Source organism: Trematomus bernacchii, unplaced genomic scaffold (assembly GCF_902827165.1).
Source record: "Trematomus bernacchii unplaced genomic scaffold, fTreBer1.1, whole genome shotgun sequence".
Classification (NCBI taxonomy): Eukaryota; Metazoa; Chordata; class Actinopteri; order Perciformes; family Nototheniidae; genus Trematomus; species Trematomus bernacchii.
In genome coordinates, this window is record NW_022987610.1 from 172,320 (window position 1) to 306,138 (window position 133,819).

General features: G+C 41.9%; 5 protein-coding genes across 8 annotated transcripts; 4 read left to right on the forward strand and 1 right to left on the reverse strand.

The window, feature by feature from the left end:
• The first annotated feature begins 25,783 nt into the window (after nt 1–25,783).
• LOC117483592 (heterogeneous nuclear ribonucleoprotein L-like) lies at nt 25,784–74,512 on the forward strand. The gene is made up of 14 exons (XM_034131968.1): nt 25,784–26,281; nt 35,247–35,365; nt 37,404–37,513; nt 37,610–37,737; nt 38,343–38,428; nt 38,530–38,626; nt 39,199–39,271; nt 64,669–64,740; nt 65,781–65,998; nt 66,314–66,435; nt 68,391–68,592; nt 69,269–69,326; nt 69,480–69,578; nt 71,361–74,512. Exons 1-14 carry the CDS (start codon nt 26,009–26,011, stop codon nt 71,414–71,416), a joined length of 1,713 nt encoding a protein of 570 aa, XP_033987859.1. The 5' UTR covers nt 25,784–26,008; the 3' UTR covers nt 71,417–74,512.
• A 1,134-nt stretch (nt 74,513–75,646) lies between these two features.
• Nucleotides 75,647–84,915, forward strand: cdk1 (cyclin-dependent kinase 1). Its single transcript, XM_034131970.1, has 8 exons — nt 75,647–75,740; nt 76,367–76,408; nt 76,808–76,964; nt 79,439–79,562; nt 80,638–80,808; nt 80,931–81,094; nt 81,750–81,891; nt 84,646–84,915. The coding sequence occupies exons 2-8, from the start codon at nt 76,369–76,371 to the stop codon at nt 84,760–84,762; spliced, it is 915 nt and encodes a 304-aa protein (XP_033987861.1). The 5' UTR covers nt 75,647–75,740; nt 76,367–76,368; the 3' UTR covers nt 84,763–84,915.
• A 1,192-nt stretch (nt 84,916–86,107) lies between these two features.
• Nucleotides 86,108–102,954, forward strand: nt5c2a (5'-nucleotidase, cytosolic IIa). 4 transcript variants are annotated; one of them, XM_034131959.1, is made up of 19 exons: nt 86,108–86,176; nt 87,216–87,323; nt 88,164–88,202; nt 89,336–89,409; nt 92,675–92,792; nt 92,896–92,991; nt 93,838–93,929; nt 94,773–94,830; nt 96,789–96,882; nt 96,960–97,013; nt 97,112–97,195; nt 97,358–97,399; nt 97,544–97,651; nt 97,740–97,806; nt 98,059–98,229; nt 98,319–98,370; nt 100,303–100,363; nt 100,541–100,717; nt 101,205–102,954. In XM_034131959.1, exons 2-19 carry the CDS (start codon nt 87,223–87,225, stop codon nt 101,439–101,441), a joined length of 1,725 nt encoding a protein of 574 aa, XP_033987850.1. In that variant the 5' UTR covers nt 86,108–86,176; nt 87,216–87,222; the 3' UTR covers nt 101,442–102,954. The 4 variants fall into 4 exon arrangements, with proteins under 4 accessions (XP_033987850.1, XP_033987851.1, XP_033987853.1 ...); XM_034131960.1 differs by lacking the exon at nt 88,164–88,202 and having other exon boundaries at nt 101,205–101,487; XM_034131961.1 differs by lacking the exons at nt 86,108–86,176; nt 88,164–88,202 and adding an exon at nt 88,866–88,957 and having other exon boundaries at nt 87,255–87,323; nt 101,205–101,487.
• A 9,574-nt stretch (nt 102,955–112,528) lies between these two features.
• borcs7 (BLOC-1 related complex subunit 7) lies at nt 112,529–116,943 on the reverse strand. Its single transcript, XM_034131980.1, has 5 exons — nt 116,785–116,943; nt 114,131–114,193; nt 113,933–113,976; nt 113,823–113,843; nt 112,529–113,721 (listed from the first exon to the last, which is right to left on the reverse strand). Exons 1-5 carry the CDS (start codon nt 116,914–116,916, stop codon nt 113,670–113,672), a joined length of 312 nt encoding a protein of 103 aa, XP_033987871.1. The 5' UTR covers nt 116,917–116,943; the 3' UTR covers nt 112,529–113,669.
• A 1,156-nt stretch (nt 116,944–118,099) lies between these two features.
• Nucleotides 118,100–131,843, forward strand: LOC117483604 (steroid 17-alpha-hydroxylase/17,20 lyase). Its single transcript, XM_034131979.1, has 8 exons — nt 118,100–118,453; nt 118,546–118,684; nt 125,304–125,539; nt 126,359–126,445; nt 127,060–127,278; nt 128,450–128,619; nt 128,847–128,950; nt 131,497–131,843. Exons 1-8 carry the CDS (start codon nt 118,139–118,141, stop codon nt 131,772–131,774), a joined length of 1,548 nt encoding a protein of 515 aa, XP_033987870.1. The 5' UTR covers nt 118,100–118,138; the 3' UTR covers nt 131,775–131,843.
• Nucleotides 131,844–133,819: the final 1,976 nt, after the last annotated feature.

Sequence of the window (133,819 nt, forward strand, 5' to 3'; positions counted from 1 at the left end):
TACTCCAAATTCAGCACAAATGTAGTTTGGAATTTAAACATTATTTCTAGCGTGTTACCATATCAGTTTTAAGTAGAAAGATTTTGACATTTTGAATTTTGTTTTCCCTTTTATAAGGGATAGATTTCATGCTTTTGCAACTTTGATTTTGACCTTTCTCTTAAATAGTGTTCTTTCTTTTATTGTCCTGACAGTGCCAACATTGCCACCATCTGCTCCTCAGTGTATCACATTCTTAAATGATACAGGATTATTGATTCACAGTGCTCACACTGCTTTTAGGCGGACAGTAAGAGAAAGAGCCTCGCTGTGCATGAATCATGTGATCTGTATGCACAATCCATTATATTTTTAAATATGAATGAACATTACCTCAGCTCTGCAAAACTGTGATTGTCAGTCATATTTAAAAAGCACAATTTTCATTACTCTATTTTATAAAATAAGATGCTCTATGAAGCCTCTGTAGCTGTTTAGTTCATATTTGGCGGGAGGAAAACGCTCTGATGCTTTGTGGATACTTAGGTCATGCGGAAGTGGGCGTGGTTGAATCTAAACTGGAATGGAAAAAGGATAGACACGGCAGGGTGTCAATGTCAAGTTATTTTTACTTATTGCAAGGGACTCACAGCATCTCTTATTTCGAAAAACGTTATGTTATTCACCCATTTAAGTTAGGCCCACATCTTAAAGCTCACCTGTCATGCAAAATGCACTTTTTGATGTCATTTATACATCAATATGTGTCCCCGGTGTGTAAGGAGACTCACAAAGTGTCAGAAAATACAACCCTCTCTCTTTTCCTCCTTACTCGTATCTCTAAAAACGGTGGAATGTTGTGGCTGGACAACGGAGCTGATCCAGATTTGCTGCGGTCATGATGACATTACTAAAAATGTGGGCTGGCTTTACGTTAAACTCCTGGCAACGTCCCCCCCACCTAACCTATCATCCCCAGAATGAGACGTTTCTGTATCAGAAACAATGCGCGACGTGTTATGGAAGTAATATGGTCTGTGTTTACATTAGCAAGCATCGCTAACACTCAGAGCTAACGCTGTACTGGAGAGAGTATGTGTAAAAAAGCCGGATATAAAAGGTAGTGTCCTTGTGGAAACCCTGCGAGGGAGAAAGTGTTTGAGCTCCATACGTTTCAGAAATAATGCTTGATGTGGTTTGGAACATAATATGGCGTTTAATCACGGCAGCGTTTAGCTGAGTTTCTGTGGTAGACAGCCTTCTTCTCTTCACAGAGCTCACTGCTTGCATGCGGATGCTCCAAAGGGGCGTGGTCAGCAGCAGCTCCAAAGGGGCGTGACCAGCAGCAGCTCCAAGGGGGCGTGGCCAGCAGCAGCTCGGTTACATTTAAAGGGCCAGACCCAGAATCAGCACTTTAGTAACATGGCTCAATAGAGGGGTATGAGGCATGCTACATTAGGCGCGTTCACACCGCAGTACTTTTCCCACTTTAGTTCCGATATAGTTCCGAAATGTCGCGTTCACACCAAAAAGAGCCGGAACTAAAATTAGTTCATGAGAACCTTTTTACCCCCTTTTCCGTCAGTTTTCCATCCCTGCTAGAGAGCAGGTACTTTCGTGGGAGAAAAAGATTCCTATGTCTGATTGGCTGGGCGGAATGTAAACCACGCCCCGTAAAACTCCCAAAAAGTTTTGTGAAGCCGCCATTTTATTATCCTCGCATTAGCATTATTAGCATTAGCATTAGCCCAGCGCACAAACGCAGAGAGACTAACTTATGGCAACACAAAGAAAACATGGGAGCGGTGGAGATGAGGAGGTGTCGGCGTTCTGGCTATGTACTCGGAAGGCTTCAGTAGAAGCTGCTGGGAGTCCCAGCAGCTTCTACTGAAGCCAGTCCCCAACTCCGGGGACTTCCGGCCGGGGACTCCGGGTGGCAGTATACGCCGTGAAGTTGTTTGCGGCCTGCCAGTAAACCCCAAAGCAGAAGAGAAGAAGAAGTGACGTCAGCGGCTTCATTTCATTCTATCCCCAGACGCTACAGAGGTTTGGTCACCTTTTAATCTCTGTAGTCTTTTCAGGCCTGATAGGTGTTGAACTGTTTTCCTATACAACCTTTGTGTTCATGCTTTGGTTCTTGATAGTGGCATAACAACATGAACTTGCTGCCACGTGACTCACAAACGAAAAATCTAACTTCTAAGTGTTGTATATATATGTAAGCTGATATCATTACTGACATTGTTATCCTCTCTACTACCCATCCACAATGTGTGTGTGTTTGTGTGTGTGTATTTATTGTGTGTGTGTGTATCACACTCTTTTGAATGTGCCTGAAAGCTGAATCCCAGCGTCAGTGTGAAAGCAGGCTGCGTGGGAAAGACTGGACACAGAGGAAGATTAAGTGTCTGCACGCTTAGACAGGCAGGGAATATGACTTTATTCACTCCCAGGCCACACACAGACACACATAGATGACACATGCATGTATAAACATGCATGTATGACACAGCAGGCACATGTGTCTCATTTGAATCACTTTCTTATTTATAGCAGGTTTTTCAATTTCACTCACACATTTAAAGGTTGCACAATTTGTGCGGGGGTTGTCCGGCAGTGGCTCAGTCAGTAGGGGTTTGGACTGTGAGCCGTAGGGTCGACGGTTCAAGTCCCCAACCAGACCAAAATGTTGAGTGTGGACTGGTACTTGGAGAGGTCCCAGTTCACCTCCTGTGCCCTGCCGTGGTGCTCTTGAGCAAGGCACCAGACAACCCCCCCCACTCCCATTGCTCCCCCGGCGCTGTACAATAGCTGCCCCCTGCTCCTGGTGCTAGGATGGGTTCAATGCAGAGGCAACACTTCACTGTGTGTGCTGTGTGCTCTGCATGTGAGACCATTACAGAGGGTTTCATCACTCCGATTCTTCTTCTTCTGAATACATGTTTTGTTCATTTGTTGTTGTTTTCTAAAGGGACATGCCTCGTATTTAACAAATGAATATCAGTTCTTTGCATTTGTGACATTAAGCTATACCTTGAATAAAAGACGAGCTAATTCAGACTCAGCGATGGATTATGAATCCACCCTCAGTGTGTTAGAAAGTGTTTCGTGCAGCAGGATGGTGTCTGAGGAATAAGGTCCAAATAGCTTCACAGATCTGGGGCCTCATTTATAAACGGTGCGTACGCACAAAAGATGGCGTACGCCAGTTTCTACGCACTGTTTGCAATTTATAAAATACTAACTTGACGGGAAAATGTGCTGTCCTCCACGCAAACTCTGACCCATGCGTACGCACTAAGCACAAAAACGGGAGAGACGAGAAACTGCGACACCGTTGGCAGAAGGAAGAATGGAGAGAAATATGTGGAAATAATACCATAAATAAAATGTTACCTCTCATTTATCAAATATGAAGAATTCATTTTCAAACATTGATTAAAGCCAATCTTAAAATGATTAAACAAACGCCTGTTTGAGACTCCTCAGTGCACACAAAAACATAACTTGGAGAAATAAATAAATACGGAAATGTTATTGATCACCCCTCGATGATGTTCTCTTGTTAAGAAATGTTTTCTCATAAATGATGCGGTAAGCAGGAGGACAGAATGACGTCTAAACTGACACCGTTTTGCATTTCTATAGGTTGTAGATACGAGCATGGTTTTATATACTATCACGTTTAATCGTGTTTTATGCCGTTTGCCAAGACTTGATAAGTCGCTCGTAAAACACAGGAGGTATGGAAACTAAGAACACCATATGTGGTCAATTGTACAGCTAATATAACACAACACATTGTATTTCCTTTAACTGGTGGATTATGGATATATAGTTGCTGATCGACAGCTGGAACACAAACCACCAAATACAACAAAATAATTCAGATCCAGTCGTCATGACTCCACTCCGGAGGGATTCCCCGATCATTTCTTACAGTTTCTCATCAAGGGGGTGTCTCCTGTCCCCGGTACAAACACACTGCCTGAGGAAGGCTATGTCAAGGTTCAAGGTTCAAGGTTCAAGGTTCTTTATTGTCAATCTGACATAGCTACAGAGTAATTATGCAGTTGAAAATCTTATGTCACAGGCTTCTCCAACAATGCAACATAATAACATAACATAATAACAATAAGAGCATGAGCAATACAAAAATAATAATAGTTATAAAAATGAAATAAAGTTATGATGTGGAATAGTGCAGTATGAGTCTATATACAAGTTATTGGAATGATATATATATATTAGGTATTAGATACATACTACTGAGTAGCAGTTGAATGTTTGAAGTTGTTTCAACAGTTCAATTTTTTAACAGTCTCACTGCCCGCGGGAAGAAACTGTCTCCGAATCTTCTTGTCCTTGCCAGGATGCTGCGGTAACGTCTGCCGGACGGCAACAGAAAGAACAGTTTGTGGCTGGGGTGATGGGGGTCTTTGATAATCCGTAGTGATTTCTTCCTGAGCCGCTGGGAGTAAAGGTCCTCCATGGATGGCAGCTCCGTCCTGGTGATGTGCTGTGCAGTTTTCACCACCCTCTGTAAAGCCTTACGATCGAGGTCGGTGCAGCTGCTGTACCAGGCCGTCATGCTGCCAGTGAGGATACTCTCTATCGTGCACCTGTAGAAGTTGCAGAGTATCCTGGAATCCATTTTGAACCTCCTCAACCTGCGGAGGAAGAAGAGCCGCTGTCGAGCTTTCTTGGTGATGGTGGTGGTGTGAAGAGACCATGTCAGGTCCTCAGTGATGTGGACCCCAAGGAACCTGAAGCTTTTGACTCTCTCCACCGTAGTCCCATTGATGGCGATGGGGGCGTGTCCCTCTCCCTGCTGCTTCCTGTAGTCCACAATCAGCTCCTTTGTTTTGCTGATGTTGAGATGGAGGTTGTTCTCCTGGCACCAAGATGTCAGGTTTTCGACCTCCTCTCTGTACGCCGTCTCGTCATCGTCTGTGATCTGGCCGATGACGGTTGTGTCATCAGCAAACTTCACGATGGTGTTGGAGCTGTGTGTGGCCACGCAGTCGTGTGTGAACAGGGAGTAGAGGAGAGGGCTGAGCACGCAGCCTTGAGGGGCACCGGTGTTGAGAATCAGGGTGGAGGATGTGATATTTCCCACCCGCACTGCCTGGGGTCTGCCCGTCAGGAAGTTCAGGATCCAGTCGCAGAGGGCGCTGTTGAGCCCGAGGTCTCTGAGCTTGATGGCCAGCTTGGAGGGCACAATGGTGTTGAATGCTGACCTGTAGTCAATGAACAGCATTCTCACATATGTGTTCCTGTTCTTCGGGTCCAGGTGTGAGAGGGCAGTGTGGAGGGTGAGGGCTATGGCGTCGTCTGTGGACCTGTTTGCTCTGTAGGCAAACTGCAGGGGGTCCAGAGATTCAGGGAGGGAGGAGGTGATGAATAATTTGACTAACCGCTCAAAGCACTTCATTATGATGGAGGTGAGTGCTACTGGGCGGTAGTCGTTGGGGCAGGTGATGATTGTCTTTTTGGGGACAGGAATGATGGTGGAGTGTTTAAGACATGTGGGGACTACAGACTGCAGCAGGGACCTGTTGAAGATGTCTGTGAACACCTCTGCCAGCTGAACTGCACACACCCTGAGAACACGGCCAGGGATGCCATCAGGTCCAGGAGCCTTGTGTGGGTTAACCCTTTTAAAGGATTTACACACATCTGCCCTATTTAAAACAAAAGGGCAGTGTAGCTCCTGGTCCCTCTGTACCTCCACAGCCTGGCTGCTCTCAAAGCGTGCAAAAAAACTGTTTAGCTCATCTGGGAGAGATGCGCACGCAGACACTCCCGCAGCACCCCCCGCTGCTCCTTTGTAGTCAGTCATTGTCCTTAGTCCCGCCCACATATTCCTAGTGTTACAGCCTTTGAAGTCAGATTCCACCTTGTCTTTGTACTGTCTCTTTGCATTTTGAATTGCTCTCCGGAGATCATACCTAGACTTCCTGTACTCCTCCAAATCTCCCGCTGTGTGCGCGAGAGTGCGCGCTTTCAGTTTGCCGCGCACCTCACCGTTTACCCAGGGCTTTTGATTTGGGAATGTCCGTACAGAAACCTTCGGTACCACGTCATCGATGCATTTCCCAATGTAGCAGATGACAGTGTCCGTGTGTGTGTTGATGTTATTGTCCTCAAACACACTCCAATCCGTAGATGCAAAGCAATCCTGCAGTGCTGAATCTGACTCCTCGCTCCATCGTTGTACTGTCCTTGTTATCGGTCTGTCCCTTTTAAGTTTCTGCTTGTACGCAGGCAACAACAGTAGTGAGATATGGTCTGATTTGCCGAAGGGAGGGCGAGGGAGAGCCTTATATCCATTCCGGAAAGGGGAATAAACATGGTCCAGTATGTTTCCCCCGCGCGTCGGGAAGTTGATGTGTTGGTAATATTTTGGCAAAACCTTCTTCATGTTGGCGGTGTTGAAATCTCCGGCCACAACGAACGCCGCATCTGGCCGTGAAGTCTCGGTTTTATCAATAAACCCAAACAGCTGATCGAGTGCCGTGTTGTTGTCGGCGAGTGGCTGCGGCGGGATATACACTGCTGTTATCACAACAGATGTGAATTCCCTCGGCAGATGGAAGGCCCGACATGAGATCATGAGGTGCTCTAGCTGTGCGGAACAGTCCGATGAAATAATCTTCACATCTGAGCACCAGTTGTTGTTAGTCATTACACACACACCGCCTCCCTTACTTTTCCCCGAGTTAGCAGTCCGGTCCTGACGAAAAATAGAGAATCCGTCAGGGACAATAGCGGAGTCCGGGATAGCGGGGTTGAGCCAAGTCTCAGTGAGAATTAACACGTTACAGTTCTTAATGTCCCGTTGAAAAGCAATCCGGCTTCTGAGTTCATCTAGCTTATTTTCAATGGATTGAACATTAGCCAGAAGAATACTCGGAAGAGGGGGTCGATTTTCTCGTTTTCTCAGTCTGACCAGCAACCCGGCCCGGCATCCCCGCTTTGTCTTCTTCTTGCGTCTCTCAGGTAGAACAGCAACAGGTAGCCATGGTGAATCTCCATTGTTTGTCGGAGGGTTAATATTGTCCACGAAGTTTCGCAATTGGAAAAGTTCCTCTCTGCTATATTGTATGGCAGAGTAGGTGCGGTCGGCTAGCATGTTGCGAACCATGTTAAAAGTAAAACGGCAAAAGTAAAAGAAATATGTACAAAATACGAAAATGGGCAAAGTTGGAGAGGAGCACAAAGACGATGCGGCCATCTTCACCGGCGCATCCCAATCATCCCAATGTGTATTTATTTTGGTGACGATCCGACCTCCATGCTGCTACTCTGGTTCAAACTGCATCCACCAAACAATATGATTTATCTCCACCTCCCCAAAATAACCAAAATCTGACAGTGGGTGTTTCTCAATCGCGAGTACGCTTGCTTGGTAGCACATGTCTGCCGAGCATCTTGCTTCAGAAGCGAGTCAAGAATACTTCCTGGCATTCGGAAAACAAAGAGTGGAACAGGCTAGCAAGTGTGCAGGTGTGCGTCATATGAGAGGCCTCGCCTTACATCTTCCGCCACAGATTTGGGGAAATTGGTCCGTGCGCAAAGCATTGTGGGGATTTTAAGACCGCGGAGTCTACTCATGTGCAGACTCGATATTTCTCCAAACGGAGTACGCCGGGCTCGGTAGATTTCCAAGTATACTGGAGATTGGAACAGTACTTCGGCGGCACTCGATGACGTAGTATGCTTGAAATAGTGGCTCTGAAGCAGCTTTACTCGCGATTGAGAAACACCCACGGTGTGAGATGTCTTTTTTAGCTGTTCTGTCGTCATTTCCTGCGATCTTCTTCGGCGTTTCTTTGACTATTTATAGGCAAATATGGGCGTTACGTGAAGCCCGTAAAGCTGCGCCGCATTTCGAGTTGTGATTTATAAAGGGAATGTAGGATGTGCCGTACGCAAGTCCTGTGCCGGTACGCAGTCTTTTATGAATCGGAAAGTGTCGGTGCGTATTTATTTGCTTTGTCCTACGTAAGCAACCTTTCCACGCCAATCCTACGCAAGGCTTTATAAATGAGGCCCCTGAAGAGCAGCACATATCCCAGCTGAGCTCTGTTCAACTTCCTGTTCTCTTTTCTTTTGAAAGTTTGGCCAGCATGAATCCAAAGTTTCCTGGTCTACAAATGTATAAAAATGTTATATTTAAAATGTATTCCATTGTGTTTCTTACAACCCACTCTCTTCAGTCTGCGTACAAATGACACGACTTTACACATTGGAAATGCGTGCAATAGATACGCAGAAGTCCGATTTTGCGTGCATATGATACGCTAACCATTCCCATTGAGATCTGAGGCCGAGTTTTGCGTGCATATGATACGCCTTGTTAACCCACTCTCTATCTCAAATACGTTCATTTTCTACATATCTTCTAGAAACATATTTTCTCCCACGTTACGTTTGTTATGAACGTATCTTAAATACGTTTATTTTCTACATATCTTTGCCATTTATTGTCTTGCTTATAATAATGATAATAGTCATTTATAAATATCATTTTAGAGCACACATTTGAAATCGAGAATCGGGCTCGATATATGGTGAAATTAAAATCAGTAGGCGAGGCTGTAATTTCTCCAGCTGTTACTCTCATGAGCAGTGGCGACTGGTCATTAGGGGCAGGTGGGGCACAGCCCCACCTAGTGTCAGCAGAAAGTATTACAAATAATGATTACAAAAATGCAAAAAAATAAATAAAAAAATATATAAAATATATTTTAAGATCATGTTTAATCATCTGATTCGTCTGCACATTTCTGTTTTAGTCTGTGTTCTTCTAATTAGTGTGTCTACAGTCACAGTGTGTGCCTATTGAGCTGTTTAGAGCCATGTGGGACAAAACCTGATTATGCCCCTTCCTCTCGCTGTGAAGTCAACGGTGACCAGTGGCGTCGCCTGGCCTGGGCATCCGGGGCTTTAGCCCCGAATGTTTTTTCTGTAGCCCCGGACAATTCTCCCTCAATAATATAATACATTAACCGTGCTTTACGTGAACCTCATCATGACACAAGAGAGGACGGCAGCACTGTAATTTCCCGTGTTCGGTGAATGCAACAGAGGCATGACACCAGACCAATCAGAGAGTTGCATGGAAATAAACGTGTGCTTGTGTCATTCAAGCTCGGCTCTGTGTGTGTGTGTGTGGCAATAGCGCATTTAGTAGTGATGGGAATTCCGGCTCTTCTTGGTGAGCCGGATCATTTGGCTCGGCTCACCAAGAAGAGCCGGCTCTTTCGGCTCCCAAACGGCTCTTCAGTTTACCACATATTATACCTTTTATAATTCAATCAAATGTAGCCCTGTTTTGACTAATGATTTATATGTGGACACATATCACTTAAATTATTCAATACATCCTTTGTACTGAAGTATTCAAAAGTAAAAATTACATGTTTAATATCAATTATTTGCTGTGGCCAATTGTTTTCATTGCATTTACAGACCCTTGTATCTCTCTGATACCACCCAATGAATGCACAGACTTGCTTGTAGAACCACGCTACACAAAGCAAATAGCAACACCTATAAAAAACCAGAGGTGACAGGGCTTTAAGTGTTGCAGCTCCCAGACTGTGGAACAGCCTCCCAGTACATATCCGGACTGCTGAGTCTATTGAACTTTTTAAATCTCAGCTAAAAACTCACCTCTTTGCACTGGCTTTTAATACTAGTTGAACATTACATTTTTACATTAGTATGTGTTTTTTTTTAATATTTTTCTAGTTATTGTGCTTTTTATCATGTTTTTAATTATTGTTTTATTATTGTACTCCCATTGTGTTATTTAATATGTATTGCCTGTACAGCACTTTGGTCAACTGAAGGTTGTTTTAAATGGGCTATATAAATAAATAAAGATTGAGATTGAGATAAAAACTTAAGCATAGACATTTTAAAAAAGGGGCTACTGTATCGACATTTTAAAATTATATTTAAAGAAAAGGCCCTGACAAAACAGCAGGGCTCTATTTCAGTATTAACTATAGAAAAAAAGACAGCAACAGCTGACATCAAATCTTTGCTGAGCCCAAGGATAATTATAAATAAATAACATAGTGAAAATAAATATATTGCAATGCTCAGTACAGCAGCATCCAACCGTCTCTAATCATAAAAAAACACAATACAAATAAATGTATTGCAATGCTCAAAACAGCAGCATCCAACAGTCTCTAATCCTTGGATATTACATGTCACTGCATGCATGCACGGAGCAGCTGTAGCGCGGAGATCATCATATCTTTCTGTCTTGTATTACTTAACAACAAATAACCAAAAAAAAACGGCTCGTTCGCGGGCGCGAGCCGGCTCCCGTCGTTCACTTAAAAGAGCCGGCTCGTTCGCGACCGACACATCACTAGCGTTTAGTGTGATAGGGAGAGAGAGAGAGAGGGGGAGAGAGGGGGAGGGAGGGACCGGTGCCAGCATGGACCATGTTGTTAGCATCTGGTTAGCTAGCTGCACTAACAGACATAAGGAGCTGTTTGTTCCACAAGAAGCTGGAGGATAGTCCTCTCCTCTCAGACTGAGAGACTCAGGTGAGCTAAAGGACTCTCTGAGTGTTTAGATACATAACTTTAGTCTACGTTATCTCAGTGGGTCTCAAACGGTTTGGTCACAAATTATTCAAAAGATTATTTCCGCGGCACACCTTCATATGATCATTATAGTTATAAAAAAATAAGAGAATAAAGGAAAAACAGTTATGAAATACTATATGGCAGTAAAACAAGAATAGAGTTTAAAAGGGGAGTGATTAGTAAAATATCCATAAAGAAAAAGTACATCTGTTTACAGTTCTGCTTCATATGGGTGTTGAGAGAGGTATCCAAAGATCTCTTCATTTTGCTCTCAAAAATGATTGATGCATTTAACTTCAATATTTAAAAAAAAATCTTCCCGGGGGAGTATCCCCCCGGACCCCCCTAGAGGAGGTGAGCCCCCCACTCATAAAAATACCACTTTACCCCTGCCTATATGCCGTGAGCTGATTATCGAGCCTTCATTGTAACAGTCGCGGGTGTACTGTGTGTGTGTGTGTGTGTGGGGAGTGTTGCAGTGAAAAATGCCACTGTAGTGCCGCCGCCACTGTGGGCTAAGCCCCGAATGTTTTCAGGTCCAGGCGACGCCCCTGACGGTGACTGTAAAAACTTCACTGCGCATGCTCAGAGTATTTTGTAATGTAATGTGTGTGGCAAAAAAATAATGACCAGAGGGGCACGGAGCTACCATCCCCACCATACGTCATCTCAAATCATTCAGAGCTGATTGGCTGTAAGTACGTGTGCCGCGAAAAGTGTGCTGTGTGAAGAGGAGACGAGAGAGTTGCAGTGGCGCGTCCTAAAACCAGGAAGTAAGCACAAAAAAGCAATGAGATTTCTCCAGAGGATTTTAGAAAATAGCTCGAAATAAGATCTGTGGGAAACGTACCTGTTAGATAAATGCACGTTTTGATTAGCCGGATAACATCCACATGTCTACCCTACTTTTATAATTTTTTTATCATAAATCTATGGATTAGATTTATGATAGACTTTTGAAACTACAAGAAGATAAGGAGGACTTTTACAAAAAAGTAATAGAAATGTTTGTCCAGAAGGATAGGAAAATGGACTTCATCTTCAAGTCAAGGTAAGACCGCCATTTTATTGAAAATGGGATCTTACTAAGAGAGAACAATTCAATATTTAAATGATAAAATTACATTTTTTGGGTATCCTTTTGTTGAACTGTCTGTTTAAAATTAATCGAAGCATCAGACAAAAAAAGCTTTTGAAAATAATAATATATTTTGGTTTAGGTCAAAATATAATATTTGTAAACCTGAAGAGTCAGTGCCAGTGCCTCACCAGCCATGAACCTCACTGCACGTCACTGCAGAAGCTTATATATAGACATCTAAGTTTTTTGTGCCCCACCACTTTTGTACATATAAAAACGCCACTGCTCATGAGGCAGAAAATAATAGTTGTATCATGCCAAAAAGCTGCTGTGTCGTTTATTGCACCTCAAACATTAAAACAAATCCAGAGTTACGTGTTTCTGTACTTCCTCTAAGAACAAAGGACAGTAACAGAAGAGCTCTGTGGCTTCAGGCTTGATCGCCATTCAAATGACAGCGTTGGTTTCCCCAAAAGTGGGCGGGGCCGTAAAGTGACGTCGATTTTACTCTCATCTATTATTAAAAAACATTTAATTTATTCTAACGTAAATTACATGCCAGTGTTTTATCTTTTTATTTAGCAATTTGTTTTTGCATGTTTAACTGGGAATGTTTTCATGTGGAACCGGAAGTACGTCACTTCACTTTGTCTTCTTGGTCCCTTTTACGTTCCAGACAATGCATGGCTCAGCGTAACAGACAGAACAGAGACCCCAGGTGTGTCTACATTGGAATTACATCTTAATTACTTAAAGGGGACCTATCGTGCAAAATGCACTTTTGTATGTTTTTTATACATGAATATGTGTCCCCGGTGTTCCAGGGAACTCACCAAGTGTCAGAAAACACAACCCTCTCTATTTTCCTCCATACCCAAATCTCTAAAAAAGGGGCTGCAACGGATCTGATACAGACTGATCCAGAAGTGGCGCTACGGCTATTGGGCCAACTCTCCACCTATCAGGGGAATGTGGGGTTGGGCCACGGCCGGCCATTGCCGCTCGAAAGCGCTGGAGACGCTGTAGTACATATGCCAGGCCTGTAAGTGGCGCTGTAGTCTGCCACAAAAGCAGCGAAGAAGACTTCCCGCCCATAGTTACCATGGTTACCCTTCTGTTTATTCTCCGCTGTGGCTTTTTTTCTCCCTCCCCGAGGCAAGCGTTTGCTCCCGCTGCTTTAATTCAATGCAATCCCTCCCCGTCGAGGCAAGCACTGTAATTCTCTCCGGTTAGTCCACCAGCAGATGACAAACACCCACCTCTCCGCCTCTTCCAAGGAACGAGGGGACCGTGCGGCAGAGTTTCAGTTTCAGTTACTTTCGCCGGTCAAGATGTCCGTTAAAGTTTAAATCTTCCGGACAAAATTAGAAAAGTGCCGGTCAAAGGTCTTCTTTGTTATTTATTGAGCTTTAAAACAAATGAATAACGACTCTATAGGCCTATAATAATATAATAAAACCATAGACTGTATATATAAATTAAACACGGAGGACGGAGATCTTTTTTTCTCCCCCTCTTGACTTGATCAGAGCACGGCTACCCTCTCCTGCAGGGGGACGTGGTCAGCAGAATCAGACCTGTAGACAGCAAACAGCACATAGAGCGAAATGAGGCATGGCTAAAATGCATGATCTGTTTGGTATTTTGAAAACAGAAACGTATAAATATACCTTATATAGGTATGGCCCTACAATATATCATTTAAATATAGCATGATAGGTCCACTTTAAGGAAAATACTTCACCTAGTGTTTGTTAACTGTGTTTTTAATGCAGTTGGCTTTTCTTAATGGTTACAATATTGCTATGAGTTATATCTGAAGCAAATTATGTTTCTGAAGATGTGTAGTCAATTCCACCCTTCAATGTAGCATAAATGTGAACTCTCATTACAGGAACAATACCGGAAACAGACGATGATAGAAAAGGATTTGTAGTTTTTAAAGATATTACTGATTTTCTTTGAATATAAGAATGTAAATACTGAGTTGAGAGAATAGTCAGGGGATTTGGGTGATGGGAGACACATCTATGGAATCACAATTTCAATAGCTTGAAATGACGGATATACCTTTCTGTCTGTGATGTTTTACAAATCAGATATTAATGTGTAGAAGTAAAACATGAGGAATAATATAGCAATATCCTGTAAAATTATGTAAAAACATGAATAAAACTTCAGTTATTCAGAATCAATGTATATATTTTGGACAGAGCCTCTTTATTATGGATTCAAATTAAGAACTGAGTGAGCTAGATCTTTAGAGGGTGGACATGAATATCCTGGAACATTTTTAGAAGCAAAAGACAGAGCCTGGAGGTATCTAAAATAGTGAGATTTTGGTATGTTGTGACTCCTACACAAGTGCGTAAAGGATGCAAAACTGTCCGCAGCGTCCGGGGCTGGTTTCAGTCTTTGACTCCTCTGCATGTTTAGAGAGTTTTATGTACAACCAAATCAAAAATACGGTCAATTTTAGATAGCTGAACACTTTCGAGACACCTTTGCCCCACGGGAGCGAGAAAAGAGGCGAAAATAACGTTTAAAAATGCTCAGGGCTCAGGAAACTGCGTCCTCACATGTCGCTGCCCCTACATCACCCCCTGCCGCTGCTTTTAATTGAACTATTCTCACACTGCACTGTAAGTTTTATTCATGTATTTTTCATGTTTATTTTATTATCTTTGCTTTTTAATGTCTGTTTTTAAATGCCTTTTTATAATGTGTTTCTGCTGCATTATTTTTTTGTTGTAATATTTTATTTATAGTTTTCAGGTTTATGTAACAATTAAACATGACAAAAAAACCAACATGTAGCATAAAAACGCAAAGCATCCCCCCCCCCCCAAAATAACAAAACAAAGACAAACAAAAGACAACGAGATACTACACATACACAGTGCTACTGTATATCCAGAGGCCTGCTGGTTCATCAGATGATATACCTATGGTGGCGTCAGTGATGCATCTATAAACTCTAAATAAGGCTGCCAGATCTTCAGAAAGGTGTTATATCCTTTTCTACGACTATATGTGATCTTTTCAAGAGGAATACAACTGTTCATTTCTAAAGACCATCTATCAATGAGGAGAGGAGAGTCAGATTTCCATGTTAGTGTTATGCATTTCCTAGCCACACATAAAGCCATTTCCATACATTTTATTTGGGATTTAGTTAAAAATCTATTGAGACTTGTGAAATCGCCCAGTAAGCAAAGCTCAGGATCTAAAGGGAAGGTAGATCCTGTGATCTTGGTTAAGGTGTCACAAAAATCGTACCAAAAGGACCTCACTTTTGTGCAAAGCCAGGTACAGTGTAGGAAGGAGCCGACCTCAATACCACACCTGAAGCACATCTCTGACAGCTCGGGCTTGGATCCATGTAGTTTCTGTGGGGTGAGGTACAGTTGATGGAGGAAATGATAGTGAACCAGTCTGTACCTGGCATTAATAGTAGCTGACAAACTGTCTTTACATAAATCTGACCAGAGCTGTTCATCAATTGCTCCATCCAGATCTGACTCCCATCTCGCTCTAGATTTGTGTAAACCTGGCTTTGGGCCCTCATTCAGCAGTGAAGAGTACATTTTAGAAATACCTTTGTATACATTTCCCTCATGAAGCAGTTTCTCCACATCAGTCAACACAGGTAACGTCATCCCAGGGCCCAGGTTGGCTCTAAGAAAGGATCTTAACTGAAGATAGCAGAAGAAGGTCTTGTTGGACAAGTCATATTTCCTCTTTAATTGTTCGAAGGACATGAGGAGTCTTTTTTCGTAGCAATCTTCCAAATGTTGGATCCCCTTATGATGCCAAGTTTCCAGAATCTTGTTATTGAGAGTCATGGGTATGAGTTCATTTAGTCTCAGAGGTGACTTTGGTGACAGTCCAACTTTCAGTCCCAGACTTCTATGAGTCTCACACCACATTTTAATCAAATGCCTTAAAGGGGACCTATCATGCAAAATGCACTTTTGTACGTCTTTTATACATGAATATGTGTCCCCGGTGTTCCAGGGAACTCACCAAGTGTCAGAAAACACAACCCTCTCTATTTTCCTCCATACCCAAATCTCTAAAAAAGGGGCTGCAACGGATCTGATAAAAACTGATCCAGATTTGAACACTGTCCTGACGTCAGGACGGTGGCGTTACGGCTATTGGGCCAACTCTCCACCTATCAGGGGAATGTGGGGTTGGGCCACGGCCGGCCATTGCCGCTCGAAAGCGCAGCGAAGACTTCCCGCGCATGGTTGCCATGGTTACCCTTCTGTTTATTCTCCGCTGTGGCTTTTTTTCTCCCTCCCCGAGGCAAGCGTTTGCTCCCGCTGCTTTAATTCAATGCAATCCCTCCCCGTCGAGGCAAGCATTGTAATTCTCTCCGGTTAGTCCACCAGCAGATGACAAACACCCACCTCTCCGCCTCTTCCAAGGAACGAGGGAACCGTGCGGCAGAGTTTCAGTTAGGTTTTCTTTCGCCGGTCAAGATGTCTGTTAAAGTTTAAAGGGCCCATGTCATGCTTTTCCGGTTATTACCCGTCCCCTTGTGTGTTATGAAGGTTTTTATGCATGTAAACGGTGTGCAGAGTCAAAACCCTCAAAGTACACCCTGTAGCAAGTAAAACTCTAACACAGAAAATACCTCCCCAAAACGCCTCGTTGGAGATACGTCATTGTCCATTTGATTCTTCCATTTCGTTCCGGGTACGGCATGATGTCAAGCCGTACCCGGAACGAAATGGACCAATCCGTGGAGCCGTTACGTTACGTCCGCGGAGCCGTTACGTTAAGCCCCTGCTGATTGGTCCAAATTGACCAATCCACGGACTTCCTCACACACACATCTGTGTGCAGGGAGCAGGCAGCTCAGCTGATTTCTCCTCCCTGGCTGCAGGCTGATAACAGACAGTTGGGATCGCAGCGAAATTCTCTCTGCAGACCCATTCTCACAGCGTTTATCAACCTTTTTCTTACTCAATATCAAGCCACACTTATTGTTTTTACTTCGGCTGTGAGTTTGTGTGTGCTCAGGATGAGTGGCTGTGTTTGGCTGTGTATCCTAAACAAGGAAACAACACCTCCACGGAGCTCAGCGCGATTCACAACGTCCTGACCAATCAGAGCACACTGTGCTCACAGGGAGGGTGGGGGCTGGAGCTATTGGAGCTACAACGAGCCGTTAAAGGCAGAGAGTGAAATTCAGTGAATACACGTAGTTTACAGAGATGCTGTATGAGAAACCAATGTGAGTTTGGAAAAATGCACAGTATAAATCTATTCTAGTAGACCTCAACAATGGAATTATGATCAGTGGAAATGGCCATGACATGGGCCCTTTAAATCTTCCGGACAAAATTAGAAAAGTGCCGGTCAAAGGTCTTCTTTGTTATTTATTGAGCTTTAAAACAAATGAATAACGACTCTATATAATAATTAGGGCTGTCAAGTTAACGCGTTAATAACGCACACACAGTGAAATTTGTATCTACAGATAAATATTAAGCCTGACAAAGTACTTAACGTCTAATATATTGCTTTCCTGCAATGTTAACTATGTTTAAGCACTTATTCTAACTGATATTATACATATGTATTATACTCTTATAAGATGTATGTAGATAGTATAAGAAATGTGCAGAATATGTGAATGTAATGGTGGAGGTACACACATATTGATAGATGTCTTGTAATGCACTGTTGAGGAACCTGCGACCCAAGTTTTTCATTCATTGCATAACTACACCGTAGTTGTGTATAATATGATATGTCAATAAACCTTAGAAAATCTTGAAATCTTGAATGGGATGTGCAAAATAGTCATTATATACAGTCTTTATTAACTATTAGTAGAGAATAACGACGAGTAAAGAATATACTTTATAGGGATCCTATTAATATCTAATAATACAATTATAAAATGCAATAACGTGCCAGTAATAACCAGTAGGTGTCCCTTTCTATCAGCTGTGCACCATTATGGTGTAAATACAGCCTATCTACCAATTGGATCAAATATAAAAGTCAGCCGAATTAGTGTTGATACTGCAAGGAGACGTATTGTGTGAAAAGAAATGTAAGATGTTGTTTAATTGCTTATATATTTAAGATCCACGTCAAGTTTTCAGTTTTGGCGGCAGTTCCTGTTTGTCTAGAAGTGTTCTCATCAGGGCTCTATAAATAGAGTTAACTACGGCAGATATGTAATATTTAATGCAGCCGAAACGTGTATTACAATGCCGTTATGTGATGACTTTCAAAGAGAAAAGCAAGCACACTCGGAATAATGTATTATTTAATTTTTGTATACAGTCTATGGTTGCTACAGAGGATTGTGGATAATGTCCGTCAAACTTCTGGGTTCCTCCATGGGACCTTATTTCGGAAAAAGTATGCATTGAAGTCAATGGAGAGAGAAAGATTATCTTTCGATCCCGTTTGAATTGTGCCACGAATTACACATATGATGTTTGTCAATCTTAAATAATAATTTCCATGTCAAAAAAGTCACAGTTTGTCGTAAAACTGTTGAAATATAAGACTATGAAATGTGTGTGTATGTACAGCTCTCAACATGCCCAGACTTGTAGTGATTTTCACCTCTTTTAATACCACATTACGTCACACGTTTGATGCGCGCCCGTGATTGAAAATCTCTTTATTTAAAAAATACCGGGAATACGGATCTCGGGGTCTCCCTGCTCCCTGTGCGCAGATGCGACGCGTCATATGACGTCACATGTTTGGCATGTCTCGATTGAATATGCTTTATTTAAAACAAAAACAAGGACAATAAACAAAGCAGTCTTCACAACGGCCGGACAAAATAGAGTGGCGAAGTCCCTCCCACTTACTTCCGGGGTATGGGACCTTATTCCGGAAAAGTTATGCATTGAAGTCAATGGGGAGAGAAAACTTATCTTTCGATCCCGTTTGAATTGTGCCATGAATTACACATATGATGTTTGTCAATCTTAAAAAATCATTTCCATGTCAAAAAAGTCACAGTTTGTTGTAAAACTGTTGAAATATAAGACTATGAAAAATACGTAACTAGAAAGACTACAAATCCCAGAGTCGCGTAAGTGATGTCACAATTGTTTTCCTCCACTAAGATCTAAGATCAGCTCCATATAGATAGAATCTATCTATATGGCGCTGGCTAAGATAAGATAACTTTAACAAGATGCCTGTGTGCTTAGTACCAGGTTGTTATTATACCAGCAATGGGTCTTGCTCGTTCTTTTGCTTCCCGTCTGATGAAACGACCAGGAGTGGCTGATCAAGTTAGCTACCTAGCTAGTAGCTAGCACGTTAGTTAGCATTACAGCCTTGTCATTTTTATTAGCCTTAACATGAAGTAACATTAAGTAACCCAAAATGTTAAACAGTAAGAGTAGTAGTCATATTTCGTGAACCCTTTGAATAGTACTGTCACCGGTGTGATCATTCTATAATACACCATTTAATTCCGGGGGAGAAATGCTAACGCTAACGTTAGCATCGGCGATCTTTTCTACTTCATGCTATCTGCACAAATGGTTGACATTAAACATTAAAACGACCAGGCAGTTCAGAGAGAATCAAAGGAAGGCAGGCAGGCAGCTTTGCATGACATTCTTCAGGACGTGTTTCATTGTGGTGATAGTCAATCGTTTGTTGACAAGACAGTAGTGACGGCCATCTTGGTGACGTGTGTGGTTGACCAGAGATGTAGTTCATTGAGCGTTTCACACAAACAAATGTGTTACTTCACAGTTTTACGACACATTTTTTTTTTTTTGACTTGCAAAATTATCTTTTAAATTGACAAACATCATATGTGTAATTCGTGGCACAATTCAAACGGGATCGAAAGATAATCTTTCTCTCTCCATTGACTTCAATGCATAACTTTTCCGAAATAAGGTCCCATGGAGGTCCACCGGAAGGGGAGGGACTTCGCCACTCTATACTTTGAGCCGCCCGAGTGGCGAAGTCCCTCCCCTTCCGGTGGACCTCCATGGGACCTTATTTCGGAAAAATTATGTATTGAAGTCAATGGAGAGAGAAAGATTATCTTTCGATCCCGTTTGAATTGTGCCACGAATTACACATATGATGTTTGTCAATTTAAAAGATAATTTTGCAAGTCAAAAAAAAAAAATGTGTCAGAAAACTGTGAAGTAACACATTTGTTTGTGTGAAACGCTCAATGAACTACATCTCTGGTCTCACAGAACAACACACGTCACCAAGATGGCCGTCACTACTGTCTTGTCAACAAAACGATTGACTACCCTCACTATCACCACAATGAAACACGTCCTGAAGAAAGTCATGCAAAGCTGCCTGCCTGCCTTCCTTTGATTCTCTCTGAACTGCCTGGTCTTTTTAATGTTTAATGTCAACCATTTGTGCAGATAGCATGAAGTAGAGAAGATCGCTAGCGTTAGCGTTAGCATTTCTCCCCCGGGCTTAAATTGTGTATTATAGAATGATCACACCGGTGTGACAGAACTCTTCAAAGGGTTCACGAAATATGACTACTACTCTTACTGTTTAACATTTTGGGTTACTTAATGTTACTTCATGTTAAGGCTAATACAAATGACAAGGCTGTAATGCTAACTAACGTGCTAGCTACTAGCTAGGTAGCTAACTTGATCAAGCCACTCCTGGTCCTTTCATCAGATGGGAAGCGAAAGAACGAGCAAGACCCATTGCTGGTATGAACAACCTGGTACTAAGCACACAGGCATCTTGTTAAAGTTATCTTATCTTAGCCATCGCCATATAGATAGATTCTATCTATATGGCGCTGATCTTAGCTATCTCTTAGTGGAGGAAAACAATTGTGACATCACTTACGCGACTCTGGGATTTGTAGTCTTTCTAGTTGCGTATTTTTCATAGTCTTATATTTCAACAGTTTTACGACAAACTGTGACTTTTTTGACATGGAAATTATTTTTTAAGATTGACAAACATCATATGTGTAATTCATGGCACAATTCAAACGGGATCGAAAGATACGTTTTCTCTCTCCATTGACTTCAATACATTATTTTTCCGAAATAAGGTCCCATGGGGCGGAAGTAGATGGGCGTGACTTCGCCACTCTATAGCCAAAGCCAGAGACATTGTTTAAAGCATAATAAAGACTATATATAGAGAGCATAATGGAAAATAACGTATCTATGCCACCATTTTAGATGCGGATTTTGTTAAACTAATAAGTTTGCGCTGTGGACCAACACTATAAATTGACAGGGAAGGGGGTAGCAATAAAGATAACACCATTAAACAGTTACACAACATAACAGACATAATATCGATAGCAGCGTCCCTAGCAACCACCTTGGTAACAATGAAAACGTTGTATGGACACAATTTCCTGAAGTATTCTTCGTAATAACTAGCAAACTAAAGATCATGTACATCCACTGCACACATAATCTGAAATAACAACTCATATTTCTCGCATCAAATGACATCAAAACGCATTTTAATGGCCAAACTAACCTTAAAATAGGCATTTTCTACCGATAATAAAACGAAGGTCGGCCATGTTTTTTTATTTCTGTGGAGAGAAAGTTGAAGATCACGTGACATAGACGCCAGCCATTGGAAATGAATGGTGAAAAAAAACATAGGGATCCTACAATTTCAGAGGCGTTTTTGTAGAAATACTACGTCCCAAGTTGTGGACCAACGTAGTTATTACACGTTTAGATGTGAGACTGGGTTGGTCTAACATGTTAATTGAGGGTTTAAAAAAAAGTTTGAGGCAGTTGAATGGGTAAGGACCGGAAAAGATACTGTAGCATTGGTAGTATATTCATTTTCACACAGTTAACTCTGCCAATTAGAGTAATGGGTAAACTCATCCACCTTTGTAGATCACTTTCAATACTGAGCAATGGGAGGTATGTCACAATCTGTCTGTGTTGTGTTTTGTCTTGTCTTATTCTGTCTCTGGTTTCCTGTTTTACTTTGAAAAGTGTTCACCCGCTGTCTTGTCTGTTGATTCCTGTCTCTGTGTTTGCCCTCCTGTGTCTGATTTCCTGATTGTGTTCACCTGGTGCCCCTGTGTTTTCTCCTCCCTCCTCACCTGTGTCTTGTTGTGTGATTAGTCTTGTGTGTATTTAAGTTCTGGTTTTTCTGTCTGTCTTTGTTAGACCCTTGTTTGTCTTTGACTGTGTCACGGGGTAGTGTTCTGTTTTCGACTTTGTTACCTTGGAATAAAGGAATTATCTTTGAAATCTGCATTTGGGTCCTGCCTGCTTCACTCAACCCTGACAAGGTTGTTAAGTTTGTATATATTTTTAAGGTCATTATCTATAGTTATCCCAAGATACTCAGTGTAATCAAAGTTAGTTAGTGGAATGATTTCACTTTTCTCTTGGTTTACCTTATATCATGAGATAACACCATAAGCATTTAGCAGAGTCTGTAATTTGGTGAGGGAGTTACCAGGGTCTGTCAAGTACAAAAGTACATCATCTGCCAGGAGATTAATTGTATGATTTGTCTGATCTACTCTAAAACCCTTTATATCAGGATCCTGTCTAATTGCTTCAGCTAGGGGCTCAATAGCCAAGACCTCTGGAGACAGAGGGCAGCCCTGTCGGCTTGATCTACTCAGGGGAAACGCAGTAGAGATCTGACCATTAGTAGTCATTTTGGCCCGGGGTTCATGATAAAGAGTTTTAACCCAATTAATAAACAACTGACCAAACCCAAACTTGGCCAAGACTTTAAATAAATATGGCCACTCCAGCCGGTCAAAGGCCTTTTCAGCGTCTAAAGCTACAGCTATACTGGGCTCAGTCTTTGACTTTGTTAGGTGGATAATGTTAAAGAGCCTACATAAATTATCAGCTGATGAACGTTTAGAAATAAAACCACTCTGGTCCGGATTAATTAATTGTGGCAAACATTGGCCAAGCCTGTTAGCCAGGGCCTTAGATATTAATGTATAGTCCGAATTCAATAATGAAATAGGTCGAAATGAAGAGCACTTTAATGGATCTTTATTTTGTTTGTGGATCACAGTGATTATGGCAGTAGAGAATGATTCAGGCAGAGTTTGAGTTTTTGATGCTAAGTTAATTACATCCATGATGAGTGGGATGAGTAAATCCTTAAATTCTCTGTAAAATTCTGGTGGGAAACTATCTTCCCCCGGCGATTTATTAGATTGCAATGAGCCCAAAGCCTTTTCAATTTCTTTCTGAGTGTAGGGAAGATCAAGTTTATTTTGGTCTTCTTGGCCAAGTTTTGGCAAGTCAATAGTGGACAGGAATTCATCAATTTTAGTCAGATCTTCTGGTGATTCCGATGTATATTTGCATAAAACTGTTTAAATGTGTAATTAATTTCTACCGGGTTATGTGACACTGAACCCGCTTCAGTTTGAATTGCGTTAATTGTTCTTGAGCTTTCCTCTTTTCTCAGTTGCCAGGACAGAATTGTATTTGCCTTCTCTCCCAATTCATAATGCCTTTGTTTAGTTCTTAAAATGGCTTTTTCAATTGTATAAGTGTGTAGCGTATTGTATTTGAGCTTCATGTTTAACAGCGATTGGTATAATACCTTGGACCCAGATTGTTGAAACTCCTTTTCCAATTTCAAAATATCTGTTTCCAGTTTTTCTATTTCCATATATTTATTTTTAATACCTTTTGTATACAGTAAGAGATTATTTGTCCCCTTAAATAAGCTTTAAGTGTGTCCCATAGTATACAACTATTGGGGGAGGAAGGACAGTTAGTCTCGCAGAATAGCTTTATCTGGTATAAACATGCACAAATCTGGTTTTTGAAGAAGGGTAGGGTTCAGTCGCCATCTATATGAGTTAGTTGTTTTTTCTGGCATCAAAATAGACAGGGTCAAAGGAGAATGATCAGACAGGGTCCTAGATACATATTCAGATTCCAATGCTCTATGAACTAGCTGCGTTGATAAGAGAAAAAGGTCAATCCTAGTATGAGACTTATGGGGACAGGAATAGAAAGAGTAGTCTCTGCTTTGAGGGTGCATCTGTCTCCAAACATCTGTCAAATGTAGATCTTTCATAAATCCCAGGGTGGTTTTGGCAGCTTTTGATTTAGATACTGCCAAGGATGACTTATCCAGAATAGGATCCAGGCAAAAATTAAAATCACCCCCTACCCGTATGTTTTGTCGTCCCCTTGACATCTTAAGAAAGATATCTTGAATAAAGGATGCATCATCATGGTTGGGTGCGTATAAGTTTAAAAGTGTGCAGGGTTCTGAGTAAATCTGACAATGAACTAATACATATCGGCCTGATGGATCAATAATAGTTTCTCCAATCGTCACTGGAGTGTTTTTATTTATTAAAATAGCTACTCCCCTGGCTTTGGAATTAAAGGATGATGAAACTACATGTCCTACCCATTCTCTCCTCAGTTTCTTATGCTCCTGTGTGGTAAGATGGGTTTCTTGTATAAAAGCAATATCAATTTGCAGTTTTTTCAGGTGTGTCAAGACTCTTTTCCTTTTAACCGGTCCGTTTAGTCCATTTACATTAAAGCTAACAAATTTCACTGCCCTGTTCATCAACAATAAGAGTATACATCGATCATGGTATTACGGCCTCTTCGTGAAGTCACCATGCAAGTGTAAATGTATCTCCTGCAGTAAAGTGGCAAAAAGTAAGATAAAGCACTGACAATAGAAAAAAAAATCTCCTTTGGTGTTTGGAAGAATCTTCTCCCTCCATCGGGGAGCGTGATCCTCAATGTTGCAAATTAATTGCTTAAAATCAGTGGAATCTCAGCTTGCTAATTGATATCTTGTTTGTGCAGAACCGATAAGTAATAAGGGTATTTTACCGTGAGTTCTGTGCTAAGTGCGTTAGCATTTTTTCGCTCAGGGCTAATTCAGAGCCTTTGTTATTACCCCTGTGTTTCGTTTTGCTAAAAATTGTTAATATTGTCTGATAGCTGAGTTTCTTCCCGTTAAGTGGATATGACACATTCATAGTTTGTTAAATGTTAAGAAGCCCTCAGACGCTGTTTCTTGCAAGATGTTGCACAAGTAAAGTGGGGGGATGCAGGAACGAAAACCCAGACAAATCAAATGACTGAAGTGAGACACCACAGAGGGCATGAGAGCGTGGTGTTAGGTGAACTGACACTGTGCATTGTTCAATTAGAAAGACATTTTACATGCATAATTTCTTCTGCTTATAATATGCTTGTAATACGACATATTAATTCAAGTCTGATTTATAATACATACTAATAAGTTGCAGAGGAAGGGTTAAACAGCGTTATGAGCTGTTTAACTGTTGGATGTCCTTTCTATTAAATGCTGTTTTAATATGAGTTACTGTACATTTAGTTTTGGCATGTTAAAGCTGCCCTTTTATTTTATTTTCCTTTTGAACACTAAAACACCTCTTCACTTGTTTTCTGCGTTGTGTTCTGTTTCAATGTGGCATGGATCATTCATATCCCAATGAAAAGCAATGCATTTGCTTGTTAAAGAGAAAAAGCTATATTAATAAAAATGTTAACGTTATGTTACAAGATAAAATGCATATATGTCAATGTGTATCGCATTCTAGTGATTTGTTTTGTTTTAATTGTATTTAAATGTTGCATTTCAAATCTTCCCTGCCTCCCCAAAATGTATGTGTGTGTGGTAAATACAAAAATAAATAGAGTTCTGTGTCCGTTTATGCTTTCCCACATCTGAATAAAAATGCACCCTTAAAAATGTGAAATGTCTCTAGAAAGAGGTGTCTGTGATCAATACGCCATCTTTGTCACTAACTTGGCCTGACCTTTGTTGGGGACGTTGTGGCCTACTTACTGTAGAAGAATGTTCAAAGAGCTTTCAGCAACTGATTGTTTGCGTGATGATAACAGACTGTATATATAAATGTAAGGTAATGATGCAGCAGATATCCTCTGCCACCGTCTCCCTCTCTCTCTTTTCCCAAGCTCTGCAGTTTTGAGTGTGCCTCCACTGTTTTTATCTAGCCCACCATTCCCCTCTCTGCTCTTCTCTGCGCACTCCTCTGCAGAGCATGGAGAGCTGTCTGTTGACGCATCGACACCGGCCAATCACGCGCCATGTCTCAAAGGTGCAGGACACAACGGACCAATAGAAGAACAGCACGGGGCGGGATGTGTCCAGTCAACTCACACCTCCACACAGAAAATCAGTGGGGCTGTAGAGAGACAGACAGGGAGCCAGCGGAGCCGCGGCACGGGGACACATAACAAGGACACAGACACAGACACAGAGACAGAGACACCGCGGATAACGGCTGCCATGCCCGGGTCCATGTGAGCAGCTCTAACAGGTCCACCGCAGCATGGCGACGGTAGAAGGAACAGGACCGCGCGAGGAAGGGGAGTACGGAAGGGCGGCAAAACGGCTAAAAACGGAGGAAAGGGAGGTGGAGGCGGAGGAGAGAGATGAGAGAGAGGAGAGAGAGGAGAGAGAGGAGAGAGAGGAGAGAGAGGAGGGGGAGGAGGAGCTGGAGGAGGGGGAGGATTCGGACTCCGGCTCGCTGGCCGGTAACGTAGAGTCAGCGGGGGAGAACCGGGCCAGGTGGAGCGGCAGCCAACACGAAGCAGGACGGAAGGTAAGATCCCCTCTACCGCTCCCTGCAGCGATCACACGTGAGTGCGCGCGCACCCATGTGTCATGGTGTCAGTGGAGCATCAGCACCTGTCACTCTCCAGGTCTCCTCACTGCTGCCGGATGGAACTACATTGCAATGCACACATTCAAACTTTTTTTGTCCTTTATTCAAGAAAATATAACATTATACACACAACAAATTACATAGTAGGGTACACAGGTAAATATACAAAGTAAATAACAAATAAATACATATAAAGAAAATAGTGATTAAAAAAAAAGGTAACATTTGAAGTAAAATATTTCTCAAATATCAAATTTGGTTTTGATTGCTTTCTTATTTTTGAATATTGGTGCCATATTGTTGTAAAGTAAAAATGTGCCAGCAAAATTGTTCGTCAGTCCATTTCTTCTTGTGAAGGTGAAATGTTCCCAAAAATAAAATTAATTGTAAAAAAAACAACTATATTTGTATCAAATCCATCACCTTTAAAGTTTATAAAAATGTCCTCATCCTGAAGTCGTATCGTTTGTCCCATTTTCAGAAGCTTTCCTGTGGCTCTGTTTGGTGTTACCCTTTTAAAATGTATTATTATTTTCCTCAAGTAAAATACAAAATTAACATCTGCTTAGTTCAGTTGTGGCTCAGTTATGGCACATTTCCACTGCAGGGCCTCGCACGGCTTAGTACGGTATAGTTATGGCGCATTTCCACTGCAGGGCCTCGCACGGCTTAGTACGGTATAGTTAGGCCTTGGTAGGCCAGGCTCACTTTATGCTGCGTTTCCATTACAGTTTAGTAGCTTGGACAGTAACTATAGTAACGCAGTGTAGGCGGAGCCGTGACGTCATCTTCAATGCGAACCACAAAACCAACATCAGCCGTTAGCTGTTAGCACTCAAGCTCACAGCTCCTCATATCTGTTCAGAAACTAGACAAAAGTTAAACAAGTACAAACCACAGACTGTCTGTGTCATGGCGAGTACAGTCACTGGTTTATTTATGTCTGTAGGCCGTTGTTGTGAGTGTGGACGGTCGGAGCATATACAACGTTAGCTTAACCGATCTCCATTTAGACAAGACGCATTTTAAAAGGTTTTAAAAGCATTAATTCATGGTTTTTACTAACCGGTATCAGTATGTTGTTACTTCGGCATCATTTTTGAAACGTGTATTACAATGAAATCATGGTAAAATATGTTTATTTTGTTGTAGTTCTAGCCCCCTTGCCAGCGATTCTCTCTGACCATTCAGCAGTCGAGAGTGTCTACGTCTAGTTTACTACTAGTTTAGCATATTCAGCCCGGTTGTTGGCCCGGTAAGAACCTCGATTTTGGAGGGCCAGAAAAAACGTGCAACAACATTAACTGTTGGCCGCTTGTTAGCAGACCCTTCACGCGATGGCAGAGCGAACAGGTACAGCCAGGGCCGGACCGAGACAATAATGGCGCGTTTCCACTACAGCGCGGAGCCCCGTTTAAGAGAGCTGTGACGTCAGCGGCCCGTCTTTGGTTTAGTTTCCACTTGGCCTAGTACCGGCTAGCGGGTCCTAATTCACATTTTTTCTGGCCCCATAAAATCGTGGTTCTAGGGCCAGGAACAACCAGGCTGAGTCGGGCTGAGTTTGCTAAACTAGAGAGAGAATCGCTGGCAAGGGGGCTACAACTACAACAAGATGAACACATTTGACCGTGATTTAATTGTAATACACGTTTCAAAAATGATGCCGAAGTAACAACATACTGATACCGGTTAGTAAAAACCATGAATTAATGCTTTGTCAAGTCTGCAGACAGACGGCAGGCGAAAAACCTTTTAAAATGCGTGTTTTCTAAATGGAGATTATATACGCAATATATGCTCCGACCGTCCACACTCACAACAACGGCCTATACAGACATAAATAAACCAGCGACTGTATTCGCCATGACACAGACAGTCTGTGGTTTGTACTTGTTTAACTTTTGTCTAGTTTCTGAACAAATATGAGGAGCTGTGAGCTCTGAGTGCTAACAGCTAACGGCTGATGTTGTTTTTCTGGGGTTCTCATTGAAGATGACGTCACGGCTCCGCCTACACTGCGTTACTATAGATACTACCCCAGTTCCTAAACTATAATGGAAATGCGCCATAAAGTGAGCCAGTCCTAACGAGGCCTAGCCATACCGAGCGAGGCCGTGTAGTGGAAATGCGCCATAAGTCAGGCCGGATATTATACACCCAGCCAGGCCACTACCAGTTTTTTTTGTGCCATTTTGCATTTGTTGCAGGGAGCGAAACGGCAACGTAGCTGCTTAATGTCTTTGTTTTTTTTTACATGTCTAGTAGTTTACTCCATTGAGTGTTGACAAGAAACACGTGTAGACGAAATATATGTTTTGTTTTGATGTTTTGAGGTACGCAAAGGCGCGTAGTGACACAAGTGACGTTATGCAATTCAGATTTTCGCCGTGCACTGGTACCTGCGTACCAGTTATGTGCACCCCTGATTATATTATTGAGGGAGAATTGTCCGGGGCTACAGAAAAAACATTCAGGGCTAAAGCCCCGAATGCCCAGGCCAGGCGACGCCACTGGTCTCACCATTACAGGATACAGGGGGACTAGATTGGCACACACATACTAACACACACTATGCTCTATCAGAACTAAACACGTTATCACAGCTGCCTAACTTAACCTCACCTGAATCGGGCTTTTGCATTAATCTAAAGCCTAGTCTGTACCTTCAAACAGTCCTAATGTAATGAGGACCAGCCAAATGTCCTCTCAAAGGTAGCAATACAAGCCCAAACACATGCATGCACAAGACCTGAGTGAAGGTGGTACTGTATCACCTCGCTGTTATCACCTTCTCTGGTTTCCACACACACTCAGGTATGCATGCGCACACACACATGTCCTCATCTGATCTTTAGAAGGTGATTAAGAAAATAGATGCACTGTTCATTCCTTTAACCATTATTTACAGAATGCAATCTATTTGTTGGTTCTCAGTACACAGTAATGTCATAACCAACATATTCCTGTTTGAAATAAAAAAAGTGAGAATTTATTACAAAAGAAAACAGTTGGTCCATGTACATTTTTGGTTCTAAAAACATTCTGAGAATGTTACCATTCATTGTTCTAGGAATGTTTTCAGCGGGAAGTTTTAGTTTGGTTCCCAGAATGTTCTTCTGAAAGGTAGGATAACGTTCTCTAAAAACATTCTTAAAAGATTTGGCGTAGAGCTGTTGAGGCATGGACCGGTGATATACAAGCAAAGTTTGGGGGACGATCGGACCGTGTCCATTGGAGTTACAGCGACATCTTGTTTTATGGCGAGGGATGCGAGCATCATGGGTCGACCCAGGCCATGTTGCAACGAGGTCGACAATGCCCATGTCCGAGTTGCACACAATTTGAACATTTATAGAATGGTAACCCTTTCTATTAACATACAAATACTCATGTTCAGAGGGGGCCTGAATGCGAACATGAGTACCGTCGATGCATCCGACAATACCAGGTATACCTGATTTTAACAAAAAATCTTGCCTGGATTTCGCTGCTTCTTCTTGTGTGGGTAGGTGAATATAGTTCCTAAGGCGGCGCTGGAGGGTCAATGAAACTTGTCTTATAGCCCGACATGCAGTTGTGCGATGAACATTAATCATGTCTCCCACAGTATTTTGAAAGGCCCCGTTCGCGTAGAATCTGAGCGCTATCAGCACCTGCAAGGTTGGGGAGAGCGCAGCGTTTCGGTCTGATCCGTGCTGGAGTTGAGGGGAGATCTCCTCGATTAAATCAAAAAGGGCTTGTCTGCCGAAACGAAACCTCTCTATCAGTTCACTGTCTGAATAGATGTCCAGTGGGTTTGTTCGATCACGGACGACTCTTTCTCTTCTTAATGCCCTTTCATTGTTAAACCTGTGAACAAGACGCCCTGCCATCGTTAATATCCTTCTTGCCTGTTTTACGTTACTATGGATACTAGTCTGTCTTTCCGATTTACGCCTGCTCCATACTAGGCGTAAAAGTTACACCCGGGCGCAACGCATACAGGGCTTAAGTCTAAGTGGTGCACTAGTCATAACTTTAGTTTGGTCTTAACCTTCGGTTCTACGTCGGACGTAGAGTTACGACCAGCTTACGCCCAGCTGGTGCACTCCACTCCAGTGACCACGTCATTAGTCTGCTGCTCTAATTATGTCTATTGGAGTTATGACATCATCGTGTTCCATGACACAGGTGTTTATATTTGAGCTAACGACGTGTCCAGAGATCAAAGGTTTCCATGGTGATTAGTGAGAGGAAAGCATTTTCATTGTTCTGAATGAGATAAACCTGTTACATGTGAACGTTTTGTTGAAGAACCGTAACAGATATCGGTGAAATTTCAAAGCGTGAAGCATGTCAAGGAACTTGAGCATCTGAAGTGTACTTTTTGTGTACTTTCGGGTTAATAATGTGGCCTTTTTGGTAGATTAACTAAAGGCGTGCGGCTGCTGTGGTGGGGAAAGGTGAGGAAGAATTTACAATGGATTTTAATGGAGACATGTTGAACGTTTTTGTCACTTCATGCCCTCAAAAGGCATTTTGTTTAATTATTTTGCTTAATTAATTATCATCTTTCAAGCTACGAGATGTTTTCCTACGTTTGTCATGAAAAATTATGTCTCAGGAATGTAGGGTTTGGGAATTATGGCAGGTTAAAAAGAAAATATGAAGGCAAAATTAAATCTGTCCTCCACTCTAGCTGTGACATCACGCACTCTAAAATCTGAAGAAGGCCTCTTTACCAAGGTCTGAACAATGTTTAATATCTCTAAAAGTAAGAATCAGATTTAAGTTGTGTTACACAAATAATGTCAGAAAGATGTGTAACATTTTAAAGTTGGAATGAGGTTTCTGAGTGAAAGTATGAAGGTGCAGTTAGCAGTTTAAGAAGGAGCAGTTAGCAGTTGAAGTTGCATGAAGATTGTTGAAGTCTGAAGAGTTCTCCATTGACTTCCATGTTAAAAATGGGATGTATCTCTGGAATTATGAAAGTTATGAATGATAAAAGTAATAGCCATTGATTCCCAACCGAGCTGAACGTTTTGATGTTTGAACGGAGTTTCTGCGATGTTCAATGTGGGAGAAGAAGCAGCGCAAAATAACCCGGCGGTATAATAAAGAATTTCGTGCTGTGTCAGCATTCCCACAAAATTATTCCTGTAATTCTTCAACTCAAAATTCCCGGGTAACTGGACTGACCACTGTGGTCACTAGGATGATTTTGATAGTTTACTTAACTATTGGAATTTGACTATTAACACATGTAAAAGGATGACTCGGAATCAGCTGATGAAAGTAACATTTGTTTATTAGAAAAGGGGAGCTGGGAGTGGAGGTTGGTTATGGCGGCAGTGGGAAACAGTTGTTCCAGGGTGGGTAGAGAGGCCTGGCTGGTCTTGGGAGTGTGGAAGGCCATAATAATAATAATAATAATAATAATAATAATAATAATAATAATAATAGCTTGGATTTATATAGCGCCTTTCAAGGGACCCAAGGTCGCTTTACAAGTAATAGGGCAAAAACAAACATAACAAAACAAAAGTCAGACAGACAAAACAACAGATCGATTAGGGGCCGAAAGCCTTGGCAAACAGATGGGACTTGAGGGCCCTTTTGAAGGCGTCGAGTGTGGGGATGTTGCAAATCTCCGCAGGGAGAGCGTTCCAGAGGGTGGGGGCTGCCACACTGTAGGCTCTGTCCCCGAAGGTTCGCAGTTTGGTGCGGGGGGGTGGTAAGCAGGCCAGAGTCTGAGGACCGCAGGTTCCGGGGTGGGGCATGTGGGTGAAGGATGTCCGATAGGTACTGGGGGGCAAGGGCATGGAGGGACTTGTAGGTAAGGAGGAGGACTTTGTAGGATATGCGGGACTTGACCGGCAACCAGTGTAGGTGGATGAGGGTGGGAGTGATGTGCTGCCACGGCTTTGTGTGTGTGAGTACCCTAGCAGCACAGTTTTGGACATACTGGAGCCTGTCCAGGGTTTTGTTGGGAACCCCGAATAGGACACCATTGCAGTAGTCCAAGTGGGAGGTGACAAACGCATGCACTTTCGGCAACCGACTCCGAGAGTGACGGTCGGAGTCTGGCAATGTTCCTTAGGTGGAAAAAGGCCGATTTGGTCACAGATTTGACGTGGGAATGGAAGGAAAGGGTGGAGTCAAGGATGACACCCAGCTTGCAGGCTTCAGGAGATGGGGAGATGGAGCAGCCGTCGACCTCGAGGATGAAGTCACCAACCTTCTGGAGCAGGGCCTTGGGTGCCACAACCATGAGCTCTGTTTTATTGCTGTTCAGCTTAAGGTAGTTGGAAGACATCCATGTTTTGATGTCATGCAGGCAGTTGATGAGAGACTGAGGGGGGAGCTGGGAGGATGGAGTGGTGCTGAGATACAGTTGGGTATCATCAGCGTAACAGTGGAAATTGAGTCCATGATGTCGGATGATCTGGCCGAGGGGGAGCATGTAAATCGTGAACAGGAGGGGGCCAAGCACAGAGCCCTGGGGTACACCGTGGTGGACTGGGGCCGGGGGTGAGTTTGAGCCACTGATGGAGACAAACTGTTTCCTGTTATGGAGGTAGGATGTGAACCAGGACAGCGCTGTGCCAGTGACACCTAGGAGGTCTGAGAGGCGGGTGAGGAGGATGTTGTGAGAGATGGTGTCAAACGCTGCAGAGAGGTCCAGGAGGATGAGGATGCTGAGGCGGCCAGTGTCAGCAGCAATGAGGAGATCGTTGGTGATCTTGATGAGGGCAGTCTCAGTGCTGTGTTGCTGTCTGAAGCCGGATTGGAAGGGCTCATAGAGCTCATGGTTGGACATGTACAGATGGAGTTGGCCGGCGACCACTCTTTCCAGAGTTTTGCTTAGGAAGGGAAGGTTAGAGATCGGCCGGTGGTTCTGGAGGTCGTCGGGGTCCAGGCCAGGTTTTTTGAGTATGGGGGTGACTGAGGCCATTTTGAAGCTGGTGGGGACTATACCAGGAGCCAGAGAAGCGTTGATGACCACCATGTAGGGACAGAGGGTGGGTAGGCAGTCCTTGACCAGGGCTGTGGGCATGGGGTCCAGGGAGCAGGTGGTGGTCTTGGCCGAGCTGACCAGTTTGGCCACTTGGAGAGCATCCACAGGGGAGAAGGAGGAGAGGTTGGAGTGGGAGAGGCGCGGCGCTTGGGGTGCATTACCAGGTGGCTGAGGTGCAGGCAGGGGGGGAGGGCCAGTTGCCAGGAGCTGCTGATTGGATTCCTCCTGGGAGATACATAAAAATGAGTGTGAGGCAAAAGCAGGTAAAGTTGTCAAAGAATATGCTGGCAAAAGCTAGAGCGGCACGCAACAAACCTTTCACGGCAACAATCCGGCAGGGAATGAGTGCAGGCTGCAGGCTTTCATAGTGTGGCTGATGAGCAGGTTGCAGGTGTGGTTGATTGGAGATTTCTCCCAGCCGTGTAGAGCAGGCCAGCAGGCAGGGGGTACAAACACTAACAGGGGTTTCAGGGACGGGCAGTGACAGTCGATCCGTTCTTCTATATGTCTGTCGGTCTCAAATCTAAAGGGTGCAATAACGATTTGTATCCACTATCCATAAACAGCGGACACTGTTTATACGCAGCCCTCACAAACCACACACGGCCAGATAGCTTATCTAACAGTTAGAGCCTACATACGAGACACAACCTTTATAGTCAGAAAAAAGTGTGATTATTTTCTGATATTTTACACATATGATATTATGAATACTGTGGGCCTACATACCTTAGTGTGATTATAAGTGCATGTGAGTGAATATTGGCATGCAAATTCGTTTTTATACGTCCTATTCATTGTCTCAATGCGCTCGTACATATTAAGAAAGTTATCACCAAAAATGTTAAGAATGTTTTTAGAGAAAGTTATTCTACCTTTCAGAAGAACATTCTGGGAACCAAAATAAAACGTCCCGCTGACAGCGTTTTAAGAACAGTAGGGCATAATGTTCTAACAATGTTATCAAAAACATCTTAAGATGGTTATCAAAAACATCTTAAGAATATCGGTTCCAAATATCGGTTATCGGTCTCCTTGATTACTAATAATCGGTATCGGTATCGGCCTTGAAAAAGCCATATAGGTCGATCCCTACTGTGTTGGCCCCCCATTGCCCCCTGAAATATCCCTGACAGGCTGCTTTTTCTCTCTGTTTCCCCTGCTGTTCGGTCAACAGGTTTGTTTGGACCTGCCCTACCTTTGGAGTATCTAAATTACTAAAATAAAATTGGCGTTTAGCTAATGTGTGGACAGAAGTATCCAATCAAAGGCCGAGTTTTTGCGGGTTCTTCCTGCTAGGCATGTGAGTCAGTTTAGCCTTCCCCAATGTACAGTTTGTCTTCCTCTGATTGGATGGTGAGTGGGCAACTTGCTGATTGGCTATTTATCTCAAGCGTAAACAGAGTAATGAAGTAAGAGAAATAAACACACACTGTTTTTGTCTGAGATATATATCTATGACATTCTTTATGTTAATGAAATAAACATTCTATTACTGATGATTATAAATGCTACTCATGTGATGGATTTACACCAACTGCGATGTCAAATCAGGCCAATGTTAAGTGAAGGGGCAAGGGGCCTTTTGTCCAACTCTGCTTGGACCATGCCCATCTTTGTATTCAACCTACATGCCACTCCAAGGAAACAATCACGATCACAACATCTGTGGAGACACACACACACGCTGCGTAATGATCTCCCAAGGTGAGATCAATACGAGTGTTGGTCAGAAAGGACTGCCAGCAGCAGCAGCAGAAGGCTGTCATACAGCAGGGTGGCTCAGGAGTAAAGTGGAGGCCAGAGATCTCTACAGTGGGAACTCTGGTGTTTAAATGTAGCTGCAGACAAGCTTATGTGATCAGATCCATTGTGTGTAACCGTGTTTGACTGTGTGTGTTGCAGGATAATGATGAGGACTCCCATCGCATCTCTCCCAGCCCCGTGGTCCATGTGAGGGGTCTGTGTGAGGCCGTGGTGGAAGCAGACCTGATAGATGCCCTGGAGAAATTTGGATCCATATGGTATCACACACATGCAAGCATGTGATTATAAAGCAGTTCCCCAGTGTGGGCTGTTGAACACTGTCGTCATTAAGATCCCAGAAAGATTAATCCATATTGATCATTTCTTCAGCTTTCTTTACCATCTTCACATTTACATTTCTTATTTCACAGTAGCATAGCCATAATGCACATAAAGTCGCTCTACAGCCTCAGGAACATAATTGTCCACTTATATGTTGCATAAGGACATAACTCCTTTAAAGTAAGTTGGCTATCATCTTTTTTTTTTTTTATACATTTATTATGTATCGGTATCAGATCAGCCAAACTTAGGAGTCTAAGGTTCTCTAAATATAATCTCATGCCAAAGCTTCAGAAAAAATGTAAACATATCACCAACACGATGGATCATAACAGGCTAACCGTATGCATTTAGATTTATAATGTTACACGTGCGCTGGCAGGTTCAATCACAGGAGTATTTACTTTCTAGTAAATAATGACACTCATGTAGGGGGGCCTTGTCTTTTGTGACCCTTTTTGTGACCAATTTATGTATTTTTGTCAGTCCATGAGTTTGTGTTATAATAAACGATTTAATATATAATTGTGTCTTTGTCCCGTTAGATATTCAGTTTTTCAAAGTCTTTGTGCTTTTAGTTTAGTTCATCGATCAATTATTATATTACGTTATGGAAATCAAACATTGAGCCCTGACCGAGGGGACTCCCGTTTTTCTCCCACGTTTCCACACAAGGGGGATTTCGAAGTCTCAAATTCCAAAGTTTAACTTTTACGCATGTCACATTAAGATCATTCACTTAATAATTCCGCAAATATATCAAGGATGACACAATCAATTCAAATTCTTACCATCACGCTTTCCATCTTGGTTCTTGATGTATACATAGCATTGATGCAGAAGTCCAGATAGAATGCAGAAGGTGCATACATCAACAAAATCAATGTAAAAGTCCAAAACCACAGAAAAAAAAAAAATACTTGGACGATTAAATTCGAGTTTTCCACAAGCACCTCACTGATAACCATAATCATTAGTTTACCCTTGTATTTATTTTTTCAAAACTACAAGCTTTTAAAGAGCAATTAGTTAACAACATGGGCATTCAATCATGGATCCATATTCATTGGGGACAAATTACATTACATTGCATTTAGCTGACGCTTTTATCCAAAGCGTCTTACAATAAGTGCATTCGACCAAGAAGATACAAACTTGAAGAAAACAGAATCATATAAGTACATTAGGTTTCATAGAGCCAAAACATTTAAAGTGCTACTCAACTGGCTTTAGATAAGCCAGTCCTTTATTAGTATATAAGTGCTTTGTTAGTAATTCTGTCGCTCGAAGTGGAGTCGAAAGAGATGAGTTTTTAGTCTACGCCGGAAGATGTGTTTGTGAACAAAGGAAACCGCTCAGTTACTAATTAATAACTTGGTGTAATGAAGTACTGCAGTGTACTTCGGGAGCTTAAGTGTAAAGATAGTTACACGTTGTGAATAATTAAAGGAAACATTTTGTGATACTGCAGTTTCCACTCCAAACCACTACTTCTTCATTATTTATATTCCCTGCATGTTGCACTATTCATTAACTGCTCAATCACCTGACAAGGGCTGCAGTAAAAAGCATACTGTGAAAGACACACACACACATAATTACACAGATATAACATTATTGCTTCATTTTCATTTTCATTTCTTCATGAAAAAGCTGCACCGTCTTTACTTCTTTATTGTTAATTTATTGTCGTTTATTGTGATTGTGGTAATGTGTTTTTATTACATGTACAGCACTTTGGCTCGACCAAAAATCGCTTTTAAATGTGCTATATAAATAAAACCTGATTTGATTTGATTTGACTGTGGTTGAGAACCATAACCCAAAAAACGATTTCCTTCTCTTCAGACCTGATTTGACCTGTGAGGACGGAGACACTGAGATGTTGCCAAAGAGTGGATGACATGAATACTGGCTAGCGGAGGGGTGGAGGTAGTCAGTGAAATTAATTTGTGTGTGTATGTGTGTTCTCAGTTATGTGATGATGATGCCGTTCAAGCGTCAGGCCCTGGTGGAGTTCTCTGCAGTGGAGAGTGCTGACCGCTGTGTGTCCTGTGGAGCCAAGGAGCCAGTGTACATTGCAGGTGGGACTGCTGAGATGTCCTTATGTCTCCGGTCAGTTACACATGCTTGTCTGTAGCATGTTCTATGTACAATATTTTCCTCCATGTGTTCATCAGGTCAGCAGGCGTACTTTAATTACTCCACATCCAAGAGAATCACAAGGCCCACCAACGCTGACAACCCCAACAGTGGCAACAAGGTCCTGCTGCTGTCCATACAGAACCCCCTGTACCCCATCACCACGGTAACCAGACACTCAAACACATACACACACACACACACACACACACACACACACACACACACACACACACACACACACATACACACACACACACACACACACACACACACACACACACACACTGTCACAAATATACACAAACACAATGTCATAAAAACATACACACCCAAACACATACACACACACACATTGTCACAAACATACACACGCAGACTGTCACACACATACACACAAACACACATGCACCCCCTACTTAGTTATCTCTTTCATGTTTTTCTGAAACTCTTCATAAATACAATTAAATAAAAATGATGCCGCATGTTTATAATACTTTTTCACATTATGTCTGCTTTCTGACCATAGAGCTGCTCATTAGCATGGTCTTACTTCATACCAGAGAAAGAATGGGCACTATATGAAGACACTTTTACACCAACAAAATAGACTTTGAGTTTTAGAGGTCTCACTAGGTCCCTAAATAACAACCTGGAGACTTGTTGTATAGGAGTTATATTTCTGTATCACTAACCACAGCGGGTTCAGACACACTGCAGCGTTCGAAATGTGTAGATTGTGTAAAATGTTGCATTTTTATTTCGGTCCAGGATGTTCTGTACACAGTGTGTAACCCCATCGGCAGTGTGCTGAGGATCGTCATCTTTAAACGAAATGGAATCCAGGCCATGGTGGAGTATCCTTGCTGCTGCATGTGTGAACGAGTGTGGCTCTACATGCTGTGTGTATCTGTGTGTTGAAATGTACCATATTCTGTCCTTAACCCAACTCCTTCAGGTTTGAGTCAGTTCAGTGTGCTCAGAAGGCCAAAGCTGCTCTGAACGGAGCTGACATCTATGCTGGCTGCTGTACACTCAAGATTGAATATGCAAGGGTAAGAGACAGGAGGCAGCAGCAGTCACAAGCAGGTCGTCCTGTAAGGTCCAAGCACTTTGTGCTGCTCTTCAAAGTCACTCAGAAATAAATGAAATTAGATTCTTAAGGGAAATGCTTGGAGTCAGCCACCTGAGGCTCAAAATGGATTGTTAAGCAGAACCATCAGTAGCTGCCATTACAACTGTTTGGGAAAGGGTGGGCACTTCCAAAAGAAGCCTTGGTAGGTGATTGGTTGAATCATCTGATAATCATACTCTGACTGAAGAAGAGCAAAAACATCTTAGTATGTAGAAAGCCTGTTATATAATACAAGACATAAGAAGTGAGTCTATTATCTAGCCACATGCCTAATTGTAGATAGAATTAATATATTTATATTTGAGAACCTTGATTGTTTTGTATGTACTGTGCAAAAATGTATGCTTTTTCTGAAGTTAGTTAAGGCAAGTATCAGCTGATTAGATTTGTCTGAAATGTATCAACAGCAGTTTGCAATAGGCAGGAAGTGTCATCTGCATCAAATAGCATTGTGGAGAGATGCTGATGAATCTCTCTTCTTTGTTTCAACAGCCAACACGTCTGAACGTGATTACGAATGACAACGAGAGCTGGGACTACACCAAACCCTACCTGGTCAGACGAGGTAAGACAAACACTGTCTCGCTCTTTTTCTTTTTCTCTATTTACACTTAGGGCAGACTGTGACCACGTTTGGGATCACTCTACTTTCACAGTATTGCAGATCCTGAGACGTGAACACAGTTTCACTCTGAGTTCTGTGTAGTGGCACCGCAGCCTTCCTCCATTCACGTTACACCAATAGATAAGAATGGTCAGTCATTTGTGAACCTATGTCAAGGTCCTCAGCCATTCTGGGTTAAGAAGGTAGTCATAAACAGTTTGGACCATGAACATCCATCACACCAAGACTCCTCCGCCGCTCGTCTCTTCATCTCCAATCTAATCACTCTCACACCAGCCAATCACAAGCCTGCACCTCCGCTTACAATGAAGGCAGAGAGCAAAATAAACATTGAGGGAGAGAGAGAACAGAGAAAGAGGGATGGACGTCAGGCTGACCACACACTGCAGCTTTCTTCCATCTTAACTTCTGCAACCCAGCAAAAAAGATAAAGGGAGCTGGATCTCACTCCTGCTGACCGCCATGCAGCTGCTGCTTCAACATGCCCAGGATCCTGAGCCTCCAGGACCTCCACCTGTCTGCTCCACACTGTGTTCTAACACTACTGTGTCTGGGGAGGTAGCCTTGCATGGCCTGCTGTCTGGTCCACTCAGTGAGATTCTAAATTTGACTTTTATTAGTGACCATCATGCACCTCTTCCAGCTAACAGATGAACATTTAATGTCTCCTCTAAACTGCCTTTTGAATACGTTTTCATTGTGAAATGTGATTGAAAGATCTTTCTGGTGAAAGCTCTCCGATGTGGACAGACATGTTGATATTCAAAAGTGTGGCCATGCCAGGCTACATTATGAAAGGCTGATCTCTGTCACTTTACCTCCTCTGGATCAGGGATGTCACCATATCAAGTTTTCTACAGACCCCTATTGTAGCACATATAACAACAATGATAACATATCCCTACTATAAATAGCATAACAATATTAAGAGGCATCATTCAATTTTATTTGAACTGTACTTTATTGTTATACAGGCTTTGAAACAAGAACAACACACTTGTTTGATATCATATTCATATATATGGCCCAGCCCATTTAATAACAAAACAAGTGTAGTTTTGCTGTTCAACAAAAATAATATAGTATTGTTAGTATTGTAGGTATAATAGTATTGTAATTTCATTTTGTTTGATTGATTTATGCATTTACAAAACACCATTACAACTGTCCGTCCCAACACAGCCATTAAACATTGATCCTTTAATTAAGGGTTGTCCAAACTTATTTCAAAGAGGGCCAGATATGATAATGTGAATATGCCCGGGGGCCAATAGTCCCTTCTCACATTTTTTGAACATAAAAGTAACTTACAAATACACTGTTATATAACAATTTTCATTGTCATAATTATCTTTCTTTTTGGAAAGGCAATATAACCAAATATAAGCCACTAAAGCAGGCATGAACAACTCTAATGGCGCATTTCCACTACACGGCCTCGCTCGGTATGGCTAGGCCTCGTTAGGCCTTGTTATGACTGGCTCACTTTATGGCGCATTTCCATTACAGTTTAGGAACTGGGGTAGTAACTATAGTAACGCAGTGTAGGCGGAGCCGTGACGTCATCTTCAATGCGAACCACAGAAAACCAACATCAGCCGTTAGCTGTTAGCACTCAGAGCTCACAGCTCCTCATATCTGTTCAGAAACTAGACAAAAGTTAAACAAGTACAAACCACAGACTGCCTGTGTCATGGTGAATACAGTCGCTGGTTTATTTATGTCTGTATAGGCCGTTGTTGTGAGTCTGGACGGTCGGAGTATATACTGTGTTAGCTTAGCCGATCTCCATTCAGAAAACACGCATTTTAAAAGGTTTTTCGCCTGCCGTCTGTCTGCAGACTTGACAAAGCATTAATTCATGGTTTTTACTAACCGGTATCAGTATGTTGTTACTTCGGCATCATTTTGAAACGTGTATTACAATTAAATCACGGTCAAATGTGTTCATCTTGTTGTAGTTGTAGCCCCCTTGCCAGCGATTCTCTCTCTAGTTTAGCATACTCAGCCCGACTCAGCCTGGTTGTTCCTGGCCCTAGAACCACGATTTTATGGGGCCAGAAAAACTGTGAATTAGGACCCGCTAGCCGGTACTAGGCCAAGTGGAAACGCAACCAAAAACGGGCCGCTGACGTCACAGCTCTCTTAAACGGGGCTCCGCGCTGCAGTGGAAACCCGCCATAAAACACTGCCTTTCATTCCAACACACTCTCACTCCCTAAGGGGCGGTCCACACAGCGGCGTGCATTGAAGCTTGCCGGCGGGCGTGTCTGAAACTCGACCAACAACCAATCACATGAATCTCCCGCCCCTGACACACAAGCAGCGGTTTGATTGGCTAGAGCTTGTACTGACATATGATTTGATTGGCTGACGCTTCTGCCGAGGCTTCAAAAGTTGAACATTGCTCAAATTTTGCAGCGAGCCACGCCAGCAAAGCTCCGCTTCGCTTCCCACAATGCAGTTCGGCGAAAAGTGACGTCACCCCATTCAAAGTGAATGGTGAAGCTTTCAACGCACACCGCTGTGTGGACGGGCCGTAAACGTCCAGGAGCGACGCTTGGTCAGGGTCCCGTGGCGTGCAGTTGGGACGCGCCGAGGGAAACGGACGCAAAGAGCTTTCAACTGATTGCAATGTATTCCCATCGGCGGCGGTATTTGACGCTCAGGGAAGCACCGCATCGGTCCATGTCGGCGGCTGTTTAAAGGCAATGTGAGCGTCCATTCCCATTGGATAACGGAGGATTTTACACCCGGAAGTAACTATTCTCCTTACTGTCGATTGATTTGACAGTGATATCTCCACTACTCATCAACTCAAAAACACCAGATTATCCTTGTTAATTACACAACATTGATTGGTTTAAATTGTGTGCAATGCTTTTGTATTTTCCCCCTTCGATTCGGAGAAACAAATATTTTTTAGGATGGCAGAAGACACTACACTACCCAGAATCCTCAGCTATCGTTTAGGACTACACCATGTGCTTTGTTTGACAAACCCCATGATTAGTTCTCAAGCTCTGTGATTGGTTGACCTCCAACTGCATTCCATATGAAAAAAAACGTTTCGTAAAAGATAAAATCATACTTTATTCAGCAGTGCTTGCTTTACTCTTTGAAAGTCATCACATGAATGCATTGTAATAAATGGTTCGGCTGCATTAAATATTACACATCTGTCGTAGTTCTTTATTTATCTACAGAGATCGGGCTTCAGAATAGACCGGAAACTATTCTTTTACCGTTCTGTTTTAATTTCACAATAAAGTTAGTAGTAATATTTTTGTTTTGATATTATTGTTTTTTATTAACTACTAGACCGCTGGGTCATGTTAAGACCATCTTTTCTGTGTTGCTGTGGGTTTTTTACATCGCTTTTGTGTTACAAATATCAAAACAATAACAGAATATATCCGTCGTAAACTAAACCAGAAACAGCAGTATATTTTATTTTGTTAACACTGTAAACTTGACAGCTTTTTAACCCGCACCACCTACTGGTTAAAGCACGTTATTACACGTTTAGAGTCATTGCAGGAAGATTGTGTTGCTTTTTAATGACTGTTAATGTCTTTCATTTTTGTAAAGCACTTTTGAATGTGTTATATTTTATGAAAACATTTAAATATTAAGAGTACATACAAAATAGGAGGAAAGTAGAAGGTCAATGATAGAAATATAGAATAGAAAATATCAAGAAGATACTGTAAATGGTATCTAGAATAAAACAGTTTAGTGCCGGATGTACAAAGATATTAATAGGAGGATGTGCAAAACAGACAAACTAATTAGGCTTTATTTAAACATTAAATAATACTTTAGGTTAAGGTCTTCTTTTAAATACATGTAAGCAAAAAGCTTTGGGGGTATCTATATTAAAGGTGGGATAGGTAAGTTTGAGAAACCGGCTCGAGATACACTTTTTGTTATATTCCATGGAATGCTCTTAACATCCAGATAGCAATGAATATCTTAAGTGCTTTGACAAAAAATCCATTAAAAAATGTCATCTGTGGAAGCCGTAATACTGTAAAAAGCACGACCAATCGTTTTAGCCGGCCCGGCTAAAATAACTGGATGGCCTACCTGCCTGTCAGCCTTCCATCTGTGCACAAACTTATCTCGTGCCCTCATTGGTCATGTGCGCGTTTGTGTGTGTTGGAGGAGGGGCTCTATAAGGAAGTGGCAGATTTTCTCCGGTTGTGTATTTTCAAATTCTAGCGATCTCGAGCCGGTTTCTCAAATGTACCTACCCCACCTTTAAGCCTGACAAAGTACTTAACGTTTAATATATTGCATGGTTTGTTTTGGGACTTGACAATCAACTTTCCTGCAATATTAACTATGTTGAAGCACTTATTTTAACCGATATTATACATATTTATTATACTCTTATAAGATGTATGTAGATAGAATAAGAAATGTGCAGAATATGACAGTTTAATGGTGGAGGTACACACATATTGATAGATCTCTTGTTGAGGAACCTATGACCCAAGTTTGTCATCATTGCATAACTACACCGTAGTTGTGTATATGATATGTCAATAAACCTTTGAAAATCTTGAAATCTTGAAAGGGATGTGCAAAATAGCCATTATATACAGTTTTTGATGAACAATTAGAGAATAACGAGTAATGAATATGCTTTATAGGGATCTGCAGATACATTTTTTGTCTTCTCAAGCACCAACTATCAAATATCTCGCCTGATTGTTGGCACTTGACAATCACCTTCACTGAATTTTACTCAGGTGTAACTAAAGTCTGATTTAAGGGTTGTTTATATTTCACATCATTAATCCAAATCTGTAAAGTAACTAAAATAAATGTAGTAAAAATACCAGGTTAACCTTAAAGAAAGCCCTCAGGATTATAAAAGACCCCCATCACCCCAGCCACAAACTGTTCTGTCTGCTGCCGTCTGGCAGGCGGTACCGCAGCATCCGGACTAAAACCACCAGACTCAGGGACAGCTTCATCCCACAGGCCAGAAGACTATTAAACACCTGAACTTTGAAACAACATCCATAACATTCATCTGGCTGCTACTTAGAAATTAGGACACGTTCGAGTCTTGATTTGGATAGTGTGCCGTCGATGGGTTTCATTCCATTTCAAAGTGCTGTTTGACGCGGTGTAAACTTTGCGCACTGCCACTCCAACATCCAATCACAGAGCTTGAGAACTAATCACGGGGTTTGTCAAACAAAGCACATGGTGTAGTCCAAACGATAGCTGAGGATTCTGGGTAGTGTAGTGTCTTCTGCCATCCTAAACTCCAAAAAATACTTGTTTCCGAATCGAAGGGGAAAAACACAAAAGCATTGCACACAATTTAAACCAATCAATGTTGTGTAATTAACAAGGATAATCTGGTGTTTTTGAGTTGATGAGTAGTGCAGATATCACTGTAAAATCAATCGACAGTAAGGAGAATAGTTACTTCCGGGTGTAAAATCCTCCGTTATCCAATGGGAATGGACGCTCACATTGCCTTTAAATGCCGCCGACATGGACCGATGCGGTGCTTCCCTGAGCGTCAAATACCGCCGCCGATGGGAATACATTAGGCGCGTTCACACCAAGTACTTTTCCCACAATAGTTCATGAGAACTTTAGTTCATGAGAACACTTTTAGTTCTGATGAACTAAAGCAGATCGCGTTCACACCAAAATGAGTTCCTGGGGGTGGATTAGGCAAATGAACCGCTGACGTCAATTCTTCTTCTTCTGCTTTGGGTTTACTGGCAGGCCGCAAACAACTTCACGGCGAGTACAGTAGGTGGCGGTATGCACCTTAAAGTTGCAATCCGCCAAAAAACCGAGAGAAAAAGAAGAAGAAAAACCTCCCGCGCCCACCTGCTGTATATGAGGCATCTGTTTACCTTCCGACCTCAGACATGAGCTTCGTCTGAGTTATTTAAGCAAACACAAATACAGATCGTCGACCAGTCAAATGCAATAGCAATGCTGATTCGGAAGCGAAGGCGGTTAAGAAGGATTGACAAAAGGATTGGACGACGACATGCATGCGCTACGCTACGTGTGAAATGAATAAACTGTGCCAGGTGTGTCGTATGCACACTAAATAGGCTCAGCAGCTAACACACCTTTATTATATATCCTCCTGAGAGCAACTGCATCCGTCTGCCATGAACCCTACAGAAACCTACGTGTTAGTTGTGGCCCATAGTGGCCTCCATTTGTGTCGTGTAAAATGGGGGAAATCAAAAGTTAGCAAATCCCCATGTCATGTTCATAAAAACATTTAGTTTTAGGTCAAATAATTATTACACTGCTCTGAAACTCACTACACTAACTCCTAAGATGTTCCCTTACTATAATTAATTAAAAATATTGAACTCACAACACTGGTAATAACAAACTTAACCATTTCTCTTTCTATAAATAAATAGTGCTTGTGTTGGACGCCATTTTGAAATACAATGAAATTATCTTTTTGAAAGCCACAATAAATAAAGCTTCGCCAGTTTATAACCGATGAAACATGATGGTATCAGAATAATCACTTACATGTGATGTATAGGATGCTACACAGGTCACTGTAAAGATAAAGTGTCAGAGGAGAAATAAGCAAGCTTAGTTACATGAAATGTAATGAAAAATGTAAGATACAGGCTCCGTTGAATCGCCATGTAGGTTCTCTTTTATTGCACACTCAAGACAATATCAATAACAGCGTCACGCTGTCCCAGGTGTGTCGTATGCATGTAAATAGAAGTTAACATTTTCAATATCAAATAAAGTGTCAGTAGTATCAAAACATATATATATATATATATATATATATATATATATATATATATATAATAACAATAGGTAGGCTCAGCAGCAGACACACCTTAGTGCAAAGTGAAGTGTCAGTATTAATAACAGTGGCATATATATAATCACAATAATACAAAATGAACTGTCCCAGGTGTAGGCAATTTGGGGTGAAGTGTCTTGCCCAGGGACACAACGACATGCTGACTGCAGTGGGGTTTGAACCTGCACCGCCGAGTCAGCATGGCGCTGCATCACCATGAGCAGCTGGTCGTCCGATTCCTGGGCCTTGTGTGAATGCAGCAGCCGTTCGTCGTGCATCTCCTTGGCACGCAGGTCCTCATTCTCCTTGCTGACCATGGCACGGCAGTCCATCGCCATGATGGTGTCAAGGAAGCTGTCATCCCGTGCCCGCTTTCCTAAGGAGAAATAAGCAAGATACAAGATCAGTTTAATCGCCTGGTAGGTTGTCAACAGAGACAACATTGGACATGGTGCAGGCAGGGACAGTGTACAAAATGCAGGTGTAAAGTAGAAGATAAGATAGGATCAAATAATATCAAATATAAATTCTTAGCGGCTGATAACATCGCCTCTAAGGTAGCAAGCCACCTGGGTTCTTTCAGTGGTAACATAAGGGCAAACATCAAAAACCTTGGTGTAACTTTCGATCAGTCTATGCTACTAGACAAACACATAAAACTTCTGACCCGTACCTGTTTTTTCCATCTCAGAAACATTGCCAAGCTCAGGGGGGTTCTATCAAACACAGAAATGGAGATGGCTATTCATGCCTTTATTTCATCCCGGCTTGACTACTGTAATGCTCTGTTCTCCTGCCTCAACAAAACATCAATAAACCGGTTACCACAGGTCCAAAATGCTGCAGCCAGATTGCTCACTCGGTCCAAAAAAACATGCCACATCACTCCGATTCTTTCTGCCCTGCACTGGCTCCCTGTCCATCTCAGAACCCAATTCAAGGTATTGGTTTTCACATATAGAGCTGTCCATGGCCAAGCCCCAGCCTACATTAATGAACTGATCCTCCCTCATAGCACAACCCGGGCCCTGAGGTCCTCTGAGCAAGGCCTCCTAAGGGTGCCCCGAACCAGGCTAAAAACAAAGGGGGACCGTGCCTTTGAGGTGGTGGCCCCAAGGCTTTGGAACAAACTCCCCCAGACACTAAGAGCCTCTGCCTCAGTAGAGATTTTTAAGGGGCAGTTAAAGACCCACCTCTTCCGTCAGGCCTTTGGGGCATCGGAGGAGGTGAGTTAGTAGCTGTCTTTTATTGGTGTTTTATCCTATGTTTTATCCTATGTATTACCTGCTGTTGTTTTATGCCTTTTTATGCCTTTTATTCTACATTTTAGTTGTACTGTGAATTGTGTACTGTACTGTAAAGCACTTTGTACATTCGTGTTGAGAAGGGTGCTATATAAATAAAGTTTTACTTACTTACTTACTAAATAAAAAATAAATATCAAAGTGCCCTTATTTATTGTTTTGTGCTTAATGTATGCTTGAACTTTGTTTTATAGGGATTAGTGGACATCAGTTAGATGTGTAACCTTCTTTCAAGGCCAGAGTAGTTACAGTGTAAGTGGATTGACATCTAACATAACATGGCTGAGTACAATTATAACAATCAATAAAAAAAAGGAAAAATAAATAGAATTTCAATTACATTTCTACTTAAATGTGCAAACATATTAGAACATCAGTCTTTGTGGCATGCAGGTAATCAACTGTTTAAGCTTTTACCATTAACATGTAGAATGAATGTTGCAAATGACTTGAAATTATAGCAACTACAATGTATTGTTAGAGGTAGCATTATGTCCAGCTAGCATGCTAATTGCTAACGTTATATTATCGTTTTATCCCGGAGGGGAAAACTAGTTTCTAATCCTGAGAGAAACACCTCGCCTGAAACACACGATTAGTGCCATGAGTTAGTGAAGCAAATTACAGAACATTGCACACTTATTCACAAGTCAAAACGTGTTCATAGCGGGCACGGCTGAGAATAGCTAGCTAGCTAGATGTTGTTAGCCAGCTTGGACCTATGATAGCAAGTTCTAGCATGGCTAGCTCGATCTACTGAGCAAATAAAAGTACATCTAAGACCAGTATTGTGCAGATTAAAACAGTGCAGTGCATGTATTTTATTTTACCTTCGTAGTCGTCCCGACATGACTTTGCTAGGTCTGCTAACTTTGCTGAGCCACGGAAACTGCATTCAGTAGAAGCTTCTGAATGCGGCGCTTCGCGTCCTCCGAGTAAATCGCCAGAAGCGCCGACACATCCTCATCACTCCAACGCTCCGATGATTTATTTAGTGTTGCTATAATAACTGCTTTCACAAAAGTAATCTCTTCGGGTGCGCTGCCCGAAGCGAGCAAATACAATGGCCGCTTACAAAAATAAATTCAGAGTCAAACGGGCGTGGTTTGCATTCCGCACAGCCAATCAGACGTACGAACTATTTTCTCCCACGACAGTCCCTGCTCTCTAGCAGGGACTGAAAAGCGGGTCAGATGAACTAATTTGAACTACTTTAGTTCCTGGGGCTTTTTGGTATGAACGCAAATATATCGTAGTTCTGATGAACTATTGTGGGAAAAGTACTCCGGTGTGAACGCGCCTATTGCAATCAGTTGAAAGCTCTTTGCGTCCGTTTATGAAGCTGAAGGAGCCTCGGCGCGTCCCAACTGCACGCCACGGGACTCTGACCAAGCGTCGCTCCTAGACGTTTAGTGAGTGAGAGTGTGTTGTTCATTCATATCTGGAGAGTCAGATAACATTGAACAGACTATATGGAATACTTTAAACTTTGAAGTGGGTTTGACCTGTTTTTAATAAAGTGGGTGGTCATTCAGAATCAGGTCTGACAAATAATAATCAAACAGAAATTCAACAGAAATGTTTCAGTCAAACCATACACAGATGAATTAATCATGGAAATATCTCCTCCATCACCGAAATGCAATACAAAATAAATCACACATCAATTTCCATTTTAATCAGATATATTTCATGGGGAAAATAACACATATTAGATCAGTGTGTGTGCAGTGTGTGTGGTGAAAAGAGTCGATATATACAGTTCAATCCACTTAAGCAAAGATTCCAGCTGGTTACAACTGGTTTCATGTTTCCTAAGCTAAAAGAGGTAGTAAAGGAAGTTTCAAAGCTCCTTTCCTATCATCTAGAGCAGGGGTTTTCAAAGTGTGGGAAGGTGAGCCTCCCCTCAGAGAACATAAGAACAGCCGCGCCCCCCCTCCCAATTATTATTGCTATTATTATTGTTGTTGTTGCTATAATGCAGGGGTATTCAATAGAGAGGCGAAGTCCCTCCCTTTCCGGTTGAGCTCCATGGGACCTTATTTCGGAAAAGTTATGCATTGAAGTCAATGGAGAGAGAAAGATTATCTTTCGATCCCGTTTGAATTGAGTCACGAATCACACATATGATGTTTGTCAATTTAAAAGATAATTTTACAAGTAAAAAAAATAAAAATGTGTCGTAAAACTGTGAAGTAACACTTTTTTTGTGTGAAACCGCTCAATGAACTACATCTCCCGTCTCGCACCACACACCAAGACGGCCGTAACGTTGGCACATTTCACTTCTTTCTTTCAGAATGAGGCGAAAAGTATTAAAAGAGGTGAAAATCACTCCAAGTCTGGGCATGTTGAGAGCTGTACATACACACAAGGGGAGTTCGTCGGTTCCGTAAGAGCCAGCATGCGGGACCGGGATTCTGGGATTTGTAGTCTTTCTAATTGCGTATTTTTCGTCTTATATTTCAACAGTTTTACGACAAACTGTGACTTTTTTGACATGGAAATGATTTAAGATTGACAAACATCATATGTGTAATTCGTGGCACAATTCAAACGGGATCGAAAGATAATCTTTCTCTCTCCATTGACTTCAATACAAACTTTTTCCGAAATAAGGTCCCATGAGTCCCACCGGAAGGGGAGGGACTTCGCCTCTCTATTGGATTTCAAAGAGGTCCAGTCAGAGAAAATGTCATTAAATGCTCTGTTTTCGCTGTCTACCTTTCTCTTTTTTGAGCACGCCATTTGAAATGACTCCGACTGTTTCTCTCCTCTTGTCTCGTCTCTGTGTGTGAGTTTCAATCTATCGTGCTGACTCACTGACTGCACCCATTTGATTGGCTGAGTAGCGTCACCTCCTTAAAACATTAAACGATAACCTTTTTAAACCTTTTTATCTTTATGTTTTAAATTTGAAATGTTCAACATCGTGGATAAATCCTTATATGCTTCCGGCAACACACTGAACGTCAACTTTGCCTCCTTATTACACTCAGCCCTACTTTAGTGGGGAATGAGTCTGCGTCTTTGATGCGCACAGGCGGATGATGCGGGGATGCAATGTAGACAGGAATAAACGCAGATCATCCTCTGGCTGCAGCCTTGACCGGTACTTGCTTTTGATCAAAGTCATTGCGGAAAACCCGCACTCACACAGACCGGTGGAGGTGAAGGGAATGAGCACTTTTACAGCCTTTTTGGCGAGGTGGGGGAACTCGGTCTCCACAGACAGCCAAAAGTGTGCAAGTGACCTTTTCTGCCAGACGCTGTCTCCTCTCTCACTTTAGGTAACTTCACTAAAAATCGATCCATGTTTCCACTCGCATAAAGTTAGCTGAAGTTAACTAGCTAGATTTCACTGTTTCTTGTTTTTTTTTCTCACGCTGCGCCTCCCCTGAAGCTCTCTGGCGCCCCCCCCGGGGAGGCGCACCTCACACTTTGAAAACCGCTGATCTAGAGAATTCCAACAGCTCTTATCATGGCGGCCACTGAGGTACTTCCGGGTCATTTCACTCCGTTAGAAACCTTCCTTAACTTAACTGACAATTTGAGCGCAACCATAGTCTTTAACAGAAAAGGCAAATTGCGGCATGAGAACGGCCCCTTAGAGTGGGTGCTGCCGCCATGCGGTGAAAGGGGAATTACAATTTAAATTATTTATTCTGTTTTACAGTGCTACAGGGCTATAAACAATACATAATAAGACCAACGCTGCGGACTTTGGACACTTCATAAGTGCATCCAAAGGAAATGTAATTCAATTGTACTGAAAATCATGGTCTTTATCATTTCAAAAATAATATGATAATCGTAAAACCAGTATATGGTGACACTCCTGATCTGATTCCTCTGATCACAGTAGCTGTACTCATGTGCATAGATGAGCCTTTCACATTATGTAGCTCATATGTGTTTGGATTAACATTCATTGGAATGCATCAGGGCCTTTATAAAACATCAAAACAGTTGGACTGTAAAATGAAATGAAAGTTATCAATGCACGTTCTTCTGTACAGTAGCAGGCTTTGTACTGTATTTGGTGTAGGTGTGATGAGATTAATGTCATAGATCAAATGTTCACTGAATAAATGCATATATACACTATCATGTGTTTTAATTGGAGGCACATTGCAACGACACAGACAGAAGGGAGTCATTACTGAACATTGTCTGTGAGCGGGAATCACTGGTCACACACCGAGGGAGAGTGTTACCCAAATACATGATATATCGTATGTTCCTTGGGGGGTTATTGACTGAAGTCAGATTCATTATTCACACAAAGGGTCTCATTGTGATACCTATTCTGTAAACCATCTAGCATCAAGGGCGATGGTGCGCTCATCTTCAGATCAGGGAAGCACCGGTTCAATCCCACCTCGACACCCACTGCAGTCAGCATCTCGCTGTGTCCTGGTGCTACTGTGGGGATTGCCCACAGTATTGGGTGTATTTAAATCGCTTTGGATAAAAGTGTCTAACAAGTGAAATGTAATGCATCAGACTGTGTTATACTTTAATCCCAAATGTGCCATTTGGGACAATTGGCATGTCCAAAATATCCTCTTTCTCCTTGTCTGGTAGGTTCGTTAGAATAAGCCACCTGGCTCTCTCTTGCCCGACCATCATCCAAAGCGATTTACCCGTGGCTTGGACCGCACAGCAGGTTCAGGTTTATCCACCATGTCCTCTCACAGCTCTGCTCGGTATGCAGTCAGCATCGAGGAAACATTGAGCGCCCTGACAGCTAAAGCTGCCGATTTGAGAGCCCCAGCTGAGAGCCCCTGCTAGCCTCAGCGCACGGCTCAGCTTCCGCAGCAGCCACCTACTTGTCACGGTTGCCGGCTGGCATACCGCTAGAAATGAAGGGGTCTTGTCCCGACAGGCTAGCTTGGCGTGCTAGCGGTGAAGCAGGCACAGTATCCGCACGAACTGTGGGTTTCGATAGCCGTCCGGCATTTTCCAGCCCAAGGCAGGAGTATAGTGTATTAACTGTTGTGCTAAAATTGTTGTGATAATAAAATTGTTATCAGCGTGCCAACGATCGAGAATTATCAACGGGGGGGGGGGTGGGGGTGTTGAGGAGCTTGACGCTCGTGAAGGGCGGGCGGGGGGGCCTCGCTACGGGGAAGCAGTGTGTGGACCTGTCAGCGCAACTTACATGATACCGAATTTAACATACACATTTAAATAATTGGTTTAAACGGCATAATAATAAGGACGATCGTCCGTTCTGTGATTCTCCAGAACACACATGTTATGATATTAGGGTCATGCAGAGTGAGATGAGATCGCTGTCCCTTTAAGAGAGAGAGAGAGGGGTGTGGCGTGTGCATGTGTGTGTGTGGATGGTAGAGCGACAGTGAGCGAGCGTGTGTATGTTTCTGGAAGTGAAACGAGGCAGCAGAAAAACAGAGGTCTGTGATGTATTTTGTGAAACAGAAGAACAGCTAAATAAATGCAACGGCCTCCCCAGAAGAGCTCGCCTCTCTCCAGTCATTTAAGCTAAAGTGGGTTATTGAACCTGAAGCTTGTTGCTTCTGCCCTCCTCGACTACGGTCTGGGAGCCGAAAGGAAAGTTCAACACACAGATGGCCAGTCCGCCCCTTTGTAGCATATTATTTCAATGAGAGATGAGCAGATCGCCACTGGGCTTTCAACTAAAGACACAGCCACGCAAAAACTGCGGCATTTGTAAAGCTCCTTATGGGTACTGCAATTTGTGAAGTGCTTTCCTCTGTGGTGAAACGATCAGCCCTGCACCACGGAGGAAAGCTGCAGAAAGTCACCTGGAGTTAAACAGAGCGGGGCTGCGTTGCGTGCATGGCTTCCTTCTGCAGGTAATGGGGAGACGCGCTCTGGCGGCGGTCTCGTTCAGGATCCGAAAATACAATTTAAATATTTTGCACACTTATTCCACTTATTCCTAGTGTGCCACTGGTTACGGTGCCGCATGCCAATGCTGGCACGCGTGCCAGGGGTTGCCGACCCCTGCTCTAAACAAATGTAGCCGGCAAGCGCCCGGGACCGAAAGTTAGCTTTAAATGGTTCAGTCTATTTACAGTTAAGCTAGCCAGGCTACTTACATCGAGAGATGTGCTCCGAAGCGAGAAAAGATTGAAGATTGAAGAAGAAGATTCAACTTTGTTATCATTACATAGTACAGGTACTAGTAACTAAACGGTTTCTCTGCATTTGACCCATCCTAGTGTTAGGAGCAGTGGGCTGCCATTATGTACGGCGCCTGGGGAGCAGTGTAGGGAACGGTGCCTTGCTGAGGGACACCTCTGTAGTATTTGGTCTTTCGGGGACTTGAACCGGTGACCTTCCAGTTGCCAAGCCAACACCGCGTTCACACCGGAATAAGTTCCCTGAGGGAAGATTACGCAAATGAGACGCTGACGTCACTTCGTCTTCTTCTGCTTTGGGTTTACTGGCAGGCCGCAAACCACTTCACGGTGTATACTGCCACCCGAAGTCCCCGGCCGGAAGTCCCCGGAGTTGGGGACTGGCTTCAGTAGAAGCTCCTGGGACTCCCAGCAGCTTCTACTGAAGCCTTCCGAGTAAATCGCCGGAACGCCGACACCTCCTCATCTCCACCGCTCCCATGTTTTATTTTGTGTTGCCATAAGTTAGTCTCTCTGCGTTTGTGCACTGGGCGAATGCTAATGCTAATAATGCTAATGCGAGGATAATAAAATGGCGGCTCTACAAAACATTTCAGAGTTTTACGGGGCGTGGTTTGCAATTCGCCCAGCCAATCAGAGCTGGGGCACTTTTTCCCCCAGGAAAGTACCATCTCTCAGCAGGCACTAAAAATGGGGGTAAAAGTTCCCGGCTTGAAGTACTCTTTTTGGTGTGAACGCGACATGAGGGGTACTAACGGAACTAAACGCGAAAAGTACAGGGAAAAGTACTCCGGTGTGAACGCGGCTCTGGTCTCTGAATAGCAAGTGTCTCATTCATTTTAGCACTTACGGTTCCCTCATCTCAGAGTCAATGGGATTTTTGAACTCGTTTTTGGAAAATAGCTCAGAATAAGGTCTGTGATTGACACAAATTTAAGAGACGGATAATGTTTTGTTCTACGACATTAAATACATCAGCAGTGACCCCACTGGTGATTTTTGAAGGGTTTACGTGTCTGAAAAACGATAGTGGTTAACAAGTGGCTGAATAGGACTACAGAAGTTGTGGAGGACGTTGTACGTCATTACGCCGAACACGTAAACACTCCCGCTAAGTTTGTTTGCCCTGTTCTGCTTGAAAGCAAGTACCTGCACTCTTGCAGTTACTGTTAAAACAAATGCTTCAACTTGTAAAATTTTGAATCCGTATTTTTGAATATCGATATTAAGTTGGCGTGACGTTGAAGTCGTGCGACCCTGCTGTACTCGGCTGTAGTTCGTTTATAGCATAACGTTAGCATTTAGCTTCTGGCGATTAGATTTATGATTAGAACATTTTAAAAGTAGGGTAGACAAAACGTGCATTTATCAAACAGGTTCGTTTTCCACAGATCTTATTTTTTACAATATTCCAAAATCCTAAGGAGAAATCCCATTGCTTTTTTGTCGAGGGAACCCTTGCGCAGCTTACTTCCGGGTCGGCCTACAAAAATACGTCATCACTGCACCACTCTATATCCATACCGGCCCCCTCCTCATTTGAACACCTTGCTTTTAAACCGTCTGGTCCAAAACCCCTGGTCACTGCAGTCATTTACCGTCCTCCCAAACCAAACCCTGCTTTCTCTGAATTCCCAACACAACTCTGCTCCATATCTCCATATGTTCTGCTTCAATATTCATGTTGACTCACCTGACTCCAAAGCCACTAGTCTGTCCCCAAAAAGACAAAAATCACCAGCCTCAACGACTACCGCCCAGTAGCACTCACCTCCATCATAATGAAGTGTGTTGAGCGGTTAGTCAAATCATTCATCACCTCCTCCCTCCCTGAATCTCTGGACCCCCTGCAGTTTGCCTACAGAGCAAACAGGTCCACAGACGACACCATAGCCCTCACCATCCACACTGCCCTTTCACACCTGGACTAGAGGAACACATATGTGAGAATGCTGTTCATTGATTACAGTTCAGCCTTCAACACCATTGTGCCCTCCAAGCTGGTCATCAAGCTCAGAGACCTCGGGCTCAACAGCGCCCTCTGTGACTGGATCCTGAACTTCCTGACGGGCAGACCCCAGGCAGTGCGGGTGGGAAACATCACATCCTCCACCCTGATTCTCAACACCGGAGCCCCTCAAGGCTGCGTGCTCAGCCCTCTCCTCTGCTCCCTGTTCACTCACGACTGCTTGGCCACACACAGCTCCAACACCATCGTGAAGTTTGCTGATGACAAGACCGTCATCGGCCAGATCACAGACGATGACGAGACGGCGTACAGAGAGGAGGTCGAGGGTGGTGAAAACTGCACAGAACATCACCAGGACGGAGCTGCCATCCAGGGAGGACCTTTACTCCCAGCGGCTCAGGAAGAAAGCTCTCAGGATTATAAAAGACCCCCACCACCCCAGCCACAAACTGTTCTGCCTGCTGCCGTCTGGCAGGCACTACCGCAGCATCCGGACTAAAACCACCAGACTCAGAGACAGTTTCATCCCACAGGCAATAAGACTGTTAAACACCTGAACTGTTGAAACAACATCTGTTAAACAACTGAACTGTTGAAACATCCATAACATTCATCTGGCTGCTTAGAAATTATTTATCTAATATATCATATTCCAATAACTTGCATTTAGACTCTTATTGCACTATTTCACTATTTAAACTATTTTTCCTTTTGTATTTACTATTTACCTGCACTATATTCTTATGTTTATCTATTTTATTGTATTGCACTGTTGGAGGAGCCTGTGACCTAAGATGTTCATCGTCATAACTACATTGTAGTGATCTTCGTATGACAAAATAAAACCATGAAATCTTGAACTCCTTCACCGCCACCATGTGACTAATTTATCTTGTTTCTTCAGGACAAAATTGAAATAATACACAGCCAACTGGCCAACGCTTCCAACTCCTCCACCAACCATCCTTACCTCAAACCCTCCTTCCCTCCTCCTTCAAATCACCCTTTTACATCATTCACTCAAATCACCACTGCTGACAGGAGAGGCTTCTCAATACTCTAATTTCCCCTCCTCGACTCCTATCCTCGACTCCTATCCTCAAGACTTAGGCCCACAGGAGATGCGAGCGGAGGAGTCGAGGAGGGGAACCGAGGAGAGAGGAGGGGAAGCAGCAGGCGGTTAGAGAAATGAGAACTCCTCTCCTCTGAGCGGTCATTTTAAAGAGACGTCCATTAATGATGACAGGAGGCACAGCAGTGGATGGAGCAGATGGACAGATGTGTTCATGACGACTTATATATTTACTTTTAATTCATTCACAGTGCGGTATAATGAGACAATAACAGGCTACAGATGCGGACATATACACACACATATATTTATATAAATATATACAGTGCTTGAATTGGGCCGGTACTCACCAGTACGCAGTACCGGCACTTCTGATTTTTACCCATGTGGTACCGGCACTTCTTACTGAGTACCGGCAAGGTGCCGGTACTCAGTAAGATGCTGGTACTCAGCCGCCGGCATGACGCATGACAACAAATATGCCCAGCGTAGATGCACCTAGATGCGTCATGCGTCATGAGATGCTGCCGGTTGTCGCCGGACAAGGAGCCGACTGCTAATACAGAAAGGCTGTGCCTGTGTTAGAAATGTTGTCTGACGGGGAGCCTTCTCTGGTCGAGCCTCCTGCTCCAAGTTCTGTAGCACTAGCTCCCACAGAGCCTTCTCTCCCGTCTCTCATTGATTCCCTCTCTCCTTTCCTGCTGAAAGATGGTGAGTGTACTCAGGGACGAGGAGTCATTTAACCAGCCGCCAGTAGGAGTCAGCTTTACTTTCTTTTATATCCATAAAGAAAAAGTAAATCTGCTTACAGTTCTGTTTCATATGGATGTTGAGAGGTATCCATATATCTCTTCATTTTGCTCTCAAAGTGCACCAGATTGATGCATTTAACTTCCTGGGGGAGCATGCCCCCGGACCCCCCTAGAGGGTGTCAGGTCCACTCCCCACTTATAAATGTAGCACTTTACCACTGCACCCCCTCTAATCTCAGATGCACCCAGAGCCATTTTGTTTAAGTACAGTGAGCCTTTCTAAAATATACAGTAAAGAGACTAACCCACCAGCATTATAGGATACTATGTGACTTTGAGCCAAATACTTGTTTTTGGGCTGTATAAATAAATTGAAACAGTTGCTGATTTAGAGTACTGGCACCTTTTTTATTCCAATTCAAGCACTGAATATATACAATTTAAAGTATGAGAGCACTCTCATAATAACGTAACACAATCAGAGACTGGATATATCCCCCCCCTCTCTCTTGTCGCTGAAATGGGGAATTGAAGTTACGGGCCAAAAGTTGTATTAAAGTATTAAAAGTAAGCATAGGACACCAAACCAACTGAGACCCGTCTGTCCGCCGCATCTACGCACTGTACAACACACACACCTACACACTGTACAACACACACACCTACACACTGTACCACACACACACCTACACACTACCACACACACACCTACACACTGTACCACACACACCTACAGCTCCTAAAGCATAATCAGGCTACAGCCGTTGTGTATTTTATTATGTGAAGCACTAAATGTTCTTTGAAAAATATGGACTCTTTGTTTGTAGATATCTACTAAACTACAGCATACAAATACAGAGAGTAATGTAGGCCTGTTATACTGAGTGATATATATTATACACACTGCTCTGCTTTCTGCACGGACCTCACAGCTGTTCTCACTGGAAACATCGCGTTGCGATGAAAGCAGTCACTAAAATAATATCCAGGGGATGCATGCAGAGCTGTCATTGGCTGAGATAAGTCCGGCCGTGCGTAACGCCTCCACCGTTCCCGGAAATGCATCCGCGGAGGAGCCGTGGAGGACCCATCAGTGTCGGTTATAGCTCCTCCAGAGAGCCTCCTCGATGCTCGGTCCTCAATGTGCATTTAGAGAAATGAGATGTCCTTCAACATGGCGCGCTGAAATCCATTTCCGGGTCACTACCAGAGGACCGAGGAGTCGAGGAGGGGAAATTAGAGTATTGAGAAGCCTCTCTAGCTTCCCTAGTCACTGGCATGGACCCCATCCCCTCCGCCCTTGTCAAAGCCTGTCTCCCCTAACTCATTCCTCTGATCACCGCAGTCATTAACTCCTCTCTGTACACTGGCCTCGTCCCCCCTGCTTTGAAACTCGCTGCTGTCACCCCTGTACTGAAAAAAACCTGGACTAAATCCTGACACCTTCAATAACTACCGGCCCATCTCCAACCTCCCATTCCTATAATCATTATTGGCCCAAACTCACTAACCCGCTCCACCCAGGACTTCTCTCTAAACATCGACGGCTCCATCGTCAACCACTCAACTCACGTCCGTAACCTTGGTATCATCCTCGACCCCGCTCTCACTTTCCTCCCTCACGTCAACCAGGTCACAAAAAACATCTTCTTCCACTTGAAGAACATCACCTGCATCAGATCCTCCCTGTCATCAGACCCTCCCTCTCATCAGACCCTCCCTCTAATCAGATCCTCCCCCTCATCCACCGCTGCTGAAACTCTGATCCATGCCTTCATCACATCCTGACTGGATTACTGCAACAGCATCCTCTATGGTTCTCCTGCATACATCCTCAATAAACTGCAATATGTCCAAAACTCCACGGCCCATATGCTCACCTCCACCCGGCGCTCCGACCACATCACCCCTATCCTCCACTGGCTCCCCATCAAACACCGGATTGACTTCAAAATATGACTTCTCACCTACAAAACCATCAACAACTTTGCCCCCCCTTACCTCAGTGACCTCATCCAACCACACACCCCCACTCGTCGCCTCAGGTCTGCTGAAGCTAACCTACTACAGCCAATGAGGACAAAGCTCCGGAACTGGGGGGACAGGGCCTTTGCTGCAGCCCCCCCTCCCTCTGGACCTGGGGTAACAGGGCCTTCGCAGCAGCCTCCCCCCTCCCTCTGGACCTCCCTTCCCAGTCACATCCGAAAGGCCAACACTCTTGATTCCTTCAAAAATCTCTCAATATTCACTTATTCACTCTAGCTTTCAAACTCTGATCAACAACAACATTATTTTTATTTTTGATACATTGCTAGTGCCACATACGAACCAAAGCAGAGACACATCCCTTGTCAAGTTCTACCGAGTTTTGGCCTGTATTTAGTGTTTGCCCGAACTTGAGAGGCTGGAGGGCAACAGAGGACAACTCAGATTCTTTTTTTTCTTCTTTTTTTTCTACTCAGCAGTTCTTAATAAGACACTTTGCATCAGGTTCGTATCAGGTTGAAAACCTTCAAAAACAGAGGGCAAAACAAATGTTAGCAACATGCAAACAAAACCACAAACATTCTGTATGCCTCATTGCATAATTTCTATTAATAATTCTTACTTTCCTGACTTTTCAGGGCACCACAATTCAAATGATTCAATGTGAGTTATTTTACAAAGACATAATTGACTTAAAGGGGACCTATCATGCAAAATGCACTTTTGTACGTCTTTTATACATGAATATGTGTCCCCGGTGTTCCAGGGAACTCACCAAGTGTCAGAAAACACAACCCTCTCTATTTTCCTCCATACCCAAATCTCTAAAAAAGGGGCTGCAACGGATCTGATAAAAACTGATCCAGATTTGAACACTGTCCTGACGTCAGGACGGTGGCGCTACGGCTATTGGGCCAACTCCACCAATCAGGAGGAGACAGCCACGGCCATTGCCGTTCGAAAGCACTGGAGACGCTGTAGTACATATGCCAGGCCTGTAGATGGTGCTGTTCTCACTGAATCTACCCTTGCTAAAACAGAGCTAACATTTTTCAAATTGAGCGAAATGAGGCATGGCTAAAATGCATGATCTGTTTGGTATTTTGAAAAAAATAAAGTATAAATATGCCTTATATAGGTATGGTCCTACACTATATTATTCAAATATAGCATGATAGGTCCACTTTAAATGAATCAACGAGAAAGCATTTTTCTCCACCTGAAGCCAAGCAACCCAGAAAACCCCACTGAACACCATCTGCGTTGTCTAAAAATATACCAAACAAAAAGGAGCGCACACAAACCACGCTGCGTAAAAGCCGTCGTTTGCGCAACAGCACTCTCACACAATGGGATCTAAGGCAACAGATCAAGTGCGCAAAATACAAATATAATAAACAATGGAGAAACACACCAACGGCGTCTCTGAAGCCTCACACACACTGTCCCCAACTTCTCCCTCCGTGGCTTTGGGAACAAAGAGCGGCCATCATAATTCCTGCCTCTTTTGTTGCCGTGTTACCGGAAGTGGCATTCATATTTTTTAATAACAGCTCGCCTATCATTAAGAAAAAGTAGACTACGCTATTCAAAATAAAACGAATACCCCTTCTGGTATTAAACAACTAAAAACGAAAATACATGAAAACGTCAGTTTTTATCAGATTATTATTTTCAATTGAATATTGACTTTTGTGTTAACATCTCTTATGCCAGCATATTTCTTCAGATGTGATGATTAATAATCAGCTGAGTGGAGTCAAATTTGAAGAGAAAAGACCAGCAGATGAATAGCAGTGAATACAATATCTGGACTAACCAGAAAGATTGCTTTTAAAAGCAGGAGTGAATCCAGAATGGCAGGGGCGATTGAGCCTTCCAGGGTCCACTCAGACCTCACTGAATGCTTTATGGCCAACAGGAGTCTTCATAAAGCCCTGTGGACTCTGAATCTGCACTGTTCTCTTGTAAAGGTAATGGCCTTTCTCTGGGGATGATTCAGCTGGTAACAGGGTCCGTGCTTTGAACGCACCCTGTTCATGAGCTGTGAAAGAAGGTCTTGCTTCTTTGACTGCTCGATTAGTAGGCATTGGACTTACAGAGAGAAGAGAAACACTGTTGTTTCATTTCTGCTCTGCCTTCCTACATAATCTTTTTCATTTCTTGTTACTTTATCTAACCGAGAGCCGAAAACACTGACTCACCAGGTAGAGTCTTGCAGGTTTCACTGTACTAAAGATGTTCAGTAAGAGGAAGTAAAAGCTGAACACTCCCTCAACAAGCCATTTATACTCTTTTTATTTATCATTTTATCATTCTCTTATTCCGATTTAATCGCATTTTTTTCTTGGGGTATCTTTTTTCTTTCATTAATTTAACAACTGGCTTTGGCTTCCTCAGCATCCTTTTCTTTTTTCTTAAAGCAACTCCTTGTCTTGTTTTTTCTGTTATTTCCTTTTCACTCTTTGTGTACTCCTATCCTCTCTTCTTGGCTTTCTCTTCCCCTGTTCAATACCCCCTGAGTTCAATATATGACAGTTTGAACAGTCACTTACATTGAACCTGTGTGATCCACAGTGTGAGCTGTTGCATGGCTCATATTGCTTCACATCAGCTTGCACAAGGTAGGAGAGAAGAAGCCGACCCCCCCCCCCCCCCCTTCCCCCCGACTCTGACGCGTGTAACCAGGCCCTGCTGGAGTTGCCTGGAGACTGCAAGCTGCTTCTTGTCTGATGTGCTGCTGGTAATCACTTTAGTGGTCTGGTTTGTAATAAAACTTCCAGCAGATATGGTCTGAGAGGGATTTTCTTTTGTTTGTTTTCTGGTTCTTTGAGGACTCTTTCTGGGAGGTCTCAATATTTTGGAACATACTAACTCTAAGAGTATAAAGCATATAACTTCTTATGAGTCTGAAGTGTATCTGCAAACAAAATAACAAAGTACTTTCAAGCACTGCACTGTGAAAAGCTGTTGTGCTCACAGCACGGCGGCTGACACCCCCCTACTCTTCACTGACACACTGTAACAGTGTAGAGCGTGACCTCACGCAGCAGGGAGGATACAGGAAAGGAAATGATAAAGGGTGTGTGTCAACACACTGCTGTTAGCCCGGGTTCTGAATGTGTTTCTGCTGGTTCTATGGCACATCTGACCACACCTCTGTCACTTGCAGTCATCAACAACACACCGTTAGGCTGCATGCTTCTGTGGCTTTCTATCATACGATACATTAAAAATGTATTGTCAGATGCAGTCTGAAAATGTACTTGCATCATAGGAGCACCGTTTGAACATCAAACAAGGACAAATATTAAGACATGATACAAGGAAACAGACATTTAACATAACAACATGATCACTGAAGAGAGACATGCTCAAAGACACTTGTTCGTACATTTGACCTCATTCAGTGTTACTCCGATTAGATGGTAACAATTCAGATTGGCTGTTCAGGACATGGTTGGGGTCAGAGATGATGTTAATATGTTGTTATGGTAGGCTGATTCATAGAGTCTCTCACAGGGTTGACCTATAATCTTTGAGCAGATTTTCATCTGGTGGAGCAGTTTTGACTTCAAAGCGGAGGACAAACACTTGTACCATGTAGTACTGTAGAACACTCAGAATCACAAGTGAGAAAAGCTGCAGACTAATTGGTATACTTGCCCCGAATGACCTAAGGCGCTGGAGAAAATAAATTCTTTGTTTTGTCCTTTTGCAGACATAATCAATTGAGTATTTACAGGATAGCAGATGGTCTATCATTTCACCCAAGTATTTATATGAAAGTACTGTACCTGCGTGATTTTTCAGTATGGATGGTATTCTTAGTTTTTTCTGCATCACCTTTGTCTAGTGTGAGCACATTACAGACTCGAAACATGGCTAGAATTAGTATAGAGTTAGTACTTTATTAACTGGGACAAACTTATGATGACATTAACTTGTAGGCAGAGTTTGGCTAACAAAGCAACGGCAACTATCAAGGATCAGGTGGAGCTCATCGCTAGAGACCACCCTATTACGTTCAGACGAACATGGTTGCTTTGATAAATCAGCATACCGAGAGCACAACACATTTGGCAAGTTGTATGAGTATATTCATGGAGCTAGCGTTGATAAGGCCAAGTGTGATTACACTGGTTATAAGCCAGCTGAGGTGGTGTGTGAGGGCACATCTGTGATGGAGGGTTCATACTGAGGACACCAGATACAATCCAGATGGTTTGATGGCGTCATTTTGGAATCAGTGTGGAGGAGCTCAACAGTGTGAAGCAGAGACGGTCAATTACTGTTAGGCTTTACTAACTCATAAACACATCCATGCTGTTCCTTCTAGCTGTGTGTAAATTGCAAATGCTGCAGAAAGAATCAGACAAAAATGTACCCAAGTTATCAGAGTGAAAGAGGAAGAGGTCAAAGTATGTGAAAGGTTCTTCCTCTGTCAACAAGCCACACATGGAACTGTGTGTGTGTGTGTTTGGACTGAAGAGGAAGAACTGAATCCATGGAAAACATGGACGTCTGCATTCTGCTTGTGTGGCTGACTTCATTTGAAGCCCTCTTCCTCCTACATTACCTTGGCCTTCTGAGAATGGCCTGTACTGTAAACTCCACATCCTGGCTCTGTGACGGATGGCAACATTTCGTTGCATATTCCTGAACATCTATGCCGTTCAAGGTTCCTTTTCTCCACTCTTCAAGTCGAACGACCTATATTTTGAACTCTAATGTTGTGCAGAGCCAGCCTCTGTGTGTCTGCTTTTCTTTAAGAGTAGTGGACATCATGGGGACAGTAACAGTGGATCCCACATTAAAGCGCAGTCCCATTCATACAGTACTTAAATTATAATGTGCTGAACAAAGAGCTTCTGTTTTTCTCCTGGATTTCCTGGTTACATGAGCTCCTCTCGACAAAGTAAGCCTCTTGTGTCCCTATCATGACCGTATTCCTTCCTAGTAGAAACAGCAGTTTGATGATTGTGTGTTGTCTGGTAGGATGCACACCGCAGTGAGGCTGCTGCTAATCTGAGGTGTGAAGGTCACTGTGGATTATCTCCTGGCCTTCTCCCTTTTCACTGCTGTAGCATCTCTCCTCTAAAGGGCTGTGTGTGTGTGTGTGTGTGTGTGTGTGTGTGTGTGTGTGTGTGTGTGTGTGTGTGTGTGTGTGTGTGTGTGTGTGTGTGTGTGTGTGTGTGTGTGTGTGTGTGTGTGTGTGTGTGTGTGTGTGTGTGTGTGTGTGTGTGTGTGTGTGTGTGTGTGTGTGTGTGTGTGTGTGTGTGTTTCAGACCGTGGAAAGGGAAGGCAGAGACAGGCCATTTTAGGAGAACACCCCTCGTCCTACAGTGATAACGGCTATGGTAAGATGGTAACTGAATCCGCTGCTTTACACGGGGCTGCTACTTCCTTTACAGTCCCTATACCTCTGAGGTGAAACTTGACTCACACACACACCAGCATAGGTGAAGACTATCATGTGTAATAGTCAGGTGCAGCAGCAGGTAGGTATACCAGCTTCTCAGTGCTGTAGTCTTTCCTCTTCTTCTTCGTGGCTGTGACCACACTGTATGAAGTGCAGTCCTCAGTGTGAGTGAGAAGGCTATGCGTCAGCTCTCTAGTTAGCTTAGCTAAGTGATGAGCTGTTTCTTACAGATCTCCTCTTTGTTTCTCGATGTTCTGCTGCAGCTCAGCAAGGAGCAACCTTATATGAAAGTTTAAAATAACCCAGACATCTTTACTTTGGACATGAAAAATGTAGCGTCACTAGAGGGCAATGTTAACATCCTTACCCTTTGTATGCATTAAGCATTGATACCTGCGACTGGAAAATAGGTTGTTGTGGCATTTTTATTTACCAAATGTGGATAAAGAATCAAACATTAAGCTGTCTCTGTCGTATTTTATGTCTTGCAAGAATGAAATACAGAGAGCAAACGGTCTTTAGAGTAAAAGACGCAGAATAGAGTTTGCGTGGCATATTAACACAGAGAGGAGAACGTGGGGGGTCAAGCTCGGTGATGGTGAAAGAAGCATTCTGTCAGTTAGGGACTCAGTATTAGGAAGCCGTCAGTTCAACAGAAGGTGAAGGTCAAACTGTTGGTGCACATAGAGTGTATCTAACAACATTAACACATATTCTTAATAAGGACATTTCCCAAGCTTAGCAAGGACTTCCAGTAAATAGATATAAACATTAAGTAGGAATCACACTGTGATATTATTAAAGTAAGTAAGTGAGTGAGTAAAATACTTTTCTGCTACATAGGTCAAAAGAGAGATTCACTGAGTTGAGGTTATAAGGGGGTCCCAAGAGTGGGACCCCTCTAGCATAGGAAGCGCTGCTCTCCTCACTGTCAGTGAACTGGTTGGGGTGAATCTGAGCTGCAGTGTGTCTCCTCAGGCCCCCCCTGCCCCCTGCTGCCTCTGCCTGGCAGCAGCAGGTACAAGATGAGCTCGGTGGATGTCCCAGACATGGTGTCCTACCCTCTGCCACAGTCCTCCTCCTCCTACTCTGGACACACCCCCAGCTCTGTTGCCATGGTAAGCGGCCTCCATTCATCCAAGATGAACTGCACCCGCATCTTCAACCTCTTCTGCCTCTACGGAAACATCGAGAAGGTGGGTGTGTTTGTATTCTCAAAGTTATTTTTAATAATGATGCAATTTAACAGTTTCAGTTAAGAGCGTGTGTGTGTGTGTGTGTGTGTGTGTGTGTGTGTGTGTGTGTGTGTGTGTGTGTGTGTGTGTGTGTGTGTGTGTGTGTGTGTGTGTGTGTGTGTGTGTGTGTGAATGCCGGTGTGTGTGTGTTTGTGTGAATGCCGGTGTGTGTGTGTGTGTGTGTGTTTGTGTGAATGCCGGTTTGTGTGTGTGTGCGTGCGTGTGTGTGTGTGTGTGTTTGTGTGAATGCCGGTGTGTGTGTGTGTGTGCTTGTAGGTGAAGTTCATGAAGAGTGTTCCTGGCACAGCGTTGGTGGAGATGGGAGATGAGTATGCTGTGGACAGAGCCATCACACACCTCAACTCCATCAAGGTGTTTGGCAAGAGACTCAATGTCTGGTAGGAAGGAGGTCAACACACACACACAAACACACAATATTGTAATACATCCTAAATGTTTCATATCTGTGTAAATCAGAGTTACACCACCTAACCCTAATGCAGGGGTCTGCAACCTTTTTGACCAAAAGAGCAATTTTCCACCAATTTTGTCTGGAGCCGCAAAACATATTTGATAGCTTGATTGCTTATAAAGTTGTATATATTGTTACATCATAGACAAAAACTACAGTTTTTTTGCATTTATTATTTATTACATTATAGAAAACTGTTTACCTCTAATAATAAACAAAGAACTCTTATAAGGAGAATTAAAAAATACACACAGGCCTACTTTAAAATAAATCAACACAGCACTTGGGGAGTCCTCTGCACATTTGAAGAAAATGAATATAATTCAAATGGGCCCACTTTGAAATAAATAAAACATATAGCTGCACCCTAAAAAGAGTTAAAGGAGAGGTGTCATGCTTTTCCGGTTATTACCCGTCCCCTTGTGTGTTATGAAGGTTTTTATGCATGTAAACGGTGTGCAGAGTCAAAACCCTCAAAGTACACCCTGTAGCGAGTAAAACTCGAACACAGAAAATACCTCCCCAAAATGCCTCGTTGGAGATACGTCATTGTCCATTTGATTCTTCCATTTAGTTCCGGGTACGGCATGATGTCATGCCGTACCCGGAACGAAATGGACCAATCCGTGGAGCCGTTACGTTAAGCCCCCGCTGATTGGTCCAAATTGACCAATCCACGGACTTCCTCACACACACATCTGTGTGCAGGCAGCAGGCAGCTCAGCTGATTTCTCCTCCCTGGCTGCAGGCTGATAACAGACAGTTGGGATCACGGCGAAATTCTCTCTGCAGACCCATTCTCACAGCGTTTATCAACCTTTTTCTTACTCAATATCAAGCCACACTTATTGTTTTTACTTCGGCAGTGACTTTGTGTGTGCTCAGGATGAGTGGCTGTGTTTCGCTATGTATCGCTAACAAGGAAACAACACCTCCACGGAGCTCAGCGCGATTCACAACGTCCCGACCAATCAGGGCACACTGTGCTCACAGGGAGGGTGGGGGCTGGAGCATTTGGAGCTACAACGAGCCGTTAAAGGCAGAGAGTGAAATTCAGTGAATACAAGTAGTTTACAGAGATGCTGTATGAGAAACTAATGTGAGTTTGGAAAAATGCACAGTATAAATCTATTCTAGTAGACCTCAACAATGGAATTATGATCAGTGGAAATGGCCATGACACCTCTCCTTTAACGGATTGAATTATGACTGAAGATCGTCAGCTGTCTTCCTCTTCCGTGTTTCTCCTCCAATGCGTAAAGGCTGCAGCACCTTTGACAACTTCTCTCCACATATCAAACATACCGGTAAGCCAGCATCGTTTGCTGTGAAAGCAGATAACTCTGTCCACGCAGAATTAAACCCTCTGTGTTCCTCCCATACTTTTCTTTTCTTTGATTTATCCATAGTTCGCTCATCGAGCCGGGGGTCAGGTTATTCGCCTCAAGAAAAGGCGCTGCCGCGGGACCATAGCAGGATGCGACGCATATTTTAGTTGACCTAATTAAAACTGTTTTGTTTATTTTTTATGTGTCACAGTATCACCTCAAAATACAAGATACGAAACATTTTCAACCGTGCAACAACATTTAAATAGTCCTACAAATATTTGTATTTTATGTCCTTCTTATTTTTGTCTAAGCTCAAGGGAGCCAGAGCAGAGGGCTTAAAGAGCTGCATGCGGCTCGAGAGCCGCGGGTTGCAGACCCCTGCCCTAATGCAACACGACATATATCTGTGTGTGTGTGTGTGTGTGTGTGTGTGTGTGTGTGTGTGTGTGTGTGTGTGTGTGTGTGTGTGTGTGTGTGTGTGTGTGTGTGTGTGTGTGTGTGTGTGTGTGTGTGTGTGTGTGTGTGTGTGTGTGTGTGTGTGTGTGTGCAGTGTGTCTAAGCAGCACGCAGTGATCCCCAGTCAGGTGTTTGAGTTGGAGGACGGCAGCAGCAGCTACAAGGACTTTGCCATGACCAGGAATAACCGCTTCAGCAGCGCAGGGCAGGCGTCCAAAAACATCATCCAGCCTCCGTCTGCAGTGCTGCACTACTACAACGTCCCTCCATGCATATCGCAGGACCAGCTACTGAGGGTATGCTGCTCCACTCTTCTATCCAGTGAAAGTAGTTAACCTCTGACATGCCTGTCAGTCTCTGTGTCTCTGTCCCTCTACTACACTTCAACAGCTCTTACTTTACCAGTTTTGTATTCTTCATATTCTGGGCCAGGCCTGGATTCTTCACGTCTCCCAAACGAAACTATGCCTATCATTCAAATGTATTGAAGTGTCCCCAAATAGAATAACACAATTATGCATTAGTTTTACCATAAAGCTGATGTACAGAAAGGCCATATGTATATTAAAAATACAAATGCAATATTTATGTCAATGTATGACCAATGCCCAAAATATATAAATAACAAATATGTACATATAAATCAGATATATGTACATAAAGAGAACATCTATTTGTAAATGTTTCCATAATATATTTTGTTAGATATTCAATTATATTTTAAAAACAGGCTGATTTAAGAAATACGGACAAATGTTGTTTATGACTATTTAAAGTGGTGGCTAAATGAGCATGGTAATATTTGATGTTCACACAATGTCATGATGCAGAAAGAAGAGTTTCAGTGCTGCTGGGGACAGGTGGACATGTGTATGTGTTAAACACCCCTCCACATCAGGCCACACCATCAGTCAAGTTGTGCATTAGGTGCATAAGTGTTGCCTCATATTTTCTCTGTGTGTGTTTTGGCAGCTGTGTACGGAGCATGATGTGCCAGGATTTGTCAAATTCAAGATGTTTGATGCCAAACGTGAGTAGAACTTTCTTAAGGTTAAGGTTGTTGTTAAAGATTAGAATGTCTTTGAAATTATTCATTACTTGACTTCTCTTTGTGAACTGATTTTTCACCTTCAACCCCCTGTTGTGTGCAGTTGTAATCACTCCTCTCGTGTGTGTCCCTTAGCCTCCTCTAAGACCATCTCTGGCCTGCTGGAGTTTGACAGTAAGACGGAGGCTGTGGAGGTTCTTACTGTTCTCAACCACTATCAGATCCGGATCCCCAGTGAGTCTGTCTTCAAACACTCAGTTTCTCATTCAGCCTGATTGTAATAGCACTGGAAAGTCAGATCTATGTATATGAAAGGAGACATGTCATGGCCATTTCCACTGATCATAATTCCATTGTTGAGGTCTACTAGAATAGATTTATACTGTGCATTTTTCCAAACTCACATTGGTTTCTCATACAGCATCTCTGTAAACTACGTGTATTCACTGAATTTCACTCTCTGCCTTTAACGGCTCGTTGTAGCTCCAATAGCTCCAGCCCCCACCCTCCCTGTGAGCACAGTGTGCTCTGATTGGTCGGGACGTTGTGAATCGCGCTGAGCTCCGTGGAGGTGTTGTTTCCTTGTTTAGGATACATAGCGAAACACAGCCAAACTCATCCTGAGCACACACAAAGTCACTGCCGAAGTAAAAACAATAAGTGTGGCTTGATATTGAGTAAGAAAAAGGTTGATAAACGCTGTGAGAATGGGTCTGCGGACGTAACGTAACGGCTCCACGGATTGGTCCATTTCGTTCCGGGTACGGCATGACATCATCCCGTACCCGGAAGAATCAAATGGACAATGACGTATCTCCAACGAGGCGTTTTGGGGAGGTATTTTCTGTGTTAGAGTTTTACTCGCTACAGGGTGTACTTTGAGGGTTTTGACTCTGCACACCGTTTACATGCATAAAAACCTTCATAACACACAAGGGGACGGGTAATAACCGGAAAAGCATGACACCTCTCCTTTAAGTATAGCCTTGTCATTTCCTCTCCATACTGCTGATAGTCACATATTACTTGACCACTTCTTTTGAACATGGGTCATTTGTTGCACATTTAAGTCATCATGGTAAAATACATACTGAACATTATGAAAGGGAGGAGGACGGAGTTCCCCCACAGGACCCCAATCTCTTCAACATGCAGACTGTGTCGGAGTGTTGCTCTGTTTTATCTGTGGTGTTCTCGCTCTTTGGTTTGTGATATTGTTAATAAATATTAAGAGCATTAAAGTTATTACAGATACAGAATGAGCCCTTCCATCCATGCTACTTGACCATATACCCTAATATGCTGAGCAGAGACAAACTGAGGACATGCTTAAGGACAAAGACAATGTTTTTAGATTTGATATCTTTAAAATATACAAGGTTTATACATTATGATATTCATATTGACATAAACACATACTATTTTATTCCTTAAATGTGGCTATTAAAGATGTGAGACCAAAAGATGTACTAAAGAGACATTGCACAGATGAAAATAAATGTCTGCTGTGTTTGCTGGATAGCCCAGTGGTTAGAGATCCTGGTGATCCTATCCTCCCTCTATCCCAATCAGAAATCCTTTATTAGTCCCACAGCAGGGACATTTACATTGTTCCAGCAACAGTGGCATAGCAGGTCAAAAAGGCATGCAATAATACAGAATAAGCTAACATATTAAAGAAAAGCACACATTAGTTACCTCCCTCTTTCAACGCTGTGTCTCTGATAAAGGCACTCTCTGGCCCAAAACATATCTTTACAAAAAAAGAAAATATATGACTTATGTGTAATTATATGACATAATACACAAATCCCCCTCAAAGAGTCAGCTTCACTGACTAACTAAAGTAACTGCTAACTAAATACCAATGAAAAACAACGACACAAAGCATTACAATGAAGACACAACACAGAAATATAGAAGAAATAGGGCATGGCTGATTACTCATTTATCTGTGATGTTGCCTGGCCAAGGGTGTCCAATAGTTTGTGTTTGTGTCTGTGTGTGTGGTTTCAGATGGATCCAACCCATACACCCTGAAACTGTGCTTCTCCACTTCATCTCATCTATAAAATAAGAAGAGGCTGCTGATGCTGGCTGACCTCTGACCTCAGAGAGGGGGGTGGAGCCTGAGACACACCCAGAGGTGGAGGATCAAACGAAACACAGACTGAGAGAGGTGTGGCCTTTAGGAGATAAGATGAGTGGTGGACACTGTCACACCAAACACACACACTCATCCCCCGACCAATCAGAGCATAGCATGCTACTCTAGAGAGTGGTGCAGTGTTTCTGTAGGCCAACCCAGAAGTTAGCCTCGCAAGGGCTCCCTCAACAAAAAGACAATGGGATATCTCCATATAATTGCAGAAAATAATCTCTGTGTCAAACAAACAGTCATGATACTTAGATGTTCTGTTCAGCAGGATCATCTCCACATATTAACACCACTTTATGATATTTGTTGTGTAAATGAAATGTTATTGACAGAAGTAAAACGTTTTTGGCTATAAAGGAACTACATCACAGTCACATGAATGCCCGTCACCACCGCTAAGATAAAGGCAGACTCCGCATGATAATGTTTAGGTTTATTTAGTCTCTTGTTAGCTACCGCTGTTTTTAAGACATTCACAAGTATCGTAATTACAGACTTCATTTATATCTTTGAATAAAACAAGAACATCTCTAAAGCTTGTGTAACCACAGACATGATTTCAGGCTTCTAAATAAAAACATGTCCTATGAACCTTTGACTTCGAGAAGAGGGAACTGGAATTGGAAAATGCTAAGTCATGTTTTAGGACTCATTCCTGCACCACTCTATAACGTCTAACTCACTCACTCTAGGAAGTTTTTTGTCCAAACCTAAGTCCAGTTAATTTAGTAAAGGTGGTGACTGAAACAATATTGTAATATTTAAAAACAGATAAATATGGTGTGTTGTTTTAAATTGTAAATAAAGTAAATGTGGCTTTGATTTGAACAAAAGTTCTCATGTTGGCTTAGTGCCATTTAAGGACAGAGGTGTCAGTCCGCTGTCTGTTAGAGCCCGGAGTGGTGAGTACTGTTAACGAATGACCTCTAATGTACGTAGGAGACTTGTTGTGGTGTTTTTATTTATAGCTCCACAGTCCCACCATCGCCAGATAAGTATAAGAAAACATTAGAAGTATCAAATTCAAATGAGCAGATGAGATTTACTGAGCAGAGTTCATTCTTGTTACCGGGTAAAGGATCTTCCCTTCAGTGCCACCTCAGGCCAGAATATCATGGAGGAATCCTTTTCATTTCATTTCAAACCTTTATTTCACCAGGTGGTCCCATTGGGATCATCCATCTCTTTTTCAAGGGAGACCTTGTAGTTTTAAAGCTTCTATGAACTTTTCTCTAGCACCCTCCTTTAGACAGATGTTACTGGTGAAGCTCTACAGTAGGAATAGCAAAGTTATTCATGTATTTATGTCTTTAAAACTTTGGGGTGTAATGAAAGCAGGATTTCAGACTTTGATGCTTCTACTTTGAAAGCATTACGTGTTATAAATGGAATGATTTCAAGCCACAGTTATTGCACACACGGCAGAGCTAGTGAGAAATGATGAGCTGCAAAGGTAGTCCACAAGTAAAATACTTTATCTCAGTTAAGATATTGCTGTTTTAAGTCTGGTATTGTCACATTAAAGATCCTGGTAATGTAATGATTACCGGTCATTACTGTTAAGAATCTGTTGATGGACATGTGTTTAGTATAAAGCCTGAACACATCAGAATCTGAGCATGAGCTCAGTTGGATTTCCTATCCCAGTATTGATCAAATGATTATGTGTTGAGCCTTAAACCAGCTCGAGCATGGACATGAGAGCACAGTTGTTGCTAGATGCTTTGGAGATGCTTTGGCTAGCAACATAGGACCTGACGCATCCATTCAGTCTGATTGTTGCCGAAAGGTCCCGCCTTTTATCATTATTTCCTTAATGTGTATTTTCTCTTGCAACATAGTGAAAGATCATGCCGTCAGAGGAAACTCATGGAATACATTTGTTAAGATGATGAGAAAGGCAGGATTGTTGAATTTGTAAGGACTTATTTGGTTGAATTTGACACACCCACTATTGCAGCATGAAGTCACCTCTGAACACACCGCTCTCTAACAAGGGGCAGTTCTCAGGTTCAGGGGCCATTTCCTGCAGGTCTACTGTGCTAAGCACCACAGTGGAGTCAGGCTGCAACCAAACACACCAGGTTTTAAAAAGAGGACATCTATTAAACACATGCACTACTTCTTAAAATGGAGAAAACAACCACTGTAAGGGCAGTTTGTCAAAGAACAAGGAAGTAGCTTTTCCATGTTTGCCATGAAACACACAACTTGCTTAGGAACCGGCTGATCTTTGATATGTGTACATTCAACCTTTTAGTAACTTCAAAGTTTCACCTCTGTGCTTGTGCTCATTTCAGAAACAAATATGTACCTATTTTCACTGCACATGGAAATCTTCTGTAATGACGTCATATTAATGGCTGTTTTGCTTTGTTATTTTAAGCAGCATATTCTTTTTTATCCTGCAATATGTTATTTTTCAAATCTAATGTTGATGCAAGATTTGTTGGTGTATTTTGCATAAAACATGTGAATTAGTAAGCTACCTTAAATCAGAGTGGATGATCGGACACGCATAGCAGAGCAGTTTGTTCCATCCTGTACTGCAGATTTGACTGCTCCAAGCTTTTCTTTAAGAATTGTGAATGAAGCCATGCGTTCTGTATATAATGTGTAAATAAGGAAGGGTTGTGAAAGGTTCTCGTCAGATGAATCCCACTTTGTTTGCAGTTAGAGTAAATTTCATTTTGATGTTGTTTTTACGTCTCTTACAGAACTTGAATCTAACTGTATTTCAAAGGTTTTGTTTGTTCTTTTTTAAGTATTTTTAAGCCTTTAATGTGGTTTGATAAAGCTGATGTGAGGACTAACAGTATGAGACAGATCAGCAGGTTTCTCATGGTTCTGACTCTGTAAAGATGTAATGTTGTTAACTGTCTGTAATCACTAACAGAACACTCAGAACACTTCATCTAAGAATCTCTGTGGTTGTAATTTATATGTACATGTTGAAATGGAATAAATTCAGGTTTGGAGCTGTGAGGTCAGCTTCACACAGCTCATCTCAGAGGCCCCTCACTGGTCTTCATTCACACTCACACATCATGTGTTCACATAAAGGGGGTCTTCATTGTTTAGTTTGTACACATTTAAAGTCATTGAGAATAACCATCTTCTCCAACAGAAAGAAAAACTATAATGTCAAAAGGGTATATAACATACCTTTCAGTTAAAAACAAATGGCTACACATATCAGAAGTGTTCTTTGTAGTCTGGAATGTGCCACTGTTTAAATGACAGATGTTAAGCCAATGTAAAGAAATGATTTAATCTTAACTAACACACTTTAGGAGAATGGCAGTCATTCATCTGTACCACTCATATTGTTTTAATTCATGTATAGACCATACAAACACAACGTGAGCCTGAATGTGGACAGCTAGGCGACACTGGGGACAGCATTTATCCTCTTATACATGTTCATAGTACCACACTGTACAGCTGCTTAAAACAAATGATTAGAAGTATGAGATATTTAACTGTGAATGTAAATAATATATTACAATCATGTTATAAGAAGCAATGACTTATTCCATATTAAAATATGGGTATAGATATACTGTAGGCTACCCCATAATTGTATGCGCAGAGCAGCTGTGTATGTTATGTATCTGTTCACTTTAAACAGCCGTGTAGCTTGTTCCCCAGCTGTGTTAAATGCCATCATATCAACTGCTTTCCATAGTTCCATATTGTAGATTATGTTCCACTGGCCTGGTCCTTACCATGGCATTTCTGTGTCTCTTTCATGAGAACATAACAACCTGAAACCTACAGTCTATGTCTGAAACATGTTGCTGAGCTTCTCTGTCCATAAAAGCACTGGCTCTTACCCTGGTGGTGAGTCAAATCTGAGCACTGTGAAAGCACAAATATATGCTTTCACAACATGTCAGTTAAACCACTAGAGATTATAATATGTGTTTATAATAGAATATATACTTTTTATACACAGCCTGTGGATATCGGATACAGCAGAGATAGGTGCCTGGTTGCCTGCCTGGGAGAGAGAGACAGAAGAACTGCCTTACGTTACGTCACGTCGGCGCGTCGTCTCCCGCTCAGTCCGCGTGACTGAACTCCGTTCCCTGATTGGCGGTTTTCAAATCCATCGAGTGTAGCTCATTGGTCTATTTTGAACCGCTGTTTTCCTGCAAGCAATTCAAAAGAGTCTGTCAGCATTCAGCAGCCGTCTGTGTGCAGAGTACATACCTCATCAAACGACGCACAGTCAGGTAACTATTATTTTTCTTTTATACAGGTTGAAATATGAACTGAGCTATTCGTCAGGTCAGTTGAAAACTCGGATAATTTTCATCTGGTCTGAAAAACGGTCAGCTGCCACCCGAAAACGAATAGAAGGTAACGTTTTAGCATTAGCTAAGCTAACGTTGGTGACCTTACGTTGCTTGCTCAACATAAAGACAATTGGCAGTTTATAGTATCAAATCCATAAAGGTAACCCCTTCACTGTCGTTATTCTAAGAGAAACAAAAGCTTTAGTTAACAGCTAACGACTGGGGCAATGTAAACCGTGTTCTGAGCCATATTCATCTAAAGTAACGTGTAACGTTAACTACACGATTATTCTACCAACGTCCGTTTATTTAGGCTTTTTAGTAACTAATATCTCCAAGTTAAAAAGCGTATGATACATATATTTGTCCATGGCTGAACTAACAGTTAGTTACACGGTGTCTTAGCCTTCACATTCTAGTTCGGTTTTTTAGGCCACATTGTAGAGAAGAGTCACTTTGACTTTAATATGGTAGTTCACTTATGTGATTAAAAAATGAGCTTAGAATAACTGATGATATCTGGTGCAATGGCACTTTTGACATGACAGCGGTTTTTTTTTCAGGCATGATGGAAGACTACTTGAAGATAGAGAAAATCGGAGAAGGTTTGTCTATATTTGTATTCCCTTCAACTATGTTGCTTCTGCTGCCTGTCTGGGGAAGTACATGTACATTATCACTTAGCTCCCTTCCATTGCATTTAGCTGACTCTTTTATCCAAAGCTACTTACAATAAGTGCATTCGACCAGGAAGATACAAACTTGAAGAAAACAGAATCATATAAGTACATCAGGTTTCATAGAGCCAAACCATTTCAAGTGCTACTCAACTGGCTTTAGATAAGCCAGTCCTTTATTAGTATATAAGTGCTTTGTTAGTATATAAGTGCTTTGTTCCCATTGTAGATCCTATAATCAACAAGTTCAAGACTAAAGTATCTTTTTCCTAATGTCTCTGGCTGTGCTTGAGAGGATAACATAACTGTGAATGTGTTGTTGTGCAGGTACCTATGGGGTGGTGTATAAAGGCAGACACAAGGCCACCGGGCAGGTGGTGGCGATGAAGAAGATCCGCCTGGAGAGTGAGGAGGAGGGGGTTCCCAGCACTGCTGTCAGAGAGGTTTCTCTGCTGCAGGAGCTCAAGCATCCCAACGTAGTGCGGTAAGATGGGTCACACAACAACAGAGGTAGAAGAAGTACTCTTTATTCAACCAGGTGAAAACATTGAGACAAAATCTCATTTACAATGCTGACCTGTCCAAGAAGGCAGCAACGTTACACGTTCTTACACATAACAGAGACATATCAAATACAGAAAACTGTATCTGGTACTTAAGTAAAAGTACCAGAGTGTAGGAATACTCTGTTACAAGTCAATTCAAAATGTTACTCAAGTAAAAGTACTAAAGTATTCTCATCAAAATATAGTTAAAGTAGCGACAGTAAAAGTAGTCATTGTGCAGATTGGTCCATTTCAGAATAATATATATGATATGTTTTATAATGATTGATCATTAAAGTGTTCTCAAAGCTGGTAAAGGTGCAGCTAGTTTGAATGACTTTGTATACTGCAGGGTAGCTTGTGGATTTACTCCAGGTGGAACTAAAGTCTGATTTAACACTTGATTATATTTCACATCATTCATCCAGATCTGTAAAGTATTAAATACATGTAGTGGAATAAAAATACACAATTTACCTCTGAATTGTATTGGAGTAGAAATACAGACTAGCATAAAATGGAAATACTCAAGTAAAGTATTAAGTCCCTCAAAGTTGTTCTTATGTACAGTACTTGAGTAAATCTACTTAGTTACTTTACACCACTGCTCTTGCATTCTGACACTTGCAATGAACAGCTACATTTATTGTGAATCGTCTGATAAAAAGTTTTTGTTGAAATTCTGTCAGCAAGTTGTTTACTCCAATCTTATTTCAAGTAGATTTGATGTGTTTCAAAGATGAAATATAATGAATAGATGTTTTTCAGCTCCTTGCTTTCAGTAGAAATGTCTACCATTGCATTCAATAGAGAACCGCAGTGACGCATCCTAAAACCCGGAAGTAAACTCCTTCCGGTTCCTTCGTCAAAAACCAATGCAATTTCTCCATAGGATTTTGGAAAATAGCTCAAAATAAGGTCTGTGGTTGAGACACATTGAAGAGACGGATCACGTTTTGTTCAGCCGGGTAATATCCACATGTCTACCCTACTTTTATAATTTTCTAATCATAAATCTAGTCGCCAGAACCAAAATGCTAACGTTATGCTATAAAGGAACTACAGCAGGGTCGCTGCTTCGCCAACTTAAGATCCATATTCAAACATACAGATTCTAAATGGTACAAGTTGAAGCGTTTGTTTGAACAGTTTGCAGGAGGCAGGTACTTGCTTTCAAGCAGAACAGGGCAAACAAACTAAGCGGGAGTGTTTTACGTGTTCGGTGTAATGACGTAAAACGGCCTGGACAACTTCTGTAGTCCTATTCAGCCACTTGTTAACAACCATCGCTTTTCAGACTCGTAAACTCTTCAAAAATCATCAGCGGGGTCACTGCTGATGTATTTAATGTCGTAGAACAAAACGTGATCCGTCTCTTCAATTTGTGTCAAACACAGACCTTATTTCGAGCTATTTTCCAAAATCCTATGGAGAAATTGCATTGCTTTTTGTCGAAGGAACCGGACGTGGTAAAAATGCTAACTTACTTCCGGGTTTTAGGACGCGTCACTGCGGTTCTCTATATGCAAGCAAGTGGGGATCATGCGAGTCCCAGCCTGTGAGAAAATGCGCACACATGTATACATTAGGACACCGGTTCCCAACCTGTTGGCTGCGGCCCCCTAGTGGTCCGCGAAGGCATTGCAAGTGGGCCGCCACATTATTGCTATTTTTTATTTTGTACAGGCTAAAGACACAAACATGGACATAACAATAACATATAGGAGATGGCATTCCCATCTCAGACAAAAACAGGAGATATAAAGATACAGTCAGTAGGATCACTTCAACATTTCACAAACAAAAATAGGTTGACAACCAAATACCACCAAAAACACAACATGGCAAGCATATCTATTGTTCCTTTAATCCCACTCTTCGTTAGAGCTCATTATTTCCCATGTCTTGGTGTGATGAGCCACCCTTTGATTTTTTGTGGCAATACTTTTTTTCAAAATAAATTGTATTTTTAATCTCTTCAAACACCTTGAATTAAGATTACTCCTTGATTGACTTTTAAAAATAAATATGTATTTTAGCCAGAATAATAGTTATATTTATTAACTGTGTGCGGTCTTCATCTAAAAGCCCAAATAAATTATTAATGGGTGTAAATGTAAATTCAATATTTGCCACCAAATAATTTGCAAAACATGATTTGTGTGGAAACATTTTCATTTTTAAGATTTTTATTTTAACCTCTTTTCCTTTCTCTTTCTTGATCCTCCTTAGCGACGGTCATTACAGTCCTTGACAGCGGTCTGTTCTAGTGGATTAACAACGTGTCACATGTTCTGAATTGACCAATCAGAACTTTATTTAGCCTCCGTATTGTTTATGGTTGAGTGTGATTCTTAAGTGGGCCCTGAGTTGAAAAAGGTTGGGAATAAACCAGTCATTGTATTTATCCCAGACTCCTGGATGTTCTGATGCAGGAGTCTCGTCTCTACCTCATCTTTGAGTTCCTGTCCATGGACCTGAAGAAATACCTGGACTCTATCCCCTCAGGCCAGTACATGGAGCCTATGCTGGTCAAGGTACCTGTGTTTGTGATCAAACTCTATCAGCAGTTCTTCTTTGTCTTTCAGCTGTATTATTGCAGCTCTATGTCTTTCTTTTGAATTAGATTAAGAAATGAAAGAAACCCAACAAGAAACATTGTGAGCTAAAATGCTTAAAGTGTAACACCATCTCCCAGAGAAATATTTTTTGAAATGCTTCAATGTTTCTCTATACTTTAAATGCTATATATGATATACATGTGCAGCTTTTAAAAACATCCATGGTATAATGATTTCAGCTACTACATGCTATTTCTGTACTGCTATCAAATCTTTGCTGCCACAGAATCTCACCTGCAAATTAATTTAGAATGCAGACTGAGCCGATACCAAAGTAGACATGTTACTGATAACAGGTTCCTATGGTAATGTATGCATCTTTCATCACAATAAAACAAGTAATTAGCCAAACAAACTAAATGATTATGTTTAAAAACCTGTTCATTTGAGTGATTAAGTATATTTGTACACCAACCTGGAAGTCCCATTGCCAGGGACAAGAAGCAATGGGATTTTTCCATGTGATGTGTATGATTTAAAGAAAGTAATCTGTGGCAAACAAATGTTAATAATACTTACACCACTTTATGATTTTTGAAAAGTAACAGCTATTACAAGAAGCTAACATGCTTTAAATGACCTACAGCACAATCACATGAATGCTCATACTAAGCTAAAGGCGTCTCATTTAGAAACGTGTTAGCAACCACTATTTTTTCTGACATGTAGAAGCTTCAAACATTCACCATTGGCGAATTAACTCGCATGTTTAAGGTGATAAAACAAAAGTGAAAATATCTTCAGCTTGTGTTAACTACAGACCTTATTTTGGGAATCTTAACCACAAACGCGTTCAAAAATACGTTGACTTCTAGATGAGAAAACCTGGAAGTTGTAAAATGCTAACTCGCGTCCGGGTTTAGGACTAATTCCTGCACCACTCTATTAGCAGATATGCTGCAGCTATCATGGTATTTTTCTGCTCATTCACTCTCACACCGGTAACCTGTGTCCCTCTCCATGTCCTCCTCCACCCTTCTCCACCCTATAGAGCTACCTTTACCAGATCTTGGAGGGCATTTACTTCTGTCACTGTCGCCGTGTCCTCCACCGAGACCTTAAACCCCAGAACCTTCTGATAGACAACAAGGGTGTTATCAAGCTGGCCGACTTTGGCCTGGCTCGGGCATTTGGTGTTCCTGTCAGGGTCTACACCCATGAGGTGAGAATCCATTCACACAGCACAGGATTCATGGAGTGAAACTGCAATGTTGAAGTGACAAACAACAAGCATCCTGCCTCACAATGAGCACTGTGCCGAGTGAACTCTTGTTTGTGTTCCAGGTGGTAACTCTTTGGTACCGGGCTCCCGAGGTTCTCCTGGGTTCCCCCCGATATTCAACCCCTGTGGATGTTTGGAGCACTGGGACCATCTTTGCTGAGCTGGCCACTAAGAAGCCTCTGTTCCATGGAGACTCTGAGATAGACCAGCTCTTTAGGATCTTCAGGTAGAGCATCAAACATCTGCTTCATGCATGTCCCTATGTCAGTATCTCACTTCCGAACATGAAGCAAAATGTGAAAAATCTGCTAGTACATGAGAATAGTAAGTATCTGCTATTGAAATCTAGTACTTACAGTAGTGATGGGCTCTGACGTCATCTAATCTACATGTACGCATAAATAATCCACACACCCACAGATATCTCACAGTTCCTTCTTTACTGAGACTGCATGGATGGCTGTGCTGATTCCAGGATGTACACGCATCTGCTGTGCAGTAAATGTAGGCAGTGTGGCAAATGACACCATGTTTTATCACTGACTCTGAACACACAAATGCAAAATTGAGTATATTTCTTCAATACATAAAAATGCCCCCTATTACACAAATAAAATGAGTGGGCTTAGCATTAACTTGCCAATTTCAGCAACAGCTGGCTGCGATAGTAAGCCTTTATTATGTAGACTGATCCTGGCATTTCCCTCCCTGAAAGTTCTGAACTCTCCAGAGCCTTGTCCCCGGGACAAAAACTGCTTAACACCTGAGGCTTTCATTCGTAGACTGAAGAATGGTTCCTCCAAGCTCTCGCTCCTGAGGGTCCCGGTGCCCTGAGGCCCACCATGTACCCCCTCTGAATCCTCTCTTTCTGTTCTCTCCAGGACCTTGGGAACCCCCAACAACGACGTGTGGCCAGATGTAGAGAGCCTACCTGACTACAAAAACACCTTCCCTAAATGGAAGTCTGGCAACCTGTCGTCAATGGTGAAGAACCTGGATAAGAATGGCCTGGACCTCCTGGCGGTAAGGACATGAGTTAACAATATATAAAAACATAACATCTGAGGACAACTACTGAATATAAGTTAGGAACTATTTAGAAATTAAAACAACTTAAACCAGCCCCTCTCTGGCAAAACTAACACTGTTCATAAATCCTGGATGCATTATAAGAAGTGAAAACATTTCCTACCCGCCCCACAAACTTTACATATTTAACATTGCTAATGGGAAAAATGTATTTGATTTCTGTAAACACAGAGATGTTGATACATGTTGTTGCACCAAGGCCAATGGTGCATTCAGGTGCTCCTCGGGGGGCTCCATTTTTGAAAGGTACTTCTGTGTTGCGATGGCGTCTAAATGTGTTTTGGGGGAACTGTCCGGGCTGCAAAGTAACCAGTACGGTAAGAGCCTTTCAGTTCCCTCCAACAATTTGTATTGAAATAAATCAACATGGAACCATCACTAACTTTGTTTCCCCCGGCCCCTTATCGGAGAACACCCAGCTAGTAACCTAGCAACCAAGCTAGCGGCAGTTAGAAACTCAGGTATCTTCAAATCTATTCACAAACAAATATGGGGAAATGTAAGTTCAACCATATTTTGTTGGAAAACATCGAATTTAGTGCTTGGTTGAAACCAGTGGAGGGGAACGTGTTTGAAGCCCGCTGCACCTTTTGCAAAAAAAAATAGCGTTTGTTTTGCTAATGCAGCGTTAGCTAGTGCAGCAGCGGCGGAAGTGACGTAATCTGCCACCCAGGACAAGAGACGAGCATATTAAATGTTCTATTGTGTATTTGTGTTTCCAGGTATAACATTTAAAGTGGACCTATCATGCTATATTTGAATAATATAGTATAGGACCATACCTATATAAGGCATATTTATACTTTTTTTTTTTGCAAAATACCAAACAGATCATGCATTTTAGCCATGCCTCATTTTGCTCAATTTGACATTTTTTAGCTCTGTTTTTGCAAGGGTTGATTCAGTGAGAACAGCACCATCTACTGGCCTGGCATATGTACTACAGCGTCTCCAGCGCTTTCGAACGGGAATGGCCGTGGCTGTCTCCTCCTGATTGGTGGAGTTGGCCCAATAGCCATAGCGCCACCGTCCTGACGTCAGGACAGTGTTCAAATCTGGATCAGATCCGTTGCAGCCCCTTTTTTAGAGATTTGGGTATGGAGGAAAATAGAGAGGGTTGTGTTTTCTGACACTTGGTGAGTTCCCTGGAACACCGGGGACACATATTCATGTATAAAAGACGTACAAAAGTGCATTTTGCATGATAGGTCCCCTTTAAATTAATTTGTGGATTAATTTCATTATGGTATTTGAGTTTGTTTCAGATTAACTTTTGTATTTGATGTTGCAATTCAATTTCTCCAAGAGAGACAAAAATCCCTAAAAGATCTGGTGGATATCTGACCAGTATTTATATATATATATATATCCTAAATGTTCTTTGGGTTTTATCCGCAAATGCAACACAAATAAGAACTGCAAGTTATTATTTAATAATCAAACCATTATTATTGAAATGTAAGTATATTTCACACATTTTAATGTTATATAGAGTATGATCTCATTATTCGTTAATGAACCTCATATTTGTGACAAGACGTGCGTGAGCGGAACTCCTCTATTTAGGGTAAACGTTAAACTTTTAATACAAAAGTTGCCGACTTCTCATCCACGATTACATCACTTCCGCCGCCTAAAACCCAGGCGGTATACGATCTAGCACTACACACACACACTTTTTGGCTAACACAGTTCTGTGTACTGTTATGCTGTTATGTTCAGTCATCGTTCTTATGTTGAACATGAATACATTTACTTTGTAAGTAATTATGGGACGTATTTCTTCTTTCATAGCAATTTTCCTTCATACTTTCTTGCCGTGAAATAAGTCTTACATTTTATACAAAGTGGTCTTAAAAAGTCTTAAATTTGAGTTGGTGAAACCTGCAGGAACCCTGTTACATTAATAGATGTTTTTGTTTGTGGGGCTCCACACCGTACATCAGGGCTATTCAATTAGTTTGGAATGGGGGCCGGTTGATGAAAATGATCCAAAGCAAGGGGCTTGAAATATGAGCAATTGTATTAAGAGCTTCAGATACAGTAAATACTACAACAGCATAGTGGAGTGCATATATTGTCTTTAATTCAATCAAACAACATAGCCCCAAGGCCTTTATAGATCTAAATGGCAAGTTCAGAACTCAGTAGGCCTACATGTGAAGCTCATTTAACCATCAACATCATTAATTTGATTTAATTTAGGTGAAATGATCTAATCATTCACGCAGAGATGCAATAAATGACAGGAGTTGTCACTACAGTAGCTAGTAGGTGGGTTCGACACCTGAGCCCGCAGAAGTTTTCAGGCAATGTCTTACCCTCTATCTCTCAATTTAACACCCTCTCTAGAATAAAGGCACTCTGGCCCAAAAAAAATCTTAAAGAAGAAAAAAAAGTATATTACTTTTTATCATTATACTCAAAGGGCCAGTAAATATCACCCCGTGGGCCGCCAATTGAATAGCCTTGCCGTACATGCTAGCAAAAGACAATACGTACCAGTCAGCTTCACAAGTATAACCTCCTGTGGGACAGCTGACATAAACAATGGCCCACGAATGATGCTTGAGATTGGATCAGGACAAACCTTGTTTAAACTAAAATGTGTTTGGAAAACTTCCCGCAGAGTTCTAAAAGCTCATGGTGCTGCACCTCTAACCTCCTGCTCTTGTCTCTTTACTGCAGAAAATGTTGACTTACAACCCTCCCAAGAGGATCTCAGCCCGTGAGGCCATGACTCACCCATACTTTGATGACTTGGACAAATCCACCCTGCCGGCTGCCAGCATCAACAAAATATAAAACGGACAACAACATGTAAACCCATTCATACCCATTGTGAATTCCCATTCTGTAAATACTTATGTGTTGAACTTGTAGACCTTTTTAGTCACGTTTTGTCTTTCAACAATGTCTTTTCAATAAAACTGCACTTTCTGTGACTCCAAAACTTGACCCTTAATGTTTGTCATTTTCTCATAACCTGATGGTTTTAAAATGACACATTTGCGAATGCTACGATAAGGATCCTAGGAAAACCTGAGGCCTGGGTTGCAGTCGAATAGTCCATTTAGCTTAGGAACCTTCCTAACGGAGTGAAATGACCCGGAAGTACCTCAGTGGCAGCCATTGAGTTGTATATTTTTTTGTTTTTGTTTCATGGTTTTGCCACAAGTTCACAAGACGGTTTTTGGACAATGTGGGGGATAACTGCTGTTCGAATTCTCTAGATCAGGGGTTTTCAAAGTGTGGGAAGGTGAGCCTCCCCTCAGAGAACATAAGAACAGCCACGCCCCCCCTCCCAATTATTATTGCTATTATTATTATTGTTGTTGTTGCTATAATGCAGGGGTATTATTATCCAGTGGAATGCCCTTACCTACTGGCCTAGTTAAATAAAAGTGGTTACTTTTTTTTGGCTGGTCAGCAGGGACGCGGGAAGGGGGGGTGCTGAGGGGGCTGCAGCACCCCCATCTGGTTGTAAAACTCCCCTCACTCCGACAGAAACAGGAAATGCTGTAACTTTTCGTAACAGCATCTCTTGGATTAAAAAATAATACTCAAATCTTTAATGGCATTTCTTTTTTGTATAAGTTTTATTAGTGCGAATGTAAACAGCATTCCACTAGTTCTTCTTTTCTTTAATCATCTTCTTTTTCTTATTAGTGTGAATGCTGTTTACTAACTGCTTTAATCGCGATGCGATGTTTACTGTGAGAACAGCTGCTGACAAAGTTGGGAAAGACCTTTTAGATTTTGCAATAATTGTCATGAAAGAAAAATACTGATCTAATAACAGAGTTTTGTTGAATCACCTTTTTTATGGAAAATATTTTATGTCATTTCCCTTTTCAGGAATCTCAACAGAGAAAGTTAAAACATTGCTAATGTTAAATAAATGAAAACCATTCACAGTTAAGAATTAGATATGAATGATTTTGCCACAAATGATTGCATACATTTACAGTTAATTATTTCTCCAGTGTGATAGCTGTCAAACAAGTTAAATCCATTTCTCACTTATTCTTAGCCCACTAAAAGGAGTTCTCAAATAATCGGGAAATAACGTTGTAATAACTTATCTCTGGTCGGGTTTGTTTTCTTCGTGTCAACTGTCCTACTTGGGTTGCCGTACGTAGCTGAGGACCAATCGGGTAGCGGTCCATGATAAGGTGGAGAGAAAGAAGAAGAAGAGACGCAGAAGTGGACGGTCACGGTGAGTGGTGTGTCTTGTTTGTGGTGTGTTGTGTGTCTGCAGTAAATGCTTGGCCTCAGTCTGAGAGCTGTGACAGATTAACGGGCTCTCAAACACTGACTCACTAACGGGTGGAGTTAAAAGCTGCTAAGCTAACAGCGAGCTGATGAAACTAACGTTACTTACACACAGCTAACTTTAGCTTAGCCTTTATTCTGATGTATTACATATGTTTCCGGTGTGGGTAGGAAGAAGCATTCTGAAGCACAGGACCCTGCTAGAGTCTTATACAGAACACTGCACCAATAAAGCAACCACCTTTTAATAAATAATCATTTATACCATGTTCGACTTGATCACATTCATACTTTAGTTTTTCTGCTTTAGTTTTACAGTGTGGAATACATGAAGTACATTTACTCAAGTACTGTACTTGAGTACACTTTTCAAGTACTTATACTTCACTTGGTTATTTTTTACTTTATGCTACTTTGACTTTACTACAGTTTGGAGGCAATTTTTTACTTTTGACTCCTACATTTTTTATTTATAATACAGAATATAAATTAACAAATAAGTCATTATGTATTATTATAGGATAAGCTACTCAGCAGAATATCAAGTATTTTAAATAATCTCTACCTTTACCAAGTGCAACATTGACAATTAATGCATTAATAATTAGAATACATAAATGTAATATTTTTAAATCTGATATGGGCCATACTGGAAAAATGAGTACTATATATTTTCATGCCAGTACTATGTACTTTTACTTGAGTACAATTTTAAATGTAAAAGTATATAAAGTATTCGTACACTCGTTTTTACTTAAGTACAAGATCTGAGTACTTCTTGTACCTCTGATTGACCAAGGCAGCCTACCTGAGTGCAGCAGGCTGGGTCAGGATAGCGTGGTACATGAGTTCTACTTAGAGAGGAGAAGGTCTGATCAGCTGCCTGCCTGAGAGGACACTGGGTTAACCAGTCATCCTGCATGAATAAAGGTTTTCGAGGACTGTTTCTGGGTTTATCATCAGCTCCTCTCCTCTCCTCTCAGAATCAAGATGACGACTTCATGGAGCGACCGTCTGCAGAACCACGCTGAGCTACCTGCCAACATGGACGGTGTGGCCATGAAGAAGTACCGCCGGGAAGCTCACCAAAGGTGTGTGTGTGTGTGTGTGTGTGTGTGTGTGTGTGTGTGTGTGTGTGTGTGTGTGTGTGTGTGTGTGTGTGTGTGTGTGTGTGTGTGTGTGTGTGTGTGTGTGTGTGTGTGTGTGTGTGTGTGTGTGTGTGTGTGTGTGTGTGTGTGTGTGTGTGTGTGTGTGTGTGTGTGTGTGTGTGTGATCTCTTGGTATAAAACAGGTTCGTCATCTAGTCATCATAAAATGTCTCCTTACTGGGCGTGCAAACCAAATCAGTCACATCTCATCCGCTATTTCAGAAACCTCAGATTCTAACTATTTATGACATGTCTCAATCCGACTCGTCACTCTCCAGATCTCAATCTTCTCACTTGCAGAAATCATTTTTTGATTAGATTTAGGGATATCAAATTATGACTTTTACCATCTGACCAAAAATCTGTTCCTCTCTTAAAAGAGTATCTGCAGTTTTGCAACAGTTTTCCCCATGTGGTTATATCCATGTACCATGTACCCATGATCCAGCCATTTGTTTCACTTGCAATGACTTGTGATACTATCAAAGTTTAAAATAATGAACAGGGAAAATGCAACAAAACTTTTAATAACATATTTTGTTCCTTTAAATCTTGTACACTACACATATTTCCTGAGTCCTATACATATAGAAACCAAGCCAGCCTTAAAGTGTAACGTAATACCAGGCTGGTAGCAGAGTTGTTGCACCTCTGTGGAAATAAATGATGTGTACTGGGTACTGAATTGCAGTAGAAAATACTTTATTCTCTGACAAAAACAGCCGACCATGGCCATGTAGCATGACCTCAGTGGTAATACTCCATGTATTCTCTATTACAAAGCTTTCCAAGGGATCAGACTCAAACCCATCCTGCAACAAGGTATGCCATCCATCTATTGTTGAAGCAAACTGCGATTACTGACTAAATGACTCTTCCATGATGTGAAATGATTTTCCATCCGACTCATTGAATTCCATCCATCCTGACCCCTGTGGAGGCAGCAGGTGGCTCTCATTGTGCTTTCCTGTTGCATTCCCCTTGTTCCTGCAGCTCTGCTTTAATGCTCATCTGTTACTGTCCATGATGTCATCTCTCACGGCATTTGAATAGAAACTCGAGGCCGGTGTACTGTCTGATCAGAGTCACAGATCATACTGTATGTCTGACTGTACACTCAGCAGTGAGGGGGGTTTTCTGTGAGAGTAACTGTTGAGCACAAATTCTATGAAAATGATGAAGATAAAAAGAGCAAATGGGAAAGACATATTTTATAATGTCTGTATGTCTGCAGGTTTAGGCTTAACATCTATAGATTGATAGTTAGGGTCAGGTGGTTAAGGCTGGATAGGAAACCTATGTTTTGAGAAATGTATGCCTTTAACACAAAGGCAAAAATGTCAACTATTCTACTAATTGATAAATAACGTTGGTCTTCTTTTTAAAGAACAATGTCAACAATTCTGTATTGTATGTTTATCAATAAGAATGACAAAAGTATACTGCAGCTTCTTAGTAAAAAGCTTTGTTTATTCACTTATTTAGTTAGTACCGTATCAGAGCCATTCGGACATGAATGTGGGTCCACACACATCAGGAAGGAACGTATTCTTGTCGAGGGAATCACACATGTTGAGGTAATGTTCAGTTCCATATGGAACATTGTGACTTTGTGTGACAGCAACCTTGATGACAGTCCTTTTAGATGTATCTGACAACATGACTCAGCAGAAACCACAGCAGCTCTCCATCTGAGAAGAAGTTGGCAGGCCTGAGAGTTTCACTTCAGATGCTCTGATCACTTTAAATAACCTGCAGGATTGCATGTCTGTTGGTGTTGTGGTTGTTAAGTTTTATTTGAGTGACTCGTGGTAAGGTCACTCACACAGTCTGCCATGAATATCAAGACTGACCTCAAGGGAGCGTGCGCTTTTTATTTTCTTCTGTAGCTCTAAAAACCATGAATTAGAAGTAAGCCGTGCATTGTTTGACCCAACATTGTTCTCCCTTTCCAGAGTGTTTGTCAATCGAAGCTTGGCCATGGAGAAGATCAAGTGCTTTGGGTTTGACATGGATTACACTCTGGCAGGTGAGTGCAGTCTGGTAAAGGTCAGAGTGAAGAGCTGCTGCATGGAGAGCCTCAATGTCCTGCTGCAGATTGTCTGCCTCATCCACTCAGTGACTGAGGGCATAGGATACCCTCCAGACAGCCCTATTAGTCCTCTCGTACTTTGAATGGCTGGGGATACTTTTGTTCACTTACATCACTCATTTTTTGTGTAACATTTTAACTTGCAAAACTGTAAAAAAAAAAAAAAGAAGCAATGTAAATAATAACAAATTAGAAGGAAAAACAGATAAAAGAAAATACAGATTTAAGTATTCTGACACAGAACGATTTTAGAAGCAATGTATTTCTATTGGTAGTATGTTTCGTGCCTGCACCAAATAATAACAAATTAGAAGGAAAAAAAGATGACATAAAATACAGATGTCAGTATTCTGAGGCTCTGAGACATTTCTTTTCCTCACTGACGGCAAAAAAACTCAGACATTATACAATTTAAAATAATAGGGTTAGGCTTAGGGTAAGATATTGAGTAAGAACATGTTTTTATGAACCACACAGCTTCTGGTCTTCCAAGACCCGACCGGACAAAAAGACGTGTTGCAGGCACGAAACATACTACCAATAGAAATACATTGCATTTAAAATCGTTCTGTGTGACACGAAAAAAAGGTGAAAATCGTGTTGGTGAACACGAATCAATAGATTAAATTAATTTTGTGACTATAACACGAAATGCCGTGAGACTGGGTTGAGTTGAGCACTCTTAAAGTATCCATCATCTCCATGGCACTGTCTCAGTTGCACACAAGTATTTTTTCTTCTTTAATATTTGCTGCAAAATTGCTAATCTGCCGGATGGGTGTGTAAACATAGTCCTTGAGTTCACTGGAGCACACACTGCAACCCAAGCTGCTCCCTCCTCCCCCCCCAGCTGTGTCAGGATATTCCTGGCAGTTATTCCACACACAACACCCATGGGGGGGAGGGGTCTGGGGTGGCAAAGAGGGTCAGAGACTAACACGTTTTTAGAAGCTGATACCAATTTATTACATCTCATTGAATTAAGCTGACGCTGTGATCCAAAATGACTTATAAGTGAAAAAAACATAAAGATTCTCAGAACACCAAGAAACCTGCAGGGACACTGCCCGTCCCAAAAAGAAGATGCACTTTGAGTACGGCACGCAGTCGCCGTGGCATCGTTTTCGATAAGCTTCTGCAACGTCACAAAATGTATATCTGTCCAGAGTTGCATTCATTTTCCGCCAAGATCTGGTATTGATTGGGAGAGTTGCACCGCTGCGCAAAGTCTTCTCCAGACTCCCAAAGACTCAACGGGGCTGAGGTCTGGGGCCTCATTTATAAACGCAGCGTACGATCAAAGGATGGCGTACGCCAGTTTCTGGGCAGTCTCTGTGATTTATTTAACAAACTTGACCGAACAATGTGTGGTCCTCCAAGGACACTCTGATCCATGCGTACGCACAGAGACGGGAGACATGAGAAACTGCGACACCATTGACCGAAGGAAGAATGGAGAGAGACATGTAAAACAATACCATAAATCTCTCTGCATCATATATGAAGAATACATTTACAGAAATGGGTAAAAGCCAATCTTAAAATGATTAAACAAACGCCTGTTTGATACTCCTGAGAGCACACAAAAACATAACTTGGAGAAATAAATAAATACGGATATGTTATTGAAAACTCTCTCTTACATGTTATGAAATGTATTCTAATAAATGACTTTGAACTGATGCCGTTTTGCATTTCTGTAGGTCGTGTAGATACGAGTGCATAGTTTTATATACTATATACAGTAATTATGTCTCAAAATGTGTTAAAATGGTTAAGCCTTTTTGATTTTGTTTTAAACGGAACTTTACAAATAAAGTGAATTATTATAATGCCAAGACGTGATGCTCCTAAAACACAAGAGGTATGAAAACTAAGAACAACATGTGTCAATTGTACAGCTGGTCACACATCTGTTTTATTTCCTTTAAAAAGCATTCACTTTTTCGTACAACTTATTGATTTATTTTGGTGACGATCCGACCTTCATGCTGCATCTCTTTGTAAACTTCAAACTGCGTCCACCAAACAATCTGATGTATTTGTCTCCACCTCCCCAAAAGAACCAAAATGTGTCACTGTGAAATGTTGTTTTTTAGCTGTTGTGTCGGCATTTGCTACGATCTTCTTAATGCAGTCAGTCTAAATGAGTATTAATATGTTTCTTTGACTATTTATAGGGAAATATGGGCGTTACGTGAAGCCCGCATTTCCAGTTGATTGTGATTTATAAAGGGAAACCGGCGTAGGACGTGCGTGCGCACTGTTATATAAATCTGGATATTTGAGTGTGTAAGCACTTCCTTTGTTCCTACTTGCTTGCACTAGGCGTGATGGGTACATCACTTCATCCGCCTCTGTTCTTACCCTGATGCGCCCATCACTCTGAAAGGGTAAATCTGGATTCATTGATTTGGTTTTAATAATGCGTTGGACAGTTATTAACCTGATTTGAGTAGTTTCAGCAATCCCCTTAGTTGTTTTCTTTGCTTGATGCAGGCCAATCATTTGATCCTTCTGAAACTCATTAACATCCTTTCCACGACCACAGGATATGTCTTCCAACATGGTTGTGAAGTGAGACACAGCTGGGGTTAAATAACTTGTTGCCAGCTGAAACATATTAATCAAAGCAGTAAATATCCAATGGAAGGCTCTTACAGATTGGCTCAGTTAAATCCAGTTGGTGACTTTTTTGGGACGAGCAGTGTGCCTTTGCTTCAAATGAGCCAAACCACTAAGTGCTGGTGCATTAGTTTGAAACGGGCTTGGTTTAATGTCCAAGGTACAAGAGAAACAGGTGATTCAATCTGTCCCGGAAGATTACTTCCTGCTGTATCAGTGGGGAGCAAAAAAGCTTAAAACAAAAAAATGAGATTTTACCACTAACACATTTCAAAAAGTTAACAACAGAAAAATTGTTTTAAAATAATGTATACTTTACAAATTCCTTTGGCAGTGAAGGAAAATTGTCCTATCTCCACAATGGACATTAATGCATCACTAAGCCTGGCTCTAAAGAGTCTGCTGTAGCGCTGCGAGTCTTTGCAGACCTGCAGCCTGAAAATCAAGTTGGAAGTAACAAAGATGATGGAATACACGGCTGTATGACTGTTTTTGTAGAATCGGTGTATTTTGGTCCCATCAGAGTGATTTATGTGTAGTAAACATGAGCCTCTCTCCCTGTCTGTCTGTCTGGCAGTGTATAAATCTCCTGAGTACGAGTCGCTAGGCTTCGACCTGACGGTGGAGCGCCTGGTGAACATTGGTTATCCACAAGAGCTGCTCAACTTTGTCTACGACCCCTCCTTCCCCACCAGGCTGGTTCACAATGCCCTGCCTTTTTGAAATCCATTTGAACAGCAGTGCATTCTCACAAGTGGTATTTCTGTCTCTCACTGTCTTCCCTCTTCATTCTTCCAGAGGTCTGCTGTTTGACACAACGTATGGCAATCTGCTTAAAGTGGATGCATATGGGAACATCCTGGTGTGTGTGCACGGATTCAACTTCTTGAGGGGGTGAGGTCAATGACTCTGACTGAGCTGCACACCACATCTCTAAAAACACACACTTATTCACAAAGTTAGATCCTTCTTCTATGCAAATGAGTCATAAACAGCACTACAGTCTGCAGCCATGCACCTTTAGGCTTTGAGCTAAATGTCAGCATGCTAACAATGACAATGCTAACAAGCTAATGTTATGCCATAATAACAATAATATTCCCCTATGCTGAATAGCTCCAAACACAAAGCACTGCTGAGGCTTATGGGAATGTCATTAGTTTTGCAGATATTTGGTCTATAATCTAAGTATTGGAGAAATGTAAAATTTGACCAGATGTTATTCCATCAAATTGACGTTATTTTAGGATTATTCATCTAGGCACCATGAATATCTCTAAGTGGAAGTTACAACCTAGTGGTGGCGCTACAGGAAAAGTCAGAGCATCAAATGGGATTCATCCTCTGGGCACAATGCATGCAGTGGTTAACCAAACATTTTCTGACATTGACTACATTTTCCTAACAATGACCAAAAAACCTGAAGGCCGTCCTTCATTTTGACTGATTAAGAAACTGAGGGCGACCTACCGTATCTTTGAGTAATGCACAGCGTGTGGAAGAGATCTGGACTGGAGGCGTGGAGCTTCTCCTCTGCAGAACAACTGCAGTCTTCAGCAAGAGTGCTTGCAGGATCAGATATTCCCGCCTTCACCGACTTCAAACCTAGTCTGAAGTAGCTCTGCTGATACAGTGTGCCGTGTTCAGGGGGTTCAGTCTTCAGAACAACAGTAACACATTGGGGGGGAGTCATAGAAATGCTATTATATGTAATATTTGTGTTTGTGTCACTGTGCACAGACCGGACATCAGAGAGATTTACCCAAACAAATTCATTCAGCGTGGAGACACTGACCGCTTCTACATCCTTAACACACTCTTCAACCTACCTGGTGAGAACTGCTCTACACCTTTAGCCGTCTCAGAGTGAAATTCATTTCTTTCAATATAATGACACAATTTGGTCTGGTGATACATTTGAGATTTAAAGCATTAAATGTATTTAAAGGGAATCAGCTGAGGATGCTTAGGGCTGCCTTTTTTAAAACCACACTTAAAGCTTAACATTTAAAATGTACTATAAAATAACCGTTTTAAATAAAAGATACGAGATAATGAACTATTGTTTCAGAGCCCAAAGTGATTCAAACTTCTTGATTTGTCTAAAACTCCAAAGTAATTTCATTTACAATCATTCTGAAAACAAGACATGCTGGAGATGGTGGAACTAGTAAAAAACAAATATTATTATCAGTACCAAAAGGCTAATGTTGTGATATCAGTTATCTTCCCACATATGTGTTCTTATCATTTTTCATTTTTGTGAAAGCTCTAATATATCTGGTCCTTAGTAACAAGGTAGTATCTGACACCAAAACCAATGTTGACGCCTCCCATCTGCCAAACACTGTTCAGTGTCATTTGAACATAACGGCTTGTATTAAGTTGATCATATTACCCTCAGGTTGCCTTACAGGCTTGCAAGTCTTTAACCTATGAATGTTTCCCATCAGCATCATCCCACATAAACGTAGTGTATGAACCAACGTAGTACTACCCTAGGAAAATGCTGAAAAGAACATGATGTGTATTTTTTTTTTTTTAAAAGAAGAAGGAAACGTTGTGGTGTGTAACCTGGAGTTCACTGTTTTCTTCTTACTCTTGGTTTGTCATATAGAAAGCATGATCATATTCAGTCAGTCTCTCTGATTCCAGTCCTTTGCCTTCTTGCTCAGAAACCTACCTCTTTGCCTGCCTGGTGGATTTCTTCAGTAACTGCTCCAGATACTCCAGGTACTGCACACTCAGCTCTGCACACCTTTAGCTTAGCAGTGGTGATGTGAAGTCATGTGACCGTGCTGTAGTTCCTTTATAGCCCAACATTAGCCTCCTTTAGCTTAGCAGTGGTGATGTGAAGTCATGTGACCGTGCTGTAGTTCCTTTATAGCCCAACATTAGCCTCCTTTAGCTTAGCAGTGGTGATGTGAAGTCATGTGACCGTGCTGTAGTTCCTTTATAGCCCAACATTAGCCACCTTTAGCTTAGCAGTGGTGATGTGAAGTCATGTGACCGTGCTGTAGTTCCTTTATAGCCCAACATTAGCCACCTTTAGCTTAGCAGTGGTGATGTGAAGTCATGTGACTGTGCTGTAGTTCCTTTATAGCCCAACATTAGCCACCTTTAGCTTAGCAGTGGTGATGTGAAGTCATGTGACCGTGCTGTAGTTCCTTTATAGCCCAACATTAGCCACCTTTAGCTTAGCAGTGGTGATGTGAAATCATGTGACCGTGCTGTAGTTCCTTTATAACCCAACATTAGCCACCTTTAGCTTAGCAGTGGTGATGTGAAGTCATGTGACCGTGCTGTAGTTCCTTTATAGCCCAACATTAGCCACCTTTAGCTTAGCAGTGGTGATGTGAAGTCATGTGACCGTGCTGTAGTTCCTTTATAGCCCAACATTAGCCACCTTTAGCTTAGCAGTGGTGATGTGAAGTCATGTGACCGTGCTGTAGTTCCTTTATAGCCCAACATTAGCCACCTTTAGCTTAGCACTGGTGATGTGAAGTCATGTGACTGTGCTGTAGTTCCTTTATAGCCCAACATTAGCCACCTTTAGCTTAGCGGTGGTGACGTGAAGTCATGTGACCGTGCTGTAGTTCCTTTATAGCCCAACATTAGCCACCTTTAGCTTAGCGGTGGTGACGTGAAGTCATGTGACCGTGCTGTAGTTCCTTTATAGCCCAACATTAGCCACCTTTAGCTTAGCGGTGGTGACGTGAAGTCATGTGACCGTGCTGTAGTTCCTTTATAGCCCAACATGTTGCAACCCAGTCTCACGGCATTTCGTGTTATTAGTCACGAAATTAATTTAATCTATTGATTCGTGTTCACCAACACGATTTTCACATTTTTTTCGTGTCACACAGAACGATTTTAAATGCAATGTATTTCTATTGGTAGTATGTTTCGTGCCTGCAACACGTCTTTTTGTCCGGTCGGGTCTTGGAAGACCAGAAGCTGTGTGGTTCATAAAAACATGTTCTTACTCAATATCTTACCCTAAGCCTAACCCTATCCCTTTTATTTTAAATTGTATAATGTCTGAGTTTTTTTGCCGTCAGTGAGGAAAAGAAATGGCTCAGAGCCTCAGAATACTGAAATCTGTATTTTATGTCATCTTTTTTTTCTTCTAATTTGTTATTATTTGGTGCAGGCACGAAACATACTACCAATATAAATACATTGCTTCTAAAATCGTTCTGTGTCAGAATACTTAAATCTGTATTTTTTTAAATGTCTTTTTCCTTCTAATTTGTTATTATTTACATTGCTTTTAAAATCGTTCTGTGTGACACGAAAAAAATGGCGAAATCGTGTTGGTGAACACGAATCAATAGATTAATTTCGTGACTATAACACGAAATGCCGTGAGACTGTGTTGCCATTAGCCACATTTAGCTTAGCAGTGGTGATGTGAAGTCATGTGACCGTGCTGTAGTTCCTTTATAGCCCAACATTAGCCACCTTTAGCTTAGCGGTGAAGATGTGAAGTCATGTGACCGTGCTGTAGTTCCTTTATAGCCCAACATTAGCTTTTTACTTCAGAAATCATAAAGTGGTGTTAATATGTGGAGTTTATCCTGCTGAATTAAACATTGAGGTATTATAAATGCCCATAGAGTCAGGATTGTGCTACAGTTAACAAAGATATGATACACACACATTTCTTCTATTTCTAATTGTCACTGTAGTTGTGAGGCTGGCTTCAAAAATGGTGACCTTTTCATGTCCTACAAGAGCATGTTCCAGGACGTGCGAGACGGTGTGGACTGGGTTCATATGAAGGTAGAGTCATTTGCTTTTCCACATGAATCCTGTTTCTAGGCTGTTTGCCTTCAGCCCACTGCTTTTTATTTTCCCAGGGGTCTTTAAAAGAGAAAACTGTTGAAAACCTGGAGAAGTATGTGGCAAAGGACGTAAGTAAAGCAGCATATTAAGGTCTTACAATACACACACACACACCACTTGTGCTGTAGTACTTTATCAGCTCATGTTGCTTCTGTTTCTCCTCCAGCCCAAGCTTCCTCTGCTCCTCAGTCGCATGAATGAAGTAGCCAAAGTGTTTCTGGCCACCAACAGTGATTACAAATACACAGAGGTGAGAGGACAGCTTACAGTCAGATATGTCAAATGTATTAAAGCAAACACAACGTTGAACCTCATATTGTCATGATGTACTGATTCATGTCCACATATTTTCATGAAGTTCTATTGCTTGGTGGTTTTCGGACATTAAATACCCTGCCCTGTCTTCTTTCAGAAAATTATGACCTACCTTTTTGGCTTTCCTCATGGCCCAAAGGTAACACTAATGATTTGCATTGTCAATCTGAATGAAGCACCTTGGTTACACCTGTCTGGGGCCAGTGTGTTAGGGTTAAAAAGCGCGAAGAGAAATAAAAAACACTGTACTGTACCAGGATTGACCTTTATGATGTGTGTACAGCCAGGCACACCCCACCGGCCCTGGAAGTCCTACTTCGACATGATCCTGGTGGACGCCCGCAAGCCTGTGTTCTTTGGAGAGGGGACGGTGCTGCGGCAAGTGGACACTGTGAGTGTGTAGAAGCCTGTATGGACAAGATACTCTACTCAAATATGATGTTTATTAATAGGAGTGTGACAATGTGTGTTTCCTTCAGACCACAGGCCGGCTGAGGATCGGCACATACACAGGGCCCCTGCAGCATGGGATTGTTTACTCTGGAGGTAAATGAAGAATCCAAGTTACTTTAAGATTCCAGATATTGGAGTGGAGTTAAACCTTGAAAATAGATGCAGTTTAAGTTTATGGTATGTTGCATTGTTGGAGACTTCAGATTTTCATTGCCAAAACTACGCTGTAGCTGTACGGATTTGGTAAATAAGCCTTTGGAATTCCAGCCATACCATCCTTGATGATCGCTTTAAGAGGTTTAAATAGTGTGCGTCAAATTCCTGATGCCATATTTGTCCTGACAGGTTCTTCAGACATTGTGTGTGATCTGCTGGGGGCTAAAGGAAAAGACATCATCTACATTGGAGACCACATTTTCGGTGACATCCTCAAATCAAAGAAGCGTCAGGGCTGGAGGACCTTCCTGGTGATTCCTGAGCTGGCCCAGGAGCTGCACGTGTGGACCGACAAGAGCTGTGAGACACTCACTCACTCACTCACTCACTCACTCACTCACTCACTCACTCACTCTAAAATATTGATGAATGTTGTTTTGATTTTTCAGCCATCTTTGAGGAGCTTCAGTCTCTGGAGTGCTTCCTCGCAGAGCTTTACAAGTGAGTTCCTTTTTGTTGTGTCTTTTAGATGTATTCCTACAAAAACATTCTTAATTAAGAATAATTAAATAAATCCCCTACAGGAAATTCAGTGTTCACTCTGTTGTTGATTTTGTTGCTTTCAGTAAGCAAAGGCTTGATTGTAAATCAGTTTTCCAGTGTGGTAGATGCATATCGCAACATCGCAGAAACTCCGTTCAAACATCAAAACGTTTAGCTCGGGCGGGAATCGATGGCTATCATTTGGATTATTCATAACTTTCATAATTCAGAGAGAGAGAGAGAGAGAGAGAGAGAGAGAGAGAGAGAGAGAGAGAGAGAGGAGAGAGAGAGAGAGAGAGAGAAGAGAGGAGAGAAGAGAGAGAGAGAGAGAGAGAGAGAGAGAGATGAGAGAGAGATGAGAGAGAGAGAGAGAGAGAGAGAGAGAGAGAGAGAGAGAGAGAGAGAGTTAAAGGGACATCGTGTGTTATGGCGAGGGATGCGTATCCCTCGCCATAAAACACGATGTCCCTTTAACTCCTATGAAAATGTTCAAAAAGTGCTCAAACTTCACATGTGTGCTAACAGTCCAGCCGTGAAGACATCTACGAGACAGTTTTGAGATTTCTTCAAATGCCGTTGCCATGGCAACACAATGCTCGCCATGAAACACGGTTTTCTCATAACTTCAGTGAAAATGTTCCAAACGGGCCCAAAACTTCACAGGTTTGGTAACGATGCAGCCATCAACGCATCTAAGCGTATTATGGGGTGTCATCAAATGCCGTTGGCATGGCGACAGATCATTCACCATCAACTTAGTTCAAAAGTTTGCAGTTCAAATATTCTGCTGCTTTTCCAAGCCTTTACTTTCTTTTCTTCTCTCATCACACATTCAAGCCCCCAGTGTTCATGTATCATTTCAATCTAAATTCTTCCCTTTCTTCTTACACATTACATTTCAGCATAGCAGTTTAGCGTCAGCTTTTCAGCATAAAGCATTCCCACTAGCAATTTCTTCAGGAATTGCATTCTCTAGTTGACTTACTTACTGTATGCAGGTTGTATTTTTCATGTCTGTTGACTATGTTGGGACACTCACATGTAGTGCTCTGTTCATCCCTGCTCTGAGTGGATTCCTTTCATGTTTGTATGCTGATTTAAATGTATCTACAGGTTACATTATTTAGCAATTGAATCATTTCTGCGCATTTGTTCTGAGTATTGTAGAATTGAGTGTTAGTTATACTGCAGTGTGGTGTCACTTCAGCAGCATGTTCTTTAATGTGGCCTTGCAGGGTTTGATATCGAACAAGGGGTGTTATTATTTACCCGTATTGACCATAAACTCATAACAAAAATGTAATATTTATATGAAATCAAGCAATCTGACCTGCCACTGTGTATGGATGTTCAGTATAACTGTCGATCAGCAGCTACATTGTGCACAGCAAATCCCTGTTAATTAAAATCAGCAGGAGGAGCGCTAGCTAACCTTAGCTGTTAGCAGGCTACAGAGGTTGCATTGAGTAACATTGTGATGGGTTCAAACTATTCAATACAAATGAGTATGGGCAACAGCAAGATGGTGTTCAAATGTAACCCTGTAAAATGTACGATTTATTTCCTAATCATTTATATTGTGTGTTTTCATGCAAACGATCCCTATAGATTGCTGACAGTTAACTCTGACTTCAAGGCAGTTTAAATACTTTTTGGGGATAGTGTTTAAAAACTTCTGCACCTCTCAAATTATAAATTGTGCTTAGAGACCCTCTCCTCCTCCTCTCCTCCTCCTCACTACACCCAGATTTGTGTTGTAATTGATTTGCACAAAAACAAAAGTAAACACTGATAGCATTATATACATTTTTCGAATGTTCTGAAGATAAATTGGTAATAATGTGACAGCTCAATGTGAAGGTCCATTTTAGAGCTTGTGTTTGTCCTCAGGCATCTGGACAGCAGCAGCAACGAGAGGCCGGACATCAGCTCCCTGCAGAGACGCATTAAGGTACCACTTCCTCCAACTAACACAGTGCTTACCTTATTCACACCTTATTCTATATACTCTCATTTATCAACTGTCCTCAGAAATGTTACACTACAGTGAAAGATTCCACACACACACAGAATCCCCAGGGAACAGGCTGCACTTTAAATATCAGGCATGTCTTTGTGTCCCTTGCAGAAAGTGACCCATGACATGGACATGTGCTACGGCATGATGGGAAGTCTGTTCCGCAGTGGATCCCGACAGACGCTGTTTGCCTCGCAGGTGATGCGCTACGCTGACCTTTACGCCGCCTCCTTCATCAACCTGCTGTACTACCCCTTCAGCTACCTGTTCAGGGCGGCCCACGTGCTGGTGAGGCTCTCAGGCTCTGCGTCCGTCTGGGTTGATAGTCAAGTTGCCAGCTTAGTAAACCCGGAAATGTAGAGTACCCCAACGTTTTATGTTAGCACAGTAGAGGTAATCATTTTCATCTTGTGCTCTCTATATCCAATGGTCGCAAAACACTACTCATGGTAGTAAACATCAGACCACCAGCAGTACATGCTACCACTTTCTGGTGAAAACTGCCATTTTTTATCCTGATTCAACATACTTATTAACCCCCAAAACCACTCCAAAATGTCCAAATCGGCCAAGCCATTTCAACTATTGTCCACATAGGCTATAATGGTAATTAATGATACCTAACGCAATTTATGCTTTTGTATAAATTGCAGATAATCAACATATGTTGCTGGGGACCCGTGCTATACATTTCTAACATAAACTTTGGGGTAGTCAACCTTTCTGGGTTCACTAAGCTAGCAACTAGACTATAAGGTGAAACTCTCCCCCTCAGATGCCCCATGAGTCCACGGTGGAGCACACCCACGTCAGCGTCATGGACACCGAGTCTCCGCTGGCAACACGCAACCGGCACGATGTGGACCTCAAAGAGATGGAGTGCAAACGGCACCAGCTGACTCGGTCCGTCAGTGAGATCCAGCCCCCCCACTTCTTCCCTCAGCCCCCACAGGAGATCACACACTGCCACGATGAGGATGATGACGAGGAGGAGGAGGAGGACGAGCAGTAGAGAGGGGGTGAAGCAGCAGAGTCTGCATATGAGGCATGACATAGACCACTGGGGGTGGGTCCCGTCTCTTCCCTGCAGCCTGCACCTGTCCACGGGGAGAGAAAGCTGTTATTCTAGATGCATGTCTGTTAGGGTGAGATGAAGGCGAAGCCATGGTGACATTAAAGTGAAAGTGTTCAGGAGTCCTGTATACATGCACTCATTGTTCTGTAAACGTCTCTCTGCTGCTTTCCCCTGCTCCACAGCGCTCTCTGTACAACATGCTGACCCTAACTCTGCTGAGACTGCTACCTCAGGCATTTTAGGGACCATGTTCAGAAGATAACTGATGATGCATGTGTCCTCAACAGAGCGCAAGGTGTTTGGAACATGGACCTGGGAAATGTAGGAACTTATTAACAGCACATCCAAGGGTGGATTTTGACTTGAAGGACTGTCATTTGGTTATTTGGCACAGCTGCCATGGATCACAAACGGTTCCTCTCCATAAGAGTTGTGTGTGCAGCAGAAGGTTTTTAAAAGTGTGTTTTAAAGGTGAGGTGGATGGGAGGCTGCTAACACGGTATCACTAACATGGCAGCGGCTTAGAGAAACTCCCCCTACTTATTTATACACTGCCATATCCACCAGAATGTAAATGAAGTCTGTCTGTATTAAGTGTTTCTTTTAAAGGGTAGTGCAGATATTACACCCTGCTTTATTTATCTCACATAGTTGGAATGAGAATGAATGTTAAAGTATATTTTGAACATCTGAAATGAGAGAGGTATGAAAGCTTTTCAGATAACAAAACAAATTGCATTTTGACGACCTCATAGATGATTGAGTTTTTTTAAGCGAACGGTTCAAATGTATATTAAGACAAAATGTATGAGTTAATATATTGTCGTTATGATATAAGTCTAAATTGTGTTCTTCAGAGCCGTGAGTCAAACATAGAGTTACTGTGATATTTAGGTTGGCCTGCTGCTTTCAACATGCTGTTACTGTAGTGTGAGAACCACACACACCACATGATGACTGGTGTATTTCAGTGGGGTGTACGGTCATGTGTTACTGCCTTTGCTTTAGAGGGCCTGTGATGGAACAGGAGGAGCTGTGATGTAAAGTCCTCTCTGCTGCAATATTAGGAGCTGCTGCTGAACACTGATGTGCATTCTATCTGCTTGGGCCCGCATCTTTTTTTATTTGTATTTGTATGTCCTGCTGAAAGCTGATTGTTAAACATGTCCAGCCCCGCTGCAGCTTGCAAAGATATTCCTGCTATTTGAGTGGGAGCAATAGCAGACTGTTGAAACTCAAAGGTTTCTTTTTCTCTATTCTGTTTGCTGTCAGCAGATAGTCACACATACTAAAGTGTAAAGTCAACCAAATGAATGTTGTTGTTTTCTTACCAGCCATATTTAACGCATGCTGCATTTATTCAGTTTTATTTGAAATGTTGTGAAGATGAAGAAGTTGAAGTTCAGATGCTGTGAGGGAGTCTGTTTTTAATAAAGGTTCTCAACTGATAGTAGGTCTGTTTTTCTCTCAAGTTCCACGTGAACACCACAGACCCTCTTCTTCTACAGCTGCCCCCAGCTCTCCACCCAACACAACCTTTACTAGTTTGGCCATCTTATATTTGTGTATGAACTAAGCATATGGAGACATTTGATTATAAGGTTATACAATGGTGGTGTTGTGCAGCAGAGGGAGCTGAATGCTGCGCTGACAAGACAGATGTGAAGCTTCCTCATTTCTCTAGTTCCCCTCCTCCACTCCTATCCTCCACTCCTATCCTCCACTCCTATCCTTGTGTCTTAGTCCCGCCCACAGGAGATGCGAGCGGAGGACTGAGGAGGGGAGCCGAGGAGAGAGGAGGGGAACTGAGGAGAGAGGAGGGGAAGCAGCAGGCGGTTAGAGAAATGAGAACTCCTCTCCTCTGAGCGGTCATTTTAAAGAGACGTCCATTAATGATGACAGGAGGCACAGCAGCACTCTGTCTGATGGACAGATGTGTTCATGATGACTTTACTTTTAATTCATTGACAGTGTGGTATAATGAGACAATAACAGGCATATACACACATATATATGTTGGGGAAATATTTTCCAAGGCCCCTAACTGTGACCCAGTGTATCAGTTCATACTGTCCTGACTGAGCACACGCACCTGTAACCTTGGCTGCTGTGCTCTCAGTGTTCTGTCTCCCTGTTCCTGCCTGTTGGCGTCAGCTGATAGAGGTGTTATGATTCTATCTTGTTATGCACAATGTTGATTATTCTCTCTGAACTAGCTAAATACACGGGTCTGAGGTAGAGTTCTTCAGAATTGACGTGGCAACTCTACCGTGAAGTCAGAACCTCTGACTCTTTGACTTGTTTTGTGAATTCTCCGGCCGAAGCTCCAAATAAACCATCAGTGTTTGCCATCAAAGCTCCAGCTCTCCCCGTGTCTCCTTTGAGTCGGTGACTCCTCCTGCATTGCTACACAGAAGTTTTCCCCCACAATATATTTATATAAATATATACAATTTCAGAATCAAACAAGTATGAGAGCACTCTCATAATAATGAGTCGCTACAATGGGGAATCGAAATGACGGGCCAAGTGTTATTTACAAGTATTACAAGCAGGGGCGCCGCTTGCCGACAGGCAAGGCAGGCAACTGCTTGGGGCCCCTGACCAGAAGGGGACCCCCAAAGAAGGTAGATTAAGAAGGTCCACAGCAACGACAACATGAAACACCCTTTAATTTACTGCAATGACATGTCGGGAAACCCCCTCAAGGCGGCCCCATACATAGAGCGCCGTAAAATGCTGCTTCTTATCTTAAGTTTTGCTGCCTTGCTCCGCTCCGGGGGGGCTGTCGTCTGTGCGTGGCGATGAAAAGCTGGTTCGAGGGGCCCCTAGTGAATGTTTGCCTAAAGTTAAGGGAGAACACTTCTTGTTTGTGATTGGACAGAGCCAGCCAGAGAAGCACTGCTGTGATTGGTTGTTTTTGCTGCCAGTCAAGAAATGACGCTTCGTGATTGGTCAGCAGTGGCACCCGACAGCGCAACATGTCCCGAAACATCAGCCGTTAGCTGTTCATATCTGTGTTAACTCTCAGCTGTTCATATCTGTGTTAACTCTCAGCTGTTCATATCTGTTCAGAAACTGGACAAAAGTTAAACAAGTACAAACCACAGACTGTCTGTGTCATGGTGAATACAGTCGCTGCTTTATTTATGTCTGTATGACGCTGTTGTGAGTGTGGACGGAGCAGCTACAGGTTGGTTTATCCTGATCGATCCGATTTCCATTCAGAAAACACGCATTTTAAAAGGTGTTTTGGCTGCCGTCTGTCTGCAGACTTGTCAAAGCATTAATTCATGGTTTTTACTAACCGGTATCAGTATGTAGTTACTTCGGCATCATTTTGAAACGTGTATTACAATTAAATCACGGTAAAATACATTTCAGGAAATTTCGATAGAATCTAATCTATCGATTAGATTTATGATTCAAAAATTATAAAAGTAGGGTAGACATGTGGATATTATCCGGCTGAACAAAACGTGATCCGTCTCTTCAATTTGTGTCAACCACAGACCTTATTTCGAGCTATTTTCCAAAATCCTATAGAGAAATTGCATTGGTTTTAGTTGAAGGAACCGGAAGTGGTAAAATGCTAACTTACTTCCGGGTTTTAGGACGCGTCACTGTGGCACTCTATACAAAGATGCTGTATGAGAAACCAATGTGAGTTTGGAAAATTGCACAAAAATCTATTCTAGTAGACCTCAACAATGGAATTATGATCAGTAGAAATGGCCATGACATGGGACCTTTAATGTTTTTATAGAGTATGATCTCCTCATTCTTTTAAGAGATGTAATATATTTTACTCCCCTTTAACTGCCAGACCAATGGAAAAAAGCTTTTTTGACTGACCACACAGTTTTGTTTTTATGAGCCTCTACCAACTGGTCGAGCTGGCCTTCTATGGTAAAAGTGCATTTTCAACAATCATCATATACAGTACAGTATTTGTACGCATCAAACTCAAATAAAACACAAACTGAAATACATTTGTTTCTTTTATGGAAAATGAGCAATATATACAACCAGATAAATTCAAAAAAGATAATAAATTATAATTGTAAAAAAAAAAAGAAATGGAAAAAAGTAATGTAAAGTGTTTTTCATAATAAAAAAAAGACTTGCTCATCTTACTGTATATGCTGAATTGGCCTAACAGGAAACCACTGGCCTAACAGCAAATGTCTATATCCTGTGTTGGCCTAACTGTGTGCAACTTTGGGCTGAATGCCATCCATGAATGAAAGGGGCTATATAAATTATTATCACTCTTTCACTCTGAGACTCATAAGGCAGTACTCGATTTAGTAATATTACCATGAATCTAGCTATTTACCATATTTTATTGGAAAACATCTCTGAAAAAGTCATATTGCTAGTTTACCATAAAAAGCCAATTCGACCGGTTGGTTGAGCATATTTTCAAAAACATAATTACACCCTTGTTAAAACTTTTTTTGTGCATCAAGTTATCTAATTATGTTCAGTCAGTGCTCTGACACTAAAATATGTCAAACATGATATGGTTACCTTACAAAAGTTGACCCAAAAGAGTGATTTCGTCAGCAGTGATTTTTAGCATGCCAACTTTCTCAGTGGAAGCTAGCTGAAGGGCATTCTGTTCGAACCACAGTGACATCTAGAGGTTGCTTTGTGCATAACATGTCAACCAAAGGGTAGAGCTGGCTGAATCAGATGGAGTTACACTTTTCTTTTTTTCAAACAGCGAGTCTGCAGCGGTGCTGACTGGAGACCAGGGTTGCGGTCGAATAGTCCATTTAGCTTAGGAACCTTCCTAACGGAGTGAAATGACCCGGAAGTCCCTCAGTGGCAGCCATGATAAGTGCCGTTCGAATTCTCTAAATTAAAAGGAAAGGAGGTTTCAAACTTCCTTTATAACCTCCTTTAGCTTAGGAACCACTGGACCTCCCTAACCAAAAGGAGAGGAGAAAATGCTGCCCCACAATGCCTTGCGGCCGCCGCATTTGCCGTCACACAACAGTCGGCCGTTCACGGAAACAACCGATTATGAACGAGAAATGATATCATGAAAGTTACGGTGCTTATTAAGCATTTTAAAACGTATGTGGTAAGTTGCCAAAGTGCTTTGTTTTGAACGTTCATCAGTATTATAATCAAAAAGAGAAATATGAACGTTAGTTTTTACTGAAATGATCAAATAAAGTCAACATTTCACAGTCTTTACTGAGCTGTGTGGGGTTTGTTCAACTTTTAAAAGATGTTTGAATGGTGATATACACAGTGATAGATGTTAAGGACTAACGTTTATAATAAATACATTTGTATTGATTTGAAGATCTTTTCATACAATCATACTTATTGGGATCATTTGTATTAATGAGGACCGGAGGGAGAGGGTGACGAGCATAAGTTTCACTTTCCTTTTTTATTTCAATTCCAACTTTGGTCATGAAGAATATGTTTCTCTGTTGTCCCCGTTCATAAAGCATAAAACAACAGCATCAGAGCACGGTGCAGAGTCTCTAGATGAGTTTACAGTAGTCCCTCGTTCTTATTATACATCCATGTTGTAGTCCGCTGTCAGCGACGTGCAGTCAGTGGAGGCAGGGGAGGCAGAGCCTCACCTGTCATACTCCAATGTAACGGAAAAATAATTAAAGAAAAACTAAATAATAATAATAATAACAAAATGTCTCCACTGATCTTGTGTAAATGTGATTTATGTTTGATTCCAATCGCATTTTATAGTCAAAATCAGCAAATTTGCCGAGCTCCGCTACGGGAGCGATGAGAAGTGAGGCAGGCACGAGCACTGCCTCACGTAAGCCCACAGTAACTTGCTGGAGCACGGGCACTAATTTAGCGCAGGCACTTATTTTGTGAGCGCGCTCAAGCCAGTTACTGTGGGGTGAGGTGAGGCACAGATGAGCCCTGCCTCACCTCAGAATGCGTCACCCCACAGAAACTGGCTGGAAAGCGGGCCCTAATCGCATGCCTGTTACCATCTCACTGTATGTCACCAATGTTTGTAATGTTTGTAGATCCCTTTATTACATTTATCCTCCCCATCCATAGTCTCTAAATAACTTATTTCACGTATATATGATATTTAGGCTTGCTGGTCTCATCATACAACGGCAATGAAAAAAGCACCAAGAGAGGCAGCCATAACCTCTGCCGCACTGAAGGGGGCGCACGTGAGCCCACAGGTTCTTGTTGCTACTGTTATTCTACCGCAAACAACAAACTAGACTTTTGAAACTACAGGAAGATAAGGAGGACTTTTACAAAACAGTAATAGAGATTGTTGTCCAGAAGGATAGCATGGACTTATATTCATCTTCAAGTCAAGGTAAGACCACAACTGTAATGAAAATGGGATCTTACTTAGAAAGAACAATCCAATATTTAGATTTTGGGTATCCTTTTGATTGGTCTGTTTAAAATTAATCATAGCATCAGACTAAAAAACTTTTGAAAATAACAGAATATTTCAATTAAGGTCAAAATAGGCTATAATATTTGTAAATCTGACTCTGAAAGAGTCAGTGCCTCACCAGCCATGAACCTCACCGCACGTCACTGTCCGCTGTATAGAAAACTGTAGTTTCCATAGTTTCCCCACAGCAGCAGGCGCACATTTATGACCTCCGCTGGCGCATCATAAACACGTCGGATAGTGAAAGTGCAGTCGGATTCTCTAAAGTACCGCAGTCTCTTCTCCTAAGTCCTTTTGAATTATCCTATCCACTATCCCTTAACCCCGTGACGTTTCACTCAGAGGTCAAGGAATAGACGATAGGGTTAGAACTTAGGAGCTGATTTTTGGACTATTCGACCGCAACCCAGTTGTCACTACCCGATCTGCAGCCCTGCCCTATCTGCAGTGCGCATGTGCGAGATGGTCCGCCGTATTTGACAACTACATACAGCAACTCTAATAGGACACTTGACACAGTGGCTTTTGGCAAAGCAGAAAAAGAACCGAGAGAGATTATTGTTATTACAACGTGACTTCACTATTATTTAACAACTCTTTTTATTGGGTTCTTTTATTTGGGGTTAAATACATTGTCAGAATAAGTGAGAAATGGATTTAACTTCTGTTAGACAGCTATATGCCATACATTTTTGCATACATTCACAGTAAATATTTATTCAGTATGATAGCTGTCTAACAGAAGTTAAATCCATTTCTCACTTATTCTGACAATGTACTTAAACCCAAATAAAAGAACCCAATAAAAAGAGTTGTTAAATAATAGTAAAGTCACGTTGTAATAACAATAACTCATCTCTCTCGGTTTTCGGAGTTTTCTTTGTGTGCTTTGCCAAATGCCACTGTGTCAAGTGTCCTAGTTGGGTTGCCGTACGGAGTTGTGCGATAGAGTGGCGAAGTCACGCCCATCTACTTCCGCCCCATGGGACCTTATTTCGGAAAAATAATGTATTGAAGTCAATGGAGAGAGAAAACGTATCTTTCGATCCCGTTTGAATTGTGCCATGAATTACACATATGATGTTTGTCAATCTTAAAAAATCATTTCCATGTCAAAAAAGTCACAGTTTGTCGTAAAACTGTTGAAATATAAGACTATGAAAAATACGCAACTAGAAAGACTACAAATCCCAGAGTCCTGATGTAAGTGATGTCACAATTGTTTTCCTCCACTGATAGCTAAGATCAGCGCCATATAGATATAATCTATCTATATGGCGCTGGCTAAGATAAGATAACTTTAACAAGATGCCTGTGTGCTTAGTACCAGGTTGTTATCATACCAGCAATGGGTCTTGCTCGTTCTTTCGCTTCCCGTCTGATGAAAGGACCAGCAGTGTCTGGATCAAACTAGCTAGTAGCTAGCACGTTAGTTAGCATTACAGCCATGTCATTTTTATTAGCCTTAACATGAAGTAACATTAAGTAACCCAAAATGTTAGTAAGAGTAGTAGTCATATGTGACCCGCTCTATCGAAATCAGTCGGAAGTCGCAACGGCTCATTTCAAAATAAACGTGGATTTGCGTAAAAAACTAGTTTTTCGGGGTTCGGGTGTTTTGTTTGATTTTAAATAAACAAAGTCTTGGCTTTCAGAATATGAAACTTTTATTTCCAAAATCACACAATAAATACATTGAAGCTTGTAAAGGGAAGATGACAGGCACCTCTGGCTCGCACTCTGCTCTTCCGCAGCGGCGCACCCCCTCCTCCGGCTGAAATTATGAATGTAAGGCGTATAGTAATCATAGATAACACGGCAGGTTCCGTTACAGTTTGTTTTCATCTGATTTCAAATAAACAAAGTCTTGGCTTTCAGAATATTAAACTTGTTTCGGCAAATTTAGATGATCTGTCACCGGTGTGATCATTCTATAATACACACTTTAAGACCGGGGGAGAAATGCTAACGCTAACGCTAGCATCTGCGATCTTTTGCACTTCATGCTATCTGCACAAATGGTTGACATTAAACATTAAAAAGACCAGGCAGTTCAGAGAGAATCAAAAGAAGGCAGGCAGGCAGCTTTGCATGACTTTCTTCAGGACGTGTTTCATTGTGGTGATAGTGAGGGTAGTCAATCGTTTTGTTGACAAGACAGTAGTGACGGCCATCTTGGTGACGTGTGTTGTTGTGCGAGTCTGCGAGACCAGAGATGTAGTTCATTGAGCGTTTCACACAAACAAATGTGTTACTTCACAGTTTTACGACACTTTTTTTTTTTAACTTGCAAAATTATCTTTTAAATTGACAAACATCATATGTGTAATTCGTGGCACAATTCAAACGGGATCGAAAGATAATCTTTCTCTCTCCATTGACTTCAATACATAATTTTTCCGAAATAAGGTGCCATGGAGGTCCACCGGAAGGGGAGGGACTTCGCCTCTCTATATGGCGGACCATCTCGCACATGCGCACTGCAGATAGGGCAGGGCGGCATATCGGGTAGTGACACCCATAGATATATATAAACACTTTTATACACTTTTTATATTTATATATACCTATGGTGACACCGGTCTCTACCTGACCGGAGTCAACGCTGTGTGTGTCCGTCAGGAAACACGCTGTGTGTGTCTGTCAGGAAACACGCTGTTTACAAACAGTTCCAGCAAACATCCACTGATAAACTGCGATGTTAACAACCTCATGATAACCTCTTATGTTTTTAACTTAGGATCATATACCTGTGTTTAGTCTAGAAAAAGGTAAATGTGTGCATTTTATTATAAAGTTGTGTATATGTACAGATTGTTGCAAAAACTAAGAAGCTTATAAACATCAGGTTTAAAACTAAAAGAGCTTTACAAAAAAGTAACACAATTAAAGATGTTTGGAGTTTTATTTGAGTTATTAATTTACATGTTTTGTCTAAGAGATGCTGATTTGAAACCGTTGTTACATACAGTTACGGCATTTCCTGTTTCTGCCGGAGAGAGGGGAGGCCGTCCCAAAGCTTGCCGCTGTATCTACTCCCTCCATCTGACAGGAGGGAACTTCATTCAGCTGCGAGTGTGGCTACAGACGGAGTTCACTCCGTCACGGAGGGGTAGGTTCGAGGGAGTGGTTTGGGATTGGGCCTTCGTCTCCTCTGGAAGCCTCCTCTGGAAGCCTCCTCCCTCACCCCTCCTCGACTCCTCCGGCCCAATCCCAAACCGCCCCCTACACCCTACCCCTACACACTAGCCCTAAACAGCGAGTCTGCAGCGGTGCTGACTGGAGACCGGTCTCTACCTGACCGGAGTCACGCTGTGTGTGTCCGTCAGGAAACACGCTGTTTACAAACAGTTCCAGCAAACATCCACTGATAAACTGCGATGTGAACAACCTCATGATAACCTCTTATGTTTTTAACTTAGGATCATATACCTGTGTTTAGTCTAGAAAAAGGTAAATGTGTGCATTTTATTATATAGTTGTGTATATTTACAGATTGTTGCAAAAACTAAGAAGCTTATAAACATCAGGTTTAAAACTAAAAGAGCTTTACAGAAAAAGTAACACAATTAAAGATGTTTGGAGTTTTATTTGAGTTCTTAATTTAAATTGTTTGTCTAAGAGATGCTGATTTGAAACCGTTGTTACATACAGTTACGGCATTTCCTGTTTCTGCCGGAGAGAGGGGAGGCCGTCCCAATGCGGTGCGCTGTATTTATACCCTTCCTTAATGGAGGGAACTTCATTCAGCTGCGAGTGTGGCTACAGACGGAGTTCACTCCGTCACGGAGGGGTAGGGTCGAGGGAGTGGTTTGGGATTGGGCCTCCGTGTGCATTTCAGCATTGGGACGTCCTTCAACATGGCGTGTCTTGATCGATTTCCGGGTCAAGTCCCGGAGGAGGGAGAGAGGAGTCGAGGAGGGACATTGAGATGAACCTCAGAACCTGGTGTCTTCATGTAACCTTCATTACTTTAATGTCCGCTATAACACTGTGAAGTGTCAGCTTCTGAGTGTTCAGCACATTAGACTCAAATTTAAAGAGACACTCTGTCTTGGTAGCTCTGGGTGTGCAGAGGCTCACTGGGACCCTCAGTGCATAATGACAAAGTGAAACTGAAATGAGTGTATAATATAACCACAGACTGTATATGAATATAACTAATGCAGGTGCACTGGTCTCATGTTCGTTTTGTGTCAATGTCCTGTACAGGACACGCCCAGGACGGTTATAGTTGACCTGCAGGACCATCACCATGCTGTTCATCCTCTGTACCCTGACATCCGTCTGTGACAGTGTATGATGACCTGTCTTCGCAGATGCTGGTCTGGGATCAGATTCAAGAGTGGCTTCAGTGTAAACATTTGTCCCTGGCCCTGCATCCTCGCAGACCTCGGACTCTGATGAGATCCCTTGCTGTCTCGAACAAGAACACGATTCACACTCAAGGTTTATGAAGGGGGGGGAGTTAGAGTGAAACAGCTGAAGTCTGACTTTCCCTTCATTTAAACAGGTTGTCAAATACACATGCAGAATAATTATAATGCAACACCTTTCTGAGGATGGAGGGAGAACATAAGACAAATAATGACACAAAATATCACCATAATAACTTTATTTGTAAAGCCATTCAAAGAATCATGAAAATGTCTCACACGTCAGGCACACACAGTGTGATCAATCAATGTTTATTTATATAGCCCAATATCACAAATGTTACATTTGTCTCAGTGGACTTCAGTTTGTACAGAATATCAGTATGACAATACGACACCCTCTGTCCTTAGACCCTCACGTCGTACAAGGAAACACTTCCAAAAAATGAAAAACCCCAGTTTAAAGGGTGTCATAGTCATAGTGTGATGACACTAGTGTGTGTGCAGAGAGCAGTATTCCTACATTAGGGGGATTATTAGCTGGCGGGGCACATTCATTGCCACCTCATCAAAACCTGAACCATCCTGAAATAACTGGGAATGAAAAACCAACATAGGAAAGATTGAAGTAAGAATGAATTCATATGAATAGCTAAATCATGCCCTCAGTATAGTTTATCCTCTCCATGGCCCACAAATATGTCACACAGTCATGTTTCTCTCAGAGCTGCATCCCTTCTTAAGATACAGCATCCTGATGAATGTATAACATTTCCAGAACGATCTACAAACAGGGGTATGCTGAGGGGCTGAGGGCCAGTGGGGGCCATGTGCAGCAGGGAGAGCCTCAGGGACAGAGTCAGGGCCAAGCAGCTGTTCGGCCCTCAGGCTGCCGATAACTGTCCAGGGCTCAGCTTTGTGGAGAAAACTTCTTTGAATTATGACCTTCCACCTGTCATATTCTGTAACACTGCTGGGTCTGAACAGTGCCCCCGCAATACTTTAATCTGTGATTACAGTCTTTCCTAATCTGTGGTCTGAGGCTGTGCATGTTAAAATAGCATCAATCACTAACTTCTGTAATACTACATATATATATATATATATATATATATACATATATGTAGTATTACAGAAGTTATGCACTGGTAAGGTCTCTGACTCCACTGAGAACAATGTGTCCCTTTACCATTAGCTCCCTCAGCTGTATGCAGTCTGATTTACAGGGCGCCGTTACGTTAGACAAGATGACACAAACAAAGAATTTAATACATTAACTTAATACAATTGATTTAAAACATTTGACATTATTTAATAAAAAATGTTCCCAGGCCCTTACATTGTAGAGGCTTGGTGTTAGTGGCATCACTTCAGAAGGTGTCTCAGCTGGTCCTGCAGGTTTTTTGAGTGCTCTACACTGCAGGGGGGGGGGGGGGTGAGAGGAGCAGGTCATCACTTTGTGTTAACTCTCAGTCTGTTTCTCATGAGGCATAAACACAGTGCGGTGGGGAGACTTACTTCTTCTGGATGGCCTCCTGCCTAACAGACAGACAGGCAGACAGACAGACTTAATATTCACTTCCAATAGAGCAACATAATGTCTGGATAAACAGCTGGCTGGTACTCACTGGTATTGTAGATGTGTCGTAATTATGGACATTTTTCTCAGACTCTGGAAGACAAATGATAATGAAGACGTTTTTGTAATTACACAAAAAGAGCAGAACAAGTGTCAACAGTGAGATGGGATGTAGTCTTCAGTGTGTGGTACTGTTGTGTGTGTTTATTGTCTGTGGTGTGTTCACTGACTCTGTGCTCATACGTACATCCTCAGAGTGAAGGATAGCGTCCTCCTGGATCACCATATTCCTTGCTGCTTGTCCCAGAAGCTGAGAGAGACAGAGACACAATGTTCATGATCCTCTCATCTGCCAATTGTTCTGTCAAACTAATAACACTCAAGGTTTCCTAAACTTCTTCAAACTTCCTGTCTTGTCAGGAAAAAAACATCAGTTTAATGTCACAGAAGACAAAAAAGCAGACACTTCTCAAAACAGGAATGCAGGAGCCTGCAAATCTTCAAACAAGAATTCAATACGTCGACTAAGCGTTTATAATGAAGTGAGATGCAACTAGAGGCAGAACTGCTAATCTATGAAGCAGGAATGCTAATGCTAGCAACATGTTCAGTAGATATATTGTGCCAAAGTTTTTCCTCAAGGACCCTATTATGCAAAATGCACTTTTTTATGTCTTTTATACATAAATATGTGTCCCCAGTGTGTAAGGAGACTCACAAAGTGTCAGAAAATACAACCCTGAAAGAAATACCACCCCAAAAAAAACAAATCGGGGTGCAAACGAGCAGATCCAGGATTTTTCTCCTCTGACGTCAATGGCGAAATGTGGCACACGTGACACGTCCCAACCTATCGTCTCCGTATACAGCCGTCTAGCTGAATCCCCTCTCGTGTGTCTGTGTATTCAGCAGGATGTCTGCAGGAGGCACTTAGAGTAAAGTTGTTATATATAATACATATAATGGCACTGTTCTAGCGGTAAACACTTAAGAAAGAACATGTCAAGCTATGTGCTGTATCAGAAACAATGCGCTGCGTGTTTTGGGAGTAATATGGTCTGTGTTTACATTAGCAAGCATCGCTAACACTCAGAGCTAACGCTGTACTGGAGAGAATATGTGACGCACTCTATCGAAATCAGTCGGAAGTCGCAACGGCTCATTTAAAAATAAACGTGGATTTGCGTAAAAAAATAGTTTTTCGGGGTTCGGGTGTTTTGTTTCATTTTAAATAAACAAAGTCTTGGCTTTCAGAATATCAAACTTTTAATTCCAAAATCACACGATAAATACATGTTTGAAGCTTGTAAAGGGTTTTCCCCAGGAAACAAACACAATACACACAAATGCAAAAACACACAAACACACACACACACACACACACTCGCGAGCTTCCCCCTGACCAGACGAAAATATTTTTCGTGTCTACTTTGATAATTTATTAGCCGCTAATAATCAATCAGATTGATGGATTCCAGAGAAGAGGAAACTTTGAAGGCCTTTTTCTCAAAATGATGACTCGGTGACAGTCATTATATAATGTGACATATTTTGCTTAATATTTGGAGTACAACAACAATCCTGATATCATTAGAAAGCTAGGAATCTCCTCTTTCCAACAGTGTAGGCCTATACAACTCAAAATGTGTCTTCGGGTCAATGCGACTGATTTCGATAGAGTAAGTCACATATGTGTAACGTAATGTCCTTGCGGTAAACCCTGCGAGAGAGAACGTTTTGAGCTCCATACTGTTTCAGAAATAATGCTTGAAGTGGTTTGGAACATAATATGGCACTTAATCACGGCAGCGTTTAGCTGAGTTTCTCCCGGTAGAAAACTCTCTTAGCAGGGGAAAGCTGCGTGACGCTACAAAGGGGCGTGGCTAGCAGCAGCTGTTCCATTTAAAGCTACGGTCACAGAATCAGCCTTTTTGGAACAGGGCTGAAATAGAGGGGTATGAGGCATGCTACAATGGGTGATCTGTTTGGTATTTTAAGCAAAAAACTTCAGACATGTTTTGTATACATACAATATATTTTTCAAATATAGCATAATAGGTCCACTTTAAGTTAAAGTTGGGGTAGGTAAGTTTGAGAAACCGGCTCGAGACACACTTTTTGTTATATTCCATGGAATGCTCTTAACATCCCGATAGCAATGAATATCTTAAGTGCTTTGACCAAAAATCCATAAAAAAATGTCATCTGTGGAAGCCGTAGTACTGTAAAAAGCCAATCATTTTAGCCGGCCCGGCTAAAATAACTGGATGGCCTACCTGCCTGTCAGCCTTCCATCTGTGCACAAACTTATCTCGTGCCCTCATTGGTCATGTGCGCGTGCGTGTGTGTTGGAGGAGGGGCTCTGTAAAGAAGTAGCAGATTTTTTCCAGTTGTGTATTTTCAAATTCTAGCGCACTCGAGCTGGTTTCTCCAAAATTACCTACCCCACCTTTAAATTACCCAAACTTATTTTTTAGATACATGTACTTTACTTAAGTATTTCCATGTTTTGCTACTTTGTACTTCTACTCCATACAATTCAGAGGTAAATGTAAATATTTATTTAATCCCTTTAGTTACTTTACAGATTTGGATGAATGATGTGAAATATAATCAACACTTAAATCAGACTTTAGTTCCACCTGGAGTAAATTCACAAGCTACCCTGCAGTATACAAAGTCATAGCTGCACCTTTACCAGCTTTGAGAACACTTTAATGATCAATAATACGAATACGAATATGAACATCATTTCTGAATACGAAGTGATTGACTGATGGGGTCACAGATGTTTTGGCCTCCTCCGATTCTTTCTGACTCTACAGGAGGTTTCTCTGTGCTAGCCTGTTAGCTATTAGCTATTAGCTGTTTGACGTGATTACATCCTTCGCGGGGCTTTACCTCCTGACTGCGGGATCCCTTTAGCACTTGGCGGGTCAGCGCGATCACATCCCCGCTACAGGAGCCCACCTTGTCGGAGAGTAAGCCTTTGACAGACTGGCCGAACCGCGGCTGGGTCTCTGCTGACGCCATGTTGTGTTTGTACTGGAGACGGCGAGAGAGCAGGGTCAAAATACACCGCAGCGCGTCCATCAGAGCGATCCCCTCACTTTATGTTGCGTCCTGTTTTACTTTGTATTTCATTTTCAAATGCTTCTGATATATAAATGGCCATTAAACTGTCGCAATCATATACTGTATATACACACGACCAAGTGAACAAAGCCAGAGTTCACATGATAATTAGAAACAGGTTTATTGCCAATAGGTTTACACATACGAGTAATTTGCCTTGGTGTACATAAACACAGTCAAAGATATTAAATAAGGTACTTTAGTATACAAATGTGCAAAACATTCGGAGTGTTGGGCATGACTGACGGTACTTAAAGGGGACCTATCATGCAAAATGCACTTTTGTACGTCTTTTATACATGAATATGTGTCCCCGGTGTTCCAGGGAACTCACCAAGTGTCAGAAAACACAACCCTCTCTATTTTCCTCCATACCCAAATCTCTAAAAAAAGGGGCTGCAACGGATCTGATAAAAACTGATCCAGATTTGAACACTGTCCTGACGTCAGGACAGTGGCGCTACGGCTATTGGGCCAACTCCACCAATCAGGAGGATCACAGAATCTGCCCTTGCTAAAACAGATCTAAAAAATGTCAAATTGAGCAAAATGAGGCATGGCTAAAATGCATGATCTGTTTGGTATTTTGAAAAAAAAAAAGTATAAATATGCCTTATATAGGTATGGTCCTACACTATATTATTCAAATATAGCATGATAGGTCCACTTTAAATAAAATAATAAAAAACTTAAACACAAAGGTGTTAACTGTTATATTTGAATTAATTATAAACTGCAGTATTCAAACTAGCCCTTTCATTTCCTTTATAAAGTGTTGCATATAAGTATACCATTGTATGATAGCATGAAATGATCTGCAAAGCACCATCAGGTAATGGATCTGGGATCAGCGAGTGGACCAGGCCTCAGTGCAGTGTGGCTCCTCTGCTGACAGCTGTGTCCGAGTTAAGGTTAAAAGTCCTGTCACGGTTTTTGCAAGGATTCAATGAATCAAGTGTGATCTTATCTTGTTTAGGTTGGCCCAGCCTTACGCACTGCGAGTGAAGGCTGTGGCATTGAAGGAGTGTATAAAGGCGTGTGTGTGCAGCAGCTGGGGGGCTTCCTGAAGAACCCCTCTGTGACGCCTGGCCTCCCTCTGTCAGGGCCCTCTGTTGTGGATATGGCTTGGTTCCTGTATCTGGGTGTATTTTTGGTGGTGGGCCTGGTTTTGTTAGCTCTGCAGTTGAAGCTCAGAATGTCCGCACATGGCCCCCAGGAGCCCCCTCATCTCCCAGCACTGCCTCTGATCGGTAGTCTGCTCAGTCTGCGGAGCCCGCACCCCCCTCATGTGCTTTTTAAAGAGCTGCAGCAGAAATACGGACAGACGTACTCTCTGATGCTGGGCTCCCACTGTGTCATCGTAGTCAACCAGCACACACACGCTAAAGAAGTCCTGCTGAAGAAGGGGAAGATATTCGCCGGAAGACCAAGAACTGTGGGTAAACCTCCTCTCCTTGTCTCCATGTTAGCATTAGCAGCAGCAGTCATTGATGTTTTTCCTTTTCCATCCTGTGCTGTGTGATGAAGGTGACCACAGACATTCTGACCAGAGATGGGAGAGACATTGCATTTGGAGACTACAGCGCTGCCTGGAGGTTCCACAGGAAGATCGTGCATGGAGCTCTGTGCATGTTTGGGGAGGGCTCTGCCTCCATCGAGAAGATCAGTGAGTACACAGGACTCCTCTGGTCACATGACGCTGCAGACAGCTTTACTGAGGAGTCTAAAAGAGAGTTAAAGGGTCAGTCCTCCCATTACAAAAACATGCTGTCTTCCCTCTTTGTATTTCAACATGCAAATGCTTTTGGTTTTATATTCCTCTAAGATTTTTTCTTCCAAAAACGACTGATAATGACTAACTTCATTATCCATTCGCTATTTTCTAAAAAGATCCTAAATCCAAAGGTATTCACTATACCACCAAAGAAGTCGAAGGAAACAGAATTCTCATTTGAGAAGTCAGAAACCTTTTCGGCATTTTTCTTAATCATTCTTCAAAGTTAATAATTACTTGTGTCCATGGACTAACAGATGACCCTCTGTTGTTATCATTTTGCACTTTGTGATTTTGTTTAGGATGTTGAGATTTGATCCATGGATGTAATGCATGGCATGTATGAAGGAGCTGTAGTGTAGGATTATGTTCCATTGTCCTAATGACAATGCTCACATGTCAGCAATACCAGGAGCAGTACTCACATATGAAAGAGTGTTAAACAAGCCATACACAGTACCTGCACCATCCAGTGTAGAATGTAAGTACATTTATTCATGTACTTGTACTTACTGTTGTTAAATACAATATTTAAAAACACAAATTAATGTATACTTGTGCTGCACTACAGTTCAGAGAAAAATATTCTACTGTTCCCTTCGCTACATTTATCTGACAACTTTAGTAACTTAGTAGATCAGAGTTTTACATAGTATTATCATTTTATAAGACATGAAGCATTCTTACACTGAACATTAAAGCACCCAACAGTGTAAAAAGTAGTTTAAAAACAACATCTGATGCAGAAATGACACAAAAATGATGCAGGATGAATGCTATGATACTTAAAGTACAGTTTGCTGCAAATACTTCTTGACTTTGGGTAAGATTTAAAATGTGAAACTCTTACTTATAATGGAATATTTAGTGCGAATGCTGTGCCACAGCATTCCACTATAGTACTTCAAATCTTTATTCTTCCCCTTATTATTATTATTTCAGCCTGTTCAGGAATCGATGGGAAACCTTCACATTTTTAAAAATATTTTATACTTCTTGAAATATTCAGCTTTTTAAACTCTTTTTTTAACATGGAAGTCAATGGGAAATGCCTTCAAATCCTCTTTTCCTACACTTTGCGCCAAATGCTACTCCTTCCACATACTTTCAGCTAGACACTTCATTCCAACTTTCAAATGATCACAAGACCTTCAGCTATTCAAAATTGATTTTTATTTTTGATATCTTTTACACTTTTTGAGATATTTAACTTAGTTTGGAGCTTGGTAGAGAGGCCTTTTTTAGATTTTAACATTAGTGTGGATGGAGCAGCTCGTTAAGTGCTTTGATCTCAAAACAGAGTGCAGCAGTGCTTCAAATTCTCCCCAAAAAATGTTTTAAACTTGCCATAATTACCAAACCCTACACTCCTTAGACATATTTTTTCATGAAAAACGTAGGAAAACCTCTCCTAGGTTGGAAAATAAAAAATAATTAAGAAGAAATATTAAACAAAATGCCTCTTGAGGGCATGAAGAGACAACAAGTCCATCTAGCTCCCAATTGATTCCCATGTTAAATCTTTCCGGAACTTTCTTCAGAACAGAGAGAAGTACACTTTAGACAAACTGCTCCCATCTCCACATTTTACACACAAAACCAAAAAAAACAACATATATCAGTTCATTGGGGTTCCCTGATGCTCACGGTCTGGTAATCTTTTGATAGGAGCCATAGCTTTTGAACAGGTGGCAAAATTGTCAGATATAATCCTCAATGCATTCTTAATGGGACTCAGTGCTGCAGTTGGTAAATCGTCATAAGTCGTCACCATGGTAACCTTTCATCTCTGGGTTTACACCAAGCGGCAAACTCTGGGGAAGAGCCGGGACGCCAATACGGAAATGCCACAAACTGCAGTTCATATATTGGCCGATAGGCGCTGACTGCAGAAAGGAGCAATTTCCATAGACCCCCATGTTAAAATGCCCAATTTTACAGCCTAAAAAAACATGTTTCTACCCATGGATCCAATAAATATTATTATAGATATAGTTAGATTCCACCTTCATGATTATGGATCTGTGAGTGAATTGTTTTCTAACATGACCCTTTTATTTATATTAGGTCTTAAAGTTTTTGCATAAATTAGGGCGTGGTCACATTGAGTGACAGCTCTGTCAAGTGACTGCTGCTGTTAGCTTCTTGTCTCTCTGCTAGCTGCTCCGTCTCCGTGAAGCTACAGGGACTCTGCCTGCTCAGTTCATCCAGGGAACACAACTTGACCCCGGCCGTGTTTGTTTGTTCTTCATGCTTATATATCGGACTATTGTGACTCGCTCTGCGGTTAAAACAGACGGTGCATGAATGCCGTTTTGCGGTAAGTGAAATTCGAGTACTTTATTTTTATTTATGTGTTTGTGATTTTAATCAGCTACGTAATGAATGTGTTAGCGTGAAAGCGAGTGGTAGCTACATCGGTGCTAACGATGCTAATCGTAGCCTCCAAGTTAAAACCATAGACTGTATATATAAAGGTTAAAACGAAATAGACAAGTGAGCGTTAAGTGGGATAATACTGTAGAACAAACGGCTTCTGTTTGAGGTTGATAAAATAAGGTCATCCTTGTAACTTAGAGATATGTTATTATGTAGGTAGTAACTGTATGCATCGCTAAGGTTAATTTAAATTGGCTATGCTCGAGTATGTAGACAAGCTAACGTCGAAGTAGTGTATGTGAAATCAACCTCACAATAAGATGTGTGTATATTACAATTATTAATGTCATATTTCAAGATGATTACTTGGATATTACAATATGGTTGGTTGAGCTGGAGTTCATTATTGAGCTTACACGTTAACGTCAGTCATCTGAAGAACGAACCCAAACCTTGTTGTTTTTATTAATTGCATTACCAAATTGGTATCAAATAAACAGTAAGCATTGGTAACACAACTTCCAAAGTTACAGTAAAATAAAAAGGACCCTGACTCGGGCAATACACAATCCAACATGTTCAACAGTAGAGAATAAGTTATATTGTTTGTACACATGGTACTTTACATATATATCTGTTTGTTTAAAGTGTCCAGGTGATGCAGACAGGCTGGACCAGAGAGTGAGAGACAGAACTGGACTCCTCACAGCAGTGAACTTCAGCACAGGTACAAATACTCTTTTTTCATACTGTACAAAGAATCAAGAAAGATATTGGTTTAAATAAATGAAGTATTGACTTTAATACACTGATATACATTCCATTAAACAATACTAAATACTAGATCACCTACACATCAGTTAAGTTGAGGGTTTTTTCCATGCAAAAGGTTACATTTAGATGTTAACAAGCAATATGACTTGTCAGCTTTCTAATTTAATGTATTGAAGGCAAAGATATTTAACGCATAGTGACAACTGCTATTTATCTCTCAATATTGTCTGTAAAAACGTGGTAAAAGTTATTCTTTCAGTGAGACAACAGAGCAAGCTTTTACAGTTCAATATTATTTTGATAATAAAATATATTTCAATGTTGATGCATTTCATACTGTTCATTCATAATCTGATAGTCTTTGTAGCTGTTGAAATAAAAAAACAAACATACAAAACATATAAAATAATTATATCTACAGCCCCTAAACACACAAACACACCGCTTTCATAAATAACACAATAATAATATGTTTTATGTTTCCTGTAATTTTTGTTAGGAAAGGACATGCCTGAAAGACACGACTCAACATTTTCTCCTTCTCTGAGGGTCAAGAAGAACATCCAATAGGAAAATTAAAAGCTGATGTTATGAGATTTTAAGACCAGTACAGGACATTCACTAAGAAACTACTTTTATTGTGAAGTCAGCTGATCGAATGCACCTATTTCCACATCTACACTCCATCAGCTGATTATTTCTATTTGCCTCACTTTATGAGCTTCACAACACCTGTACCTTGTACCGCAGAGTTTGCAACGTCACAAATAAATGGGGCCAATCTTCAGTCAGATGTGAATGTGTAATCTAACATTTTCAGTAAGAATAATGGACAAAAGGAGTGCAAATACAAATTCAATTTATTGAAATGTGAACCAAAAGTTAATCAAACATGTTTTAAATAGGGCTGTCAGTCGATTAAAATATTTAATCGCGATTAATCGCATGATTGTCCATAGTTAATCGCGATTAATCGCAAATTAATCGCACATTTTTTATCTGTTCTAAATGTACCTTAGAGGGATCTTTTTCAAGTTTTTAATACTCTTATCAACATATGAGTGGACAAATATGCTTTATATGTTTGTTTATTATCATTTGAACAATGACAAATATTCTCATGAATATTAAACACAACAACCTCTGAACATTACAAATATTCGCCTCAATTCAACCTGGAACCTCTCTCATACAATAATACAATACAAAGTGTGTGTGTGTGTGTGTGTGTGTGTGTGTGTGTGTGTGTGTGTGTGTGTGTGTGTGAATGTGGAGACACTGTGATGGATCATTCGAGCTATGTGCAGCTCAAGGCATATGCTCGAACGGGAGCTGCCTGGATGCTGCAATCATGTTGCGCGCACTATCCGTGCTGAGTGTGCTGACTTTTCGTACAATGTCCCAGTGTCTGGCTACCTGCATAAAGTCAAGTGCTCGGCGCAGTTGTCAGCGAAATGTCGCTCCTCTGTTTTCATTGAAACAGCTCCTTATATCCGTTAGCGCAGCTAGCTACCACCAGATGCTAACAACAACAACAACACGTAAGGTGTGCCTCGCTCGAGTCGCGCCACACATACACACACCCTCCCGGTCCTCCCGATGGCCAGTCCGGGCCTGCCGGTGAGCGTGGAAGTGTGGTCTGCCACAAGCGGGCGGGAGGAGCGGGGCTGTCAGCATCAGCTTGTAGATGGTATTTTAAACTCGATGCGCTCTGAAACTACGGGGCGGCCGAGGACAAAAAATACACATGCGTTAATCGCGTTAAAATAATTAGTGGCGTTCATTTTTTTTTGCGTTATTAACGCGTTAACTTGACAGCCCTAGTTTTAAATAAAAAGCACATATGGACAGAAGGTGTAAACCTATTAAATGTATAAGTAAACACATTTAGTTAAATAAAGTGACAGACAAGGCCTGTGCAGGTGGTATCAGCTATGCCCAGCATGGGTTCCTCCATCAGGTCTGGTCCTCCTCGCAGAGGAAAGACCCTCAGTCCTCTCCAAACCAACAGACTGGACGTTCATCACACGGAGGTTTCTCCCTGAAGTCTCTGCAGCTCTCTGGACACCACGCTGTCTCAATCCGTCCACACTGAATATGAGAGGGGAAAATGAAAATAATAAATGCTTTAGACAATAAGAAATATAAAGTTGACTGTTGAGTTGCTCAGTTTTTTTAGATTGTCAATACTATTACTGTATAACTAATATCTCAGGTTAAGAGGCACCTTCAAATAAAGATTGGTCTTTAAATACATTTTGTCTTTTGAATTGTTTGTCTAAAGTCAAGGATCTAGAACTGGTACTTGTAGTTTTAATGATACAGTCTGGTTATAATGCTGTTTGGAGGAGGCCTCACAGGTAAGAGCATCTTTTAAATATTAAGCTTTTTCTGCATTTCTGTAGCTAAAAGCAGCTACCATTCAGCTAATAACATATTCAGCTTTTTCTGCATTTTCAGCTAAATTCAGCCACAAATGTTCACAGTTTACAGCATTCCCACGCATTTTCTGCAGGAAATGCATTTTCTAGTTCTAACTTGAGACTCTGCTACTTTTACTAAAGTAAAAGGTCTGATTGCATTGTTGCACTGCGGGAGGGGGGGCTGCACTGCGGGAGGGGGGGCTGCACTGTGGGAGTGGGGGGCTGCACTGCGGGAGGGGGGGCTGCACTGCGCATATGTGCATGTGTCTCCTGGTGATGAAGGAACATGTCAGCCAGTGCAACAGTGAGGCTCACTGATTAGTTTACCTCACAGAGGAAGGACACACACAGTACAGGTGAACGTGTGTGTCCGCTCTTCAGAGAGTGAGCATTGTAAAGGTGTGTGTCCTGTGTCTGCTCTTTATATGAAGGTGTGTGTCCTGTGTCTGCTCTTTATGTGAAGGTGTGTGTCCTGTGTCTGCTCTTTATATGAAGGTGTGTGTCCTGTGTCTGCTCTTTATGTGAAGGTGTGTGTCCTGTGTCTGCTCTTTATGTGAAGGTGTGTGTCCTGTGTCTGCTCTTTATATGAAGGTGTGTGTCCTGTGTCTGCTCTTTATGTGAAGGTGTGTGTCCTGTGTCTGCTCTTTATATGAAGGTGTGTGTCCTGTGTCTGCTCTTTATGTGAAGGTGTGTGTCCTGTGTCTGCTCTTTATGTGAAGGTGTGTGTCCTGTGTCTGCTCTTTATGTGAAGGTGTGTGTCCTGTGTCTGCTCTTTATGTGAAGGTGTGTGTCCTGTGTCTGCTCTTTATGTGAAGGTGTGTGTCCTGTGTCTGCTCTTTATGTGAAGGTGTGTGTCCTGTGTCTGCTCTTTATGTGAAGGTGTGTGTCCTGTGTCTGCTCTTTATGTGAAGGTGTGTGTCCTGTGTCCTTCTCAGTCCATGCCCAGGCCGGGTCTCTGTGCTCCGTCCTGTCGGAGGCAGCAGCTGCTGGGCTGGCTCTGGACCTGTCCCCTGAGCTGACCCGGGCCGTCACCAACGTGGTCTGCTCGCTGTGCTTCAGCTCCTCCTACAGCCGAGGAGACGAGGAGTTTGAGGACATGCTGCGCTACAGCCAGGGCATCGTGGACACGGTGGCCAAGGACAGCCTGGTGGACATCTTCCCCTTGTTACAGGTACACAGCAGGGACATTAAACAGCATGTCATGTGACACTAAGCTAATAAACAAGAAGACTAAAGTAATGACAGGATACTTGCATGAAGACAAAAAAGGTGCACCATGGGTATTTTTTAACATCAGTAATATTAACACTCATGCCATTGTTGTGCACAAATAAAAGAAAAATGTTGTGACCTGCCACAATCTGAGGAGCAGTGAGTGACTACACACACACACACACACACACACACACACACACACACACACACACACACACACACACACACACACACACACGTACATCATTTTATGTACATTACATTCATATTATTTGTATTATCATAATTTTCATTTGGTTGATGATATCCTATGTTCAGTTTCTTTCCTATGACATAATATTGTCAACATGATTGTTTACTGCTTTACCACCACCTTGTACAATGTGTCTTTGGCAATACTGTATTTTTGATATGGAAATGCCAATAAAGGTTAATTGACTCTTGAAAAACCTAGCCTAATGGTATATGACTGCATTTCCCATAAATCCTATAGATACCTGTTTGTCATAAAGCCTCTGGGGGAACAGTCCTCTCCTGCTGCTGACTACAGGCCACATGACGGTGAATCCAAAGGTTTCTGATGTTAAAAGTCATTGAAGCAATGGGCTATATAAACCCACTATGACCATACAACCCATCTGGAGTCAAATAACAAGAATACTGGGAAAACAAAAGGGGAAACTGCAACATAGAGAAAATATATTTACTCTATTATTATGATATAATTATATGATGTATTATCATGCTGTATATGACATCTGACTCTCTCTCACAGATTTTTCCAAATGCAGACCTGCGTCTTCTGAAGCAGTGTGTCTCCATCAGAGATAAACTTCTACAGAAGAAATATGATGAACACAAGGTACAGCATAGTGATATGCATACAATCTGTCTCTAGTGGCAACAATGGTTATCATTTACAGGTGAGATAATCAAGCAGCCAACAAATACCCACAGTTTATATAATCTTTATATAATTGTCACTGATAAAATAGGGAAAAAATATAAAGTTGCACACTTTTAATGAGTTCAAATTATTCGTTTTACACATTTCTTTTACCTAAGTAATTATTTTTTTCAGATTCCGAATGTCTTTTTCCGGATCTCAAATCTTTTTTTCTCGTTCAGATCGTTTTCCCCTTTTTAAGTCGTATTTTTTTTATTTCAGAAAGCGGAACAAATATCTGAATGCGAATAAATACAAATGAAAAAAAAGAATGTAATCAATATTTCGGCCCAGATTTAACTCCATACCGCTAAGACCTGTATTTCGTTGCATCGCATGACGTTTCATATGAATCAATGAAAAACAGTTTGAGGCAACGGGCTGAGAGACAGTGGAAAACAAGCAGCGATCCAACAGCATCACACCTCATGCATCAGGAGCAACACGTGATAGGAACTCTCACCGCGATGACCCCGGCTCACAACAATTGATTGACGATGATTGTGATGTGTGTTGTGTTCATTGACCAGGCGGACTACAGTGACCAGGTGCAGCGGGACCTGCTGGACGCGCTCCTGAGGGCCAAACGCAGCGCCGACAACAACAACACAGCAGAGATCAGCGCAGAGTCTGTGGGCCTCAGTGAGGACCACCTCCTCATGACTGTGGGGGACATCTTTGGAGCCGGTGTGGAGACAACCACCACAGTGCTGAAATGGGCCATCGCCTACATCCTCCATCACCCTCAGGTAGGATCAGCAGCACAGTGCACCACAGCTGGCTCTGCCTGGGCTGTGAAGGGCTTTTTTTCCTCCTCCATATATTGTGTGTTTGGAGGACTCCCTTTAGCAGTAACGTACCTGGACCTGTATTCTTCTGGCTCACACACGCTTCACGCTCTGTCTGAATTCAGTTAGAGTTTGACTTAGTGTTTAAGTTGGCTATTCAACTTGCCTTTCTTTGACTTGTACTAATATAACTGAGCTGGTTCCTCTGCACTCCACTAGAAGCTACTCTGACTCTATTCAAAATAGGGGAAGTCATTATATTTCCACATTTAAGTACTCAGATCTTGTACTTGAGTAGAAGTAACACAGTGTAGGAATACTGCATTAAAAAAATCCTGCATTCAAAATGTTACTCAAGTAAAAGTGGAAAATAATTATCATCAAAATATAGTTAAAGTACCAAAAGTAAAAGATTGGTTCATTTCAGGATAATAGATATGATATGTTTTATAATGATTGATCATGAAAGTGTTCTCAAAGCTGGTAAAGGTGCAGCTAGTTTGAATGACTTTGTATACTGCAGGGTAGCTTGTGGATTTACTCCAGGAGGAACTAAAGTCTGATTTAACACTTGATTATATTTCACATCATTCATCCACATCTGTAAAGTAACTAAAGGTATTAAATACATGTAGTGGAGTAGAAGTACACCATGTACCTCTGAACTGTAGAGGAGAAGAAGTACAAAGTAGCATAACATGGAAATACTCAAGTAAAGTACAAGTCTCTCAAAATGTTACTTCAGCACAGTACTTCTGAGTCAATGTCTGTAGTAACTAAACACCACTGGTCATGTCACTCCCCATGTGAGTCTAGGTTAGGATTTTGAGGAAGTATGTCAGCTTTATTAAATGGCTTATTAGGTTATCACAGTATTGCACTTAGTAAGTGTGACTATGATTTAGTAAAACTTTCAAAACCCACAACACGCCTTCACACACACACGCACGCACGCACGCCCGCCCGCACGCACGCACGCACGCACGCACGCACGCACGCACGCACGCACGCACGCACGCACGCACGCACACACACACACACACACACACACACCATCGTAAATGTGTATTGTTGGTACAGAACGTGGATATTCATGTCCACTGTGTGCGTGTATGTGTGTGTGTGGGTTCAGGTGCAGAGGCGTATCCAAGAGGAGCTGGACAGAAAGGTGGGGGGGGACCGGCCCCCCCAGCTCAGTGACAGGGGGAGTCTGCCCTACCTGGAGGCCACCATCAGGGAGGTGTTACGGATCCGGCCTGTGGCCCCTCTGCTCATCCCACATGTGGCCCTCAGTGACACCAGGTACACTCACACAGGGGCCTTTACCCCCCCCCCCCCCCCTCTGACACACAGGAAGGAAATAATTCAGGTGATCAACATCGCAGCAATTTACTGATAAATACTGATCACATGACTGCTCTGGATTCCTTATGGAAATTGTGCTTAATATTCATCTTTACAAAGATATTTTTGTCAGGCATCGCCAAGCAGACCTGCAATCACTGAACCACTGTGTGTCATCTGTGCAGCATTGGGCCCTTCACAGTGAGGAAGGGGACCAGAGTCGTCATCAACCTGTGGTCCCTGCACCACGATGAGAAGGAATGGAAAGACCCTGAGCTCTTTGACCCTGGTGAGAGGACACTGTGTCCAATGTGTGCCATATCTGATCCAAGAACAGGATGCACTGAAGTGTGATTCAAAGTTGGCATTGAGGAGCCTTTCTCATGCCTGCTGGGAGAAAGCTTTTGACAGATAATACCTGAACTCAACAAAGATCCAGATTTCTGACAATTCAAAGGATTAAGCCATCTCTGTTATTGTTATTAGGACACAGGATGTAGAGTTAACATTGAGTGTTCATTGGCTATCAACCACCTAGAGCAATGATAATATAGTGGGATTATTAATTTAAATAAGAACATTTAAAACATGGAGAATATTAAAACTTAGTGTCTACAGAGTTAGTGTCAATGGAACGTCCTTATTGGTGCTATTATCTGTTCAGAAATAAAACCCTAGTTGCTCAGGATACTCTATATCAGGCATCCTCAAAGTCCGGACTCCGGTCTGGATCCGGACCAAACCACAACTGTCTCTGGACTCTGAGCAAATTATACTTTTCATATGTATTATCTGTATTCTCTGTGTTATCTGCGAGACATCGCCACAACGCAACGAGTCAAAATTCTCCGCTATGTCCACTGCATACAGCGCTCTGCATGTCCGACTGTTCCACTGTCTGTGTGTGTCTGTCAACGCTTTGGTCCAATCACATTCAGCATCCCGTCAGCGTTTTTTCCCCCCCACCAACAGTCTGCGAATCAGAGGCACAGTAAGGCGGGTCTTCGCGGAATGCGGGTGGGAAAAATGCGTGTCTCGTCTCTTTCAACCTGTCTGAGTCAGAGCGAGAGTTAACAGCTCATCTAGTTGCATCTGTACTGTAGCTAGTAGCCTAGTTTCACCTACCGGGGTGGCATGGGGTGGTAACTGCCACCCTAAAAATAGGCCTTGCCACCCCAGTTGGCAGCTTTGTTTTGAAAGAAAAGTTGTGGCTCATCTGACATTTATGAGAGAAAGTCTCTAATGTCCGAGTGCAAGTGAATGCAGCACAAGATGCACGTACAAGGGGGCAAGACATTTATAAAGCAATAATGGGAATGCTGGATGAAAGAGGGTGCAGCTGCCTTTATTCATAACTGTGCAGCTCTTACACTGCGACTCTGAGGGATCAAGCACAGACACAATAACAATGAAAACTGCTGCATACAGATTATTTTTGTTTTTGCAACCTCGTGTTAAGAATCTTGTTGCAATTGTTTAAAAGTTTGAATGACCGTAATAAACGGACCTTTGTCTTATTGAAACATTTTTTTTGGACCTTTAAGTTTTGTATTTGAGTACCCCTGGTCTATATGTCATCTTGCAGGGATAAGTGGTTGTTGTTCTAAATCAATTCAGCTACTTAAATTATATTCGGGTGAAAACCTGAACAAATAGAACAATAATAATAGCTACATTGTTTAGTTTTGAAATTAAGACGAAATGACCTTTCAAGATAGTACAGATAGCACTTTATTTTCTGTACTTTAACCTAAATGCCTTAGCATTTTTGGCAGGAAAAATGTTAAATCAAACAGTTTTTCACATGTGGACCACCTACACTGAACAAACTTTAATTAAATGTATTAGGTCAAGAGATTTCACATAACTGTATTAGATGAGTTGAAAGCAATAATATTCAGTTTAAATACAAAATATTAGGTTCAACTTAATATTATTGCTTTTAACTAAGCTTATACAGTTATAAGGTTAGTTATACATAACTTACCTTATAACTGTTGACATAATCCATTTAATTAAAGGTCACCTATCATGCTGTTTTTAGGCAATAGCATAGGTCTCAGATATATAAAAATATATAAAAAACATGTCTCTGAAGTGTTTTGCTCAAAATACCAAACAGATCACCCATTCTAGCCATGCCTCATGTCCTATATTTCCACCCTGTTACTAAAGTGCTGATTCTGGGTATAAAGCTTTAAAAAAAAAAGAAATGTAAAAAAAAAGGGGGGGGAAAGGGGTGGAGCTTATGCGGGAGATTCGACCGGCAGATTGTCAGCTAAACACTGCCGTGATTAAATGCCATATCATGTTCAAAACCACATCAAGCATTATTTCTGAAACAGTATGGAGCTCAAATGCTTTTTCTCTCGCGGGTTTACCCCAAGGACACTACCTTTTATATCCTGCTTCTTTACACATACTCTCTCCAGTACAGGTTAGCTCTGAGTGTTAGCGATGCTTGCTCATTTAAACACAGACCATATTACGTCCAAAACACGTTGCACATTGTTTCTGATAGCAACGTTTCTGATAGGGCCGTGGGCGTAAAGCCAGCCCACATTTCTTATTATGTAATATCGGCAGCAAATCAGGATCAGCTGTACCCCCGTTTTTAGAGATTTGCGCACGGAGGAAAAGAGAGAGGGTTTTATTTTCTGACACTGTGAGTCTCCTTACACACCGGGGACACATATTTATGTATAAAAGACATCAGAAAGTGTATTTTGCATGATAGGTCCCCTTTAAAGTCAGTTTCAGTTTTTTCAGTGTGTGAGCCACAGTCTGGTGGTTGAACCTGCTTGTGTTGTTGTGACTCGGTGTGTTCCTCTGCAGCTCGCTTCCTGAACAGTGAGGGCACCGGAGTGAGGGTCCCGTCCAGCAGCTACCTGCCGTTTGGAGTGGGGGTCAGGGTGTGTCTGGGCGAGGCCTTGGCTAAGATGGAGCTCTTCCTCTTCCTGTCGTGGATCCTGCAGCGCTTCTCCCTCTCCGTCCCCACAGGACACTCTCTGCCCAGTCTCCAGGGGAAGTTTGGCGTGGTCCTCCAGCCGGCGCGGTACAAGGTGACCGCCACCCCCAGAGCGGGCTGGGAGAGCGGCCACGTGTCCATTTAGGACCGGACAGTCTTCTCTACCAAGCATCATCATGCAGATCATGAACCGGACATTTACTAGCATCTCTTTGTATGCATGACATCTTTGTTTCTTCCCAATCTAACACAATCTCTCCAAACAGTTTCATACTATATTTATAAATTATATTTCATTTCATTTTTTCTACTCCTGTGAGATACTTCACTGAATAATCTACATGTCTACACTTATGGTTTCATATTCAATAGGGGACACAATATTCCTGTTGCTGCCACAAAAGTTTGGGAAAGCTCTTTACTCTGCAGATAAGAGTAATTTCAATGATCTTTTAGGCATTCACTGAACGACCATGACCATAAGGGGTTCTCCAACTTGTGTGACCGAAGGTTAGTGTAAAGGCGACCTCTTAACAGCATGATAAGTAGATAAAAGTGATGCAAGAAAAGCCTGTGTTGAGTCAACTCAACCTATGGGAGTGTTTTACCTAAAATAGGAACCATGGGCACTCAGTGTGTGGAGGAACGTCACCTGCACTTAGATAGCTGTGTGTCCTTATAAGACATACAGACCAAGGCCAGAGAGCTGTCTCTTATTCAAAATGCCGACAGTGTTTACATTCCTCAAAGCATTCTGAGCAGAAAATCTAGTCACTTCTAATGAAACCTGAGCACTCACAGACTGTAATGGCAATTATTGCCATTGCCATTATTACAAAGGTGAGGTTTAGAGTGATCCATATGCAGACACATAACAAATGATTTCCGGTCGGTGAATGCAGTTTAGTTTTATGTTTATTCAGAGTTGTACAATACCAGGGTTCAATCTTCCAGTGAGTGTTAGTTGTGAGCAGTGGCGTAGCCACCATAGGGCCAGTTTAGTCAGTTTAGTCAGTTTAATATTCATGTTGACGTTGATAATAATAGCCTCAATATTGTTTTTACCTCATTATTAGATTCAATTGGTTTTAGACAGAATGTACATCAACCAACCCACTGTTTCAACCACACCCTCAACCTTGTTCTAACATACGGTATTCAAATTGAGCATCTATCAGTCAGTGCTCATAATCCTGTTTTATCTGATCACTACTTATTAACTTTTGGTGTTCTGTTATTAGACTATAAGCCACTGCTTAAGAAAGCCTACAAAAGAAATCTATCAGATTCTGCTGTAGCAACATTTATGAACAAAATGCCATCAGTGCTTAGCTCATTAACATCTCACAGTCCAAGGGAGGACTCCTTTACTAACCTTAGGCCCCCCCAAATAGATCATATGATTGATAGTGTTACAGGGGCGCTGAAAATAACACTGGACTCTGTTGCCCCTTTTAAAATTAAGAAAATGAAACAAAGAAGACTAGCTCCATGGCATAACAATGAAACACGCATAATAAAGCAGAGGACAAGGCAACTTGAAAGGAAATGGCGCTCCACCAAGCATGAAGAATTTCGGTTACTCTGGCTTGATAACCTTAAAAAATATAAGATGGCACTACGCACTGCCAGAGCAGCTTATTATTCCTCCCTAATGGAAGAAAATAAAAACAATGCCAGGTTTCTTTTTAGTACAGTAGCCAGGCTGACCGAGAGTCACAGCTCCATTGAGTCTTCTATTCCTACATCCATCAGTAGCAATGACTTTATGAACTTCTTTAATGATACAATTATAAGAAAATAAACCACCACCTACCCTTAGCCAGCACTGAATCACCCTTAACACCGGGCATATACTTAGAGTGCTTCTCTCCTATAGACCTAAACCAGGGGTAATCAAATACAAATCTTAAAGGTAAAAAAAAAATGTTTCAATAAGACAAAGGTCCGTTTATTACGGTCATTCAAACTTTTAAACAATTGCAACAAGATTCTTAACACAAGGTTGCAAAAACAAAAATAATCTGTATGCAGCAGTTTTCATTGTTATTGTGTCTGTGCTTGATCCCTCAGAGTCGCAGTGTAAGAGCTGCACAGTTATGAATAAAGGCAGCTGCACCCTCTTTCATCCAGCATTCCCATTATTGCTTTATAAATGTCTTGCCCCCTTGTGTGTCCACTAAGGTTCGT

Coding starts and splice junctions, on each gene's coding strand:
- LOC117483592 (XM_034131968.1), top strand. CDS start 26,009: ATGGCGACGGTAGAAGGAACAGGACCGCGCGAGGAAGGGGAGTACGGA. Junction 35,366..37,403: donor GAGAAATTTGGATCCATATG/GTATCACACACA, acceptor GTGTGTTCTCAG/TTATGTGATGATGATGCCGT. Junction 66,436..68,390: donor GGCAAGAGACTCAATGTCTG/GTAGGAAGGAGG, acceptor GTGTGTGTGCAG/TGTGTCTAAGCAGCACGCAG.
- cdk1 (XM_034131970.1), top strand. CDS start 76,369: ATGATGGAAGACTACTTGAAGATAGAGAAAATCGGAGAAG. Junction 76,965..79,438: donor AAGCATCCCAACGTAGTGCG/GTAAGATGGGTC, acceptor TATTTATCCCAG/ACTCCTGGATGTTCTGATGC. Junction 79,563..80,637: donor TGGAGCCTATGCTGGTCAAG/GTACCTGTGTTT, acceptor TCCACCCTATAG/AGCTACCTTTACCAGATCTT.
- nt5c2a (XM_034131959.1), top strand. CDS start 87,223: ATGACGACTTCATGGAGCGACCGTCTGCAGAACCACGCTGAGCTACCT. Junction 88,203..89,335: donor CAAACCCATCCTGCAACAAG/GTATGCCATCCA, acceptor CTCCCTTTCCAG/AGTGTTTGTCAATCGAAGCT. Junction 97,400..97,543: donor GCTTTCCTCATGGCCCAAAG/GTAACACTAATG, acceptor ATGTGTGTACAG/CCAGGCACACCCCACCGGCC.
- borcs7 (XM_034131980.1), bottom strand. CDS start 116,916: ATGGCGTCAGCAGAGACCCAGCCGCGGTTCGGCCAGTCTGTCAAAGGC. Junction 113,977..114,130: donor CTATCCTTCACTCTGAGGAT/GTACGTATGAGC, acceptor TTTGTCTTCCAG/AGTCTGAGAAAAATGTCCAT. Junction 113,722..113,822: donor CAGGAGGCCATCCAGAAGAA/GTAAGTCTCCCC, acceptor CCCCCCCTGCAG/TGTAGAGCACTCAAAAAACC.
- LOC117483604 (XM_034131979.1), top strand. CDS start 118,139: ATGGCTTGGTTCCTGTATCTGGGTGTATTTTTGGTGGTGGGCCTGGTT. Junction 118,685..125,303: donor TGCCTCCATCGAGAAGATCA/GTGAGTACACAG, acceptor TGTCCTTCTCAG/TCCATGCCCAGGCCGGGTCT. Junction 128,620..128,846: donor GTGGCCCTCAGTGACACCAG/GTACACTCACAC, acceptor TCATCTGTGCAG/CATTGGGCCCTTCACAGTGA.